Source organism: Mytilus edulis, chromosome 2 (assembly GCF_963676685.1).
Source record: "Mytilus edulis chromosome 2, xbMytEdul2.2, whole genome shotgun sequence".
Classification (NCBI taxonomy): domain Eukaryota; kingdom Metazoa; phylum Mollusca; class Bivalvia; order Mytilida; family Mytilidae; genus Mytilus; species Mytilus edulis.
This window is the reverse complement of record NC_092345.1, coordinates 73606115-73750293: the sequence shown is the minus strand read 5'-3', so window position 1 is coordinate 73750293 and position 144179 is coordinate 73606115. Positions and strand designations below refer to the sequence as shown.

The 144179-nt window shown below is 32.0% G+C and overlaps 6 protein-coding genes across 15 annotated transcripts; all 6 read right to left on the bottom strand.

Annotated features, from left to right (window-relative positions):
* Nucleotides 1-3407: 3407 nt before the first annotated feature.
* LOC139512909 (nucleolar and coiled-body phosphoprotein 1-like) lies at nucleotides 3408-49022 on the bottom strand. 8 transcript variants are annotated; one of them, XM_071300871.1, is made up of 23 exons: nucleotides 48909-49022; nucleotides 44297-44430; nucleotides 41108-41129; nucleotides 39382-39507; nucleotides 38555-38665; nucleotides 38052-38162; nucleotides 36399-36503; nucleotides 34396-34458; nucleotides 31895-31999; nucleotides 29108-29237; nucleotides 25107-25227; nucleotides 24599-24715; nucleotides 22364-22480; nucleotides 21313-21429; nucleotides 20596-20712; nucleotides 18266-18382; nucleotides 16360-16464; nucleotides 15468-15575; nucleotides 13286-13393; nucleotides 11779-11886; nucleotides 10858-10974; nucleotides 8204-8320; nucleotides 3408-3834 (listed from the first exon to the last, which is right to left on the bottom strand). In XM_071300871.1, the coding sequence occupies exons 1-23, from the start codon at nucleotides 48925-48927 to the stop codon at nucleotides 3529-3531; spliced, it is 2601 nt and encodes an 866-aa protein (XP_071156972.1). In that variant the 5' UTR covers nucleotides 48928-49022; the 3' UTR covers nucleotides 3408-3528. The 8 variants fall into 8 exon arrangements, with proteins under 8 accessions (XP_071156972.1, XP_071156977.1, XP_071156976.1 ...); XM_071300876.1 differs by lacking the exon at nucleotides 8204-8320; XM_071300875.1 differs by lacking the exon at nucleotides 21313-21429.
* A 2194-nt stretch (nucleotides 49023-51216) lies between these two features.
* Nucleotides 51217-109199, bottom strand: LOC139512907 (metallophosphoesterase MPPED2-like). 2 transcript variants are annotated; one of them, XR_011662358.1, is made up of 7 exons: nucleotides 109075-109199; nucleotides 63678-63962; nucleotides 58098-58335; nucleotides 54127-54242; nucleotides 53599-53709; nucleotides 52216-52514; nucleotides 51217-51484 (listed from the first exon to the last, which is right to left on the bottom strand). XR_011662358.1 is itself a non-coding variant. In XM_071300868.1 (6 exons), the coding sequence occupies exons 1-6, from the start codon at nucleotides 109127-109129 to the stop codon at nucleotides 52360-52362; spliced, it is 960 nt and encodes a 319-aa protein (XP_071156969.1). In that variant the 5' UTR covers nucleotides 109130-109199; the 3' UTR covers nucleotides 51217-52359. The 2 variants fall into 2 exon arrangements, 1 of the variants encoding a protein (XP_071156969.1); XM_071300868.1 differs by having other exon boundaries at nucleotides 51217-52514.
* On the bottom strand, nucleotides 73324-78543 carry LOC139512906 (alpha-2Db adrenergic receptor-like). The gene is made up of 2 exons (XM_071300867.1): nucleotides 76720-78543; nucleotides 73324-75684 (listed from the first exon to the last, which is right to left on the bottom strand). The coding sequence occupies exons 1-2, from the start codon at nucleotides 77058-77060 to the stop codon at nucleotides 74769-74771; spliced, it is 1257 nt and encodes a 418-aa protein (XP_071156968.1). The 5' UTR covers nucleotides 77061-78543; the 3' UTR covers nucleotides 73324-74768.
* Nucleotides 80617-87686, bottom strand: LOC139512904 (neuropeptide Y receptor type 2-like). 2 transcript variants are annotated; one of them, XM_071300866.1, is made up of 3 exons: nucleotides 87046-87686; nucleotides 83304-83815; nucleotides 80617-82284 (listed from the first exon to the last, which is right to left on the bottom strand). In XM_071300866.1, exons 1-3 carry the CDS (start codon nucleotides 87390-87392, stop codon nucleotides 82133-82135), a joined length of 1011 nt encoding a protein of 336 aa, XP_071156967.1. In that variant the 5' UTR covers nucleotides 87393-87686; the 3' UTR covers nucleotides 80617-82132. The 2 variants fall into 2 exon arrangements, with proteins under 2 accessions (XP_071156967.1, XP_071156966.1); XM_071300865.1 differs by lacking the exon at nucleotides 80617-82284 and having other exon boundaries at nucleotides 82933-83815; nucleotides 87046-87523.
* Nucleotides 97098-99477, bottom strand: LOC139512908 (cholecystokinin receptor type A-like). Its single transcript, XM_071300870.1, has 2 exons — nucleotides 98597-99477; nucleotides 97098-97991 (listed from the first exon to the last, which is right to left on the bottom strand). Exons 1-2 carry the CDS (start codon nucleotides 98941-98943, stop codon nucleotides 97160-97162), a joined length of 1179 nt encoding a protein of 392 aa, XP_071156971.1. The 5' UTR covers nucleotides 98944-99477; the 3' UTR covers nucleotides 97098-97159.
* A 5547-nt stretch (nucleotides 109200-114746) lies between the features above and the next one.
* Nucleotides 114747-137819, bottom strand: LOC139512903 (metallophosphoesterase MPPED2-like). The gene is made up of 7 exons (XM_071300864.1): nucleotides 137693-137819; nucleotides 122719-122794; nucleotides 120716-120994; nucleotides 119990-120215; nucleotides 118210-118325; nucleotides 117700-117810; nucleotides 114747-115049 (listed from the first exon to the last, which is right to left on the bottom strand). The coding sequence occupies exons 2-7, from the start codon at nucleotides 122774-122776 to the stop codon at nucleotides 114808-114810; spliced, it is 1032 nt and encodes a 343-aa protein (XP_071156965.1). The 5' UTR covers nucleotides 122777-122794; nucleotides 137693-137819; the 3' UTR covers nucleotides 114747-114807.
* Between the last annotated feature and the right edge of the window lie 6360 nt (nucleotides 137820-144179).

The following is a 144179-nucleotide window of genomic DNA, read 5'->3' as shown; positions in this document are numbered from 1 at the left end:
ATTCGAAAATAAACTGACAATGTCATGTGGTAAGAAAAAGACCAAAAGACAAACAAGAAAACTTAAGACTGACCAACACAAACGCCACTAAAACTGATTGATTACAGATGCCTATATGTTTAACATGTGGAACATGTCATGTTGCTCAAGGAAGTACAAATCCGATGATAAGCCTAATTCGGTAGGTCACATTTGTGAAGAAAGATGACAGGAATGTGGCATCGATATTCCATAACAGTCGAACACCTACTGATGGCATCCACAAATGTATGAAAGAATGATTTCATTTTCACCATTTGGAACACTTGAAAGCAGAAACCCGCGATCAAGGAGATTATATAGTTTTTTAAAAGTACCAGGATTATAATTGTATACGCCAGACGAGCGTTTCGTCTACATAAGACTCATCAGTGACGCTCAGATCCAAATAATTAAAAAGCCAAACAAATACACATTTGAAGAGCATTGAGGACCCAAAATTCCAAAAAGTTTTGCCAAATACGGCTAAGGTAATCTACTCCTGGGGTAAGAAAATACTTAGTTTTTCGAAAAATTCAAAGTTTTGTAAACAGAAAATTTATGATAGGAAACGCAAGCCCTGGAATATCGTATCAACTGGGAAATGTATACTACATATAAAGGAAAAGTTCACAATTGGGAGGCTGAAATCATATCTTATTGTAAAGTTTTATTTTCAACTCACTCCATTGTCAATTTTAATAGATGTATGTCACGATATGAGGTAGACCGTACTGTATCTGTTATATCCTTAAATTTCGATAGGATATATAGATGCGTTAAACATAGTTGCAAAACTTTAAATGCCAACTTCTTTTCATTCTTCTTAGTGAAAGCCTGCATGAAGTCGGCCTCATATTGATTAAGTAACAATTTGGAAGAAGAGGAGCACAGTTGGTTTCCATGACATTGCCGATTGTTTTTTTGAAAAACACATCATCCAAACGTAACAAATATGTTGTCAATCAAGAAATCAAGCATACTATTGGTATTGTCTGTTGCAGATAATTTTTTTAATTATATCAGAGTTATGTTTTGCCCTGACCAATTTTCTCTTAGATAAGCTACTTGTAACTTCGTCTGCCATTCTTTTTTATGGAACAAACCAGGACAAGTTCTTTCAATTTGTTCTTTTAGGCCTGAATTCGGTATACTTAATTAAAGGTCAGAACAGTAAAAACATTTTTTTTTAAATACTATTGCAAGTGGAAATTAATAGACCTAGATTTCATGTACTTAAATCTTTGGAATTTCTAAGCAACCTCACCTGGTTCAAGACACCCTTAGAGTAGTTAATTTTATAATATTTGTGAAGCCCGTCATTGATTGCTGGAAATTGATGTTAATAATTTAGAAAGAGTTTTTGGCGGAGCACTTGGATAACTCACCAATATAACGTACGTTGGTTGTAATAACACTTATGTAGTTAAAGAATCCAATACAACAAAGAAAGATCAGTTCTTCATCTTTGGTTGAATTTTCAAAAAAATATATAACGACCTTTGACTTGTATTCGGTATTTCCTCCTTTGTATGTGCCGTGAGTAGTTTAGTTTCCACTGGGGCCAATATCCATTATGCGCCTCAAACTAAGGAACTCTAAATCAGCACATAAAAAAAAACGTCTGTGCAATGATATTGAATATGTTTGAATATTAAAAAAAGCGACTGAGCTTAACCATTTGTGCTGATTTGAAGAGCATTGTATCATGGAATAAAGAATGATGTGAAAATTATGGATATGTCAAATGCTTACAAAGAAGTAAAATTTTAAAAACTTATTGAATGAGAAAAAGAAGATATTTTATCTCGCAAAGCGGTATACCGAAGGGCTTTTAGGGGTATGACATACTACGAAAAAAATAAAATTGAAAACCACTTCGTACCCAACAGTTTAACCACATAGTGTGAAAATTTCAGCGATATGCTTAGATTTTTTTTTATTAAACTATTGAACACATGTTACTCATGCATAGCTCAGATTCTAAGTCTAGGTTTGTCTATACTTTTGTTATATTTTTGTTTGTGATATCAGTTTTTCAATGCTTGTATTAGTGTTTGTGTTTTCTGACATTCTGGCTTGAAGCATCACTGGTCATATATATTTTTTTATTAAACTATTGAAAACATGTTACTCATGCATAGCTCAGATTCTATGTCTAGGTTTGTCTATACTTTTGTTATATTTTTGTTTGTGATATCAGTTTTTCAATGCTTGTATTAGTGTTTGTGTTTTCTGACATTCTGGCTTGAAGCATCACTGGTCATATATTTTTTTTTATTAAACTATTGAAAACATGTTACTCATGCATAGCTCAGATTTTATGTCTAGGTTTGTCTATACTTTTGTTATATTTTTGTTTGTGATATCAGTTTTTCAATGCTTGTATTAGTGTTTGTGTTTTCTGACATTCTGGCTTGAAGCATCACTGGTCATATATTATTTGTGAAATTTGCATATGGTGCAGTATTATTGGTACAGTTTGTGTCAAAGTATTATTCGGGTAAATCGTATTGTAGAAACCGTGTTGAAAATACAATCATATATTGTCTTATTTGGTTAATTGTAATTAATTAACAGGAACGAGCCAAGGAAGTAAATTTTACAATCAATCACCCAGTTTCAATATTAATCGAGATACATCATTGTTTCAATTGTCACAAGTAATTCCCATTTAAACTGCTTAGTAAATTGTGAACAGAACTTGCTAAATAATTCTCATATATCTTGTTTGTCCGTCTGTTGTTTGAATGGTTCGTTTGTTCCCTTAGGAAGATAATTGAAAATAATGTTTTCAACAGTCCTTTTAGAAAAAAGTAGGAAAACATATTAGAGGGTCGAGGGAAGTACATCTATTCCATGTCTGATACACGATATTCACCAGAAATAAAGTTCAGAAGAAACCTCTGCCTAGCACAAACAATTATTTTAGCATTTTCAATAATACAAGGTTGTGCATTTATGTGCTACCTTTATGGGTTGATTCAAAATACTATATAAGTAAGCAATGAATGTGGTTGTTAAATTTGACAGATGCTTTTTGTGCTTCTTTGTTAAATATTTGTTTGTTTTGAAATTGTGACACATATTTTGACAATTTTACCTATTATGTCTGTTTTGCTCGAGCATCGTTGTAAATATAATGTCATACACGTGAGAGGTTAAGCGCTATAAATACACCGTTTTCTACATTTGAAAATGCCTGTACCAAGTCAAGAATATGACAGTAGTTGTTTATTCGTTTGATGTGTTTTATCATTTGAATTTGCCATTTGATTAGGGACTTTCCGTATTGAATTTTCCTCGGAGGGAGTTCCGTATTTTTGTGATTTTACTTTTTAATTTCTGTAATGCGTTAAGATCGTTTTGATATTATGATGCATGATATATTCACAGTAAAACATTTTTAATAACATAACATGCAACATAAGTATTCTTTAACAAATAAATTAACAAGTTCACATTTAAGGAATACACAATTAATGTTAGAATAATAAATAACGTGTTATTTTATTCACTTGAATAATAACTTATCTTTCTTGCTTTCAATTGATCAACTAAATGTACTGGCGAGCTCTTGTGTTCCTGAGGAATCAACGACATACTATCTCCGTCTTGCAATGAATAATGATTTTGTTTAGTTGTTGTCACAGTAGAAGGAAATGGTCGAGTTGAATGACTAACATCAACAGACTGAGGATTATTTACAAACCCAGGATGAATTATGTATTGACCTGTACTGTCTCTGTAAACATGTTTATTGTTCCATGAGGAATCCATTGTCTCTCCCGATGATCGTCTACTTTCTTGAAAATTCTGAAAAAAAAGTATTTGTCAACATAACGTGCGTTAAAAAACGTAAATGAAACTTGAAAATTTATAACTTGCTGATTTATTGTCGAAAACTGCATGTCAATATTTTAAAAGTCTGTGTCATGTATGTACTTTGCATCAAAATGTTTCATATAAATGTTTCAATCATACCTATAGTTTGTTATAAATCAAACTTCAACATAATCAATTGTAATTGAATATCCATGGTTAAAACTCAAACACACTTTGAGTTCACTTTATTTGTCGCTTTTTAAATTTTGATGAAAGAGAAACTAGAATATTTCCCTAGTACACGGATGCCTAATCCGCACTATCATTTTTTATGTTCAGTGGACTGTGAAAATGGGGTAAAAACTCTAATTTAGCATTAAAATTAGACAGATCATATCATAAGGAACATGTGTACTTCAAGTTGATTGGACTTCAACTTCATCAAAAACTACCTCGACCAAAAGCTTTAACTGGAAGCGGGACAGACGGATGAACGAACAGACGATCGAACGAACGGACGAACGAACGAACGGACGAACGAACGGACGCACAGACCAGAAAACATAATGCCCATAAATGGGACATAAAAGAGACAGTCATTTAATAATGATTGATACATTTTTACCATATGTTTCAGAAAGCACTGCATGGACAATTTAATGACTTCATAGACGTCCTCATGTTTAAATGATAATCAGGAGATAAACATTATAATTAAAATATTACAACAACCCGTTCAATTAGCTTGGTCTACTAAACCTCTTGCTAATTTAGGGATCATAAACTGTGGATTTGTTTATTTTTTGTGGATACCTATTTTCATGCATTATTGAGAGACTATAGTTTCGCGGATATTTGATTTTGTGGTATTGCCACAATCTGCACACACACCTAGAGTAAATTTGTAAGTTGTTGAACATACACCTCGTGATTTACACATTACAACACAATCCACGAAATCTGCAAATTCACGTATAATAATTTCAAAATTTAATTGATTGGTTTGTCAGTAATTTTCTAAATGTTTGCATTGTGTCTTATTTTAATAGTTGGTAATTAATGACAATAATTGTTAGTTGCGAGACTTTATTCGACAATTTGTTGAGTTTGTAGATATTAACCCGCACATGTGTCCTTCCATGCATATATGTACAGGGACCGACATAAAGCGAAACCTTCTTCTAGAACCGACGATAAGGTAATCTCAAACTTGCAGCGAACTGCATGATTTTGCTCGTATTTGAAATAGGAGATATATAATGAACTGTTTTAATAGTTATCAAAGGTACCAGGATTATAATTTTGTACGCCAGACGCGCGTTTCGTCTACATAAGACTCATCAGTGACGCTCATATCAAAATATTTATAAAGCCAAACAAGTACAAAGTTGAAGAGCATTGAGGATCCCAAATTCCAAAAAGTTGTGCCAAATACGGCTAAGGTAATCTATGCCTGGAATAAGAAAATCTTTAGTTTTTTCAAAAAATTAAAGTTTGGGAAACAGGAAATTTATAAAAATGACCACATTATTGATATTCATGTCAACACCAAAGTGTTGACTACTGGGCTGGTGATACCACCAGGGACGAAACGTCCACCAGCAGTGACATCGACCCAGTGGTGTAAATAGTTATCAAAGGTACCAGGATTATAATTTTGTACGCCAGACGCGCGTTTCGTCTACATAAGACTCATCAGTGAACTGTCATCATTCTTTTTCTGACATAAAATCGGACTTATTCCTTTAGTTGGTAATTAAGATCGAATTCGTATATCGTCAAGTTATTGGAATTCCAATGGGGACTGACTGTGAAACACTTATGCAAACCTGTTTCTGTATTGTTATGAGGTATGCTGTGTGACTAAAATCAGCAAAGACCTATCGAAACAACATCTGATACAAAATATTTAATAACACTTTTTGATTTTTGGCTTATGTATTGGCTCGCAATAATGACCACTTCAGTATGTACAATAAAGAGATTTATCTGCCGAAACGACTTTAATAAAAGCTACTTGTAATACTAACAATGAACACTGACTTTCCTGGATCATGATATCTATATCTTTAACGGGAAACCTAATACCAAACTTTATGATGAAAGAGATAATTTTTCATTTCCAATTGTTAATTATCCATATTTAGAGGTAACGTTCACTTGCAGTGGCGGATCCAGAACTTTTCCTAAGGGGGGGGGGGGGAGGGGGGGGGGGGCGCTGACTGACCTAAGGGGGGCCCGCTCCAGTCATGCTTCAGTGATTCCCTATATAATCAACCAAATTTTTCCCACGAAAAGGGGGGGGGGGGGTGGCGGCCTGGGCCCCCCAGCCCACCTTGGATCCGCCTATGCCTTGACACTATCTTATGGTGTTTATCTATTTGTATATTGACTACTGCAGAATAATGAATTTTATCAAATTGTCATGCATTTAATATATTTCATTAACTTAAAAACACTTCCAAACTCTTAAATGATGCAGATGTTGTTACTAATTCATTTATTTTGACTGTAATGTTTTGCAGTTCAAAATGGACATATTTGAACTAGATACGACAACCGTTCATGTTGGCTGTTCAAAACTCCTCCCTCTGGAAAATCACATTGCCAGTCGTTTGCTTGTTTACATAAATTTCTTTTCGTTATAAGGCTTAACGAATACCGTTATGCGTAGTAATTTGCACGGGTGGATTTACCGTGCACACCTAAGAGGGAATTAAATCATTCGACGGTTTGCATTCATAACATGGGTAGGCATTATATTCGTGTTATTTTAGCTCTCACTAACGCTCAGGCAAACATACTCACGAATATAATGCCTACCCTTGTTAAAACTACAATAAAGTATAGCTTGCATCAATTATTTCTTAGTAGTCCTTTGTTAGTTTATTTTGTAATTTGGCTTAGTTTCTTCTTTTAGTGTATTGCTGCAAGTTTGTTAGAGGTATAGGAGCGGATTGACATCTCACTCAACATGTTAAACCCTTACATATTGTTGCACTATGCCAAAAGCCGCTAGCCTTTGTTAGTCGTGTCATTTTGGTTCATTTATGTTTCGGAGTTTTGTGTGGCGTCTTTTTCGGTGAACAAGTCTACATTATTGTTTAGGGGCTACCTGATGCCTGCCTCCTAGTGCTAGGTTTTCATGCTGATTGAAGACCAGTTAGTTGCTTTGGGCTGTTTTCTCTTCTTTAGTTGGTTTTGTTATATCTTTGAAATTTTTACTTTCTAGTATTATATCTGTTTTTTTCCCGCTCACACAACATTTCACAAGGTTGTCAATATAATAGAATTCTTTGTGACCGGCATACAAGTGGGGCTCAGCTACATATAAACCAGGTATAATCCACAATTTTCTTTTAAAGAAAATGCCTGCACAAAGTCAGAAATATGACAGTTGTTTTCCATTCGTTTGATGTGTTTGAAGTTTTGAGTTAGCCATTTGATAAGAAGCTTTCCGTTTTTCTTTTTCTTTGAGTTTAATTTTGTTGGCCAATTTCCTGTTTCCATTCTTTAGTCTATTTAAAATTTGACATAAAACGAATTTCCATTTAATGTAAAAATATAGAATAGCGTATCATTTGTTAAAATTAGAGTACTAACTTATTTTTCTGCGGTTGATTTTGTGCACTTGTAGTACTGCAAACACAAATACTGAAGTTGTTAATTGTGTAAAACCAGCATATATGCTTTAATCTGAGAATAATGAATATAAAAAGGAGATATACGATACAACTATAGGTCACCTTGCAGCCTTCGAAAATGAGCAAAGCCAATACCGCATAGTCAGCTAATGGAGGCCCGAAATGACAAATGTAAAAAATTCAACCAAGAAAACTAACAGCCTCATTTATGTACTTAAGAATTGAATGCTCTTTTTTGTAAATTTATTTGGGTGTAAAAGCGTTGAACGAAGTACATTTTGTATGAAGCTTCATACTAAAAATGTGCGCACGGTCAACGCTTTTACAACCCTATAAAGTTACAAAAAAGGCATTCAATACTTATAATTACATTTTTACCTATAGGATCATGAAAACACGCCTTTTATCAAGTTTTTATTTCATTTACCTGTGCACTTTATTGTGGGACCTCGTGTCATCATGAATGAAAAGTTGCATTGTGTAATGCAATTGATTAAGGAATATCACGAGATTGCTAGTTAGCCAATCTCAGAATAACGTATTATAATGAAACATACATCTAATGTAATTATAAACAAATGAACGAAAAACAAATATGTAACACAGGAACAAATGACAACCACAGAATTACAGGCTCATGAAGCACGTTTTTCTTGCAATGAAAAATGAATTGTTTTTGTCGCTGGAGGAGGAAATGGTTAAAATGAATGACTTACCTGAGCAGACTGAGGATTATTTACTAATCCAGATTGCATTGCGTATGGACCTGCGCTGGCTCGGTTTAATGGAGCATTCATTGAATCCCTTGACGTTCGTCTACTTTCTTGGAAATTCTGTTTGAAAGATATTTATGAATTTAATGCGTTAGTTAAATCTTAAAATGCAATTGAAAAGCTTCCAACTTATTTTTATCGTAGCAATTTCATTGTCAGTATTTTGTTTAAATAATTCTTTGATCTACGTTTTTCCAAAATTCATAGAACAACTTCTCCACTCAAAATAGAAAAAAAAGTGTGAACGGATTCAACACTTGTATTAATAATCAATTAACCAGCAATATATATATATATATGTAGGACTCTAAAGTGCGATGGGGACGCTAAAGTACGATGGTCACGCTAAAGTGCGATGGTCTACGCTAAAGTACGATGCCTCCACACGCTAAAGTGCGATTGTCCGCGAAAGTATAGACGTAATAAACGTACAATGAATTATGACAAGAACAGTCTTTATACAAACGAAAAATGAACATGCCGAAAGATAAATGCTTAAAATACAAAAATGTATTTGATTAATAACTTTAAACGAAATGTCCATGACTTACTTAATTTAAACCTAACCGTGCTTTGTTGGCTGAAGTAAATGTTTTTTTTCCCGGGTTCTGGAAAGACTTTTGCCCTGCAGTCGACCATTTTACTACACAGACGAGATACAAAAATATCCTTGATCTTGTTTCTATATTAGAAGCTATAACGGATAATTGAAATTATTGTTTATGTTGCAGTTTTTTTCTACTTTTCGGTCCCCGTTCAAATATTTAATAGACTTATTGCCTGATTCAGAAGGAAGAAGGCATGATCATAATACAAGACAAGAAATAATATTACAGAAGTCAACACACGGACCCGTTTATAATCTAAATATTTCATCCCTGCAACAACAAAACTATGGAACACTCTTAACCTAAACATAAGAAAATGTGAATCTCTGTCATTATTCAAAACACAAATTAGTACCCAAAATAGTAAGGTCCCAGTGTATTATTATATAAGACATCGTTTTGGTCAAATTCTTCATGCTCGCTTAAGAATGGATTCAAGTTCATTGAATTCTCACTTTTTCGTTCGTAATTTAGTAGATTCATGCGTAAATCATAAATTGTCGGCTAAAACATTATTTTGTACAGTGTAGGAAAATATAACATGTAGTGATGCCTTTGTGTTGAAGGCCGTATCTTGACTTATAATGGTTTACTTTTATAAATTTGTAATGCAGTTGGATGAAAAGTTGTCTCATTGGCACTCATACAACATCTACCTATATCTATTGGTACTCATTACGAAGAAGAAGAAAGCTTGGCGAATATTGCATATATGCAAGCAAGCTGACTAAAAAGTCTTACTCTACAAGTATTAGAAATTAGCTATGATCCCTCGAACCTTACTATATTGGTTCATTGCACTTTAGCGTGATATACAATCGTACGTTAATAAACAAAACAACCATCGCACTTTAGCGTCACGCCGTGATACACCATCGTACTTTAGCGTAGACCATCGCACTTTAGCGTGACCATCGCACTTTAGAGTACCATCGCACTTTAGAGTCCTACATATATATATATACACACAGCTCTATTTTAATTCCAATTAGTTTTAGAAAGTCACTAAAAGTAGTTAAGTTTAACATGCTAAAATGTGGCCTTAATTATATCTTTGCAAAGCCATACTTCTGGATTTCATTGATTTATGATTATCCAGGATAAGAAATTGAAATGAAAAGGAGTAGGTCCGGTAAGGGCCAATTTTGGCCTCAAATTTCAGGTTCATCTAACGAAAGATTTTGGACACTTTTTAAACTTAAGTGTCTATTTCAATTGATTAGATTAGTTTATGTGAAAGATTTTAACTGATTTAGTAATTAAAAACGCTCTGATTTAAGCTAAAATATGAAAAATCTATCAAATATGCCAAAAAACGTCACTTTTCAGATGGTTTTTGTCAAAAATGAAAGTGGCTGCATCCGTGTTCATCCTCAACCTTTATATATGTTTTGTATTATCATCAAATACAACTTACATTTCAATATTATGAATGAACACGAATGCGGCCACTTTCATTTTAGACGGAAGACTACGATTCAAAATACATTTTATTTTACAACATCACGAAATGTAACAGTTATTAAATTTATTATTACCGTTTGATAGTTTAACCGAAATCATTTTTGCACAGTATTCATTTTTTTGATTTTTGCACACAATTTCGGCAAATGAAGAAATCAGTTAAATACAGAAGACTCTTTTATATCTTTCTGTCTTTGTATGCATGTCTTACATGGTCAGACCATTCATTCCAAAAAATCCGCCTGCCTCCTACCGTACACATAAAATAATAGTTCCCTTAGTTCTAGGAATATAGAATAACGTATCAGCTTTTATATACACTCTAGTAATAACTCATCTCCTAAACTTTTATTTGGTCCAAAAAATATATTGGTTAGTTCTCATGGTCCAAGTGCAAACACGAATGTGAAGTTGTTGATTGTGTAAAACGGTTAAATCATCATGAATCGAATCTAAGGAAGAATGAAGTACAATTTTTTTCGTTGTTGGTACAGTAGTAGGAAATGGTCAAGTTGAATGACTTACCTGAACAGATTGATGATTATTTACTGATCCAGATTGCATTGCGTATGGACCTGCGCTGGCTCGGTTTAATGAAGCATTCACTGAATCCCTTGAAGTTCGTCTACTTTCTTGGAAATTCTGTAAAAAAGATATTTGTCAATGGAATGTGTTAGTAAATAGATATAAGAAGATGTGGTATGTGTGCCAATGAGACAACTCTCCACCCAAGTCACAATATGTGAAAGTAATCCATTATAGGCCAAAATACGGTCTTCAACACGGAGCATTTGCTCACACCGAACATGACTATAAAGGGCCCCAACAAATTACTAGTGTTAAACCATACAAACAGGAAAATCAACGGTCTAATCTATATAAAAACTAACAACGAGAAACACTTATGAACCACATCAACAAACGACAACTACTGAACATCAAAATCTTAAATGCAATTGAAAAGCTTACAACTAATGATTGATCGTAGCAAACATTGTGTCCATACCTTCAAAACTGTGTATTTTATGTTGTTGTATAAGTATGTATAGTTTAGTTAAAACCTATGTAAATTGAAGATCTATTGTTTAAACTCAAATACACTTGAAGTCAGCTGGAATTCGTGAGTTGGTGACCGTTTCGGATTCTTACCATTTCAATGTGACTTACTGCTACAATCATGTCGTTAAACCATGACCAAAATAAGATGGCACACTCGTTAATGTCTGTCTGTCTGTACTGGTATTTATTGTTTATTTCTTAACATCAAAAAAATATATACTTATTTTTATTCAGGAAAGAGTTTTATTCGTTTTAAGAGTTATCAAAACTTACTTGTCAATATTTATTGGTATTCTTTACTTAAATTCATTTAGAGTTACATCGGAATTTCTAGTTTATTTTCGTTTTTGGCAAAATAGGAGGAAATGGTTAAGGTGATTGACTTACCTGAACAGACTGAGGATTATTAACTGATCCAGATTGCATTGTGTAAGGACCACCTGCGCTGGCTCTGTGTAACGAATCCCGTGATATTGGTCTACTTTCTTGGAAATTCTAAAAAAAAAGGTATTTGTCAATTGAGTTTTCAAAACTTTACTGGCAGTAATTAAATGTATTCTTTACTTGAATTTATCTAGAGTTACATGGACATTTTTAGCTTTCGAGAAATCAGATGAGCGCTCCATAAAGCATGGTAATTCTTCCTTTGGATGACTCAAACGTCCTTGGTCAACCTGTAACCTTAATTTATAACAGAAAACTAACACTGGAAATAGAAAAAAGTCTGAATTGATGCAACAATTGAATAACTAATCCGATAAACTGCAATGTACATGTACAGTTTAATATTTATTCATATTAGTTTAAAAAAAAGACATTAAAAGTTGTTAACATGTTTAAATCGTTGCCAAATTTATTCATATACAGTTCTGTCCTGGTCAGACCACTCATTCCCATAATCCGCCAGTCCCCTCCGCAATACATTAAATAAAACTATATTTCCTTAGTTTAAGGAATTCCCTTGAAAGAATACTTATTCCTTGGTCTACTTTTCCCTTAACTTATTGAAGAAAATCTACACTTGAAATATAAAGAACTAGTTTTGCAAACGCCTTATACAAAGTATGAAAGGATGCAACAACTGTATAAATAATAAAATACTATTCTACAATGTAAATGTAAAGCTAATTATTTATTCCAATTAGTTTCCGAAAGGCACTAGAAGTTGTTGACATGTTAAAATGATGCCCAAGTTATATCTTTGCATTGCGCATTGTTCAAATTCAATTGAACAAGGATTGTCGAGGGTAACAAATTTCAATGTCTTCAAATTGAATTGAAATTTTCTCCTAAATGAAAGGGTTATTATCACACCTAAAAGGTGAAATAGACTATAACTCTCAATACATCATCACGAACTGTAACAGTTTTCAGCTAGAAAGGTTTTTCTTACAGAATATTTATTACGACCTTTTGACAGTCTTATCGAATTCATCTTGGTACAGTATTTATTTTTACTTTTTTACACATTTTTTTTCAGCAATAGGACAATTTGTTTTAAAAGTAGAAGAATTATATATATCTTTCCGTCGTTGTAGAATTCATTCATGTACAGGTCTTATCTGGTCAGACCATTCATTCCAAAAATGATCATGCCAACACACAAAGTAAAATAATAGGTCCCTTTGTTGAAGAAATATAAAATAACGTATCATCATTATTTTACACTTTAACTATAACTCATTTTTCAAACTTTGAGTTGGTAAAATTAATATTGTGGTCAGGTTTCATTGTCCTGATGCAAACAATTAGTGGAGGTTGTTGATTGTGTAAAACCAGTATACGTATGATTAGTAACCTGGTGAAATAATAGAGCAATTTTTCTTTGAAAAAGATACTCAATTATTTTCGTTTTTGGCAAAATAGGAGTGAATAGTTCAGGCGAATGACCTACCTGAGCAGACTGAGGATTATTCACTGATCCAGATTGCATTGTGTAAGGACCACCTGCGCTGGCTCTGTTTAACGAATCCCGTGACATTGGTCTACTTTCTTGGAAATTCTGAAAAGGAAAGGTATTTGTCAATTGAGTTTTCAAAACTTTACTGGCAGTAATTAAATTCATTATTTACTTGTAATTATTTAGAGTTACATGGAAATTTTTAGTTTTCGAGAAATCAGATGAGCGCTCCTTGAAGCATGGTTATTCTTCTTTCGGAAGATTCATACGTCCTTGGTCTACCTTTAACCTAAATTATAACAGAAAACTGACACTGAAAATAGAAAAAAAACTGCAATGTATATGTACAGCTAAATATTTATTCCAATTAGTTTAAGAAAGACATTTAAAGTTGTTAACACGTTAAAATGTGTTCTTATTATATGTGTGCAATGTCCAACTTCGAAATTCTATTGAACTTGGATTATCCAGGGTTACACATTCGCAATATCCACAAATTGAAATGAAAAATCTCTCTAAAGCCCTGGTCACAACGAACCTACGACACATCTATGCAGCTCCACGACATGAAATTTGGTCAAATTGCGTGTCATCTGTGACCGTCATATGACAATTGACGACAGTTGCACGATATTTTGAGCATCGTGGCGCTGTCCTGTGTCGTGGGACGAAAATTGGACATGCACCTTTTTTGCTCTACGATTTTTTTGTCGTATCACTGTCTTGTGGCTGTCGTGAGAGTGTCTAACCACAGTCGTGCGACTGTTGTGCGATAAACACATTGTCGTGGGTACTAACATAAATCATTTTGAAAAAAAACAGTCATCGCAGGACTGTCGTACGACAATCTCACGACTGTCGCAAGACATTCGTGATACAGTCGCACGATTATCTCACGAATACTTAATTTCGTACGATGCTCGCACATCATTGATTGTCTGTCGTACGATAGTGGTACGTTCGTCGTGCAGCATATTTACGTTTTATTTAGAAAATACAATTCGGCGGGAATGAATGTTTGGAAAAACATACCGTCTACCGTTTAAAGAGGATAGCTTTTCCACCAGAACGATTATATTTGGCCCTGTTGCATAGTCACCTTGCTGGTCTCCAACAAGAGCAAGATATAGTCCTGTTAGCGTTGATTCGAGCCCGTGAACAGTATAGGAACACCCGACGTTGGTGGGTTAAGGAATGAATCGAACGTCGCCTAATGTTTGGGCAGTATAGTACACTGATGCTAGAGTTGGAACGGGAATCTGTCGGTGATTCATTCCCAAAATCCACGTACTCCCCCACCCCCACACACACAAAATAAAATTATAGTTCCCTCTCGTTCAAGGAATTCCCTTTGAAAGAATAATAATTCCTTGGTCTACTTTCTCCCTTAACTTATTGAAGAAAATCTACACTAGAAAAAGAAAGAACTAGTTTTGTCAAACGCCTTATACAAAGTCTGAATGGATGCAACAACTGTCTAAATGTATACGTAAAGCTAACTATTTATTCCAATTAGTTTCTGAAAGGCACTGGAAGTTGTTGACATATTAAAATGTGGCCTAAATTAAATCTTTGCATTACGCATTTTTCGGATTCAATTGAACAAAGATTGTCTCGGGCATCAAATCTGCAATGTCCATAAATTGAATTGAAAATTTCTCCAAAAGGAAAGGGTTATTATCACATCTATAACTTTAAATACATTATATTTTACATCATCACGAACTGTAACAGTTTTCTGCTAGAAAGGTTTTCTTACAGAATATTTATTTCAACCTTTTGACATTCTTATCGAATTCATTTTGGTACAGTATTCATTTTTGATTTTTTACACCATTTTTTTCAGCAATAGGATGATGTTTTTTAAATGCTGAAAAATTATTAATATCTTTCTGTCTTTGTAAAGTTCATTCATGGCAGGTCTTACTTGGTAAGACCATTCATTCTAAAAATCAGCATGCCTCCTCCCCAACACATAATATAAAATAATAGGCCCCTTTGTTGAAGAAATATAGAATAACGTATCATCATTATTATACACATTAACAATACCTCATCAATCAAACTTTTATTTAGTCAAATTAATATTGTGGTTAGCTTTCATTGTCCTTAATAAATACTCATTTGTTTTCGTTTTTGGCAAAATAGGAGGAAATGGTTAAGGTGAATGACTTACCTGAACAGATTGAGGATTATTAACTGATCCAGATTGTATTGTGTAAGGACCACCTGCGCTGGCTCTGTTTATCGAATCCCGTGGCATTGGTGTACTTTCTTGAAAATTCTGAAAATAAAAGGTATTTGTCAATTGAGTTTTCAGGAACTTTACTTGCAGGAATGAATGGTATTCTTTACTTGAAGTTACATAGAGTTATATGGAGCGCTTCATAAAGCATAGTAATTCTTCCTTTGGAAGACGCATACGTCCTTTGTCTACCTTTAATCTAAATTTATAACAGAAAATGCCCAACTTCAATTGAACTCAGATAATACAGGGTAAAAAAAAGCGACGTCTACAAATTGAAATGAAAATTCGCCCTAAAATTATCACAAAAAATAAATGAAGAAGACTATGACTCAATATTTATTTTATTTTACAACATCACAAAATGTTACTTTTCCAAAATTTCAGCTAGAAAGGGTTTGCTAACGGAATTATTAATTTTAATCTTTTGTTAGTTTGACCGAAGTCTTTGCCAAGTTTATTCATGAACAGTTCTTACCTGGTCAGACCATTTATTCCCAAAATCCGTCTACCCCCCCCCCCTCCCCCTCCTAACACATTAAATAAAATTATAGTTCCTTAAGCTCAAGGAGTATAGAATAACGTATCATCATTTATTTACACTTGAATAATAACTCCATCTTTCCAGCTTTAATTTGGTTTGATAAATATAGTGGTTAGCTCTCATAGTACTGATGCAAACACGTTAGTGAGGTTGTTGATTGTGTCAAATCATTATAAATTGAACCTAAGGAAATAACGGAGCACTTTTTCCTTGAAATAAATACTCAATAGTTTTCGTTGTTGGTACAGTAGGAAGAAATGATCAAGGTGAATGACTAACCTGAACAGACTGAGGATTATTAACTGATCCAGATTGCACTGCGCTGGCTCTGTTCAATGAAGCATTCATTGACTCTCTCGATGTTTGTCTACTGTCTTGAAAATTCTGTAAACAAGATAGTTGTCAATGGAATGTCTTTATAAATCTTAAATGCAATTTAAAAGTCCAATTTGTGATTGCTCGTAGCAAACATTGTGTATCTTATGTTGTTGTATCAAAATGTGTAGTTTAGTAAAAACCTAATTAGACTTTAATTGAAGATCCATTGTTTAAACTTAAATACAGTTGTTTTTAGCTGTTATTCGTGAGTTGGTTACCCTTTTGCGTTTTTACCACTTCAATGTGACTTAGTGCTACACTCATGTCGTTATACCATGTCCCAAAACAATGGTGCACTGGTTAATGTCTGTCTGTCTGTCTATACTGGCATTCGTCGTTTATTTCTGAATATTTATAAATCATAACTTTTTTTTATTTAGGAAAGAGTTTTATGCGTTTTGAGAGTTATCAAACCTTTATTGTCAGTAATTTATTTGTATTCTTTACTTAAATTCATTAAGAACTACTACAGTTTTTGAAAAATCAGTAAATTCATTCAGCAAGATCCCTTGGAAGAATGATAATGCATTGGTCTACTTTTCCCCTCTATTGATGGAAGTATCTACCCTACTGAGGAATATGGAAAAAAAACTAGTATTTTCAAACGCCTTATATAAAGTTTATTCCAATTAGCTTCAGAAATACACTGTAAGCTGTTGAGGTGTAATACCACCAAATCATGGTACGTCACATCCGGTTGTATACGAAAATAGGTCGAAAAAAAAAATTCCCTTGAATTTGACAGTTGTAGGTAATTAAGCCTACATTTTATTGCAGTAAAACATTACTGTGTCATAAACATATGTATTGGGTATTTCAAAGCACCATTATTTTTTTATTTGGGATTTCTATAGAATATTTTGTTATCTTGAGGTTACATGGTGATGACTAAACCTTGTACACCGATAAAATAAGGGGAGAAATTTGATTGTTTAACTTCCAGTGATGGTTATTTTCTTATATGCAATGAAATTTTATGTGAATTTTTGTCTATAGTACTGGACAGGATAAATCTTAACTCATACCAAGTATTTCTTTATTTGAAAAAAAGACAAATTTTGCACATTTTTTTGAAAAGTGCAAATTTAACAAAGACTAATAGGGGAAAATCAATGGTGGTATAACACTTTGATAAAATGTCGCCTCATTTATATCTTTACAATGTACATTTTTCGGGTTCAATTTAACTAGGATTACCCAGGGTATTCAAATCTGCCACATCCACAAATTGAATTAAAAAAATTCTCCCAAAGGAAGGGGTTATTATCATTTTTATTATATCAAAAAGCTGAAAACTATCACTCAAAATACATTATACTTAGCATCATCACGAAATGTAACAGTTTTTAAATTTCAGCTATAAAGGGTTTTCTTAAATTTTAAACACGATTTTTTAATTGCAGAAGAATCATCAATATCATTCTGTCTTTGTATTAAAAGTTTATTCATATGCCGGTCTTACCTGGTCAGACCATGCATGCATTTTAAAAATCAGCCTGCCTCCTACCCAACACATAAAATAAAATTATAGTTCCCTTAATTCAAGGAATATAGAATAATGGATCATCATTTATATACATTTGAATACTAACTCATCTTTCAAACTTTTGTTTGGTCAAATTAATATTGTGGTTAGCTATCATGGTACTGATGCAATAACGATAGTGAGGTTGTTGATTGTGTAAAACCAGTATGATTCGAACCTGGGGGCTTAATGGAGGACTTTTCCCTTGAAAAAGATACTCATTTGTTTTCGTTGTTGGCAAAGAAGGACTAGGAGGAAACGGTTCAGGATTTTATGACTTACCTGAACAGACTGAGGATTATTTACTGATCCAGATTGCATTGTGTTTGGACCTGCCCTGGCTCTGATTAATGAGGCATTGATTGACTCTCTGGACGTTCGTCTACTTTCTGGAATATTCTGTAAAAAAGATATTTGTCAATTGAGAGTTATTAAAACTTATAATGTCACCCGATCGACAATGTCGGGTGACATATTGCTTTTCCTCTGTTTCTTTTTCTGTATTATTATTATTATACTTCCACCTAATTTTGTCCACCGGCTTTCTCAGAGCCAAAAGTACCAATCCGAATGATGGTGCACTATAACAAGGAACCCTGACTCCCCAGAGTCTGTGCAACTTTGGAACTAAAAAATGGCTGCCATCACCATGGAAACGGAAAAATGGTGAAAAAATATAATTTTGGAGTTCCTTGAATTATTTGAGAATACTTAAGCTTAAAATCTTTAGATTTTAATACAATGTAGGTGCCCACTATATACTGGTTTTGGATGATTTTGGCACATTTTGGAACTGCTATGTTGCCATGGAAACTACACCAAAAATTTCAAAAATATGGAAATGCTCCAATTTTTTTGAAACTTTAGCATAACGATGAGCAACTTTGGTAGATGTGGAATTTGGCGTTGGAATTTCCAAAATGTCTGCCGTTTCCATGGAAACAATGCAAAAAGGTCAAAATCCTCCAAAAACTTCCGGGTTTGGTGAATAACTTTGGTATGCTTGAACTTAAAATCATCAAATTTTTATGCAATATATTTGTCCACTATATACAGGTTTTGAATGATTTTGATAATCATTGGAACTACTATGTTACCATGGATACAGGAGTAAAAATTTCAGAATGCTTCAAAATTGATGAAACTTGATATGATTGTTAACTGTCAAGTCTAGATATGACTTTTGAAGTTGGAATTTCCAAAATGGCCACGGTTGCCATGGAAACTGCAAAAATGTCAAAAATTCTAAAAATGGTTTTAACTTAATGAAATTTGATATTATTGGTAACTGACAAGTTAAGATGAGACTTTTGACTTTGAAATTTTCAAAATGGCTGCCGTTGCCATGGAAACGGTATAAATGTGAAATACTTTAAAATGCTCTGAATATACTGAAAATTTACAAAAAGATGAATAGCCATGCATATTTGTGCATTTACTGTTAAACAAGTTTGAAATGGCTGCCGCTTAGTGGCAATAGGGGGAAGGGTGACATCCGCTATTGCTTGCAATGGCAATTCTAGTTTGTATTCTTTCTTGAATTTATTTGGAGTTACGTCGGAATTTCTACAGTTCGATAAATCAGATGGGCGCGATAAACATTTGAAATCTTCAATTTTAAAGCTAAAATTTCTTTTGTTCTATCGTTTTCTTTGATATTAATAAATCTAAAAAAAGAATTAAATTTTTTTTTGGCTTACGCCTTACACAAAGCATGAAAGAATGCACCAATTGCATTAATAATCAGATAATCTACAATGCATATGTACAGCTTAATATTTATTCCAATTAGTTTCAGAAAGGCACTGGAAGTTGTTGACATGTTGAAATAAGGCCTGAATTATATCTTTGTAATGCATATTTTCCGGATTCAAGGAAAGGGTCATTATCACACCACAAAGATCAAAAAGACTTTGAATAAAAATGCCTTTTATTTTACATCTTTTTTTCCTGCAAATGGATGATTTTATTCAAATGCAAAAGAATCATTTATATATCTGTCATTGCCATGTTTATTGATATGCAGTTCTTACCTGGTGAGACCATTTATTCCCAAAATTTACCTGCCCCCTCCCAAACGCATAAAATAAAATTATATTCCCTAAGTTCAAGGAATATATAATAAAGTATCGTCGTATAGACTTGAATAATAACTGCGTTTTGTTTTGTGCTTGTATTCCATCAAATGAATACAGTGGTTAACTCTCATGGTACGGCTGCAAACACAATCATGACGTGGTTGATCGTGTAAAACTAGTATGAATCAAATAATGGAGCACTTATTCATTGAAATAAGTGTTACATATTTATTTTCGTTCATTTTTTGTACATTAATTTGGCCGTTAGTTTTCACGTTTGAACTGTGTTACATTTTTTTATTTCGGACCTTTTATAGAAGAGGGACGAAAGATACCAAAGGGACAGTCGTTTATGCGATATGAACTTTGCTCATTGTTATAGGTTATACGGTAAACTACAGCTGTTTTAAAATTTCTATGTTAATTGGTCTCTTGTGGAGAGTTGTCTCAATTGCAATCATACCACATCTTCTTTTTTATATATCAATTGATTTAGTTGTTTCAGTAGGAGGAAATGGTCAAGGTATGACTAACCTGCACAGACTGGGGATTATTTACGGATCCAGAAGGAATTGTGTTTGGACCAACACTGGCTCTGTTTAATGCGGAATGCATTGACTCTCTCGATGTTTGTCTACTGTCATGAAGATTCTGTAAAACATACTCAACAAGATGATGTGTTTTGAAAATCGTTTATTTTAATTAAAAACTTTTGACTTCTAAATGCTCGTAGCATACATTATTTCCATATATAAAACAAAATACCTCTATCAAAATTTAGTTTTTTCTTCTTCTTAGAACGTTTTAAAACCAAGGAAGGTATTTGTAAAAAAAACTTGCTTGGCTATTACAATTCAAGGTGACATATGTCAAACATAATTAAGTTCACTTGTGCCGAACTGCGTCCTGCTCAAAAGACGAAGGTCTTGCCTGGCCAGGCCATTTATAAAAAAAACCCCAAAAACTTGCATCATCTGCAGCCCAAAAAGTAAATATATTTCCCTTGTATAAATATCATAGAACAACGTATCATTTATATACACTTAAATAATAACTCACCTTTCCAGCCAAGTAATTAAAGTGTTTAGCTTCCATACTCCTGATGAATACTCGATATTAAAGTTGATTATTGTGTAAAAGCAGTATGCGTTTGCATATTAGAAAATTAATAAGCCTTTTTCATTGATAGAAATACTCAACAAATTTCATTATTGGAACATTTGAAGAAATTGGTCGAGGTGAATGACTAACCTTAACAGACTGAGGTTTATTCACTGATCCAGAAGGGGTTGTGTTTGGACCCGCACTGGCTCTGTTTAAAGAAGAATTCATTGACTCTCTTGACGTTCGTCTACTTTCTTGGAAATTCTATAAAAGAAACATTCATCAATATAGAATTGGAAAACTTATCACATAGTCTTTTGATTGCTCGTAGCATACATGATATCCCCTAAAAAGGAAACCTGTATTTTGTATCAAAATCTTTTGATCGTAACGTATTAAACAAAACAATGAATTTGTTATTAAAAAAAATCTTATATCAATAGTTTAATATAGGGACATTAGCTACGAGTATTTAAAATAAATTAAAATATGATCATTTTTGTGTAATCATAAATGAAGGTAAAATAAGTATTCCATTTTAGTAGTCAGCGCGCTGATGAATTATTCACTTGCTAGTGAATAATTCGAACTCATTGAATCCGTATTCATGTGATCTTTAATTTAATTCAATATATAGAGATTGGTTACGTATGTATTAGTCGTGTTCAACCATTAATAGGTCAAGAATGTCAACATTGAAAGTGAAACAAAGATGAACCGTTTCGTTGCTTGATTCGATCCACAAAAAAAATAAAAATTTTGTACAGGTAAAAACGATGATTATTTTTTTTTAACATATAACATCAAATCAAATAGATCAAGAAAAGTCCAATTACACGAGGTCGCTTTCTATTTCTATCTATGTTTATAGATATAAGAAGATTTGGTATCAGTACAAATGAGACAACTCTCCATTCAAGTCACAATTTGTAAAATTAAACCATTATAGAACGACATTCTTAGCAAGCTATAAAGGGCCAAAAAATTACTAGTATAAATCCATTCAAACAGGAAATGATAAGTCATCTTTCCGGCTTTTTTTGTCAAGTAAATATAGTGTTAAGATATGTGTTTCTGATTATCACATGATTGTGATGTTGTTATATGTGTAAAACAAGCATGTGGATGAACCTGAGAAAACAATGAACTATTTTCGATGTTGGCACAAAAAAGGACATGGTCGAGACGAATAACTAACCTTAACAGACTGGGGATTATCAACTAATCCAGAATGCATTGATTTTGGACCAACACTAGCTCTGTTTAAAGAGGAATTCATCGACTCTCTCGATGTTCGTTTACTTTCTTGAAAATTCTGTGAAAAAGATATTCATCTGTATAACTTGTTCTCTTTGAAAACTTATTATTCAGGGTCTATTTTATTCCTAATGTATAGATAACAAGAATGTGTCCCCAGTACACGAATGCCCCACTCACACTATCATTTTCTATGTTCAGTGGACCGTGAAATTGGGATAAACCCTCTAATTTGGCATTAGAATTAAAAAGATCATATCATAGGGAACATGTATACTAAGTTTAAAGTCGATTGGACTTCAACTTCATCAAAAACTACCTTGACCAAAAACTTTAACCTGAAGCGGGACAGACGGACGAACGAACGAACAGACGGACGGACGAACGGACGCACAGACCAGAAAACATAATGCCCCTCTACTATCGTAGGTGGGGCATAAAAATGTACAGTAGACATAGAACGTGAGTAGTTATTATCATTGGAAGTTGTTTTTTTTTTTATTGTTTAAAGTATCCCTTCTGAAAAGTAAATGCGAGATAAATTAAATAAAAGAAGTTTTGCATAAAAAAAAGAACCAAACTTTCATTCATGTTTTTTTTCAAACATTATGTACAAAGTCTACAAAGTTTCAAGTTGATTAGATTTCATCTTCATCAAAAACTACATTGACCAAAGCTCTAACCTGAATCGGGAAAGACGGACGGACAGACGAACATACCGAAAACATAATGCTCCTAGATGGGACATACATATTAGTAAAATAACCATGTAGTTCAAATTGCATTATCTAGAAATGTAATAATTCTTCATGTTGGGTCATGAGTTTTTGTCTTAAGGAAAATGAATGTTAACCTTTTGCAAGGTTCGCTTAATTTTTGTGCAGTATTTATTTTTTGATTGGTTACACAATTTGTTCCTGAAAATGTTGAATTTGGTGTTGCAGAATATTGATTTTCATCTGCTGTCTTTTTCGAGATTATTAATTTTCAGGTTTTATAAGATTAAGGAAAGCGGTATGGTTGCAAATGAGACAGTTATCCACCTGAGTTCAAATGATGCAGATTAAATCAATTACCAAATATGTCCTGCATCCCCTTACATAATATATAAGGATTTTGTTGCTGATTAAAAAATATATATGCAGTCGAAATGCTGAAATCTTTACTTATGTCTGAAACTTAAGTCACTCATCCCACCCTCATGACTAATTTTCAATGTAAATCACCTTTTTAAGCAGACTTAACTATGCATCAGAGGTATCCTCATTTTTAATTTTGATATATAATAGATGCATTCAAAATTCTAGACATCAAAATCGTCAAAAAGGGAAATGTTCAATATAAACCCATCATTATAATTTATACCAGGTTTAAAATTTTGTATTTGTACCAGACGCGCGTTTCGTTTACACAAAACTCATCAGTGACGCTTGATTAAAAGAAAATTTAAAAAGGCAAAATAAAGTACGAAGTTGAAGAGCATTGAGGACCAATAATTCATAAAAGTTTTGCAAAACACAGCTAAAGTTTTGACAGCTTTTGTATTTCAAATTAATGTTTTTGCAGACTGACTTAAGTGAGTCTAGTATTCTTTCCGAAATAAATATTATATAAAAACTTTAAAAGATATATATTTTTTTACTTTACATTTCTCTAAAACTCTTGGGTAATTGCTTTTTGTACGGAAAATCTTCTTGGAAATCTCAAAATATCGGTTTTAAATGTTACTGAGAGATTATGGTGAACATGGGTGTATGTCATTACGTGAAGTTACATTAAATGAGCTATGTCACAGAACTTGTTAGAAAAATTAAAACAACCTTGACTCGTTTGAAAAATTTTACATTTATGTAAATTTTATTCAGAAACATTCTGATTCATTTCTTTCAAAATAGGTTAACATTTATATAAAAAGTATATACAATCAGCGATAAACGTTCTTAAATTTGAATTTTCATTTCAACTATATGTTGCTGGAATATAATATATTGCCTTTTTAATTTGTCGTGTTCATGATACAAACACGGTGGTAACACGATGGTAAGGTTATTGTTATTGTAAAATCAGTACCTGTTTCAGTATGAAGGAACAAGGAAGCACATTTTTCGTGTCATGAATTATAAATTGACGTCATTGTTAACACAGTAGGAGAAAATGGTCGTAAGGTATAACTAACCTTAACAGACTGAGGATCCTTCATTAATCCAGAATGCATTGTGTTTGGACCTGCACTAGCTCTGTTCAATGAAGCATTTGTTGACACTCTCGACGTTTGTCTACTCTCTTGGATATTCTGTGAAGAAGATATTCATCAATGTAGTGTTCTTAAGTCTAACATGTAATTTGAAAAGTGTAACATTCGATTGCTCGTGTCTATACTCTACCTGTAAAGCTTCCGTTTGTATAACATTTCAATCAGAATTTTGCATTAAATTACATTTTACCTTTGGTAAAAGAAATGAAGGTGCTCATCAACTTTCTTTTTTAAATTCGGCTGATGAGAAAAACAGTTATTGATATTTTGATAATAATTGAATTTTTTTTAATACGTTTTATTCATGGACTCTCGATTAATTTGGAAAGTTATGCATTTACAATTAGACGACTGTTTGAACATCATGATGTTTAAGTTAGAATCAAGAGGTAAACAGTGATACTACGATCTCTAAAGTCACAAAACTAACCTTATTATCATCTTGATCATCTTTTTGAATAAGTACTTCCGCTTCAGGATTTATTCCATCGCTTTTTCCATTTGATTCATTTTCGTCAGCCTTTTTTCCACCTGTCCTTGATCTTACTAACCTAAAAATTAAAAAAATACGATGTTATGAATCAAAGGAGATTGTGAAATCACGTCATAAGTCGGCAACACGGCAACGCCATTTTGAACAAATTAAAAGACGGTCTTAAATACTATACAATTATTTATATAACATGTCCAGCTCAAAATACATTTCTAATCATGCTTCCTTGATAAAAGGTCACTGCGTACAAGGAAGCTATAAAATCACGAGTTTCAAGTAGTGAAATTGAAACAATGCCTTAAAAATACACGGATACCATCACAAATTGGTTGACTGTTATGGAATATATTTGCCGTAACCCCAATTATGAAGATGACCTACCGAATAAGACCTATCAAAATTATAAATACTCACATTATCAGCATGATCGATGCCACTTCTTAATAGAAATTGCTAAACCATTCGGAGTCTCGTAAATTTTTATTTTTTTGCGAGGTATCATGTTGGTCAGTTCTTCGATTGTTATGTTGTGTTTTTTGGTTTTTGTCGTTGTATTATCAGTTCGTTTTCGACTTTTAAGTTCGGATAATCCTTTCGCCACTCCTTTAATGTGTCTGCTACAGACCTTCTTTATTTGATTAGTTAATCGGTTTGTGAATAAAAACGCCTGCAGAAAACATTAATCATAATTATATTTTCAAAAGCCAATTTTGATAATCTGCTCATAATATATTTCGCAAGGAAATTCGTATGTGTTGGTTGACTTCCATCGCTTCTATGGCTTAACTCATTCACTAGTTTTATGCTTATTGTTGGAGAGGCATTACACCAGCTTTTTATTGCAATGTCTACTTATGTATTCTTATATTTACATTCGATAAAACAAGGGTGCCAATGCAGTCAAGGCATAACTTATCTCGTTTAACTATGTTCATACGGGATTCTGTGTCGGTTCTTGTACTGCAATTTGTAGATGCGAGAATTTACTTACAGAAAACATCTGGTGTCAACAATATTGTAAGATTTTGACTTCGTCGAATTCACTCCAACAAATAAAGACAATGTTATGGTCAAATTGTGTGTCGACTTTATCTCTTGTCCTGCAACCATAATATCTATCTCGTTTAATATACATTAACGTAGGTCCCGTAATAGTCCAGTTTTTGTTCTGTGTTCACGAGCAAGATGTTTTCCCACTTCTCCATGTAATTTGTTCAACAAAAACAGGTCAAATGTATCCTATGTATTACCTAAAGTTTCTAAGCTCATGATACCTTTTTATTTTTCGTAAAAACTTCGTAAATGTGTAAGCTGATTTCTAAGCAAATGAATTTCAAGTAATGCTGCATGACTTTTATTAATTTATAGTTTTTGTCCTTTAACATTGTGAAGACAGGCTATGTTGTGCGTTGGGACAAACGGCATAGTTTCTGGATTTGATATATGTTTTGTAGTAAGTAATGATTCAAAATGACGTTGCTACCTGTCGAATCTTTGTTTCAAAATTCGCCGAGTATTCATCTGAATAAATAATCTCATGTTTCCAATCTTCCGGTTCAATTAATTTCAGGATTTGTTTATTCAAGTCCGAAAACAATCTTTGTTTTTTGCACAGCTTTTCTTTGCGGTGAAATTACTTGTTTTTCTACGAAATTCGAATTATCTTTTGTTCCTTTTACTACGGAATAGCGCTTCCCCCGATCAGATTGATTTGAAATTTTAAAGATCCATTGGTCAAGGCACAATTAATATAGATGATAAATTATGCAATGTGAATAAAGATAACTGTTCATCCATTAGATATGATATACAACCAACTTTTTTCCGCCCAAGCCAAAGTCACTGACAATACGAAATCGAAAATGGACAAGTACAATATTACGGACTCCCCCCCCCCCCCCCCGTGGACAATCTCAACAATAACAGCCATATATTATGTAAAATATCAGTACAAAATATCAACAGGGTGTAGAACCAAGCGCATTTATAATTATAAATATGTAGTTTTCAATTAGTTATATTTAATTTATCAAAAACAAGAGTAGTGTTAGTACCGATTCGATATATCTACGAGCCGAATTGATAACTTTGACGATATCTTAAGCAAGTTCCCTTTTGTAAATTTCCTCAGTAAAATAAGGCTATACTTAATTGTACAAAGATAAAAAAAAAAAAAAAAGCTTCGAGGTAACGGTAAAAAAAGTTTGCTACTAAGGGGCGGAAATAAACCTTTACCAACTATAAAAGCTATTTATTCTACAAAGGCCGAGAATGTAAGAAAACGTTTTTAAATGTTTGAATTTCTGTTTTAATTAGTGTTTTGTTGATTTTTCTGTATTTTCGTTTGTTTTTTCATTGCGTTGACTATGAGTTTTGATTTTGTTTAGGGATCACCGTGTCCTTTATTTTTCAAATTAATGACCATCCATTTTAAGCTAATTATGTCCATAATACCATAAAAAAACATATTCACCAAGTTTTATCTGGATATGAACAGCAATAAAGGAGAAAATTAAGAATTATTAATTTTATTTCTTCGAACTTCCTGACTTATGTGACGTAGTTTAAGTCTTTAAGCATGCCGGGAGTGGAAATAATCAAGCTTTATATAAAAAAATGCTTTGTACCTATAGTTGTTAATTTCTGTGTCAGTTTGGGCTCTTGTAGAGAGTTGTCTCATTGGCAATCATATCATATCTTCTTTTTATATTTCAAATAATTCAAAATAGATGGCAGTTTTTTGCAGATAGGAACCTGTAACCTGTGCTTATAGGCTCAAATAACAAACTGTTGGCTATATTAGAAACATTCAAGCATTATGGGTAATAAGTATCTTATAAAAATATTGGAAAAATATTTGAATACAGCTTATGCAACACAAGGATTAGTTACGCGTCAAATACATCAACTATTAATAAAACAAGAACTACTATACGAATAATCGGGAACTTACGACATACTTGGAATTATTAGTCCAATAATCTTCCAAACCGAAAAAAGAAATGAGAGAAAAACTTTATTTTTTTTGTGAATTACTCCCTGATTCGCTGATCACAAAATGAATGCATTTCAAAAAGAATATCCAGGGTGTTGAATAAACAGTCGTACTCCGATCTTATTTTGAGCAGAAGTCCGACTCAAACAGGGACAATGTTGTTTATTTATATAAGGAGTCTTGTATATGAGCCTACTGCGTGTGTTCATTACATTGTAAGAACTGTAAACAGTTTCCTCAAAAGGGCATGGAACAGAGAAGCACACCTCACAATACTGAGATTGGAGCTTATGTCCACTCTTATCGTTTAAGAACACGTAAACCATTCATTTAAAACCCTATTATAGTAATTTGAGAACTTCAACTAACAGAAGCCTTAACATGGATATATACTACTCAAGTGAGTTAATTTTCCAAATAAGGATCCGTGAGGTCCACCCATGTTTTTGTTTTTGTACGTCTGGAAATGTATTTGAAATAGATACCACCTTTTGTCTATGAATTATTAAAAACAATATTTATAAACCGCCAGATTATTTAATCTAGCTTGTATGGGAAAGGATTTGTATAGGCGTTGTCAAATCCCTTATAATAGGCGTTTGATAATTGAACAATACAATATTTTGAATTGAATTAGATGGAAAGTGTTCTCATTGGCAAACATACTACATATCCTTAATTTTATACTAATTCAGACATAGTATCCGATTGAGTACTTTACTCTTAATTTTTCAAGTAAATGAAATGCTGATTTTGAAATCTTTATTTATTTTTTTGTATAATTTATTATATGCCTGGTATCATTGGGTAACAGTGTTGTTTTCCTTTATTCTGAAAAAACTGTTTTTTAAGTGTAATTCTATAAAGAGAGAAAAAAACAGAATCAGAAATCAGGGGATATCCTTAGTATACAAAAATGTATGATTCGTGATTGTGTACTAACCAGAATACTGCAACTCCGATCAGTAGCAAAAGTACCAACACAACAGCAACAATTGCCGCTACGTCGGCATTTTTTTCTTCATCTGCTGATACTGTTGAACCAGGTGTTGTATTAATTTCTGTTCCATCTCCTGTAATAGATGTCGTTGAATTATTTTCATCCGACGAAAAAGGAGAAGACAAAAAAATCAGCTGAAATCGTTATTTGAAAAAGACATTCACTATACTGTGGATTCGTTTATTTTCATGGTTAACAATTTAGGAAAACTTGCATGTTCGTGGATATTAAATTTCGTGGTTTTTCGGAAATTTGCATACATGCCTATAGGAAATTTATCATTCGTTCACCATTTGATATCGTGGTTAACCTTTACCAACAAAATCCATAATCTCTTTTCCAAAATGAAATCTTACGACTTAACTCGATCGTTTTATTATGGTATGATGAATGTGAATGACTTACATCAGTTATTTTATAGAATTTTAAGAAATTTATCACTCACTTCATCGCGTTTGTTGTCGAATCTTTAGGTTTTTGTGGGTTGAATTTTTTATTTGTCTTTACATATTTTTTGTTTGTTTGGTCTTTGTGTTGTATAATCATCCGTAACACTTTTCTTTACTTTGCCCCCTTTGAATTTAATTCTTTGAATTAAAGAGGAGCAAAAGATACAAAAATGACATTCAAACTCATAGATCGACAATAAACTGACAACGTCATGGTTAAAAAACGAAACGAAAAAAAAAAGACAAACAGCACAAAAGACATAACATAGAAAAATTAAGACTAAGCAAATAAGGTACACAATAACTTTTAGATTTACACATGTGATTGAAGTCATTTAAATATACGATTCATAAAAAATTAAAGCAAAAAAAAGCAAAAAAAAGCAAACACGGATACAATTTTATAATTACTAATTTTATTTGACACATATATGCATTTAGTTTATTTCATTTATATCAACGATCTAAATAAATATTAGCTATTGAATAGATAGGAATAATACGCATTTTATCGACATGTCAACTATTAAAACACGTAATGTAACCGAATCCTTCTGACCAATTTTATATTCTTCAATATATATCAATGTTTTTTACAAATTAAAGCCACTGAATTACCCACAATACTGCACCTTTCATTATATATCAACAAATTAATAAAAAAATAAAGCCATCGAATACCTCAGAACAATACTTTATGCATTGGTAAATCAACTATTTCAACACATAACAGCAACTGAATCACTACTCCGAACAATTCTTTTTCATTCAATATATCAACGATCTTAACAGATTAAAGCCACTCAATAGGTCTGACCAATACGTTATCCTTAATATATAAACGATCTAAACAAATAATCGCCCCTGAATACCGGTATCTGAAAACAGCCACTGCACCGCTCCTGGTATCCATGATAAGTTTGTTCAGAACACTATGTTATCGTCTAGTATATCAACGATCTAAGCACATAACTGCCAAAGATTTGCTTAGAACAATTGGTCATTAGGCAAATAAATCACTGATTCGCTCAAAACAGTAGCTTTTGTCAGTCAAGATATGCATATCAGTCACAGGAAATTTGACGTGTTTCACGTTATTTATTTGATTCAGCAGCATATCAGTCTTCATGGTTATAATACAGACATTGATCAATGTTAAACCATTTTAATCCGTATTTATCTTTTTAATTTTTTGATGTTTAATTTCGTAATGTTTTACAAATCTTGCAAATCCAACTAAAGCAATATTTACAATGAAGGGTTAAACTTCTCATTCCGAACATAAAGGCCTCATTTATCTAAAATCATTCATTTCTTTAAAAAAAATTACTGTCAAAGAACATAAAAGCATGTTATTCGAGCATACCCAATTGTTTTAAAACTGAGACTTTAATGTTAAGTTTTGCTGTTTGTATTATGGAAGAACAAATCCTACATGAGAAAAAATGGAATTAGGAATCAGTGAATCTTATTTCCTTCCAATATGGATACAAACATACTGCTCTGACTAACCTTGCTATTTTTAAGGTAGTAAATTTTTACTGAAATGATTTCTAGCATACCTTTCTTAAATTCTCTGTTAAATAAATTGCAGATAAAAAGGAAAATCCCTGAAAGTGCTGCGATCGTAAAGGTTGCATTTCTGTAAATATTGACAATGCAATTTCCCATAGGAACTCCTTTTACGACTAAACCTGTACCACTTTTACTATTAAGTTTTGAAAAAAATCTTATCCTAGAATTGAAAGTTCATATGCACTACAATTTTTTCCAAAGGTCAAAATATAGGGCTGTGCGGCATATTTTCAACGTTTATATACCCTGAACTTCTCAGAGTTTAAACTAACACTAATTTTCTTAACTACCCCTACCTCGAATGAAGGATTACCATAGATTTCAATATAAACAATAGCACATGTATATCTACTGGTAACATTCACAAGTTATGTCTCTGTGAGATTGAACACAGATAGCATAACTGGGAACCAGTATGTAAACAAAATTAATTTTCTATGCATATTCAAGATCTTCCCAAAAGAGACGTGGTTTGAGAAACAGCTGTATTTACAAAGTGCAACCTATAGTTGTTTTCATTTCTAAATTCAATTAACAGTTTATGATGTTGGAACATAATCCTTTTTGTTTGGTATCATTGAAAAAAAAATACCTTAATGTCAATGCAGTAGAATAAGTACTCAATTCTTAATTTATAAACCAATAAATCATACATTAATATGATAAATCCTCTCTTAAAAATATGCGAGAAATATGTTTAGCTTACCTGGAGTAACATGTTTTGGTTTTTTAACTCTTGGCATGTGTTTCTTTCCTTTACCTTTGGGTTTTATATTTGCCGTGGGTTCTGTTTGAGTATCTGTCGCATTATCTAAGTATGAATAATAAACATAAATTTTACAGATTTAAATTGTCTTTGTACTGAAAGCTTCGTCTTTAAAATATCTGCACACGACACCTGTTGTGTAGAACATCCTTTATCAGATACGCTAGAAAACAAAAGTTTGGACACAAAAAAGATTTAAAAGTTTGAGACCAAGAAAACCTTCAAAACTCTCACAGATCAAGTTCACAAAAGGGATGTTTGCAAACTAATTTTGGATTAGTTCAGAACAATACTTGCTCCTTTTATTTATCAACTATCGTAACAAGTTACAGACAATAAATCATTCAAAACAATACTTTCACTTTCAATCTATAAACGACGATACATCTGTATGGTTAGAAGATGGATTCACCTTGTTAAAACGGAAAATGATAGACTTATGAAAAAAGGATTCATTATGACTTAAGCAACTTGTTAAGTTGAGCTCTAAGATAAAGAACAATGTTTACAAACTGGACATGGTCAGTTGATACGAAAATGTAAATGTATGCAATATTGAACTTTTTAAAAGGAAACTTATGGGATATTGTAAATACAGGTTCTTACCCTTCCGGAGCAACTGAGATCACGTTTTTGGCGGGGTACGTGTTAGTTAGTCTTTAGTTTTCTATGTTTTGTCATGTGTACTATTATTTGTCTGTTTGTCTTATTCATTTTTAGCCATGTCGTTGTCAGTTTATTTTCAATATATAAGTTTGAATGTCCCTCTGGTATCTTTCGCCCCTTTAAAGAACCTGTGTCACTCTACTTGGTCAATGTTTATATTCAACAAATAGACGAACAGGACACCTTCCAACATTGTAGATGAGAAAATATTTCATGACAAGAATCTCCGTTTTTTTTTATCTTGTGCTGCTGATCATTTAGTAAGTTTAGTTTCTATCTATCTTCTTTAGTTTTGCTTGGAAAACAAAACAGGGCACAAAGAAGCCTCATTCAATGACAATCACTCCCATAAAAAGAGACAGACTACTAACTATATGGGCAAAATTTGATTATAAGTAGATCTTGCCTTACTGCTAGTTTTTGTGATTTAAAGTGTCTATTTATCTTTTATAATTTTTATCATACAAGGCAAAACACATCGTCATTAAGGGCAATATCTCCCAAAAAGGAGATGTCCGGCGATTTTTTCTATTCGTCTAAATTGAAGATCGTCTTGCTGATAATTTTTGCTTATTCAAATTTCTTATTTTCTAACAGTTTTCAAAACAATAGACAATTACTTGCATTTTACCCTTATGTTCTTTTTTTTTTAGCTATGCCGGCAATCTTGGTTTACAGCAGGGTCATCGGACACATTCTATTTTATACTAGATACTTCCTTGATGATTGTGGCCAAGTTTAGTTAAATATTGTCTTTAGTTTCAGAGGAGAGGATTTTTGTAACAGTTAACGAACGACGACGACGAACTAGTCGCCAAGAGATGAAAGAAGTTCACTTGGTACGTCGGGCTGGTAAAATCACTAAAGTTCCAAAATCAAGGACTTACAAATATGATAAAACATTAGTACGAGACTGAACGTTCTGTTTAAATCAATAATAAACAAGAAACATGAACGAATAATTAAGGCACGTTTTCGCTGTGGACCAGTTTGCATTGAAAACGGACGATTAAGAAATGAGGCACTGTTGATATTTCTGCATCTAATGCGATGACCAATCAGTCGAAGATCGAAGACACATCCTACTATATTGTAAAGCTAATTACAATTTTATATTTTCTTTACTATTTGGATCAGTGAACATTGAACAAAAATTCTATTGATGATATCATTTGTTAATTTGAGTTCTGAGTGGTGTACTTGAAATAATCCTTTTATAAATTTCACAGACGAAATCACGAGTTGGCTGACCGTGATGGAATACATGTATTTGTTTCACAGACGACCACTGACATGTTTCAATTGTCGTGACCAATGTCCCATTCTCTTTTCCACTGGTATAACCTGCCGCATTGACATACTACCTGTTTTGTACTTGTATAAGCAACGCGACGGATGCCAAATGTGTAGCAGGTTCTGCTTACCCTTCTGGGCACACATCGGAGATCACCCCGGTCTTCGATGGGGTTAGTGTTGCTCAGTCTTTACTATTTCTATGTTGTTTTTTTGTCTACTGTTGTTTGTCTATTGGTGATTGTCTTTTTTTTAATCCAATTAATATAGTATGCGGTTTCAACAAACTCGTTCTTTTTGTATCTTAAAAAATATTGCTTTAATGTCAATGCAATAGAATAAGTACTAAATTCATATATGTATGGGACTTAATTATAAAATTCAAAAGATTATAAATCATCTCTTAAAAATATCAGGGGCTATGTTTAGTTTACCTGTCTAAGCTGGTTTTGTTATTGTATCTAATGTATTGTGTTTCTTACCATTACTTTCAGGTTTAATATTTTTCGTGGGTTCTTCTGCAGATGCACTGCTTTTAACTTTATCTAAATGTGAATAATATAAAAAATAATTTAGAGTTAAAAATCTTCTTTGCTCACATGATGAAAGCTAGGTCATTCAAATTTCTGAGAACAAAACCTATTTCGTGAATTATCTTCATTAGGAACACTTGATAGATATAGGAAGATGTTGTATGAATGCCAATGAGACAACCTTCCATCCAAGTAACAATTTATCAAAGTAAATCATTATAGGTCAAGGTACGGCAATCAACACGGAGCCTTGGCTCACACCGAACAGCAAGCATTAATGGGGCCCCAAAAATACTAGTGTAAAACCATTCAAACGGGAAAAACAACGGTATAATCTATATAAAACAAGAAACGAGAAACACTTATGAACCACTAGAGAACGGATTTGGGACACAAAATGATTTATAATCTTGAGGACCAAGAAAAATCCATGCGATCTAAACAAAGACAATCAACATCGCCACTGGTCACTTTCACAAGTTTGATGTAGCAATCTCATTTTAGGAACAGTTACAAAATAAAGAACTGAGGTTACAAACAGTACGCAAAATTTGAACAATTCAAGTACTGAAAGAATGGTAACTTGGTAGAGTGTATGCTGTTGTACTGATAGTACTTCGGCGATGATACCGTACAAGTGGTAGACAGCAGAAAGGAGGTCTGATTCAGAGTTCCATGAGCCTGACGTGTATTTTATATTCATCTTTAAAAGACAATGAATTGGAAAGTAAGTACTTTAAGATTATAGTACTTTCATTTGCAAGACGGTTATTTGCATTACTGTTATGCAATCGTACGGACATTACAAATCATTTACACAATGTATTTAACGTATATGTCCTGACTCTCCACCGCAGAAATATATTTCATTTCATTTATCTTTAAAGTGTTTGTCTCAAAGATATGCAAGTTGCCAAGTCTTCCATACGGCATGTATTATTGATGAATCACAGTATCAGAATCTTACCGAGTGCCAGTAGTGTAAAACCATTTAAACGGGAAAAACGACGGTATAATCTATATAAAACAAGAAACGAGAAACACTTTAATATGAACCACTAGAGAATGGATTTGGGACACAAAATGATTTATAATCTTGAGGACCAAGAAAAATCAATGCGATCTAAACAAAGACAATCAACATCGCCACTGGTCACTTTCACAACCTCCTTTCTGGTGTCTACCACTTGTACGGTATCAGTACAACAGCATACAATCTACCAGGTTACCATTCTTTCAGTACTTGAATTGTTCAAATTTTGCGTACTGTTTGTAACCTCAGTTCTTTATTTTGTAACTGTTCCTAAAATGAGATTGCTACATCAAGCTTATTAAATAAAACATAAAACCAACTTACGACTAAATTCTCTAAGTCAAACTGAACTACCAGTTTCTTATAAACAAATTTCTTTAAATAGATCACTCACTGTATCATGCGTGTTGTTTAATCTAAAGGTTTCTGTGTGGTGAATTGTTGGCTATGTTTTTTCATATATGTTGTTGGGTAGATTTTTTTCTATCTTCGATACATTTCAACCGTCACTGATGTTTATTATGTATAACGAAACGCTTGTCTGGCGGAAAGAACGTAAGCCTAGTATCTCTGATGTGGTTTTCTAGTCATCATTGGTTAAACATTTTGGAATTAAGCGTTCCAGATGAATGTTATCTCGTAAAAGCACTGTGGATGTACCCCATAATAGTTGTTTTAAAATTTTTGAAATTCAATTACTAGTAACATTTTATGCAGTTATTAGTAATTATTTTGTTTTGTTCTTCTTGAAAGAAAAAGAAACAATACATATATATCAATAAAATAGAATAAGTACTCAATTCGTAACATAAATATGCCAGTATGGCAGTAAATGATAAATATTCAGTATGAGAAATCATCTCTCAGATTTATGATAGGCTATGTCTACCGATTAGGATGAGGCCTATGTTAAGATTACCTGACTCCGTTGGTTTCTTATCTATTGTCTTGTGTTTCTTTTCTTTCTTTTTTGGTTTTATGTTTTCCTTGGGTCCTTCTGGAGATGCTTTTCTTGTCTGATCATCTAAGTGCGAACAATAAAAATATATGTTAAAGGCAAAAATCTTCCTTGCTAACTGGGCCTCCAGAAAATATAACATTGGCTAACCATTTCAGCGTTCCAGATGAAGGTTAATTCATAAAGGCAACTAGGACGTACTTTATTTATGACGTGTTTTTCCATATTTTTTTTAATTCAAATTTTACGCTTTATACTTGTATGGCTTGCAAACTATTTGATCTGATCGTCACTAATGAGTCTGGTGTAGACGCAAAGCGCATTTGGCGATCTAGTTATAAGCCTGGTACCTTTGATATTTATTCACACCACTGGGTCGATACCACTGCCGGTGAACGTTTTGTCCCCGAGATTATCATTAGCCTAGTAGTCATCACTTCGATGTTGACATGAATATCAATTATATGGTAATTTTTTTAATTTTTTTTTTAAATTATCTGTTTGCAAAAGTATGAATTATTTAAAATACTATTTAAGGATTTTCTTATCCCTGGCATTGATTACCTAAGCCGTATTTGGCACAATTTTTTGGAATATTTATCCTTCAACTTTTTACTTATTTGGCTTTCAAACTTCTTGATATGAGCGTCACTGATGAGTTTAACGTCTGGCGTATCAAATTAGAAGCCTCGAACTATTTACACCACTGGGTCGATACCAATAGTGGCGGACGTATCGTCATCGAGGGTATCACCAGCCCATGACCGTAGTCAACACTTTGATGTTGACATGAATATCAATGCTATCGTCATTTTTATAAATTAACTGTTTGCAAAAGTATGATCTATTCGAAATACTATCAAATAATTTTCTTATCCCAGGCATAGATTACCTTAGCCGTATTTGGCACAATTTTTTGGAATTTTTTATCCTCAATGCTCTTCAACTTTATACTTGTTTGGCTTTTAAACTATTTGATATGAGCGTCACTGATGAGTCTGGTGTAGACGAAACGCGCGTCTGGCGATCTAGTTATCAGCCTGGTACCTTTAATAATTGTTTACACCACTGGGTCGATACCACTGCTGGTGAATGTTTTGTCCCCGAGGGTATCACCAGCCCAGTAGTCATCACTTCGGTGTTGACATGAATATCAATTAGATGGTCATTTTTTTTTTATAAATTAACTGTTAGCAAAAGTATAAATTATTTAAAATACTATTTAAGGATTTTCTTATCCCTGGCATTGATTACCTAAGCCGTATTTGGCACAATTGTTTTGGAATTTTTTATCCTTCAACTTTATACTTATTGGCTTTCAAACTTCTTGATCTGAGCGTCACTGGTGAGTCTTATGTAATCGAAACGCACGTATCAAATTATAAGCCTGGTACCTTTGATAACTATTAGCAAGTTTCATTTAAAGCAGTTTTTGCAAACTCTTTTGTTAACAAATATTACAAATGCCTTTGTATTAAAAAACAAAAGAATAGTTACTGAATTAACTTTTCATATATTTGCCATTAAATAATTAATATTCAATATTAGAAATCATTTCCAGATTTTGAGAGATGATGATGAGCGAGTGTGTTCATAGGCATATTTTTAGCTTACCTGACTTCTTAAGTTTTGGTTTCTTGTGAATTGTCGTGTGTTTCTTTTTATTATTTTCTGGTTTTATGTTTTCCTTGGGTTCTTTTTGAGATGCTTCGTTTGTCGGATTATCTAAGTGCGAACAATAAAAATATATGTTAAAGATAAAAAATATTCCTTGCTAACCTTTTCAAAAATACAACATTCGCTAAACATTTTGGAGTTCCAGATGAAGGTTAATCCATACAATCACCTCGGACGTACTTCATTCATGAAGTTTTTTCCCCATATCGTTTAATTCAATTACAAGTAACATGTTATGCAGTTTTGCAAACCTTCTTGTTTGGTCTCTGAAAAATTCCAATGCGGCATTGACTAAATATCAGGACAATAGAATAAGTACTAAATTCATTGTATATATTTGCCAGTAAATAATAGAAATTCAATATAAGAAATCATCTCTCATAATTATTCATTAGTGGCTTTGTTTAGCAATAATATTAAGGGGCATTTGTTTAGCTTACCTGACTTCTTAAGTTTTGGTCTCTTATGAATTGTTTTGTGTTTCTTTTCATTACTTTTTGGTTTTATGTTTTCCTTGGGTTCTTCTCGAGATGCCTTGCTTGTCGGATCATCTAAGTGCGAACAATAAACATATATGTTTACAGATAAAACTATTCATTGCTAACCTGCTGAAAAAAATATATATATATATTCTTAATTCTCCGATCTAGGGTTATTCCCTTCAAATATTCTACAGAATAGAAGTTCAAAAACAACAAGATTTAAAATCCTTCAGATCAAGTTAAACCAAAACGACATAACAGAAACGTTAAAATTCGTCACACTGAGGTCAACTTCACGAGGAAGGTATTGCAACTTCATTTTTTTTTTAAATTACATAATTATGAGCTGAAGGATTACAAGCAGTTCGTATCATTTTAATAAAATGAAGAAAAAAGTCACGATTGATATTTCCATGCCCCTGAGGCGAGGTGCCTGTGAATACGGTTTAGTATTTGTAGATTACGTTGCAAAAAACTAGTATCATTCAGTAAACACGATATTGTTACAACATTGTATACATCACGATGTTAACGATGATGTAAACAATATATATAAGAGTTCTTACAATGTTAACGATGTTGACACGATATCGTGTTAACATTATAAATATCGCGATGTCGACAATATTGTTAACACAGTGTGTACTGGACATGGATGAAAAACCGTATACCGTCAAAAAAATAAAAATCAAAAACATAACAAGTAGTCATATTTTATTTGTTTGTTATTGGTGCCGATTTGAATATTTTCAAAAATGATTTTTTTACTCTTACAAATATATCACCTGGTTTAACTGCTCTAGGATTAATCCTGTGGTGATACGGACTTGATATCTTTATTTGCTTGTTAAAAGTTTCTTTATGCTGACATAGTCCGTCTTCTTTGGAAGTTGTCGTTTCAACATGCTTATCTGAAATAAATAAACAGGATCATAAGTGACATAGTTATCAAAGGTACCACGATTATAATTTAGTACGCCAGACGCGCGTTTCGTCTACATAAGACTCATCAGTGACTCTCATATTAAAATAGTTATAAACCAAACAAATACAAAGTTGAAGAGCATTGAGGATCCAAAATTCCAAAAAGTTGTGCCAACTACGACTAAGGTAATCTATGCCTGTGATAAGAAAATCCTTAGTTTTTCGAAAAATTCAAAGTTTTGTAAACAGGAAATTTATAAAAAAAAAATGACCACATAATTGATATTCATGTCAACACCGAAGTGCTGACTACTGGGCTGGTGATACCCTCGGGGACGAATCGTCCACCAGCAAAGGCATCGACCCAGTGGTGTAAATAGTTATCAAAGGTACCAGGATTATAATTTAGTACGCCAGACGCGCGTTTCGTCTACATAAGACTCATCAGTGATGCTCATATCAAAATAGTTATAAACGAAACAAATACAAAGTTGAAGAGCATTGAGGATCCAAAATTCCAAAAAGTTGTGCCAACTACGGCTAAGGTAATCTATGCCTGGGATAAGAAAATCCTTAGTTTTTCGAAAAATTCAAAGTTTTGTAAACAGGAAATTTATAAAAAAAAAAATGACCACATAATTGATATTCATGTCAACACCGAAGTGCTGACTACTGGGCTGGTGATACCCTCGGGGACGAATCGTCCACCAGCAGAGGCATCGACCCAGTGTTGTAAATAGTTATCAAAGGTACCAGGATTATAATTTAGTACGCCAGACGCGCGTTTCGTCTACATAAGACTCATCAGTGACGCTCATATCAAAATAGTTATAAACCAAACAAATACAAAGTTGAAGAGCATTGAGGATCCAAAATTCCAAAAAGTTGTGCCAACTACGGCTAAGGTAATCTATGCCTGGGATAAGAAAATCCTTAGTTTTTCGAAAAATTCAAAGTTTTGTAAACAGGAAATTTATAAAAAAAAAATGACCACATAATTGATATTCATGTCAACACCGAAGTGCTGACTACTGGGCTGGTGATACCCTCGGGGACGAATCGTCCACCAGCAGAGGCATCGACCCAGTGTTAACCCGATGAAAAATTGACCAATTCATAAGTGCATGCTTATTGATGTAAAACCTTTCATAAAAGGCTAAACCTCATTGAACCATTGCTAAAAGTTGCAATGGACGTCATGGGAAGACTTATTTGTTTCCACTGAGACGAGTAAAGTCGTGTCAGATTAATTAAAAGAATGTTGTATGATATGCTTGACATTTGCAGACATTTCTTAGACTTGTTTGCAACAGACACCCATTACGATACACAAAATGTTTGTAATAAGAGGTTCAATGAGGGGTTAGAACAATAGAAAAGCCGACGGTCATTGAGTCATTTAAAATCAAGTTACGACATTTAGAATAAAGTTGTGGATAGTTTATCGTATTTAAAAAGTAGAACTTAATTTCATCTAACCAATACAGAATCAATCAAACTTCTTAGTTAAATAAACCAAAAAACAAGTCAAGCTTCTGGTTTTCAATTGGTTATTCATTAAAACTGATCAATTTAATAAAAAGTTACCTTTCTGATCTTTGAGTTGCATCTGAAAAAGACAGACAAATCTTACAAGCATGATCAAGTATGAATTAAAACTGTGAATGAAAAGATCATTTTTATATATGTTCAGTTCAAATTTAAAGACACTACAATATGTCTTCTATCACTTAATCATTGTTCATATAACAATAGAAAAAACCTTGAAACGGGAGTCTAAGGAAAATTGGGACGGGGTTAATTTAATTTGAAAAACAAGATATTAAAAGCAGATAAATATTTACAAAAAGGGCTTCCAACGGTTTTTTAGCTGAGTTCGTGACTTTCTTCTCAAGCTGATCAATCTAGCGTTTGAAAATAACAATGACATGTCATATTTTTATTGGTCTAATTTCTATGTTTTTATTAAACCCAACGTCTTACTACCTGAACTATCCCCACCTTTATATTGTTACCATTTAATCAAGTGAATGCAAACTCTTATATGCCATAATATATAAAAGATTCAAATTATTTGAACTTAGTACCGATTTTTAGTAAGCTCCGATATCTCAGATTTAGCTTCCTGTGTTGTGTTTTGTTTACTGTTGTTTGTCTTTAATCCCCTTAACCATATACAGGGTATTGTTGTTCTTCGTCCAATAATTTGTATTATTTTCTTAGAAGCTGCTTTTTTTATGGTGTGTGTTAATTATGGTTGAATGCTAGCATCGAAAAGATAGACTCAATTTGTGGATTAAAAAAAAAGACCATCGGGCGTTGTGTAGATAATAAGTTAATTATAACTCCGTATGATAGTTATAACACATTCAAAATAAACATGCAGGAACTTCTTAGGAAGAAAGATAAGAAGTTAGCAATATCCTTTAACTCTACTTTCCGCTATATAGATGACGTTCTTTCACTAAACAATTCAAAATTTGGTGACTATGTGGAACGCATCTATCCCATCGAATTGGAGATAAAGGAAACTACAGATACAGTTAAGTCGGCTTCATATCTTGACTTACATCTAGAAATTGACAATGAGGGTCGGTTGAAAACAAAACTTTACGACAAAAGAGATGATTTCAGCTTTCCAATTGTGAACTTTCCATTTCTAAGTAGCAACATTCCAGCAGCACCTGCATACGGGGTATATATCTCCCAATTGATACGATATTCCCGTGCTTGCATTTCCTATCATGATTTTCTTGATAGAGGGTTACTGCTCAAAAGGAAGCTATTAAACCAAGAGTTCCAAATGGTGAAGTTGAAATCATCCCTTCGTAAATTTTACGGACGCTATCACGAGTTGGTTGACCGTTATGGAATAACCGTTTCACAAATGATATCGGATATGTTCCTTACGTCGTAACTACAATCCCCTTCCCTTTCATGAATGTGACCTACCGAATTAGACTATTTACCGGATTTGTAATCACATAAGCAACACGACGGGTGTCACATGTGGAACAGGATCTGATTACCCTTCCGGAGCACCTGAGATCACCCCTAGTTTTTGGTGGGGTTCGTGTTGTTTATTCTTTAGTTTTCTATGTTGTATCATGTGTACTATTGTTTTTCTGTTTGTCTTTTTCATTTTTAGCCATGGCGTTGTCAGTTTGTTTTAGATTTATGAGTTTGACTGTCCCTTTGGTATCTTTCGTCCCTCTTTTCAAAGCCAGCATTAATTGACAATCATGATTTCATTTTTCATTGCGTGTTTAATTTTATTGTGCGTTAAATATCTATTATCAGACAAAAATCAAATCACAAATAGAACTGTGTGACGTTGATTGTCGGATATTGCTTCAGATACATAATTTTAGACAAAAGAAAACACTATCGATTTGAAGCAGTCCAGGGGAAAAGTTTTTGCGGATAAAGAATCCGTGTAGGTTGTTTGTTTTTGTTTTGCTTCCTTCCTTTCTTTTCCGATTTATTGGACACAATCATAATGGTTAATTACATACTAGTACATATAAATCATTCATTCGTATCATGTTATTACTACTTTGAATGCATATTGATTTATTTCTTGAAAATTCAAAGCTTTGACTATCTTTTCTCACCAGAATATATCTAAGACAGTAAGGGTAAAAAATTAGATAAATACATTAAAAGTCATAATGCTGAATGCAGAAAAGCGCCTCGAACGCGTGAATTTTATAACTTTAAGTTAGTATAACACTGGGACAATATTTCTGCTCCCAGGTGAACTGTTAGTCCCCGGGGGTATCGTCAGCGCAGTCAACTCAGTTCTTCGATACATCTCTTCCTAAACTTATTCGTTTATTAAAATATATATGTAAAGAAACTAATGTTTCAACTCCCTCAGGCGAAGTTTATTTTGCTATTTTTAAGGTCCTTTTTTTATCATATACATGTACATTTATAGCTCTTTAACGACATCCTCGGCTTTCGAATTTATGGCTTTGAGCGTTCCTAATGAAGGTTAATCCAGTTAAACGCTTCAGATTCATGAAATTAATTACGTGTTGATTTTCATTTTTTACACTCAAATAAGTTAAAAATAATAAATAGGTTGCACTTTGTAAATACAGCTGTTTCTCAAACCACGCCTCTTTTCGGGAGATATAGAATATTCATAGATAAATATTTTTTTTTACGTACTGGTTCCCAGTTATGATTTCTACATTTCATCTCATAGAGAGATAACTTTGGAATGTCATATGAAATTATAATCCTAGTACCTTTGATAACTATTTACCAGTAAATATACATATGCATATAATTGTTTATATTGAAATATGTGGTAATCCTATGTACAGTCAAGGTAGGGGTAGTTAAGAAATCTAGTGTTAAGTTAAAACCCTATGAAGTTCGGGGCATATACACGTTGAAAATATGCCGCATTTTTTTTAGTCTTTTTGACCAAAATAAAAATAGTAGTGCATATGAACTTTCCATTCTAATTTCTAGGAAGAATTTTTTTCAAAATTTCATAGTAAAAGTGGTACAGTTTTAGTCGTAAAAGGAGTTCCTATGGGAAAATGCATTATCGATATTAGCAGATAATTTAACCTGTACTCTAATTTGAACAGTAATTTTTCTACTTAAAGCGACTATAACTATATTGCTAAAATTGAATATAAAATTGTGAAAATCGACGGATCAAGTTAATTTAATATGTTTTTTTTAATGAATGATAAATTCAGCATGTCTGTTAAAATATATATTAAACATGAGAATGTACATGCACTATTTACCTACCAAATTGAGGGGGTTTCCAGATTTTGCATTTTGAGTGTTTGCAACATTTCCGGGAAAGTAACTTGTTGCTTCTGAGCTAACCGTTATTGTAGACTGGATAATTGTTAACACCAATACTAGTCCACTACAAATGGCTGAAATCATACAAAGTTGAGACATTTTATGTAAAATATTGTTAGAATACTGAAGTCAATATATAAGATAACTACATATGACAAGCAATTTAGAAAAATACAGAAGAGAACAAAAATTATGATCACAACTAACAGTATATATAACACAAGAACGAGAAATTATCATCTAGTTATTTCCAAGAGGAAGCGTCTGGAAAATTCTCTTCGCTTCTAGGAAGAATATAATAAACAAGAATGTGTCCATAGTACACGGATGCTCAACTCGCACTATAATTTTCTAAGTTCAAAGGATCGTGAAATTGGGAACAAAAATCCAATGTGGTATTGAAATTAGTAAGATCATATCATAGGGACCACGTGTATTAAGTTTCAAGTTATTTGAACTTCAACTTCATCAAAAACTACCTTGACCAAAAACTTAAACCTGAAGTGGGACAGACGGACGAACATACGAAAGCGGTAACGGTGCAGGCGGTGTTGCCACGATATCAGAGACGCAAAGTCAACGATCTTTTTTACGAGGGCGTTGGATCGATACTAGTTCCGATACCTGTACACTTTTCAGGTAATCAATACGACAACTAGCGGCTAAATACGGTTTCAGCATTATTCATCAAAACTAAACTCACATCAAGACAGACAGTTTCCAAGTTAACACTTTAAAAACGTGATGTAATATCCTTGGAAATGAAACCTAGATTTTTGTTTTGCCTTTAATATTTCTTGATGTCCATTAATACACTTTACGTGTATGGAGACCTTTCTGAGGATGTCCCCTTATTTTTTTTCTCGTTGGGACATTTTATTCCAAATTGCTGGTTTTTTTTTAAATTCTCTACCGTAAAAATCCCCCCACCTCCTTTATTCATCCTATAATCAGTATAATGTATTCAAAGAATTTAGTTTTACCTAGACCCACAAAATCTAACAAACCAAAAAAAAACCTATAAAATGTGATTAAATCTTTACTGAGGCTTTCAATGAAATATTACTGGACCAGTCGTAGTGTTTCAGATTAATCTGCCCTAGTTCAATATAATTTAAACCATATATTATGTACAAGAAATTATAGACTTGTAAGTATTCTGCCAATCAAAGCACTTTTTAATCAATGTCGAACACATTGTTTATTTTAGAATTAATTATATCAGTTTTTGAAGCAGACTATGGCTGTCAAGATAGAAAAACAGAATTTGACCGAAATAAGTATATTGCTGTTGTATTATTAGACCTGTCCAAGGCATCTGACTTCCTGTCGCACAATCTCCTGTGTTTACTGAAACTTTAAGTATGTTGAGTTTAAAAATCTGCTTCATCATTTCAAGAAAATTATTTGTGAATAATAAATGTGTTCAACATTGTAACAAGTAAGATATTCCCTCAATGATCAATTCTGCAGTACAGCTGTCCTTTTAAACATAATGATCAATTCTGCATTCTAATGCAACATAGTTGTAACGTTCATTTTGATTGGATAACGTCACTTATTTACATGGTATCAATTGACAATTGATGCTATGGGACGTACGCGCAAGCGCAGACGGCATATGACAAATTTTAAATACATGTTTTTATGTTGTTTTCTGTCAGTTTTATTAGAATGGAGATAACAGTATTGTATTTTAAGCTCCGACGCATCAATTGGGGATTTGATGGTCGCAAATACCCGTTTACTGTCTCCGCTAACGCGTCGCCAGTAAACTTAATTTGCGACCATCAAATCCCCAATTGATGCCGTCGGAGCAGGTACAGCCTGTCCTTTTAAACACAATGATCAATTCTGCAGTACAGCCTGTCCTTTTAAACATAATGATCAATTCTGCAGTACAGCCTGTCCTTTTAAACATAATGATCAATTCTGCAGTACAGCCTGTCCTTTTAAACATAATGATCAATTCTACAGTACAGCCTGACCTTTTAAACATAATGATCAATTCTACAGTACAGCCTGACCTTTTAAACATAATGATCAATTCTACAGTACAGCCTGACCCTTTAAACATAATGATCAATTCTACAGTACAGCCTGTCCTTTTAAACATAATGATCAATTCTACAGTACAGCCTGACCTTTTAAACATAATGATCAATTCTACAGTACAGCCTGACCTTTTAAACATAATGATCAATTCTACAGTACAGCCTGACCTTTTAAACATAATGATCAATTCTACAGTACAGCCTGACCTTTTAAACATAATGATCAATTCTACAGTACAGCCTGTCCTTTTAAACATAATGATCAATTCTACAGTACAGCCTGACCTTTTAAACATAATGATCAATTCTACAGTACAGCCTGTCCTTTTAAACATAATAATCAATTCTACAGTACAGCCTGACCTTTTAAACAAAATGATCAATTCTACAGTACAGCCTGACTTTTTAAACATAATGATCAATTCTACAGTACAGCCCGACCTTTTAAACATAATGATCAATTCTACAGAGTACAGTACAGCCTGACCTTTTAAACATAATGATCAATTCTACAGTACAGCCCGACCTTTTAAACATAATGACCAATTCTACAGTACAGCCTGACCTTTTAAACACAATGATCAATTCTACAGTACAGCCTGACCTTTTAAACATAATGATCAATTCTACAGTACAGCCTGACCTTTTAAACACAATGATCAATTCTACAGTACAGCCTGACCTTTTAAACATAATGATCAATTCTACAGTACAGCCTGTCCTTTTAAACATAATGATCAATTCTACAGTACAGCCTGACCTTTTAAACATAATGATCAATTCTACAGTACAGCCTGACCTTTTAAACATGATGATCAATTCTACAGTACAGCCTGACCTTTTAAACACAATGATCAATTCTACAGTACAGCCTGACTTTTTAAACATAATGATCAATTCTACAGTACAGCCTGTCCTTTTAAACATAATGATCAATTCTACAGTACAGCCTGACCTTTTAAACATAATGATCAATTCTAAAGTACAGCCTGACCTTTTAAACATAATGATCAATTCTACAGTACAGCCTGACCTTTTAAACATAATGATCAATTCTACAGTACAGCCTGACCTTTTAAACATAATGATCAATTCTACAGTACAGCCTGACCTTTTAAACACAATGATCAATTCTACAGTACAGCCTGACCTTTTAAACACAATGATCAATTCTACAGTACAGCCTGACCTTTTAAACATAATGGTCAATTCTACAGTACAGCCTGACCTTTTAAACACAATGATCAATTCTACGGTACAGCCTGTCCTTTTAAACATAATGATCAATTCTACAGTACAGTCTGTCCCTTTAAACACAATGATCAATCCTACAAGTACAGCCTGACCTTTTAAACATACTTTTGAACGACATTTATTTCAAACGAACACATTTTCAATCTTGGTACATGTATATATGATGAGTTAGTAACATAAAACAACAACATGTAGTTAGAGCAAGTGTGGAAAAATCTATGGATAAAAATATTAATTTTAATCTTGGTGGGAACAAAATATAATGTGAAAAAGAAGATGAATTCTGTGTTGTAACTTAAGATTTTTAATTATAATGCAGTAATGAGTATACTTACATTTGACATTTCACTGCTTTTTGCAATGCTTTAGAATATGTTCAATACTTAAATTAGTATACAATTACTACTGTGTTAACTTTTGGCGTGTATAGACCGATTAGTACAATGCTGCATACATGAAGAATATCTATAGCGCTTTTGAATGATGATACTGCTGAGACTTCATTTTTAATTACTGTAGTTTCATCATTTTCTGTGTTTGTCATAAATGCAAGAATGCCTTTCGTGTATAAATTTACTAGTACATATATAGTATTTGCATATCTTATGTATTCTTCTAGATTGTAAAACCTTTTTTTTTTGTAAGATCTTGTGTTTTGTATGCTAAAATGTATCGACTCTATATAGAGATGTTAATAGCATGTATTGTATTGGTCCTACATTGTGTTCTTCAATCAATATCCCAACTTTTTCATGACATAAGCAAACATGGCAAACAGTAACAAACCCGTGTTATAATCAAGAACAAGTCCCGCAATGACTACTGTATTATGCGTATTTGATTTCATTCTTTGTGTGTGGTTTATATTTCTTTTTTTGAAGTTTGTGGATCTTGCAGACTGATCTTTTCAGGCATATAGCTATGGTTTAGGTGCAGTTAGTCCAAATATTTATGACGTCTGGCAATTTTTTTTATAAATTTTAAAATTTGACACTACTCTCCCGTCTGCACATTGTTGATCATTGTTATTCACGATAACAGATATTTGTTAAGGCTTTGTGTTAGAACTACAGATAATGATTGACTTATGATGTTGACCTCTTCATCCAGAAATCGTCTTGAAAGTGTGCGTAAGTTGTACTTGTAAGAAATGCGCCAAGAATAAGCAAAATACGAAGAAAACAATAACCTTAAGTTACAAATCACAAGCCTTTATCTTTTGAATAATCTATTACCATACCTACCTTTCCACCTTGAATTCATATTTCTCCTACATTCGCCTTCTTATTATGATAATTATCAATAAGGTAAAAAAAACACCGTCTGCAGAGCCGTTTTTACAAAGGGAGACAACTTGTACAAACGTTTAAAAAAATCTTTGCCGGAAAAGTATGTATTTTCCGGAAACTTATTTCAATAATCACATGAAAGAATAGTTCATGAAAGTGGTGAATAATTTTTAAAAATTGGAGAGTTTCTACAATTTAATTCAAGTGCTACACCTATATAAATAAAAAACACAATTCGGGACGCATTCCATTTACGCGCATTCATTTTACAGGTATAAACACAGAAAAAGTAACCATAACTCGTAGTAAACAGAGGCGGATTCAAAAGGGGGGGGGGGGGGTAGTTGTGGGAGTTGAAACCCACTTTTTTGGACGATCATAGCATTTCGCCCCCTTTCTATGTTGTTTCGTGTAAAGCAGTGTGCTTCAAATATTGAGCGCGTTACGACATGTAAAATCAATCCTTTTCAATCTTAAGTTTTGGTATTTTTTTTACATTTTTATCATATACCTTGTGGGCCCTTAATTGGAAATTAAATATATCTTATCTTATCTCTTATCTTATACTGTATGTATTTCCAGAACTAAGGACGAGAAATAAAACGGACTTATCCTTGTCGAAATTAATAGTTAAAAAGATAAGTATAATCTAACTGTATTTACCTCAGTTTTGATATTAATTGAATTTTAGTAAATAAAGTAATCATATTATTTTTTCATATTGTTGTTTTGGTACATATTATCATTTAAAAAGGAACACTGAGATTGCTTGAAGTAACCGAGATAAGATAACTATGTACATATTTGCTATTCGAATGTTGAAAGGGATGTAATCGTGCTCGATTGGAAAATTTAAACTGCAGTTATGGTGGTTAATTTTTCAAAATATAATACTTGTACTTAATAAGCCGACATGAAAAATATGCAACGATACAATTTCACCAATGTGGCTTGCTCTCTCAAAACATTTTGGCAAACTTGATCATTTAAGGTTTCATTGAAATATATGCATGCTATGGCATGAAAACAAATATATTTGTTGTAGTCATCCATCATTCAGTTAACAAGTGTAAATTACGCAAACATCTCATTCAAATAAAAATTATCTTTTATTTATGTCATAGTTTTATAGTTGCATGAAATTATCACTTATAAACCGTGCATATAAGACAGTGAATAACAGCTTTAGTGAAACAAAATTTAATAGTTTTACATGTTCAACCATGAGGTGAATTGCAATAGATAAAAAAAAAACATTGAAGTTTTCATGATCATAATTGTCTTGCAGTAGAAACGGAAATACCACACAACTTTTATTAACTGTTCTAACGATCTTGTGTTCATGTACTGTTTGCGTATAACTTAAAAAGTAGATGAAATACAGAACCTGTGTTCTCGCTTCGCTTACAAGCTCTCGTTGAAACATGATATGTATATCAATCAGATTGGTTTTGCTTTTACTTGTGATTTTTGTAGGGTATGTTTTCTAGTATACCTTTACTATTTAGATACATGGTCTTCCTGATCAGTTGCGTCTATTGGTATATATTTGATTTAACATTTGTTCGAAATTAAAAGGGAAAGGATGAAATTTTTCAACCACACAAAATGTTCTTGTGCCTGTCGGACTATTTTTTTATATAATAAATGCCGTGAAATTGTGTCTTTCTTTCAACATGGGACGGTTTCGTCTTTTGCATTTGTCAATTATAAAAGACTGGATACTCTCTATGTCTTGCTTTTTTGTTGTTGTTGGGATCTTCTCTCAGTAAAGTATACTCCATATTTTCTTTAATATAACCCCAAGGATCGACCATGGTACATAAATATCCTCATCCCTAGACTCTCGTCCGACAATAAACCCTTGCTGAAAGGGACTCCCGTTTTGATGTACGTAATATATAAATCCACAGCCACGTTTGAAATGGTTATGTCAAAACCATTGTCTCGGGTAGCACTTGAATAACTACATTGTCACTTTATAACAGCTTGTCAGCTGTAACGCAAAATGTCTGCCCGTATACATACACACCTTCCCCCCTCCCCAAGTGATAGTCCAAAATCTAAATTAACCACCCTTCTTCTCTGTCATCATTCCCTAATTGTTAATAAATTCTTGTCTGAATATGCACGAATTCACGGTTGCTGGTCGTCAGAGCAGGAAACAACGACTCCTCGTCAATTGATTATGCTTATTCATTTTTTATTTGTTTTGGTCAAAAATATGCATGTAATATTTTCCACTGAATGTTAAAACAATCAACCAATTCATTCATTTATTAACAAACAGACAAGAGTACTCCAATATAGAGGTTACATTATCATGTTTATCACGTGTGAATGATCTTCGATGATAAACATTTCATATAAATAGACTTCTAAATAAACAGGGACTGTTTAACACACACAAAAACGATCTAGTTTGTTAATGGCACACGATACAGTTTTGATACCAATGTGAAATCGAAAATTTGAAAACAAGCTTGGCCGTATTTTTACCGAGTAAATTCAAATATGTAATAATATAGTACCTTCATTTGCAAGTTATAGATATAAATGCAGTTGTCGTGTTTATACTTTGTGGTTTAAGGACTTTGCATGTTTTCTAAGTGTTATTTTACAGTATATCAAACTTACTACAGCGTATTGGAATAAAAGATGCACTTTTGGTTGATTTCTATCAGTAGCTTGAAGACGAGTACAAGGACCTTATTTTTTACAATGGGATTAGGCTTGATTATATATATGTGAAAATTATTTGTTTCTATTTTTATGTATTTTGAAATTAGATTTAAGTATACAGCAATAATGCAGTTTTTTTTCTCAAAAAATCATGTACATTTGCCAAAAATGGAATTTTTCAAGAACTATTGCACAAATTTATAGCACAACTATGTAACTTAAGAAGATGTTCGAAATGTGTTTATAAAATTTCACTTATGGGTATCTCTTGAACCAAATAAAAAAGGTTAAGTACGATGGACAGTCATCGGGTCAATTTGCAATTCCGTGGGTGCAAATAGTGTCACCTTATATTTGGAGGTAGATAAAAATGAATTTGATAACTATGTGATGTCTGTATAAAGAATAAAAATGTCGAAGAAACACAAATTTTGAGAAAAAGGCTTAAATTTTGACCACATAAAAAAAGCGTTTCAATTTTTGAAGGAAGATAATGTCTTTGATATTTTGTGATTTAACGAAACTTTTAAGCACCGCTTTTGGACTATTTCGTGGCTATTTGAAGAAAGGTACTAATTACAAATCTGTCAAGTGGTTTATGATCTTCGTTCTTTTATTTCGTTTTCTGTACATGTAAGCCGGTATTCATAAGCATTATTTGTTTACATAAAACACATATAAACAAATAAAAACAGAACCATTATAATTTATCATCGCGTTTTGCCTATTTCGTTGCAGTCAGTTCTAGTAGTTCATCTTTACTGTGACCTTTAGGGATAGACAAATCGAATACGACTGGTGCGTTTGAGGGCGTATAACTAAAAGTACATGTTGATGAGTTAACAAAAGTTGTAAATCCGTCAGAAATAATTCCATATCCTGAAATTGAAAATAAAAATACAACCATAACATACATACAAGAAATGAACTGCAAAAGCACGATAAATGAAAAAAAAAAAGAAACTCGGTATAAAATGCACGATGCGTGAATTAAATCAGCATGATCGTGTTGGATATAATACAGAAATTTTCTGATTTTAACAGCGAACGTTACATATATATATATAAAAAAAAACAGTGGAGTATTGAGCTTTAACATAAAGTATCCTTTAAGCTGTATTGCTTTCGGAATAAAGTATTAATATTAAATAAAGTACCATATAGCAGGTTATTTTCGCGGGTGTAAAATTTCGTGATTTTCATTGAATAATATATACGAAAAAAGTTTGGCGGTTTTTATTTTGGCGAATTCAAAACTTTGAAAATTTACACCCCGCGAAAATAATCCGCTATATGGTATTAGAGATGAAACTCTAAATACCAGTGTGTTGGAGGTCTACCGGTACACAGTCTGACTGGTATAAATACACATTGAAAATCAATTTCCAAGCTGTACATACCATTTGTTTCGTCTAGTATAGTTTACTTTATTAGTATAAAGCCAATTTTGAAAAGGCTCATGTGTGAAGAAAATGCGACTATTTTGTTTTTATATTTTTTTAACTGTTTCAAAACTTGCAATAACACATCATTAGTACAAATGTAAGTTACTGCTACGAAGTTTCGGATAAGGTTTTATATACAGCCCAAATCTTTTATACTATAAACGTTAATTTTTCTTGAACTAGAACATCTATATGGGCTACGATTTAATCGCCAGACCCTCTGCTTTATGATTTGCCTAGGCGATCACAACTTTTATCGAAACGTATTAAACAGAAAATACAGTTTAAGCGAACATGTATTTCATATTCCATAAACAATGGTTCTTGGTGTGATTATTTTAATATTTGTTTTATTAAGAGCAGTATTTATGTTATATTTCAGCTAGTATTTTTGAAAGAACAGTCAGTGGTTTTTGACGCATGTATTTTAAGTGTTTCCTGCTTTTCTATAGTGATACCGGTATAATTATATTAGCTAAGATTATTTTTGATTTTTTTTTATTGTCATTTATTTTTACCTTCACGAACATGACCAAAAACATGATATTTTGGTTTGACACGCCTCTGTACTGTATTCAAAAGCTCCAAACACCCGACATGCGTTTTTGATATTGTCAAATCGCCATAACCTGGAAAAAACAAGGTACAACAATGTATTCCTTTTCAATTATTTTTAAATCAAAATAATTTTAAATTTCTGTTTTTTTTTCTCTCGATTAAACAAATATCTTCTGTCTATAAAACATAAAGATAAACATGTGCGTGTGAAATGAATAAATGCTAAATATCATAGAAAACGACGTGAAGAAGGTTTAACGAGCAGTCTGTACCAAGAGACGTGTCTTTAACCAATCAATACGAAAAAAAGGACATCTTATTTAAATTCGCTGGACATATATACTATTACGAGAAAGTGAAAATTATATCTTAGGGGAACATGTTAAACAAGTCTGAGATCTGACCGAGGATCTGACAATGTGGACGTATAAGTAGTTGACAAATGTAGTACCAACCGCAAACGTCAAAATGAATAAAATATTTCTTACCTAAGGGGGGACCATGACTAACGATGATATCTGTTTTATCAGGTATATTATTCCATTTCTGTAAAAGTTCACCACCTCTCTTTAAATTAAAGGCCGAATTACAATATTCTGGTATCCTGTAATGATAATTAAAGTAACTTTAACTGAATAAATTGAATAAATGGATATGATATTAGAGCAAAATGATTTACCGTTAAGCAAATTTAATGTTATGCATTCGACAAAAAAGTTATGGATCACATCAAAATAATTGTACTACATGTATACTATATTTTCAAAACATACTATCCCCACTTTTAGTATAATATATTTTCATCGAGGGCTTAGAGCAAAACTTCTTTGCCCAGAATCAACATTTTATGCAGGATATTTATCAATTATCATGCCAACAATTTAGTCGAAGTTATCTCTATTTGAATGTTAGATTTTAAATTCTCACAAATTACCACTTTCAACGAATTCTCCTTTCGTTCAAACTTCAACAAAGAGCACCGCTATATCATACAATCAACTGAACAGGGCCGTAACTAGCGATGTAAAAAAAAAAGAGAGAAAAATAAGAAATGGAAAAAGCTAGGCATGCAGGAATAAAAAATATCTATCATTCTACAATTAAGTAATGATCAGTAATGCATAATTCGAATTGTAATTAATGTTACGTTCAGCTTGTGTACTCTTATTTCAACTACGTTACAAATGTATGCATCGTAATATCCGTCTGATTACTATCTCCAGTAAACCGGCATTTGGTTTCGCAAGTATTCATTTCCCGCGAAAAAAGCTCGGCAGTCAGAGATTTTGGTTTCCCCAGGAGCAGTTCAGGTCCACATACAGCGGTAAGTAGCATTACTAATCGTAGACCTCATCCTGTATCCAAATATACATACCATTTTGAAGCTACTATTGATATTGCCCCCGGTCGGTACCGGCTCATGTGATATCTTTTCTGCCCTTGGTGTAGATCAACAATGACCAAGGACAGATTATGTGGTTTAGCCATACTTAACGTCCATCGTACGGACAATGTAGAACAAGTAAACGCAGAATGCTGTTCTTAAACGATGGGATCTAAGTGGAACAAGAAAGGTTGAACTAGCGTTCACACACAATATAAAAAAAGAAGATGTGATATGATTGCCAATGAGACAACTCTCCGCAAGAGACCAAAATGACACAGACTAGCTTCAATTCTTTGATTTTTATAAAAATGTTGTGTGTTATTTTGATACAGCGTTAACCACACACACTTGTTCCGCTTTTTCTACTTTTAAGCATGTATACGCTACTGTAAAAGAGGGACGAAAGATACCAAAGGGACAGTCAAACTCAAATCTAAAACAAACTGACAACGCCATGGCTAAAAATGAAAAAGACAAACAGAAAAACTATAGTACACATGACACAACATAGAAAACTAAAGAATAAACAACACGAACCCCACCAAAGACTAGGGGTGATCTCAGGTGCTCCGGAAGGGTAAGCAGATCCTGCTCCACATGTGGCTCCCGTCGTGTTGCTTATGTGATTACAAATCCGGTAAATAGTCTTAATTCGGTAGGTCACATTCATGAAAGGGAAGGGGATTGTAGTTACGACGTAAGGAACATATCCGATATCATTTGTGAAACGATTATTCCATAACGGTCAACCAACTCGTGATGGCGTCCGTAAAATTTACGAAGGGATGATTTCAACTTCACCATTTGGAACTCTTGGTTTAATAGCTTCCTTGTGAGCAGCAAACCTCTATCAAGAAAATCATGATAGGAAATGCAAGCACGGGAATATCGTATCAATTGGGAGATATATACCCCGTATGCAGGTGCTGCTGGAATGTTGCTACTTAGAAATGGAAAGTTCACAATTGGAAAGCTGAAATCATCTTTTGTCGTAAAGTTTTGTTTTCAACCGACCCTCATTGTCAATTTCTAGATGTAAGTCAAGATATGAAGCCGACTTAACTGTATCTGTAGTATCCTTTATCTCCAATTCGATGGGATAGATGCGTTCCACATAGTCACCAAATTTTGAATTGTTTAGTGAAAGAACGTCATCTATATAGCGGAAAGTAGAGTTAAAGGATATTGCTAACTTCTTATCTTTCTTCCTAAGAAGTTCCTGCATGAAGTCAGCCTCATAATAATAAAGAAACAAGTCGGCAAGTAGAGGGGCACAGTTTGTTCCCATTGGGATGCCGACAGTCTGTTGAAAAACACGTCCTCCGAACGTTACAAATATGTTGTCAATCAAGAAATCAAGCATCTTGATAATATCGGTTTCAGAGAATTTTTTGTTTGAATCAGAGTGATTCTTTACAAAGTATGATTTATCCCTCCCTAAGACAAGATACTTGTATCTACGTTGGCCATTCTTAAATGGATACATGTTTTGATGGAATAAAATACGAGGCAAGTATCTATCAGCCGGTTCCGGATGACTAATTTTAATGCATTTCTTCATACAGTAAATGTGAAACAAAAACAATAAATAAGATACAAAAACGGAGGTTACAAGACATATTTTGAACCCTAATATTACAATTTTCGGCCCCCAGAAACCTGCCTCCTCTGTTTAGGAGATCACGTTGCTTGGTTCAAGAATGTTGAATGTAAAAGTATGCTAGCGTTTTACTACAGCAGGTCCTAGCTGTAACCTACATTTTTTATTGGTAGATGTTCGATTGTGTCTACTAAACTAATTCACATTTGAATATACACTTGTTGATTTAGAGCTTAAAATATTTAATAAACATGTGTCTGTTCACTGTTGTTAAAAACTGTATATTGACCTCTATAAGAAGTTATTTCGTTATTTCTGTCTCGTTGTCATAAAACCACACCTTCTTTTATTAATATTTTATTCTGAATAGATTAAAATAATAGATCACTTGACATTATATAATTTGATGAAAATATAAAAAAAAAAGAAGATGTGGCATAGTTGACAATGAAACAACTCTCCATAGGAGACCAAATGACACAACATTTAACAACTATAGGTCCCTTATGGCCTTCAACAATGAGCAAAGTCCATACCGCATTTTCAGCTATAAGAAAAAAAAAACGAAATGCACAATTCAAACGATAAAAGTAACGGCCGAATTTATGTACAAAAATTGAACAAAAAACAAATATGTAACGCATAAAAAAACGACAACCGCTGAATTACATGCTCCTGACTTGGTACAGGCTCATACAACAAGAGTGTGGCAGGGTTAAACATGTAAGCGGAATCCCAACCCTCCCCTTACCTAGGACAGTGGTGTAACAGTACAAAAAAAAAAGAAACTATAAAAATCAGTTGAAAAAGGCTTAACTCATCAGATGGATACAAATACAACTACAACACAGAGTGGACTAGGCAGGGTACTTGTATATCTAAAAAACAAAAACCCAATAAGTACAGTACTGAGAGTACCCGCAGTTACTGACAGTTGGTTCAAGGCCACAAGCAACCAATTAAAAAAATCATGCATCCAAGACTAAATTATCAATCAGTACACATTCAATAGCCAATTAATTTAGTGTAAAGACGTCATACATTCAGACTCATTGGCACTCATACCACATCTTCCTATATCTAAAAACATGACCTTGTGCAATGCCAAAATTCAGATATCGACAGATTGTAGATCCATGATTGTGTATATGTATATAACAATAATATTTAGTTTGCTTTTAATTTACTGATAACAAAAACAATCTTAAAACCCAATAAAAACAATATTCATTGATCTAATTACAGTGTTGAGTTGGTAACCTTTTAAAACAAGTTTTTTTAAATGATCAGTTTTATAGAAACGTGTTGTCGCTGACTTTACATAACTTACCCGTCATTTACGTATAAAGAAATATAAGTATTGGTTGGATTTTGTCACCAATAGAGTATATTTGGACGGTAAAAGTAAATATTCTACGTAGGACATTTGTTTTAAAATATTGAACTTATATATAAATAGATAATAAAATTACCATGGTGAGCCATATATATGAAGTCCACATACGTTTACCAGAGAATCTTCTAAATATATACAATTACTGAGTAGTCCTTTGATCGTAAAGACATTCTCCTCTTCTAACACGTGTTTCACTGTTTGCATTGTTAGATTAAAAGATTGTTCCATTCTTTCTTCATCATTCCACATAGAATCGTCAAATGTCAAATCTTGATTACCAGCGATAACAATCTTACATTTATGTGGTAAAGTTCCTGGAAAACCATAATTATACGTACAAGATATCTGACCCTACCATATGTTGTTGCCTGTTACTCTGTATCAACTCAGGCTTACTATCATATCTTAGTTTCTACATTTATTTTTTCGTAGAAGTCAGGTATTGGAGATTTGAGTGGCTTAATGTTGTATTTTCCATTGTGTTGGTGATTTCTATAATCTTATACAGATATGTAATGGGTTAAGATTTTTTTTGAGTTCCTGCGACAAATCAAATCAACTGCCGCATATTAGAGAATTTTACGTTTCAAACGAAACTTACCTACGTAAACGCAAGTGACTTAGGCTTTACAATTATACGGACTTATAAGACATAAATTAAATTGTGGTTGTCTCCCTTCGCCGGTTTCAGCATGTCGAATTTCAGTCGGATAATATTGTTTTAATTCTAAAATAACATTCTTTTACAAGGCAAGGACCGTTCGATATTTGGGAGAGGGGGTCGTGCTGTGAATTTAAAAAGAAGAGATTTCTGCCCATTAAATAATTTTCAAAACAAAATTTCCGAATCAATATCTCTCCCCCCTCCCCCGAAAAATTAAATAATCGATTCAAAAAATCAAAAGACAGAATGAACAAATAAAAGGGTTGCTCCCTTATCAAAAACATGGACATGTATTTAACTGAACGAAAGTAAAATGTGTACAGAAGTAAGAAAATAACACATGTACAGAAAAAAGGTTTACCATAAACGTTTTTTGGTATTCATGGTTTTTGAAAGTCAATATTTTCCATTCTTTTTATCCGTCTTCCGTCTTCTCGGGACTGAGGGAATTATCGATCTCACTATATCAGGATGCAAAATTTATAGGTCTGCATCGAACTGTGCAGAAAGCAGTTCAACTATCTGACTATATCTCACAAGGTCAGTTCAAGTAAGATAAACGATACTGCAGTTAAATCGGTTTAACTTAAGAAGTAAATCGGTTTATATTTTACAGTTCATACACGTAAGTTGACAGACACTAGAAAGGTTGACAGGTTGACACTAAAAATGTCCACAATGTTGACAAGTGTTATGGTTGACAGGTCGACATGTATAAAATTCGATAAATGCATAAGTCGACAGGTTGACAAGCGAAAAGGTTAACAGTTTGACAGATTGACATGTTGCAAAGTCGATAAATACATAGGTCGACCGGTTGACAAGTGTAAAGGGTAAACGTCGTGTGAGGTAGAGTTATGTATTTGACTTGCAAAGAGAAGGGCTGGATATATGATCCTGATGAAGAACAAGATGTTCATCAATATTTAAAAACCTTTTTTGTTCTTTTTTCAAATTACAACCCTTGTGGTTAATTAAGTAAGGACGGGTCCTTTTCATTTTTTTTTACCAAGTCGTGTAGGTGAGTGAGATTTAAACAGACTCAACTGATATACATTACGGCAAGGACTGTGATCTAAACATTGGACTGCATAAACTGAAACAAATCTAAACTTTTCAGTTCGATTTGGTCGTTTCAGTCTGATCATTAATAATTAGTGGCACGTTTTCCGTCGTCACTACGTAATCAATTATGTGCATCAAGTTTAATTAAGCATAAACAATTTAAATAACTTAAACCTTTGTCTAATGATTATAGGACTTTAAACACAATAATTATTAGATAAATCGAGAAAAGATATATACTGAACATTATCTATAAACAAAAATTATGACTCAGAAAAGAAATGAACTTAAAAAACTTAAAATGTCAAAGGTCAGGGTCATGGTATTCTGCGCATCAATTTCAGTTGAACAGAAAAAAGTCATTTATCGTTGGTCATACTCGGTAGTTTGTCTGCAGACCGTACCAGCTTACCATGTACTACAGATAAAAAGTTACAAAAGGTTAACTCAGTGGCTGTGCCAGGGGTACGGGTCTGTGATTGGATATTTTTTTCTTCAGAAATTCGAAAGATTACGTGAATATTACAGAAAAAGAGACAACTGTTTTTTTTCCTTTTTATTCTGGAACTCCTCTTTATGAAATTTCTGGATCCGCCCCTGTTACTATCTACCGCCATAGAACCACATATATCCAAGTTTCTTGCAGTCTGGATGATCATGAAACAGATTTATGAAAAATAAGATGTGGTATGATTGCCAATGAGACAATTTTCCACAAGAGAACAAAATGACACAGAAATTAACAACTATAGGTCACTGTACAGCCTTCAAAAATTAAAAATGCCCATACCGCATAGTCAGCTATAAAAATCCTCGAAATGACAATGTAAAACAATCCAAACACGTACATGTAAACATACGGCCTTATCTATATAAAAAAAATGAACGAAAAACAAATATGAAACACATAAGCAAACGACAACCACTGAATTACAGGCTCCTGGCTAAGGACAGGCACCGTACATACATACATAATGTGGCGGGGTTAAAAAAAAAGTTAGCGGGATCCCAACCCTCCCCTTACCTGGGACAGTGGTAAAACAGTATAAAAATCACTCGAAGAAGTATAAACTCATTAGATGGAAAAAAAATACAAGTGGACGTGGCCGGGTACTTTGACATCCCAACAACAAAAAATACTAGGAACAGATATGAGAGTACTGACAGCTAGTTCAAGACCACTAACAACTAATAAAATAATCATACATATATATAAGACTAGTCTGATAGCTACCCGAATTAAAACAACAAAAATTTTAAACAAATCAAATGTGCTGCTTCATGCAGCTTTGCTTGTCACTTATGCATAATTTGGTTCCAATATTTAAGGCAATGCAACAGGGAAAAACAATATAAAGATGACTAGTTCCGAAAACTTTACTCGGCATGGTTCACCTGTTATGGTAATGTATTGGTTTTATTGACAGCTTAGCTTGTACAGCAATGCCACGTGACAGTCAATTTCTAAAGTTTATGCGCTGATCGCGATAAAAGGGTTCAAAAATCTTAGAATCAAGTCATGTTTCGTTGACATAAATGTTTGAGATATTATAACCCATTCTGCGTCTTTTGATACCGTATTTTGGCTTTGATAACTTACCCGAGGGTATCACACGCCCAGTAGCCAACACCTTTTGTGCTGATATGAATTATCATTGATATTGTTATATTTATAAATTAACTGTTAACAAAATTTTGAATTTTTTGAAATACTAAGGCATAGATTACCTTAGCTGTATTTGGCAAAACTTTTAGGAATTTTAGTCCTCAATGCTCTTCAACTTCGTACTTTATTTGGCCTTTTTAACTTTTTTGAATTCGAGCGTCACTGATGAGTCTTTTGTAGACGAAACGCGCGTCTGGCGTATATATAAAATTTAGTCCTGATATCTATGATGAGTTTATTTACATGTCAGCTTGGAATTTTTTGTCGAAACGCCGAACTCTTCTTTTCAAGAGACAATATTCTTTTTTTCCCAGAGTAATAACCTGTCCCCAGCGATGCTTCGAGGAGTAATAGTAACACAATGCTACATTCAATCCCTCCGTCCGTCGGTCTGTCCGTTCGTAACACTCCTATTGACACTGTTGAATCTACATCATTCAAGGAATTCTAAACATGAAACATGGCAAATGAATAACACAGCGATATGTTTTATTTTTTACTTTCCATAATGAACTTTCCAAGGAAAATAAAATTGAGAATGGAAATGGAAAATGTGTCAAAGAGAAAACAACCCGACCATAGAACAGCCGAATGCCACCAATGGGTCTTCAATGCAGCGAGAAATTCCCCTACACTGAGGTGTCCTTCAGCTGGCAAACTGCTTTTCTTGATTGGTTATGGCACACACGACACAGATCATTCATTTAAAAGAAAAGAAAAGCTGAATTATCAATAAGACAAAAACAAATAAAGCCCTTACTCATGTTAAAGGCAATAACAAAAAATCCCAGAACGATCTCATAAGAAATGCATGAAACATAATTATTCGACGTTCAAATTCTATCCGCAAATTATCATTATTCTAGCCAGAAAATTTCAAAGTACATATCTGTGTCCCATGCGAATAAAAATTGGATTTTTCGTATAAGACAAGTGTATACTCTCGCTCGTGGAATACGCTATATTAAATAAATTTGAACTAAACGGAGAAAGGGAGACAAACACAATTTAACAGCGACCAAGTTAAGGTGTATTGCGTACGTCAAAATATACGGTTTTTGTTTAATTCAGAAGTTAAATGGTCAACGGGAGATAACAATGAACATGTCTTCGAAATGTTAAGGTTTGTTACGTTTAAGTACGTGAAAAACTTAAAATTCTCTATTACGTGTAATCCAACATTTCTATAGCAGTGCCTTTTGTTGGCTGTTGTTCGTGTGTTTCTTTGTCAATTGTATTCTCCAATTTATTTATATTGTAGTCCTGTGGTGTTGAGTTGTCATTTTAATGTTATATTTCACATGGCTATAAAAGGGGAGGTTTGGCATGCCACAAATCCAGGTTCAACCCGCAATTTTTTCCTTTAAAAATGTCCTGTACCAAGTCAGGAATATGGCCATTGTTATATTATATAGTTCGTTTCTGTGTGTGTTACATTTTAACGTTGCGTCGTTTGTTTTCTCTTATTTTTTAGTGTAAATTCACATTGCGATTAGACGTGTCACGGTACTTGCCTATCCCAAATTCATGTATTTGGTTTTGATGTTATATTTGTTATTCATGTGGGATTTTGTCTGATGCTTGGTCCGTTTCTGCGTGTGTTACATTGTAGTGTTGTGTCGTTGCTCTCCTCTTATATTTAATGCGTTTCCCTCAGTTTTAGTTTGTTACCCCGATTTTGTTTTTTGTCCATGGATTTATGAGTTTGAACAGCGGTATACTACTGTTGCCTTTATTTAGCTCATTTAACACCATTTTCTTGTAATTGCTACATAAGAACAGACATACAGTGTATGCATTTCTGAATCGCTACGAATATTTTAATAATTTGAACTTTTTAATTTTATCTTCATAAATTGCACTAGGTTTACAGTTGTTATACGAAGAGCTAAAATTTGGTTAAACGTGTTTCATTGTTTTGTTTTTTTATACGTAATGAGATTTGTTCATGTTTTAGGTCGTACGGTGATCTGTAGTTGTTTACATCTATTATGCTTTTTGATTTTGTAAATTAAAATAGTTGTCTTTTTTACAGTCATACCACATCCCTTTATTATTTTCATAACCTCAATTATCTGTGAAATTTATAATTTTCATTGTCTTGGTTTAAGTTTGCTCTTCAATTTCCATTTTAGAGTTTTATATCAAATCTTAATAAGTATAATGCAGGGTGGACAATATTATCACACTAAACTTATTCATTCTAACCAGAGTCATACACACACACACATATGTATATACATGTAAGTCTCTGTTCTTACCTATAAAATCATTAAATTGTTTTATTTCCTCTGGTTGACCAGTATTTGTGAAGTTGCCCGCATGAAGCAAAACATCTCCTGATGGAATAAAGTTTGTGAGTTTTTCAATTTGTGTATGTGTATCAGAAATGCACACAAAACGTATTTTATCTCTGTGTATTGTTGACTTGTGGTTCATAGGAATTAGAAATGACTGTATTTGGTCATCTTTTATTCTGTCCCAGGCTGCGTTCGGCATAAATGTGTCTGGTTCTGGTAGAATAACACTGGAGACAAATCCCGTTTCTTAATTGATGATAATAAAAAAAAAATATTGGATTACGCATTTATCTTTTAAAAAATTTTAATCATAAATCATAGTTTGCCATTGACCAAAATAAGTTATATATTCAAATTTACAATATAATATCATTACAAAAAATTACGCCAAGGACCTTTAGTGTTCATATTTAATTTTTCTAATTTCTAGTCGATATTTACTTTTCCGAGCTAATTGAATGTTTTTATTTTTATAAAGGAAGTGTTGATAATTAACGCGTGGTTGGTTGTCCACGGCTCATTATTTTGCCTCTCTCTTGCTTTCTATTAACTTTTGTATGTCTGTACATATACTTTATGTACAATTTATTGTGTGTATCTCTACACGAATGTAATTTTGTTTGTTGAGAAAAAAATATGCACTGTTCTTCATAATTTGTTCAAGATGTTTTTGCTTTCCTCGGTTGTCATTTTTTGGGCATAACGAAAATAGACCATCTACAGCTGATGATGTCACACCGAATAAAGATCACAACCTCTTTGCTGCTTTGCAGACTTTTGAAAATGAAATAATGATAAATTGTTTTTACAGTATATATACGATATAACTTCACTATCGCCAAGCCCCATGAGTTCAATTAGTGAATTTAACCGTCTCGAGCATGTTCTTTACTTCATCTCAAAATGTATAATATTACATTGAAATCCATTAAAAATAGATTACTAAATATTGGTCCGAAAACTCAATCTAAACATCTAAAGAAAAAATAAGTAAAACATGAATAAAACAACGCTTTGCAATGCTGCATGGTTTTGCTATTTTGATTCATACAAGCCAAAAACAAACAACAAGTATTCGGTTCAGTGTATATCAAAAACGATTCTATACTTGTGCTTTATTTTTGAATACATTTTTTGAATTGATCGCATGTAAGCATCATTTGTTTTGCCATGGATACAATCTTTACAAAATCTGACAATTTTGCACAACCTGTAGTCTGAAAAAGCTCCCATAACCCATACGTTTTATTATATTTAAAAAAATGTTATATTTCATTTTGTAAAGTATTTAAAAAAAAAGAAATCCATCTATATTATGATTCCCCCTTCCCCAATCTACATCAAATGATTTTTTTTATCAGATGATGTCTCTAGTGTAATGCTTTATTTGCATTATAGTGTTCACACTTCATATATTTGTCCATGCACGCTAACTTTTGGTAACGTTGTGAATGACATATGTAGTTGCTTAACAATAGAAGTGTTTGAATTTAACTTTGAGTTTGGTATTTTTCAAGGTAATAGCTTACCTACTAACTATTTGTTTTTGCAATTATTTATCCATTTTAAACTTATTCGTTAGTTTGATCAGACCATTCCTTACAAACCCAATCACGTAATCAGTCTTGGTCTGTATACGAGTCTTATGATTGTCCTAGCACTGTATATTATAGTTCAGAACACACATTCATAGATATGATGTTTGATAATTCACATCTTTGAGGTTTTTCATAATACACAGCTATGATATTTGATAACACATATTTATGATGTTTCAAAACACATATCAATAAGAATAATAAAAAACACTTAAATATAAAAAAGAAGATGTGGTATGATTGCTAATAGGACAACTCTCCACAAGACACCAAAATCAAAACATGCTCATGATTTAGTACAATATTATTGCAATATGAAATTGTGTTTTTCTTCTTCTAGTATTCCAACATATAATTTTATCTTATTTATCATATATATGTATATTACAATCAGGCATTTATATTTTTTTTACTTACTTTGTAATTTTTCAAACCATTAATGATATTAGTATTATCCTTAAACTATTAACTAGACAAAGCTTTTTACACATACTTTATTTTATTACTAATAGTGCCTATTTGTTGAGTCGACATTACAACAATATGAAATACTGTTTTTATACTTTTGATATTGAAATAAGCTATAGTGTCAAATACTGTATAAAATAAAGAAATCCATAGCTCGGATGGATTTTACAAAATGCTATATTTGTCCGATTCATATGACACACATTTATGTAAAAAAGATTAAAAAAAATAAAAAAAATTACAACACTGAACACTTTTAATTTGCAAAACACTCATTTGCAAATACGCCGCCGCCTCTCATTAGATATACAGTGTCATGTATATAACTAAAATGATCAGAATTACATGGGATTCAATAAATTCATTGCTAGTTTGCTGTTATTATTAAATATATATGACAATATTCTTTAGAAAAGCAAGGAATTTTGAAAAACCCATGGGACAGTGCAAAATCCCATGGGAGTGACCAATATCCGATTGGACTTTGTTTACACTACTAAAAAAAGATGAGAAAATACAATGAAAATTAAAACTGAAAGAAATAGAACATCATGTTTTAAAAATGGCACATTATAGATCTGCATCTAAAATTGATAATGGTGTACTTGAAGACTTATGAATATTATAAAACAACTATATAAAGAGGAAAGTTATTAATACGATAATATACGACAATATGCCGTGTAAACTTCTAAAACATTATTGTTTTTATATTTTTTTTCTTCTAAATAATTTATTTTGTGTGAATCCATCCCCTGATTCTATATGTCGTAATATAAATCCTTCGTCTAACGTTCCACTCTGACTAATACAAAAAAGAAAAGAGAAGAATTAAAGTACAAGTTGAATTGTAGGCTTAATACAGATAAACTTTTGAAAAGATGACTTTAAATAAATTTTGTATTAACTTAGCTATGGTAAGAAAAGGATACAATTTATTTCATTTACGTCATCAATCATCCGCCTCTATCATTTCTTCTTTTTCTTTTGACACTTAGTGCAAATATTGTTAATTTTTCATGATGAACATGCCATACTTCCGATATCATTATCATTGAATACTGTTAGTCATGTTTACTCTTAAAAGAGGGTCTAAATGTGGTTTACATTTTTATTTCTTGCAAGTCGATCCCCATTAAACATATCAGAAATCTTCAACATAAACAAATTGTATTTTATATACATACATATATATTAATGAAATAACATATCAATCTGATTTTTATTAAATATATAAGGACAAAGTAAAAACATTTTTCTGAATAAAAGATTCATGAGAAGAATGGGCTTATACAACTTTTTATCGTTTGCTATACTGTTTCATAGATGAGTTCTAGTATGTCATCGAAAAAATTGCGTTCGATTTATGCGCATGTTTCAGTTTTCCATCACGTGTAATTATATTTTCAGACCAACATGCGTGTCTACATGGCTGCATCGACTGACTACCACTATTTTGGACCAAAAATACATTGTGGTATAAGGTGACGAGAACCACAAGGGTGATTTAATATGAATAACACATAGCTGAGATGGCCCAAGTATAGAATACGTTTAAGTAGTTCCGGCAATATTCGAAATATCCATACGCCAATACTTTAAATATGTTTAGGCGCGCAACAATCTGAAGGCCTAGTTCCGGCAATAATCGAAATATTCATTCGCTGAAACATTAAATATGTTCTTGTGGGTCGGTGTTTTTGGGGGTTAACATAACAGCTGTTAATATGTCAATGTGGATAGGGACTAGCATGAGGTTGGATACTCAATTAAATAGTCAGCAAGTTTACAGGTCAACAGGTCAGCAGGTCGACAGGTCAGCAAGTCGACAGGTCAGCAGGTCGACAGGTCAGCAGGTCGACAGGTCAGCAAGTCGACAGGTCAGCAGGTCGACAGGTCAGCAGGACAACAGGTCAGAAGATGTTTCATGTTATCCATAGATTATTAGTCATTAAGTCAGGATGTTGTGTAGAGGGAAGGTTTGGTACTCAGTTAAATAGTCAGCAAGTCGACAGGTCAGCAGGTCGACAGGTCAGCAGGTCAACAGGTCAGCAGGTCGACAGGTCGACAGGTCAGGAGGGCGACAGGTCAGCAGGTCGACGGGTTAACAGGTCAGCAGGTCGACAGGACGACAGGTCGACAGGACGACAGGTCGACAGGTCAGCAGGTCGACATGTCAGCAGGACGACAGGTCGACAGGTCAGCAGGTCAACAGGTCAGCAAGTCGACAGGTCAGCAGGACGACAGGTCGACAGGTCAGCAGATGTTTCATGTTATCCATAGATTATTTGTCCATAGACGTTTTCCATAAATTTTTAAAGGACATTGCAATCTTTAATGAAAAAAAATGAAACGGCCAATAAAAGATAAACTAAAATGGATTAAAAAGCGCCACTGTAAACTTTTAAAAATTATAAAAAAAGAAATAGCTACATTTTCGACTTGTCGGACTGTCAATCAAGCTAATTGTTGACATGTCCCTGTCGACCTATCGACCTATCGACCTGTCGGCCTGTCGACCTGTCGGTCTGTCAATCTGTCAACCTGTCGACCTATCGACCTGTCGGCCTGTCGACCTGTCGACCTATCGGCCTGTCGACCTGTCGTCCTGTCGACCTGTCAATCCCAACTTAATATGGCGATTAAACATAACTACAATCTTCAAATAATAAACCTGGAAAATAATTTAACTTGTATAAAAACCGATTTACTTCATTTGACTTAAATATAAGTCCGATGGTACTACAATCACGTATTCTATACTTGATCCGCTGAGATGGTTATTGAGCAGATTGGAACCCCGAGAAAACATTGTCAAGCGAGGCTAAGGGTACCAATCTGCTCTATCACCCTCTCAGCTATGTGTTATTTAATTTATTATACTGAATGTTCTATCATTATTGTCTTTCACTGTTTAATTTTAGATTTAAAGTATTTTACTTTGACGTCACGTACATAAAGTTTAAAAATCAACATAAGTGAAGTAAGTTTTTTTTATGCCCCACCTACGATAGTAGAGGGGCATTATGTTTTCTGGTCTGTGGCTCCGTTCGTCCGCAGGTTAAAGTTTTTGGTCAATGTAGTTTTTGATGAATACATTGTGGTATAAGGTGACGAGAACCACAAGGGTGATTTAATATGAATAACACATATCTGAGATGGTTATAGAGCAGATTGGAACCCCGAGAAAACATTGTCAAGCGAGGCTAAGGGTACCAATCTGCTCTATCACCCTCTCAGCTATGTGTTATTTAATTTATTATACTGAATGTTCTATCATTATTGTCTTTTACTGTTTAATTTTAGATTTAAAGTATTTTACTTTGACGTCACGTACATAAAGTTAAAATCAACATAAGTGAAGTAAGTTTTTTTTATGCCCCACCTACGATAGTAGAGGGGCATTATGTTTTCTGGTCTGTGGCTCTGTTCGTTCGTCCGTTCGTTCGTTCGTCCGCAGGTTAAAGTTTTTGGTCAATGTAGTTTTTGATGAAGCTAAAGTCCAATCAACTTGAAACTTAGTATACTTGTTGCTTATGATATGATCTGTCTAATTTTAAAGCCAAATTAGACTTTTGACCCTAATTTCACGGTCAACTGAACATGGAAAATGATAATGCCAGTGAGGCATCCGTGTACTTTGGACACATTCTTGTTTATATTATATTTTGAGCCTATGAAAAATTTCTGAGCTAAAACGTGGAACTATTGAGCATTTTCTTAATTATTTGATATACATTCAATTTATTTTCCTTTAAATTATCGATTTTTTATTGGTCTGCACAAGAGAGTGACATTAAAAATTGTCTTCCGTTCAGCCATGGTATAGAATAAATTGTCACCCTCATATTAGCCAATCAAAATCGTTAAAGTATAATACAATGTCACACTGCCAAATGATATATTGACTGAGGGACACGCTTCTTGTTTACTAGAATTTGTTTAATCCGAGATAGCGTCAAGACAAAACAAATAATACCGAATTCATTACATTTTCTGATATAATATGTTATTGCCAACGAGACAACTTATCCAACAGAGTTAAAATGAAGTGGTAGAAAGCAATTATTGGTCACCGTACAATTATAATAAAATGGAACTTGAAATATATTCCACCCTAAAAAAACTAAATTTTAGATTCAACTATTTGCATACTGCATACCATCCATAATTTAAACATCTCGTTAATATAACTGATAATGATTCCATTGTTGTATACAATGTTTCTTTATTGATAAAGGTTTCATTGTTTGATACACTGGTAAACATTGATAATGGTTCCATTGATAGATGATAATGGTTCATTGTTAAATAACGAAAGCTGTATTTTGTCATTTAGTTATGGCATTCCCAAAGATCTATTAAGGTAATAGATCATCGAGTACGTACACAACATTGATACGATAAATGACTAAAAAGCTCTAACATACCTGACGTATAGCAAATGTTTTCACCATTATATACAAAAGATTGTTTATTTGCACAAACACATTTACATTAAATGGTTATTACATACAGCACATAACAATTGAAACCATTAACTGACATTAATTGAATAAGACTGACAATGGCATTCGCACGAAAGAAGACTTCACATACGTGTCGTGTGAAAGTTAACCATATTATCAAGATCCTTCAACAAAAAAAGATACATATAAAAAAATTAAAATTATACAGATGTTCTCAATAAAATAATATAAAATTCATTATTCATAGAGAAATACGTTAAATGATTGTTAAGTACACAGTTACTTTAAAAGCGTAAATATTTGCTGAAAATTGATTAAAAATATATGTATCTAGAATAAAAAATACGTAGAAGTAAAAGCTCATATATACAATACTTCCTGCACGGAGCTGTCTTACTTGATATGTTATTAATTATTGCATGCAGTCTCTATGGTGTAGTGTATCGCTACAACTAAAGCAATATGCAATTAGTATTCGTCCTTCTTGTTCTAATTACAATTTTTGTATATTTTATGTACCAAGAATTTGTCAGTTCATTTCTGGTTGAATTTTAACAACAGAAACAGAATTGTTCATATTTTTGTTGCGAAACGTTCAATTTTCTGTTGCTTTAACAAAAAGTAAAAAATATTTTTTTGTTCGAATATTTACTATATATTTCAGACAGGCAAGCCAAAAAGTAAAATAATCAGTAGCATACACGGTTTTGTTAGGAGAAAATAAAAACAACTACAGACAAAATAATGATCAAATTAACAAATATAATACAGACAATTCTGTGTCTTTCAACATATTTATTTTGTTCACTCTTAATAATAAGATGTGTAATCTTATAATAAAAAACCGGTGATCTATTACAAAAAAAAAAAATCACAAAAATACTAAACTCCCAGGAAAATTCAAAACGTTAAGTCCCTAATCAAATGGCAAAATAAAAAGCTAAACACATCAAACGAATGGACAACAACTTTTACATCCCCGACAAAGAGGTTGCTTGGCTATTGTAGATGTATAGATATTCATACACGCCCGTTACAATGAAGTCTTCTTACCGTAGGAGAGGTACACCTGGCTGTATGGAATGTTTAGATTACAGCTGAATATGGCTTACCAGGACAATTGTTTTTCCATATTGTGTTTGGCTTTATGAGGGGCATAAAGAGTAGCAAAACCGAGTTTGATTATTGATATTCAATACATTTTTCGTTCGTTTCAATTATTACATACAGTAGTATATTTAGTATATTTAGTATTTTCATATTTCTGTTTGTCGAATTACCAAATTGTAATACCAACGCAACCCATTTTGTCACATGCTTGCTGAGAATAGATTGCAGTTTCAATAGGAAACGAATAAAAACATTAGTGGGAAAGATTTTTAAAAATGTTACAGTCTATTAAATAAACTCATCAAAGAACGGCGTTACAAAAGACTTATCAGTGACGCTCGAATCCAAAAGAAGTTTAAAAGCCCAAATAAAGTACGAAGTTGAAGAGCATTAATATGTTGTGATAATCATAAATGTTAACATCATTAAACCTTCCACTTCAAAAGAAAGGTGTAATTTACTTCAAATGTCCCAAACTGTCGTCTACGAAGATCTAGAGCCAATGCTGATGTTTGTCTTATCCAATCAAAACCTTAAATTGCCCTTTACCTTTATGTAAATGTTCATCATCAACGATTGAGATAGTTTGTTTTCTCTCAGATGTTGATATCTTTGAAAAAATGAAAAAGAAACTATAATCAAGTATCAAATTTACTATGTTATGTTCTACGATAACATCAAATCATACATAGATTATTTCGGATGGAAAAGAATGATCTGATGGTGTTCATTTATTCATTAGGAGCATGAACATACTTTAATGTTCTATACAAAATTGATAATAATACGGTCAAGTTCATTTGTATGTTAAGTTTTTATTCTGATATGTGAGACCGTTTACCACATAGATTTAATTGATTAATTGGTTCTATCTTAATGTCCAAGGGTAAGTAGTTCATACATATTGAGGACACGAATAAGTATGTTTTGCAAGGGAAAGTAAAATAAGGACAAGTTTATGATTTCAATTGAAACAACTATTCAAATGAAGAGGATTTAATAAATTATAAGTCAGCATATTGCCTTCCAAGGACAAAACTAAATCAGTATAGTCAGTTAAAAAGCCAAGACATAAAGAAACCTGAAACAATTCAAACAAACACAAATATAATCCGAGAAACAACAGTCTAATTTTTGACGAAACAATATACGTAAAGATTGTTAGCCACCTACTTGTATCTTGTAACTTTTTCATTCAAGTAAAAAGTGCTTACAAGATATGTTATTTCGAATGCAAATGATACCCCTGTAACAAAATATATGCCCCGATCCCATTCCCTGAACCGATACATTTTAACTGACATGTAGGTCATCAAACGAGTACATTTTGTATCTATAACATTTCTCTTTTCAACCCAAGCCAAAAACAAATTATGTTATCAATCAAGAGATCAACATTCTACAGAAAATTCTGAAAATATATGCAATAAATGACCGTGCAATTTTAGTAGTATAATAGATTATTAATGAAGTCATGATTTCGTTTTTTTATGATGTTTTGAAATAATTAGGAAGCATTACTCTGTCGGAAATCAAAGAATGATAGTTTTGATCCCAGACCAAATACTGATTATAACAGGAGCAATGCCCTTATCGTTCGAGTTCTCCCTCAGGGCCTTTGTATAGCACCATATGATCATAATGCTACCATGTACATCATGATGCCGTCTGAATATGTTTTCTAATGGAATATTTTTAGATTTTATTTTACAGTCTGTGATGTTTCTTATAACAAGCTGATTAGAAAATACTAAGAAAATTGAACATTGTTAAGGTAGGATGACAAAAAAAGCAAGACATATTTCTTTATTTGCACAATAGAAGTGATTTACAGTTGGGGCATTAATAGTAAATAGACAGAAAATTATCTTAAAGACAGGAAGTCTATAGAGTGTTCCAACAATGTACTTGTACGAGTAAAATGTCCATGTAAACAAATAATTTGAGTCAACAAAGGCGATATTATCTTGTTTGTTACATTTTATTTTAGTTAAGAGGTGAGCAAATATTTTCCGTTTACAGATTAACAACACAAGACTGATTAGTCAAGTCATTTTTATTAGGCAGAGTCATAATAATAAAAAAACAATAATGAAATTAACGTAAACTTGTTTACTACAACTAAAACTAGTCACTCAAAATAGAAAAGACAGACAAGAGATTCCTTCGTCGACGTGGATAGAAATGCATTACAAATATTGTATTTGGAAAAGAGTTAAAAGTAAAATCACAAAAATACTGAGCTCCGAGGAAAATTCCAAACGGAAAATCCCAAATCAAATGGCAAAATCAAAAGCTCAAACACATCAAACGAATGGAGAACAACTGTCATATTCCTGAATTGGTACAGACATTTTCTTATGTAGAAAACGGTTGAATTAACCTGGTTTTAAAGCTAGCTGAAACTCTCACTTGTATGACAGTCGCATAAGTGAAAGCTGTTACGTTATCATCACCAGAATACTGGCAATTGAATGATGTTAAAGTACATTATAAGCATACATTATAAATTTGGGCGATTTTGTGTTGTTAATTTTCAAATAAATTTAAACCGAAGCGAGAAAATAGAATATTTCAAAAACCGCGCACAATCTTTGTATTTTAAAACTTTGAATTGTAATTTTATTTTCATTTTTGTTAAACAATCATATTCACATCACTGATCATTATAGCTACATAGAGTTTGGAATGTGCAGCATGTCATAAATAACTTCTTTTTTCAGATTGAAATTTTTATTATAATTGAGCAATACATGGTTGGAACCATTATTATCATTGTTTTAAATCAAGTCTTCCACACTTACAAACTGCCATCTATTGTCCAGTCAGTCAAGCATTAATGTTTACGTGAATAATGATGACCCTTTTCAGTGAATAAAAGTAATGACTGTGTATGCAGGTCTTTATTATTTTAAAATGTGCGATACTGAACTTAGACATATACAAAATTTATGAGAAAGCAACGTGATGAATGTACATTACTTCGATGAAACAAGAATGGCATACTGATTTTGAGTTGTCTATAAAATCAACTTTATAAAATACATTTTATGTCTCATTAAATTATCACTTATGCAGAGCAATAGTTACTCAATAACTTGTTTGTAACGATTACTCTTAATGATAAGAATTATAGATTTCACTTATATAAAAGTATACGAATGCATTTATAATTTTCTCTCTCAGCATTACAACAGAAACAACAAGAAATGTAATGAAGATAACGTACATCATTCTAGGATTCATCATCTTCATCTAATTGTTTAGAGCCTTTTGTTTTGCCGATGAAAGTAAAGTCTGCATATCTATATAAAACAATAATAACATTCAACAGTTGTCAGATATGACCAACTTCAATTCATAAATCAATGTTCCTGTCTGGGACTATTGCAGATCAAGTTGTATAATCATTTCTTCTTACATAAGAAACTGCTGTATAACATTTTCATTTCATTTCGGAATTTTACGTCAAAAAACCCATATATAAAACAATTAGCCATGTTGTTTATAAAAAAACACCATACAAAAGTGTTATACAAAACTTTCTCAGTAAAATTCATATTTTTCAAAAAATCTACCTTAACGAAAACAATAATTTTCAAACTAAGATGCGGCAAATAACTTAGTAAAAATACAGCTGTGATTAAAAACATCATTATTGTTGTTCTCTTCAGTATATGGAAATGTATAAAATGATGTCTATGGTGGTTCTTGTTTTGTCCGTTAATTTGTGTGGTATTGGTTTTTGGCAAACTTGCCAAGGATGTTTCAGTTGAATCCTCCTTTCCGTTTATATAAGTGCCATTATGGGCATTGCCGCTGATGGTGGATATTGACATACAAGAAGTTCCCATTGAATCGACTGGTTTTATAGCATACCAGCTCTTGGAGGACTCTAAGTTGCTCATGATGTCGCATGGTTCCATTTTTCTTCTTTGTGTTGGCTCAGAGTGGATATCTATATCTTTATATTTACTTTTTCCGAAATTACCAGCAACTGGAAAGGATTTCCTGAATTTTTCATGCTGAGCGATTGCTTTTGCCATTAAAATGTACAAAACTACCAATATTACAAACATTCCGAAAAACACGATGATCAAGAGTTCATTAAAATACGCCTGGTATCTTTGATTCTTGAATTTGTCCTCTGTAAAGCATCTTACACCGGTGATATTTGGATTAGTAGTATTGACTGAATTGTGTCCGTACAGAATCGGTGCAGGCCACGACAAAATCATTGACGTAGCTAAGGCAACAAGGCAAAAATACTTAGCTTTATTTCTCGAAATTTGCTTTCCAAGAGGAAAGCATACTTTTCTGTACCTGTAATCAGAATATATGAATGTTTGTATAATTGGCAATGTATAGTGCTCCAAATATATTTCCTATAATTGTAAACACTAATAAAGATTCACAAGAAAATGATAGATATTTTATTTTCGGTATTTATTATCTCATTTGTTATTACGTTAGGCACTCCAAGGGCTCCCGTTTTAATATATATATTTTACAAACAACGGTTAGTTTAAATATCTATCATGATAATATGCTAAATAAACTCATCAAAGCCAAAAGAAGTACGAAGTTGGAGAGCATTGAGGACCACAAATTTCTTAAGGTTTTGCCAAACACAGCTAACGTAATCTATTACCTGATGTAGAAAAGCCTTAGTTTTAATAACCATGAGTATACATAATTAGAAATACAATTAAACTCTTGAAATGTTTTATAAATATTAAAAGACGATATTCCAAAAATAAACTGTTAGTGAACCATGTTTTGAAAGACAAATGCGAATTTCATACATCTACTGATACAAAATTTATATACTTTATCTAACAATTATCTATACCATATTGTTTATGCCGGGGGCTTTAAATGTCCAATATGCGGTATGAGTTAAGCTCATTGTTGATGGCTTTTGTTGTTAACACGCTCGTCTTTTGGTCTCCGATTGACATTAACAATCATTTCATATCTCATCAGTTTTATAAAGTCTTCACTATTCAGTAATACGGAAGTTCTTTTTTATCACACCCGTTACACATACGAAAATATATGTTTATATATGTCGTATATGGACCAGGACAGTGACAAACAAGTATAGTTATGAATATTTACAAAGAAAATTTTGAAATTTAAATGAACCTTCATGTCAGTTAATGTTTTGGTAAAATTAATCATATAATAGTTAAAAGCATACACATATAACTCGTCTTCAAAGTTTGTGTAGTCTGGGCAGTTTCTGTTGCTCAAATGTTTTGAGTTTCGTTTATAGATGTGTGTGTGAAGTATATTGCCGTAGTAGTGCAAAGAGATATTTCACAATCAAATTACATTAAGACATAGTTTACTCACCTGTCTATAGCAATAACCAACAAGATAAAAGCTGACGATGAACAGACGAAATAGTTGACAAACCGCAATATCTTACACGCGGGAATAAGCGTAAATGTTAGTGGATTCCTTAGATCAATAACAACAAACGGCATTCCTACAGTACATGTTATAAAGTCTAATGCTGTCAAAAATAAGATAAACGTTCTTGGATTAGACCGCTTCATCCGAAATGTGTATATGATTAGGACATGTAAATTGCCAATTATTCCTAAAGTCATTAAAAGTGAAACAAATACCACACCGCCAATATATTGTTTTGCTTCTTCTTTGTTTAGTTCTTCTAAAAGGTTGCTATTCATTTTGTTATATTCTATGCTTACTCTGTTCCAGTCGACTCGTTAACTGCGTTATATATATAATGTCTCTGTTAAAAGCAAGTTTTAATTGGAAATATTTAAATTACGTATCTTGTCCAAACAACAAAGAATAAAAATCCCTTTGCGTTTAGTCGGAAACATGATAGTGTCAAAAAAATACAATTAAAAGTCGGCTTTAATCATCAAAGGAAAACCGTCTTATTTGCCAATCTCCAGGATTTGTTTACCGGAATATCCAGATTTTATTCATTCATGGTCAAAATAGATTTTAATAAATTGAATTCTAATTAAGTCTTATCAATCACAGTTAATTATTTGTTTTTTCTGTAAAGAAAAAAAAACCAATTTCAATTCGTTATGTATCGGATTATGATAAAGTAACTCCTAAAATCGTAAGTACAGAAAATCCATCTCTGTATGTTATATCATTAAATATGTAACGGGATGTTTGTGGAAATAAATCTTGCAAGTTATTACAAAACAAACATTGCGTCCATGTTACAGTTTGTCCTGTAAATTTAGATCTCTATCCAGACTTCTTTATTTTATAGCTGGAGACAATTATAATTGCTTTTTTTTCTCTCTCGAAATATTGTAATTTCCTGTTTTATGCAGAATGTTAACGAATATTCCAATGTTGTTAAGTGAATAGCGAAGAACTATAAACACTGACTTATGATGATAATGTAGTTTCTAATCAAGTTTGGAATCACTGGAAAACTATATCAATACATTTCAACACTGTTATAAATCTAAACAAGCATCTACAATCGTCAAATTTAGATTGGTTGATGGATTGGTTGATGCTTGTCTGATGTGGCGTCAGTACAGAAAGCGAATTATTGAATATGACAAATATTAGACATATAATTTCTTACATCAAACATTCGAGATCTGTGCTTTAAGGATGTACTTAGGTGAGGTTTTGAAATTTGTGTCAAATGTTCGGACTCCTTGGTGTTTTTCCATACAATACAATGTAAAATATTTTGCCCCATAACACCCATTTATTTTTTCATATATAACTAAATAGCGCATGAAAGGTCATTTACCAAAATTTTAGAAGATTCTTAATTTTCTTTTGTTTTGAGAACTAATAATACCAACGCAAATATAAGGTAAAAGTCCGAGTCAGCCTTTTCCCGCCATATTTTAAATCTCAAATATCTCGAAAAGGAGGTCCATGACCTGTCAATATTTTTAGCTTATTTTTATCCTTAATTAATGCTCTACCAGTTTATAGTATTAATTTTAACTTCTTGATTTATTAATTTTCACCTAACCTCACCTAATTACATTCTTAACAACTAAGGAACTAATCGTATCTTAAAAAATTAAGCTGAGAATTAAATGATTCGATATTGCAATTGGTTTTGGTCAAGTGTTACACGTCAGATGATCGAACAGCCACTTCGTTTAACTACTCCATTTAACTAATAATATTGAGCTACCATGCATAGATTCTGTGGATCAGACTTCTAATCCTGAAAATTTAACCTGACCACTAGTACATAACATAAAGTCAAGGCCATATACCCCTCACATTGAATCTACATGCAAAAAAGTGTTGGTTTAGTGCCAGCAATTATGTTACACCTCGGAACATTCTGTATGAAAATGCCTGATTAGATTCACGAGCTTGTAATTCATTGGTTGTCGTCTGTTGCTGTCATTTTAAAAACAACTGTCCTTTATTGTTTTGTTCATAAAGACCTTAAGTTTTCTTGTTTAAATTGTTACACATTAGTTATGTTGGTGTCTTTTATAGCTTACTTTGCGGTTTTCGTTTTGCGCATTGTTGAAGGCCGTATGGGTACATATAGTTCTTAACTTTTACGTCCATCTTGGTGATCGGTGGATTGTTTTCAAAACAAATAGTCTGGACATATGATATCAAGCTAATTCATAAACGGAAATTCAACGTTATACAATACTGATGGACCCTTATAAAAAATATTTAAATATAATCAAGTGAAAGATTGACCTTAAGTATTGAAATAATCTTCGTTAAAGCCGACTTGACAATTGAAATTATTATATTTAATCTGAGTCCCCTTTTACCGTACACATTTAGAATATTATTCTGTAGAAAAAAAAAGTTAAAACAAAAAAATGCTACGAATAAAAATAGTGCGTTTACGTAGATGATACAGCAGTCCATCAATAAAAAATAAATAAAAGACATCATGGGGAAAACATATAGTCTTCATCAACTGACAGTATTATAAATCTTTATTTGTCTAAATAAAAAAAAGAGTTGTGAAGAATTAACAGACACTATCAAAGGCGTGTCTTAAACACAAAATTCCTTATTGTAGTTAAAACAAGTAATAATAAATAATAATGACTTAAGTTGTAAAAATTCGAAGTGTCAAATTGGCACTAGCAACAAGATATATAAACATAATAAAATTTGATTTTTTTTCCAATCATTAATGAAAGTGAAATAGTGAAATAATTATTCGCTTGCAAGTGAATAATATGACCTGATTGAATCTGTATTCATGTGGACTTCAATTTAACCCCTTAGAGGTTGCTTTGTTGAATGCATTTATCCAATCGAACTAGAGATAAACGATACAACAGATAGAGATAAGTCGGCCTCATATCTTGACTTACATCTAGAAATTGACAATGAGGATCGTTTGAAAACAAAACTTTACGACAAAAGAGATGATTTCAGCTTTCCAATTGTCTAGTTAGCAACATTCCAGCAGCACCTGCATACGGGTTATGTATCTCCCGATTGACACGATATTTCCGTGCTTCTATTTCCTATCATGATTTTCTTGATAGGGGGTTACTGCTTGCAAGGAAGCTATTAAACCAAGAGTTTCAAATGGTGAAGTTGAAATCATCCCTTCGTAAAATTTACAGACGCAAACACGAGTTGGATTGAATAACCGTGTCACAGATGATAACGGATATGTTCCTTACGTCGTAACTACAATCTCATTCCCTTTTATGATTGTGGCCTACCGAATTAGACTTTTTACCGGATTTGTTATAATATGAGCAACACGACGGGTGCCAAATGTGGAGCAGGATCTGCTTACCCTTCCGGAGCACTTGAGATCACCCCAGTTATTTTGAGGTTCGTGTTGCTTATTCTTTAGTTTTCTATTTTGTGTCATGTGTTCTATTGTTTGTCTATTTGTCTTTTTTCATTTTTAGCCATGGCGTTGTCAGTTTATTTTAGATTTATGAGTTTGAATGTCTCTCTGGTATCTTTCGTCTTTATTACGCATGAATTGTGTGCATGTTTTATTATTCAAAGAAAAATAATGTCAACATTGAAAATGAATCAAAGGTAAAAAACAATCTTTCTTATACAGGTAAAAATGATGATTAACATATATTTTTGATCTATTAATGAAATTAAATAGACATAGAAGAGTCCAACTGCACGAGTTACACTATTTATTTATATCTATATTTATATTCATATCGCTTAAATGAGCATCGGTGGTTTTTCGGCAAGTCTACTCTACAGTTAATTAGATTGCGTCTAGACTAAAATACACATAAAACGAAGCTACATATTATCGAGCTAATGCCGTATATATTGTTTATTTTATATTTTTTTTTAATTTTGATAAATGTTTTACATAGTTTCAAAATACACAAAGAAATCATAGAGGTTTCGAAAATTGATAGAACTTATATTATTAAATGGTTTTTTTTCAGCAATGTGTCAGTATAGTACAGATTTTATATGTAGTCCATTAAGAATATTTCAATATTTGTATGTAAACTGTTTATTTTACAGAGATTATACGTATGGCTCTGGTCTGGCTATGGCTTAAGGTCTATAAACAAAGCTGTGTATATTCATATTTATGCTTGGTTGTCAAAATTATATGTGTCTTTCATTTATAAAAGAAATGTAATACATGACTTTGCTCTTCATTGGTCCTTTAATTGGAATAAATATATCGTTATCTTTATACTGATACTAGCTAATGGGTCAATTAGGAACCAATAATCGAGAATAAGAACAACTCTATATTAAAAAGCGTCTTGTTATGAGATATTTTAACATTAATTTACTTTAAATAATAAGCTGGATTTTTCAAAGTTTTTCTTTTCTTTGATGTAATGATATTGTATAACTGCGTAATATCCGTGCTTACATATCCAATAAAGTCTTATTCCTGATTATCATAAGATCATTGCTTTAACAACGAATCCGATGTCGGTAATCAATAGGTGATATTTGACATTTGGAACACGACAAGAACTACAAAAAGATAATAACTAAGCTGCTTTCAAAATTAGAAATAATGGTACATTAAAATTAAGAATATGGTATCTACCGGCATGTAAAAAGGTTAAATGAAAAAGAAAAAACTGAATAATATTAATTAAAGAAATAACTAAATAATAAAAATCAAATTAAAAAATTGCTCATAAAACCTTTGCAATCTTAATTTGAAAAAGCGCTTAATCATTTTGTAAAATGAAGCAAATACATCACAATAAATGAACTTCCGTTCATTGATTACCTGATAACAAAAACAAAGCCCGAGGTATTTAATATATAAGATTTCTGGAACAAACACAAGAACATATAAACCGCTTCCGTGGACGTAACGAATTCAAAAATCTATTTACCTGCATCCAGATAAACATTAGAACAATATGTATAAAGAGTTTCAACACCGAACCTGTTTTACACTTAAGGATATCTTTTTTTTTGTAAAATGAATAGAGAACCTAGCTTTTAAAAATGACATATTATTATACTTTCGGGTCTTTAATAGCTTTCGATACTGTATGGGATTTTTTTCTATACACCGAATATAAAGGAATTGGATGTAAACAACAATAGGTAACCAAACCGATGCCGTTGAAAAAGCTATAATACGCCCAAGGACCAAATTTAAAACAATTCTCACGAGAAAACCAACAGCCTTATTAATGACAAAACAGCAAACAAAGACAAACTCTGCATTACAAGCTGCCGACTTGGGACAGGTACATGCAAAGCGACAAAACATGTGTTGAAATGTTTGAGAGCGCTCTTTTTCTCTCTCTCTTCATATATAATCTAGCTAATCTGCAATCAATTCCATTTTCATGTCTAATATAGCATGTACTGTGTTACAACTCTTTGTTCTGATGACAAGGAAAGGTAGCACTAGGCCACAGAACGTTGTTTTGTCTACAGCGCGGGACACATAAAGTTTAAATCTTTTCAAGGTTCCTACAAAGAAATGTATTGTACAAGTTCTTTACCTCTTTTCTAAATCAAACTTTAAACATCCATCAATAAAACAATTCGCCATTTTATTGATAAAGAAGCAACAAACAAAAGTATTGTAAATTACTTTACCAGTGAATGGATGGTTACTTATGACGAAAAACAATGTATTAAGAAAAAACGAGTCGTCCGTTTAGCGCGATTTTACTTTGATTTTTTTATACAGCTTTTTTTATACGATTTTCCTCTAGATTAGCACTCACAAAAGAAACTATCGTTTCTTTGCTATTTAGACATTTCACGATAATTTTTTTTATCATTGTTGAAAGCCGTACGGTGACATACAATTACTTTCATATTCGTCATTTAAACCAATTTGAATAGTTTTCCAGTTGACAAGCATACAATATCTCCTTATTTTTTAAATAAAATTTGTAACATTTCCCAAATAAGGTGTTCAAATTATTGAGGGCAATATTGATCTTAAAACTTTACAGTGTCTTCTGTGGTTTGTTTAAGTTTCATTTTTGTGCTTTTGAGTTCAAAACAATAAGGTGAAGCGTTTGTGGTGATGTTTGAACAACATACCTGCAGACATTGTCAATATTCACTTAGCAAAATATATATTACCAAATTTTTGGACAAATTCAAGATTTTCAAAGATTTTTAATAGGGCACAAAAGATTAATCCATACCAGCGTATAATTTCTTCTATCTTTTTCTACAAAAAAGTGTGTTATATATTTTCTTCACCTCTGTTCTAAATCGAGTGTCACAAAATCCGTAAACAAAACAATTTGACATGTTATTGATAAAGAAACACCAAAGAAAAGTATTGTAAAGTACTTTCTCACTGAAGGACATATTAGACACAAACCCTGTTTTTACAAATGCTAAGATCTGCAGAGTTAAATGAGGGAAATAACTTATAAAGAAAAATGAAGTGATGAGAAAAAACATAAACGCTGTCCGTTTTGCTCTATCAAACTTAGACTTTTCATTTTTTTTCGTATCAAGTATACCAGGTATATAATTGGTGCCAGTAACCGATAAAGAAGCCTGTGGAAGGTCTATCAATTCATTTTCCTTTAAATTGGCTCCATTTATGTTTTTCGTCACATTTTCGCCTTTAAAAACAGGCTTGTCTTCAGAACTGGCATCTGTTGAAACTGTTATTTTATGTTTGGAAGAATCTGAACTGGTTGCTCCTGGAACTGAACCTTTAAATGTCGTATGTTTAGATATAACCATTCCAATAAGACTGTACAACACTAATAGTATACCAAAGACCACACATACAAGTAGAATCAAAATTGCGTTAAAATAAGCTTGGAGTTGTGTATTTTTAAATTGATCTTCAGTAAAGCATCGGACTCCTGTAATGTTTGGGTTCGTTGTATTAATGGAACTATGTCCATACAGTACTGGTGCTGGCCAGGATAGAACCATGGATGTTCCAAGACAAACCAAGATCAAAACTTTCGCTATTCGTTTTGAAATCTGCTTACCAAGAGGAACACATATCTTTCTGTATCTAGAAAATAATAGAAATTCAAAAATGTATATAAATTCATTAGAGGCTGTAATTTGATAAGATTAATTGTATTCGAATCTTGAAAAGTATAAAGTTTTGAACATATTTCAAAATTTGGAGAAACAAAAATTTTAAGTTAACATTTTATTTATTCAATAGTATTTGTACAAGTATATAAAAGATGTCAATATATATATATATATCGCGAAAGCAAATTTGCTGGGTCTTCCAAGTGCTCCACGAAACCTCTTTCTAAATTATTAACATCTATTTTATCAGCAATCAAAGACGGGCTTCAAAGTTATTGTGAAACTGCATATTCTAGAGGTGGCGTGAATCAGATGTGGATACTTAAAAATTCCAAAGATCTTTTAGAGTACATACAATCTAACTCTCTTTCATCTTGTAACAGTATTAAAACATTTGACTTTTCTACTCTGTACACAAGTATTCCACATTCCAAACTAAAAGACAAATTGAAAGAGTTGGTATTACTTTGCTTCAAAAAAAAGAATGGCCAACGAAGATACAAGTATCTTGTCTTAGGGAGGGATAAATCATACTTTGTAAAGAATCACTCTGATTCAAACAAAAAATTCTCTGAAACCGATATTATTAAGATGCTTGATTTCCTGATTGACAACATATTTGTAACGTTCGGAGGACGTGTTTTTCAACAGACTGTCGGCATCCCAATGGGAACAAACTGTGCCCCTCTACTTGCCGACTTGTTTCTTTATTATCATGAGGCTGACTTCATGCAGGAACTCTTAGGAAGAAAGATAAGAAGTTAGCAATATCCTTTATCTCAACTTTCCGCTATATAGATGACGTTCTTTCACTAAACAATTCAAAATTTGGTGACTATGTAGAACGCATCTATCCCATCGAATTGTAGATAAAGGATACTACAGATACAGTTAACTCGGCTTCATATCTTGACTTACATCTAGAAATTGACAATGAGGGTCGGTTGAAAACAAAACTTTACGACAAAAGAGATGATTTCAGCTTTCCAATTGTGAACTTTCCATTTCTAAGTAGCAACATTCCAGCAGCACCTGCATACGGGGTATATATATCCCAATTGATACGATATTCCCGTGCTTGCATTTCCTATCATGATTTTCTTGATAGAGGGTTACTGCTCACAAGGAAGCTATTAAACCAAGAGTTCCAAATGGTGAAGTTGAAATCATCCCTTCGTAAATTTTACGGACGCCATCACGAGTTGGTTGACCGTTATGGAATAACCGTTTCACAAATGATATCGGATATGTTCCTTACGTCGTAACTACAATCCCCTTCCCTTTCATGAATGTGACCTACCGAATTAGACTATTTACCGGATTTGTAATCACATAAGCAACACGATGGGTGCCACATGTGGAGCAGGATCTGCTTACCCTTCCGGAGAACCTGAGATCACCCCTAGTTTTTGGTGGGGTTCGTGTTGTTATTCTTTAGTTTTCTATGTTGTGTCATGTGTACTATTGTTTTTCTGTTTGTCTTTTTCATTTTTAGCCATGGCGTTGTCAGTTTGTTTAGATTTATGAGTTTGACTGTCCCTTTGGTATCTTTCGTCCCTCTTTTACAGATATAACATTGTTGGGTTGATGTTTAGACGAGGTATATAGCCCAGGTGATCGTGTGGTCTAGCGGGACGGCTGCAGTGCAGGCGATTTGGTGTCACGATATCACAGTAGCATGGGTTCGAATCCCGGCGAGGGAAGAACCAAAAATTTGCGAAAGCAAATTTACAGATCTAACATTGTTGGGTTGAGACGAGTTGTATCTTTATATATATATATATATTTATTATATACTTAGTAGTAAATACAGATAAATTGTATCTATAATACAATCATTGGCAAGCGTGCTGTATCAGCCACCCGTGATGATATCGATATCAGCACGGTTGCAAAAGCTTTATCACACCTTAAATCTGTATGACGTCACGTCATCGATTGCAGTCACTGTTGCACAGGCTTTCAAATCCATAATCTGTATGACGTCATGTCAAACCTATAATCTGTATGACGTCATGTTACATAAAACATCTACTTGATGTATATGTATATAATAAAGTGTATATGATATGGCTTTTTCAATATCACACACCATATCAACCCTCAACCAATATAATCCCTCGAGCAGAGCTCTTGGGATTATATTGGTGTCTCGGGTTGATACGGATGCGATATTGAAAAAGCCATATGATATTCTCTATATATACATCCGGCTAAGGAAAACATATGTTCAACTTCTTTTTTTTTGTTTACCGAAAATAAAATATTTGAATGAATTTAACATAATTACGTTTTCTTGTCGATGTAAATTTTTAACATCTATCTTAAGGTAGATTTATGGTATACCGCCATCTTGAATTGTACAATCGCAGTACATATTCGGGCTAGTTATTTGCCCAAATCTACAAATTTGGAGACAGATTTGTAATTTATTAGTTTGACTATTTATTTATAGAAAGAAAACTTAGTGATTTATTGCATTATCAAAAATATCTAAAGAAATACCAAATATTTGTGTTTTTAGAATATTTATTTTAAAATTAACCATTCAAGTGGAGATAACTCTTTTAGTACAAATTGTATACTGGACTGATGTGGAAATTTTAAGATCGTCACACCAACATTATTTTTATTTTCTTAAGATATATTATTAATCCTATCTTCTAACACTTTTTAAAAAATTCTACGTCAACAGAAAAGTGTTTTTGCACGAACAATCTAACCAAATTTAGGAATTTTGTAACTACTCATAGCTTTAAAAATAGCACGACGACCCATACTTAATTATATTTTTGAAAAAAAGCATAATAAAATCTTCATTTTGGCAAAGTATAAGAAAATTCTATTGGAGGAAATATATACCGATGATCTACCGTAATCTAACTTTTGTTATACATTTTACACAGCTACACAACTGTGAGGTTTTTTTTTAAATAGGGGTCTTTTTGACACAATATATTTTATTTTAATTCCTTTCCTGTTCTTAGTTTTACAAATGTTCTAATACGAATTTTAGTGTAAGATGATTTACTGAATGAAAACTACTATGACCTTTAATTTCAGGAAGTGCTAGTTAATAAAATATGGAATGGTCAATAAGGTGTCATGTACTACAACTATGATAATTACATATATATAATTAAATTAAATACAATACATTTAGCAAAATACAGACTGTTGTACGCATAATCCTTAACATACCTATCTATTGCAATGACTGTTAAGATCAAGGCTGACGATGTACAGATGAAATAGTTGACGAATCGTAGGACTTTGCAGGCTGATACCATCGTGAATGTCAGTGGATTTCTCAGATCAACAATAATGAAAGGCATACCGACGATACAAGTTATCATATCTAACACAGCTAATGATAAAATGAAAATTCGATGATTTGAAGGTTTTATTCGGAATGTATAGACAAAAAGTACGTGCAGGTTACCGATTATTCCAATAATCATAAGAAATGTAACAAATATAATTCCACCAACATATTGCTTCGCTTCTTCCTGATTCAGTTCTTCTAGCAACATGCCTTCGTTCACCATACTGATAACAGTTTACGTATTACATACAAAAATGACTAACTGATTTATTCTATGTGTTCAAAAATCTTTACACCACTAAACCACAAATGCATTATACAATACTGTCAACGGTCAACTTCTTAGGTAATTTTAAGACCTCCGAATGTTGTGAATATCGACATCAAACAAACAAAAAAATAAAACGAGAGGCAGTGATGTAATACCCGTGTAAATGATCATAACAGTTGTATATTTCCTATGTTTAAATACAATGTACATTGGTGAAAAGTACTGGTTGGAACATTCAAGAAATGAAGTATACCTTGGACTTTATATATCTATGATGATCCGGTAAAAGCGGAACAATAAATTGGCTATACTTCAATGATTAAACCCATCCTCTAATCTCTTTAACGTATTCTCCATTTGAAAATTTTACCACATTTTGATTTGAAAAAACCAGGGAAATTTGGAGAAATAATTATTATCTTCATTTTTGTATACTCACGATAACATTCGGTGTTAAAGTCTTAAAATGAGATTTAAATAGTTCGTTGCAAAGTCACCGACTATATCAATCATTTCACATAGTCATCTTCGATAGTATTCCTAAGTTCCATAACTATTCTATTAGATTATTTACCCCTTATCAAAATTCCCTGCTTTCGTACCCACCCATTTATATACCAAACAATTTTTACAATTATCTAACAAGTAGAAATATTCGTTATAACAGTTTCACCTTTTCTTTTGATAGATATATGATGAACATAAAAGGTTAATTACCGACCAATTACTACTTGTACTTCTTGTTTTTGTTTGCTTGTTTGTAGATTACAGAAACGATTTATATGTATTCATTAATACAAAGATTGTCCTTAGTGTCTGCATTATCAGATTGGTTTTGATATATTTCGATGACAAAATCATATGTGAAAATTAACTATGGTGTTTAATCAATAAAGCATAACTCAAAGATATATAAGTATCACCATATTTTTGTTTCCGTACATAGAAACTTTCTTCTTCCCAGGTCAAATGACAAAATTTTTTGCTGACATAATAGCATAATTGATTAATTTTTGGTTCATTGTACTATATTTAAAGATGGAGTAAATCTCGACCAACGTATAACATAACAGATATTATGGTATCGCAATTACAACATACAAACGTACCGTCAAGAGAATAACCAAAATAAAGGTCGCAAAGCTACATCCTCATTTATAGAATATGCTTTAAATGAGGGACGAAAGATACCAAAGGGACAGTCAAACTCATAAATCCAAAACAACTGACAACGCCATGGCTAAAAACGATAAAGACAAACAAACAACAGCACACACGACACAACATAGAAAACCAAAGAATAAACATCACGAACCCCACCAAAAATTTTTAAAGTATGACTACGTCAGAAGACAACCTAACGGTTTCAGTCAGAAGTTGATCAGAAACAGCGTACGTCTTAATTGAAACATGCTAGATAGCTTTGTAATTGTATATGAATATTTGCAATTGTTTGCACCTGTCCTGGGTCGGGAATCTGATGATCAGATTGTTGTCTCATTGGCACACATTTGTCTTATATTGAACATTTGCAATTGTTTGCACCTGTCCTGGGTCGGGAATCTGATGATCATATTGTTGTCTCATTGGCACACATTTTTTTATATCTATGTATTTCTTTGGAAAGCAGTGAAAATATTTCTGTTTAAGACACACTTACTAGCTGCTTCATAAAACAAAGAATCGCCAATTTATGGTTATAAACTAAATCAAAGATGTTTTCATAAAGTATCGAACCAAATTGAAATACACTGTTTGGTGTGAGCCAAAACTCCGTGTTAAAGAACACAGTCGGTAAGGTCTAAATCACACACCTGCTGAGATAGCACTATCACCTGGCGAAATGGCACTTTTTTGGTATATTTGATTTGCCTCCCTTTGCACAAAGTCTTTAGAGAGAGTTTTGAGAGAAAAACTAAAGTATTGGAATGCCTAAAAAAGCCCACTAAAAACATTTGCAAGATGATCTCTTCCACAACCATTTTTAAATTGAAAATATATCCACAAATGTATTTTCACAAAAAGATCTAATATACAACTATTTTCTTCTCATTGTTACATAATTTTAATTATTTGGCAAGATTTATTTGAATTGTTATTTGAAAACATTATTTTTCATTTGGTTTGTAGTATCTCCTTTAGATTTAAATAATGTGTACTGTATAAGACAAAATACTAACATCTAATTTTCATTCTCAAATATTTTTGAATTCTTTCCCTGCACTATCTAGCACCCATCACGTAATTGTGAGCTAAATTTAAAAGCTTTATCTTGTGGTCTATTGTACCTATCTTCATTTAAACTATACCAAGATTTTATATAAAAGTGTAAAACAACAAAAACAAAAACACATCTCAGTGCACAACACTTCGAATATCCACGTGCTTAAAAATCGCGTTTATAACTCATTTTCCACTGTCGCTAATTAATTTTAGCACATTTCGCAATAGTTTATACAATTGTGGTAAAAGAGGCAATGCCTTTGCAGCTAGATTGTTCAACAAATACACACTTGTATACTAGTATCTGTTCCAGACCATATGAGTTTTTTGACCGTACGCGTACAGTTCGGACCGTATACTCGTACGGTCAAAACATACGCGTACGGCAGAGTACAGTGCGAACTGGACCATGTAAGTATTTGGACCATGCATGTATTTGGACCATATTGGTTAATTATTGTCAAATTATTATCAAAATCTTATAGAGTTTGACAAATTAATATTATTAGAATTAGATTATAAACAATAGTTTCCTGAACCAAGATACATAGTTAAACTCAAGACTTAACACCATTTTTCTTTATTTTTAATTGCCTAATTTAAGGTATGAATTCTTTAAAAAAAACGGTGTTTCGGGATTTCAGATTGTCTCACCCTATAAGTGGCCTCCCTTGGGTCTGTTTTCCAAAGTCTCCCTACTAATGCCTGGTCTCGGCAATATATTTTTAAAGATTACTGCTGCGTTTATACGCAATGATAGGCATTTGTTTAAATTCGTTATGTCCACGGAAGGGGTTTATATATATGTTCTTCTGTTTGTTTTGGAAAAAAAACCGTATTAAATACCACAATTAGGTTATGTTCTTGCAATTATGTAATCAATGAATGAAAGTTTATTTATTGTGTTCTTTTGGCTTAATTTTTTGATAACATTTTTTTCGGTGTCAAAAACGGAATAATCAGAGAGTCTACAATACAAGTGTTCAAACATTATATGTATTCTTTAATATTTACCATGAAATAAGATAAATAAGAAATTTTCAAAATCTTAACAAAACAAAATAAACAGTGCAAGTATCAAATGATTTTATTTCTTTCTCTTGAATCATCTGTTGATGTTCATCTTTCTTTTTTACATAATTAAAGAAGAGACGAAGACAAAAACAAGTGATATTTATTATATAACTGTTTAAAAGAATGTTTCTATATAAACTTATATAATTGTCAGCTTTTTAAACCTTTTCAATGTCCCTACAAAAAAAACTATTGTACAAGTTCTTTACCTCATTTCGAAATTGAATATCACAAAATCCATAAATAAAACAATTTGCCACATTATTGATAAAGAAGCACCAAACGAAAGTATTGTACAATACTTTACCAGTGAATGACATATCAGAAACAAACTCTGTCTTTACAAACGCTAGTATCTTTAGAATAAGATGAGGAGTGTAACTGATGAAGAAAAACGATGTAATGAGAAAAAGCATAAGGGTCGTCCGTTTGGCGCGATTAAACTTTAATTTTTCATACTGCTTCTTTTTGTTACGTGTTTTCTTTAAATTAGCACTCATGCCAAAATATGTACGAGGCACTGTTGTTACCTTGCTATTCGGACATTTCATTTTGTCTATCCTGTTTTCTTCTTCAAAAGTTTTCGAGGCTTTGTGTTCAAAACTCAAGTCTGTCGAAACTGTTATTTTACCTTTTGAGGTGTCTGAAATTATTGCTTTCAGGACAGAACTTTTAAAAGTATTATGTTTTGAAACCACTCTCCCAATACGGCAATAAATTATAACACTGTAAGGAAGCCAAAGACAAGTATAATCAATACAGCATTAAAATACGATTGGTATTTTGTGTTTTTAAACTTATCATCAGTATAGCAACGGGTTCCTGTAATGTTAGGATTAATCGTGTTGACAGAACGATGTCCATACAATACTGGTGCAGGCCAAGATAGAACTAATGATATTGCAATACAAATAACGATAAGAATTTTCGCTTTTTGTCTTGAAATCTGCTTTCCAAGAGGTATGCATATCTTTCTATATCTGAAAATAAAAAAACAAAAAGAGTGAGAAAAGCACTTTGATCTGCTTATTTCATTTTAAACTTTTAACTGAGAAAAAAAACTTCTTTAGCAAACCATATAAAATAAGCTTTTTTCAGATTTTTAAAAAGATTATTAATTAAAACTGTTACTATTTAAACTGCATTTGAATATTAAACAACTGTAGTAATACAAAAAAATAAAGAAAAATGCATATCTGTATATGTATAAATGTACAGAATGTACGTAAGATGCGTCAAATAATGGATTTCTTTTATTTGATCAATTATGTTGAAATGACTCTATTGAGGATTCGGGATTTATGCTACAGTTTTAATCATTCTGTGTCCAATATGCAACTTGCAACATATAGTACTGCACATTCTGCATATTAATTACTTCCCGACCTTAGCATATTGGTGTTTAATGTCTTTTATGTTATCATTCTGTAATAAAACGCAGAAAACATATAAATCATAATTTGCTCTTTTGTGACGTTCTGATGTCTTCTATCATAATTGCTATTATGACATAAAACTTATGATGTGTCGTTTATATGTGTTGATCAAACATCTGCTATAGTCTATATGTGTTGATCAAACATCTGTTATAGTTTATATGTGTTGATCAAACATCTGTTATAGTTTATATGTGTTGATCAAACATCTGTTATAGTTTACATGTGTTGATCAAACATCTGTTATAGTTTACATGTGTTGATCAAACATCTGTTATAGTTTACATGTGTTGATCAAACATCTGCTATAGTTTACATGTGTTGATCAAACATCTGTTATAGTTTACATGTGTTGATCAAACATCTGCTATAGTTTAGATGTGTTGATCAAACATCTGTTATAGGTTAGATGTGTTGATCAAACATCTGTTATAGTTTAGATGTGTTGATCAAACATCTGTTATAGTTTAGATGTGTTGACCAAACAGCTGTTATAGTTTAGATGTGTTGACCAAACATCTGTTATAGTTTAGATGTGTTGATCAAACATCTGTTATAGTTTAGATGTGTTGATCAAACATCTGCTATAGTTTAGATGTGTTGATCAAACATCTGCTATAGTTTAGATGTGTTGATCAAACATCTGTTATAGTTTAGATGTGTTGATCAAACATCTGCTATAGTTTAGATGTGTTGATCAAACATCTGCTATAGTTTAGATGTGTTGATCAAACATCTGTTATAGTTTAGATGTGTTGATCAGACATCTGTTATAGTTTAGATGTGTTGATCAGACATCTGTTATAGTTTAGATGTGTTGACCAGACATCTGTTAGAGTTTAGATGTGTTGACCAGACATCTGTTATAGTTTAGATGTGTTGACCAGACATCTGTTATAGTTTAGATGTGTTGATCAAACATCTGTTATAGTTTAGATGTGTTGATCAAACATCTGTTATAGTTTAGATGTGTTGATCAAACATCTGTTATAGTTTATATGTGTTGATCAAACATCTGTTATAGTTTATATGAAAAGATACATTTGTCTTTATATTTTCTGCATTCAAATATTAATTTGTATTTAACTCTTCTTTTAACACCTTCTGTGTCTGAGAGTTTAAAAAACAATCTGAACGTATCCTATTTCAGTGAAAATGTCAATGTCAATTTATGTCCTTGTCTGCTTTTAGTTTAATTCATCATAAACTGTCACAGAGAACACTGTCGTCAAAGGGTCTGTGTTTCTTTTTCATAAAACTTGAATTTGCTACATCACGTGATAACTGTCTGCGAATTGAAGTGATGTGATCCTTATGAACAATGTATTCAATGTGATTAAATACAAGTAAAGACATTCTAAATATCTTGCTCCACTTATGAAGATGAAATTTCTTGCTAACATATAAATATTTACATACCTATCTATAGCAATGACTGTTAAGATCAAAGCTGATGATGTACAGATGAAATAGTTGACGAATCGTAGGACTTTGCAGGCTGATACCATCGTGAATGTCAATGGATTTCTCAGATCAACAATAATGAAAGGCATACCGACGATACAAGTTATCATATCTAACACAGCTAATGATAAAATGAATATTCGATGATTTGAAGGTTTTATTCGAAGCGTATAAATAAAAAGTACGTGCATGTTACCGATAATTCCGATGACCATAATTATTGAAACAAAAATAACACCACCAACATATTGCTTTGCCTCTTCATTATTTAATTCTTCAATTCCAATGATCTCCATTATCATGAGGAATTTGATTCACAAAATTAAAATAATAAGCATTCTAAAATACAATGTTTTGTCCTTTGACAATATTTGAATATTGTTTTTTAATGCAAATAAAATAGTCATATGTCAAAATCAGTGCGGAAAACGTTATCACAAAAATGGTAGTAGGTAGTACACTTTAAATGAGTATCATTGTCAATATACAGGTAAAAGTTTCATGATAATTCACAAATGCTGTATCCTTAAAATTGACGGAAAACCTACATGGGAAGCATTAAACGAGCTTAACATTAAAGTTACCGTACGGTTTTTCCATATTCTAACCTAGAACACATGCATTGTACATGTTCTTCTAAATAATTCTTTATAAGCTTTTGTATGTTTGCATGTGTAAACTTCCTTTTTAAAAATAAACATGATTATACGTTTGAAAAACTTACGATAATATAAACAAGTTATTTAATACCGTCGCCTAAGTAAGGAATATGTTATCAGTCCACTTCCTGATTTTAATAATCATTTTTGATACGATAATTTATTTGACATTTTTCACTGTAGAACGCTAAAATGAAATTTAACCATATTAATCAATTTTATGTCAAGTATAATGATCTAGAATTGTTTGTAAATTTATTTCGATTCAAGTGTAGTATTTCGTAAGATAATGTTTCATAATAAAAGTTTTAATGCACCACATGCGCATCACGACAATGATAATCACTTCAGGAATTATCGAGAAAAATTCAAACCAATAAAAACGTTTACGAGCTGGATAAAATATCATAAAGACAGTTATTTTCAGCATTTCCTAAAATGTTTACTTCATTCTTTCGTAGAATACAAATGTAAAGTTTAAGATTTGGCAGTACGTTATTTTTTTTCGTTTCAGCCAACTTGATTTCAATTTATGAGGATGTTGTTTTAGAAAGACCGTATATATATATGTGTGTACGCATCAATTACGTTAAATTATTTAATCTTATTCAAAATGTTTTTTTTTTCAATATCGATTTGCTATTTATTTGGAATTTTTAAATAAGCAACCTCTGTTGTAATCACTTTACCGTCGTCACATTTGCAATTTGAGTATTATACCAGCTCAAAACGGTCAGTGTTGTTAATAAGGAATTTATTTCTTAGCCGTCTTTGTTTTAATATCTTAACCTTCGTCACTTGTGAAATTTTAGAAATGTACAAGTTCAAATCGCACATTAATATTTTTGTAAGTGGCATATATATATATATATGCAGTCTCTGTTGCAAATTCATAACCTACGTCGTTTTTGAAATTTTACAATTGTACAAGCGTTGTTGTGTCCTGTTTTAAATGTATAAATTTCAACATTGTTATACATCAGAAATCAGAAATGATTGATATGATTCGTTTTACATCATAATCATACATGTACTGATGAAGGATATCTTTTATCGGAATTATTTATAGATAATAACATTTAATGTTTACTTTTTTTAATATTTGTGTTGTTTAATGTGTTATACACTTTTTATGCGTTTTTATATATATTGCTATATGTGTACAGTTATGAGTAATCGTGATACTACATCATGTTGATACTGCACTGATATTCTGGTATTCCACAGGTAATGCGTTTCTTAATAGAAACCCAAAGGATATGGGGTATCCATTCATCACAAAAATTCAGTTCATGCACAACACAAACAAAAAGCAAAGGAACAGGGCTTTTATTACACTGTTTATATAAAAAAGAAGATGTGGTATTATGGCCAATGAGTCAGCTCTCCACAAGATACCAAATGACAGATATTAACAGCTTTAGGTCACTGTACAGCCTATAACAGTGAGCATAGCCTATATCGCATAGTAGCTATAAAAGGTCCCGATATCACAAATGTAAAACAAAAATAATTAATGTACAAAGAACCGATATGTAACACAACATCATACGAACACCACTGAAAAACAGGCACCTGAATTGGGACTGGCACATACATACAGAATTTAGCGGGGGTTAAACATATTAGCGGGATCTCAACCCTTCCCTAATCAGGGACAGTGCACCACAAGAACGAACTATTCAAATCATTTGAAAAGGGTTAACTCATCAGTATACAAATAACAAAAACATATGGACGTGACCGGGTTCTTGTACATCACAACAACAAAAAGATATTAAGTACAGATTTGAAAGTCTTCGCAGTTGCGGACAGTGAATTCAAACCAATAAAGAATAATATAAAATATCATGCATCTAAGTTTTATATCCCAATCAGTACACATCCAACGTCCAATGGATTGAGTGTAAAGTCGTTATAAACGGTCAGAGAAAAACATGATCTTGTGCAATGCCAAGAAACAGGAGTGGACAGAATCTCCTTTTCCCTAAATTTGGTTGATGTGTACTGAATGATACTCCAGTCTGAGACAAAATGTTTTATTCCTTAGATGTATTTAACCTTGATATAACTTTTAAAAACTACGAGTACACATCTTTACTTTGTGTCTTTTGTTTTTATGTATGATGGTTTGTGCTTCGTACTGGTCGGTTGAGTTTAGCCATATGCAATTGATTTTGTACAGTTTGTTCTAATAATGTGCTGAAATACCTCTGTTTCAGCGCGGTTAGCGCTCAGAAAAAGTTACCCGCAACTTTATTCATGTGACTTTCCTAAGTCAATGGTTGTCGGTGATTCATGTCTGTCATATCTACTTGAAATCAACTATATTGTATGAATTCGTCAATCAATTTTCTCCGTTAAATTTTTCGATATGTTTCAAGTCGGGTCTAAAATAGCTGACTTTACGATATTTTTTTCTTATTGCTGAAGGCCGTGCGGTGACCTAGATTTACTGTTATATTCATCATTTGACTTCTAGTGGATATATGTCTCATTCGCTATCATACAAAATCTCCTTGTTTTTATATAAATGAAATTTGTAATATTTCCCAAATTAGATTTTCAAATGATCTAGGGCAATATTTATCTAAAAATTGTGCAGTGTCTGTCAGTGTCTTCTGTTGTTTGTTTTTGTACCAAGTTTTTTTTTATATCTCTTTTGCTTTCCAAACAATAAAGTGTTATCTTTATTGCGAATTTTTATCAATGTACTTGGTGAAAAACAGTCAAGCATTTACAGCAGACATTGACAATATTCACTTTTCAAAACATGTATTATCAAATTACTAGACAATTAAAAGACTTTCATAAAATTTTAATAGGGCACAAAAGATTCTTCAATACCAACGTCTGATTTCTTCTATCTCCTTCTACAAAAGAGTGTGTTGTATATTTTCTTCACCTCTGTTCTAAATCGAGTGTCACAAAATCCGTAAACAAAACAATTAGACATATTATTGATAAAGAAACACCAAACGAAAGTATTGTAAAATACTTTCCCACTGAAGGACATATTAGACACAAACCCTGTTTTAACAAATGCTAATATCTTCAGAGTTAAATGAGGGAAATAACTTATAAAGAAAAATGCAGTGATGAGAAAAAACATAAACGTAGTTCGTTTTGCTCTATCAAACTTAGACTTTTCATGTTTCTTCGTTTCAGGTTTAACATGTGTATGTTTGGTGCCAGCACTGGATGAAGAATCTGTTGAAGCCATTGGAAGGTCTATCATTACTTTTTCCTTTAAATTAGCTGTTTTCATGTTTTTCGTCATATATTCTCCTTTAAAAACAGGTTTGTCTTCAGAACTGGCATCTGTTGAAACTGTTATTTTACTTTTTGAAGAATCTGAACTCGTTGCACATGGAACTGAACTTTTAAATGTCGTGTGTTTAGATATAACCCTTCCAATAAGACTGTACATCACTAATAGTATACCAAAGACCCCAAAAACCACTAAAATTAAAACTGCGTTGAAATAAGCTTGGAATTTAGTATTTTTGAATTGATCTTCAGTAAAGCATCGGACTCCTGTAATGTTTGGATTTGTGGTATTAATTGAACTATGTCCATACAGTACTGGTGCAGGCCAGGATAGAACCATGGATGTTCCAAGACAAACCAAAATCAATACTTTCGCTATTCGTCTTGAAATCTGCTTACCAAGAGGAACACATATCTTTCTATATCTAAAAATTAATAGAAAAGCAAACATTTATATCAATTCATCAGAGGCTGTAATTTGATAGATTAATTTTATTCGAATCTTAAGTGTATATTTTGGAACATATTTAAATATTCGGATAAATGAAATTTATTAGTTAACTTTTCCTTTATTCAATATTATCTCAAGTATAATATGAGAAATGTCAACATATATATTTATCTATCCACATGACATGACATCCGGCTAAGGTAAAAATATGTTCACATCCTTATTTTGTTTACAGAAAACTAACATATCTGAATAATTTTAACTGTCAATCTAAATATAAATATTTATAAACCTAATTTTTGTTATACATTTTTCATAAGTTAAACAACAGTACGAAGTTGTTTTCCAAACAAGAGGGATTTTTTGCACGATATATTTTATACCTTCCTGTTCTTATTTTTTATAATTTTCCCGTACGAATTATAGTGTAAATTGATTAACAGAATGAAAACTAAATTGACCCTTATTTCAGGAAGTGCAATTTAATTAGACATGAAATAGTTCAGACGCTGACATATATACAATTTTACAATACATTTTGAAAGATATTTACTGTTGTACACATAATAATTAACATACCTGTCTATAGCAATGACTGTTAGGATCAAAGCTGATGATATACAGATGAAATAGTTGACGAATCGTAGGACTTTGCAGGCTGATACCATCGTGAATGTCAACGGATTTCTAAGATCAACAATAATGAAAGGCATACCGACGATACAAGTTATCATATCTAACACAGCTAATGATAAAATGAATATTCGATGATTTGAAGGTTTCATTCGAAATGTATAAATAAAAAGCACGTGCAGGTTCCCGATAATTCCAATAATCATAATTATTGTAACAAATATAACACCACCAACATATTGCTTCGCTTCTTCGTGATTCAGTTCTTCTAACAACATGCCTACGTTCACCATGCGGATTACAGTTTTCGTATTAGATACAAAATTTACTAACTGATGTATGTTTATGTGTTCAAATAACTTTACACCACTAAACCACAAATGCACATAAAATACTGTCAACAGTTACATTTTTTGTAATTTTCAGACCTCCTAATATTTTAAATATCCACATCAAACAAACAATAAAAATAGAACGAGAGGCAGCGACGTAATACTTGTCACATAAAACCACAATATCACATCCGTAAAAAATTAATGAAGCAGTAAGCGGGATCAACCTTTCATATCTGTCATGATCTTCACCATCTGTATGGCAATTTACTCTCAAATATAAATACGCTTTAAATATAGTTGCTTTTCATATGCTTTGATACGAAATAAAGAAAATTTAATACTTTTACATCTCATTCGAATACTATTCCTCTGAATAGCAATCAATTCAAGGTCTCGTGAAAATTGTCCTAAGATGTGTATTTTTTCTAATTGTACATAGAATGCACATAGGTGACAGTTCTTGGTTCGAGCATTAAATCAATGAAGTATACCGGAACATACTTGGACTTTATATGTCTATGATGCTCCGGAAAAGGCAAAAAAGAGATTGGCTATATTTCAAATCATACGACTATTCACCCACTTAATAATGACCAGAAAGGAAATACCCACTTTCAATAACTAACGTGTAATTGAGTCGGAACTGATTATCAGATACTTAAACCCATCCTCTTATCTCCTTTATCGAAATTCGCCATTTGAAAGTTTGACCAACACTCCACGATTCGTTGTTTTAAAAACCAAGGGAAATTTAGAGAAAAATATTATGATCTTTTTCGTAAACTCATGATAACATTTCGTATTAAGATATTAAAATGAGATAAAAATGTTTGGTTGCATAGTAACCAAATATATCAATCTTTTCAAATATAGATATCTTCGATAGTTTTCCTTAGGTTCATAACTATTAGCTTATTTCCTAAATCAAAATATCTTGCTAATTTATCTACCCACAACTATCTGCTTGAGATATATTGAACATGTTGAACATATTGGTGAACTACGGGCCAATTACTACGTATAACACTATTTATTTTTGATAACTGTTATTCGATAACCGAACAAAAATATTTGTAAACTTTAATAATACAAAACTGTCCTTATTGCAACATTGTCCTGAGTATCTGCATTATCAGATTATGTTCGATATATTTGGAAGACCACATCAGATGTGAAAATACACAATGGCGTTTAATCAATAAATCTTAACCCAAATATATATATGTACAACCATATGTTTGTTATCTAAATTGTTCTTCACATGAAGACTTCCTTCTTCCCAGGTCAAATGACAGAAACGCATTTCTTGATTTATTTTTGGTAGATTGTACTATATTTAAATATGTAGTAAACATGGAGTAAATCACGACCAACATATAATAAAACAGATATAATGGTATCGCAAATACAACATAAAAATCGTACCGTTGGATGAATAGCCAAGATAAAGGTCGAAAAGCGATATTTTAATTATGAAATATGTTGAAGAGTATGACTACGTTATAAGACTACCTCATGGTTTCAGTCAGGAGTTTATCGGAAACAACCTCCTAGTTGAAAAACGCTAGATAACTTTGTAATTGTTAATGAACATTTCCATGTAAAGCATCAAAAAATAATCTTGTTTAAGACACATTTACTAACTGATGTGTATTGAAAAGATTCGTCAAATTGTGGTTATATAATTAATCACAGATTTTCTCATAAATCATCAAACCAATTAGCAAATTGACTTATCTCGGCAAATACTAAGATATCTAGCCTGGATGTACACATTTAATACCATTTATCAAAGGTTCATTTCGACTATTCGTGTCTCATTAGTATTATGCTTGCATTTTGACACCAAATGGTTTGAAATCTAAATTAGTCAAAAGTTTTACAAGTTGGTAAACAAGCAAATTTCAGAAAATGGAAAGCAATAGACACACTATTGAAATTCTTCATGAAGAAATTCTGCGGATTGGGTATAAACTTCATAAACACTGCAAATAGTGAAAAAATATAATGTTCTTTGTACGAAACCCGTCATTTTTTTTACTTGGTCTGCTCGATTCAATTGTTTATTCAAATCCTACGTCTGAACGTGTTCGTCCAGTAAAGTTGTTTTTAAGGTTAAACAATGACCAATATGCTGAAATGGAATGAGAGTGTGATTGAATTTAACTGAGACCGTGACGTGCATATCCAAATAAAATTTAAAGTTTCATGGAGTCATAGACATTTTCACCGACTTGAAGATTCAAAAGCCACTACCGTTGCAATAGTCTATTTGTCAATAATATGTATGAGTAGAAATTTTGTGCATGTATTTCTGTTATGAAGAATTCTGAACTTTTTGTCCTGTGATACTATATCTCTTCGTTAGTATTTTCAAGTGTTTAGACCTGCACTTTTCTCTTGTGTTCCATTATTGAAACGACAAAATGTTGGTTGATGGACCGTTAATAATAAAATAAAATATGCATCTACTAAACATAAGGACCAAGCATGTGAAACCTTTATTTAAAGTGGTTCAACAGTTTTGAAGGAAAATTTGACCTGAAGGACCTCAATAAAAGTTAAAGCTCATAAACGTGCCTTTGTAAAAAGGAGCTCAGATGTTAAGATAAGTCAACAACTTATATCTACTAGCAAGTATTCTAAACTAAAAACAAATCAGTCATGATTTTTATAGTTAACACGCATATATATATATATATATATATAACGGACGATGCAGCTAATTTGTTTAGCGAAATATTGCGTGAATAATATATAAAATATGACAACTAATTTTATAACACTCATTAGTGTGTTAAAGTTACATTCTTAGACACTTATATAATTTAATTTAGTAACTGCATCAGTTTATTTACAAACTGATCCACACCTAGATAGATTGAATGTTGACTGTTGCTATTTTTACAAACTATATATATATAGTTTGTGGCATAACATCGTGGCCACAAGTTAATTTTTTTCTGTTTAGTATTAAATTTATATTAAGATCCATTTTGCTACATCTTGTGATCAATTTTATTTGGCAATCGCTAATGGCAGTCAGCAGGGTTAAAGAACATCAGTTGTTCGACCTGTTAGTCAAAAGCGTTTTGTTTAAATATACTTTTTCACTTTTTAGGTCTTTTGGAAAATGTTGTTTGTGCTGTTTTTAGACCCTTCTACAACAAAATTTGTTTTTCATGCACACGTATAAAAATTGCTGTTTTTATCCAACGCAATCATAGGTTTGAACGTAGTTTTCAGCTTTCAATCAGAAGATTTTATTAATTACTGTCAATCTTATCTTACAAGTAGCATCATATATTGATTGAAATTAGGACCTTTGTCAACTTGTGAGGAAACATTCATCTATTCGTAATATCGCGGTCGAGTCTTGAGATTTAAATGAAAAACATAGAAGAAATTTAACAAAATCATGGCATCTTATATCTAGTTTTTGAATCATTTGTTTATTCATTAAACACATTTAAAACTATTTTGGTAGGGCAATTTTTAAGATAAATAATACCAACCAAAAGTATTAGAAATGATTTAGTGTACACGTAAACATGTTCATTCATAACCATCCCATAACACTTTTACAGTCAGTCACATCCACTATCTTATAGTAAGTGGTCATTGAGGCAAGTGTTAATGAAATGAAATTGATCTAAGCTTTCCAGTTGGCAATGACTGCGCACAATATAAAAAAAAATCATAAAAGAAAATAACAGTTTTTAATATGTTAAATTGAAAAACAAAGATGACAAAATTATATTTTAAGGAAAATAAAATAAACAAAACATTGAGCAGAGAATAAATTTAAAGATTTTTAAATGCGAAATCACGGCGATATCAAGTGCTAAAATTTTGAAAGTAGACCCTTTGGAGATTATGCAGAACATACTTGAGTAAACAATGCGTTTTTTCAAGGACGATTAAATATTACATTCCAAAAGATTATACATAAATACCATGATCCGCGATGACGGCATGTTTGAATGCAGTGGAGGTTCGTTAGATAATTTTAAATATTTCTTAACTTTACTGTATTTAATCCAAATAATCAAATCATTGCAAAGTGCTGTTTTTGTTTTTGTTTTATTATGTAATCATGCACATATGAATGAGGTAAAAGGACAAACGTTGTTTAAACTAAACACATGACCGTCCACTTTTTTTAACGTATCCTGATTAAATTTGTGTTTAAAGTTTGACATAGGAAGAGGAAGTTTTACTCTAAGCATATAAACTTGACATTATCGTTGATCCATCAAGTGACGTCAAACTCAAATAACTTTGCCAGACAGGCTTGTTTACCAGATCATGATTACATACATATAGTTAGCGTTTTGCTTATATCATCTCAGAAACAGACATAATTACGAAAATTGAACTTAACAAATAACTATAAAATGAGGCCAAAGTCAGATGATCTCTACCAGACAGACCAGTCCACGATTCAATCATTGCTCGCAACAAATAAAGTAAACGTATCGCTTTTAGAACACTGCTTTATGTTGATGTGTTCCAATCTCTATTATTCACTTAAACACCACAGTTATCTCAAATGTATATAGAATACTATTAATTATTATACGGAACATGCTCGAACTTTTCATATCTATGATGCTCCGGAAAAGCGTAAGAACGAAATTGGCTACACTTCAAACAGTAAGACTACCAACCCACTTAATATAAAGTAGAAAGGAAATACCTTAAAAAATTAGAGTGTAATTGATTCGGAACTAATTTTTCAGATGATTGAACCAAACCTCTTTCCTCTACTATCTTAATTCACCATTTGAATATTTGACCAACTCTCAACGAAACGTTGTAAAAACAATATAAAATTTTCGTATTGTTAAATCAACATTTGATTGAATAAAAACTTCGGTTACATAGTAACCGAACATGTCAGTCTATTTAAATAGACATTTTGGACTGTTTTCCTTAGTTCTATATCTATTCTATTTATAATTTACCATAATTGAAAACGGTTTGCCAACCTGCCTAAATACCTACCCAGCTACTTACATAACTATTTACTAATCAGAACTATTCGCTATTAGAACTAAACATTCTCGATTGATACACATATTGAACAATAAAGGTAAAACACCAGGGGTGGTGTTCTCGAAAGTATCCTAAAATTCATCCTAAGTCATAGATAAGACCAATTTTAGGATGGACTTAGGATCAATTGAGGACACTCTTAAGTTGTGTCTCGAAGCTATCTCAGACGTATCGTATGTTAGGACGTCATAAACATATCCTAAGTCGAAATTTTAAATCGTCAAATTTAATTTTTGATAAAACATCTAATAATGACTAAACCAATTAATAAAATTGTTTAGGAATTTTATAATTACAATTAAAGAATTAAATCCATGATTTTAAATGTAATACTAAAATTATACCAAAAAGTATTGTAATTTAAATTGGAAAACAACTTGTTTTGAAATGAGAATTGAATTGGTAGTGTAATCGTAAAAACGAAGTTCAAAGTTTAAAATCATGCATTATTTCTTTATATACGAGTCAAAACCGATGGTGCATTTCATTTCATGTTAATTTTCAGGTAAAAAAGTGAACACAAAGCGAAATCAAAACTTTATTATGTTAGGATGAAGATAGGATGACCCTAAGACACCTAATTAGGTGTCCTAAAGTTAGGAAGAAAACTGCGATATGTCGTAAATTAAGAGAGCTTCGAGAACACGACTTAGGATAAATACCTGTCATAAGATGGACTTAGGACACGTCCTAGTCCTAAGATAGCTTCGAGAACACCACCCCAGGAAATTACTACTCAACTATCTATTTTGACAGTAGTTATCTGTATGTTTCCGAAAAATATAGCTATTTCAGAACAAAGGGATTCGAGGCTGGTATATACTAAATGTACCTAGATATTTTAAAATACTTGGGATATGGTAATAGATTATATTTCTTTGATATCTACATGATGACATAAAATTGGTCCTCATAATTATCGTAGGCATAATCACATTTTGTTTCGATATATATCGATAAAAACTTGTTATGAGAAACTAACCTACATAGCTTTTAATCAATACATCTTAATTCAACGATCAACCAGTGACACAATCAATTGTTTTAGGGACATTAGAAACTTCCTCTTCCCAGATCAAAATGAAAATCAAATTTATTACCAGGAAAGCAGTATGGATTTTTTTTGTCGTATTGTTTTATATTTAAAGATGGTGTTAACACGGCCAACATATAATAAAACTGATATCTAGGTATTGCCAAAACAACACCAATGGCATACTGTCAAAGCGAATTATCAATCCTTAGGTCGATAAACTATAGCTTCACTTATAAAACATGTTGAATGATTTTAATACTGCATACGATACTAACAAAGTTTTCGAAAGAAGCTTTTTAGACACAGTTACTAAGCAAACTGTTTTGTATACTAATGCTCAGTCAATTAGTGGTTTGATACTAATTCAAAGATATTCTCATAAAGCAAACATTAATCTTTAATAGCAACCATTTTTCAAAATCTTATTATTTCATCTAGTACTACAGAAGGGCAAAATTAGATCTTTTTAGAAGTGTTGATACTTATCTTTTTCACAATGATTGAATTTTATGCCAATTGACATTTAAACTGAAATCGAGAACCAAAAAAACCTAGTGTCTGATTCACTTTTGGAAGACACAGATTGCATATAGTTGAATGATATACTATTTAGTTGAACGACCGACATACATGTTCTATGAGGTGACCGAATCTGAAAGACGTCTTGAAAATTACTATTAATTTCAAACTAGTATACAGTTGTATGGTGAAATTTTAACACTCGATTCTTTCAATAAGGTTAGGAGTAAAACAAATGATCTCTGTCAATGTACTGTATATGTAGGTCTTGTATTGTGGATTGTTTTTTTATTTGTTGTTGCTGACAGTTTCTGTCTATCGATTATAGGTGAGATTTAAAAACAAACAAACAACAACAACAGTCACATTTTGCGGTTTTGTTAAACATGTATTGCTTACCATATTATGTGTTTACAGTTTCTGCCTTGATAATTATAGTTTGCAAAAATGATGAAATTAATTAAGGGTTAGAACTATAAAAAAATGAAGAAAAAAACAGAGAGTAAAGAGACCTTGATATTCTGAATATTTTGTCTTATCATATCTTTTCTTTCCATAGTGGGTTTTAAGATTTTAAATCAATACTTGCATTTTACTTTTTTATTCTATGTAAGCCTTGACAAACATAAAACTGAGAATAGAAATTGTGAGTGTGTCGAAGAGACAACAACCCGGAGAAAGAGCAGATAACAATCTTTGTTTATGGACCGGAATATAATCAACACCTGTTCATCTACATACCATAACGAAGTATTTGAAAAAAGTATTTACAATGGGTTCGTAAGTCTCGAAGAAAGATTTGAACAGATGAACGAACGATAGATGCCAAGTATAGTAAAAGCACATACTGGGTGGTGAAATGAAATCAAAACTATATAAGCGAATTAACGTATAGGAACTCATTTTAGATTAAACACGTATGAGTCACCATTCACATAGTAAATACATGTATATAGACTACATATCCATAGCGCGTTTAACAATTATTTTCTACTCCAGCCTATAATTACATGATAAAAAAATCATACGTCCCAATATTGTTATGGTTTATGACGAATTAAATTTGGAGAGCTTTATATATATACTAAGATTGTGCACTTTCATATATTTGCAAAGGAACTTTTAGTTTCCCATGATACTGTCACGAAAAGTGCCTAGAAATTTGTTTTACTTAAGAGCTATTCCCTCGTCAAATATTCCTCATCCATAAGTTTTAAACATGATTCAACGTACAGTTCAAAGTATCAACTGACAACTATCACTCCTATTCACAACTTGAACACAATTACAATGTGTCAATGTATTTTAGTTATATGAATCAAGTGTATTACTAAATAGAATGTACTGAACTCTGCTTTCCATTGATAAATATATGGGTACACTGAAAAAGGTTTTTTTGTAACAGTATAAATCATAGTTTCTTGACATTGTTCATTTCGAAGAAATCCTAGGATACAAAAAGTTCAATCAAATTCCCAAACTGACGAAAAACAGACATAACGTTTACCAAAAGAATAAGGAAGAAGAGAAGAAGTTAATCAACAAAACTGAATGTCAATGATCAACACACGTGGACACATCTTCAACTATATAGTTAGGGTCAACCAAGTTATACTGATGGCCTTAAAACTTTGGGAGTGAGGACTTATAACCGTTTTGGTCAGCATCCCATTTGAAGACATTTAAATGTATCAAGATAATACACAGGCACTTGTGTCTGTAAACAACCTTTCTACTTTAATATAAAACAAGGTACCTAACTCGTATTTATGAGAAATTTCGACGACATTTCGTTGTATTTCAATTCTTTGGTTGTCTAGCACAACTTTACTTGTTATGTCAAAAATCTATATAAGTAATCTACAAAATGGTGTTTAACACACGCCATTTTCTGTTGTCAGAACATTTTGTAGCTGACTTTCCGAGTATGTCAACCGTATATCATTTCGTCTTCTCACAACCAGGTCAAGCTTTGAAGCATGTCTGACCATATCCTTGCACAATTTTAATTGATCTTGTTTTTTTGGAAAGTAAGATATTTATAATAACTATTCGATTGGACTCTTCGGTGTTGGTTTTACATTTACAAATCTTGTTTACAATATTAAGCATTGTGAAGGTGTAAAAACACGGAAATATTCCAAATGTCTACTTATTTCAAAATTATACGTGTATGATGTGAATAAGGGTATTTTAACAGTGAACCCACGAACCAGGATAAGTCAACGTATAAGAGTGCAATCCGTGCAATTTAATGATAGTTTGATATTGCGCAGTAATGTATTGTACGTTCATTGTATGTGTGTAAATGTGTGAACTTCCCTGTCTGATCATTACAATATCATAGTTGTTGTTGGCTCAAAAACAAAGAATATTTGATCAATGTTAAACATACCGCGTGTACATCAGAACATAGTCACTCAAGTGGGAATGACTAGAACACATATATGCTCAATATCAAATAAAACACTAAACAATCTCAATATGAAAAAAATGTGGTATTTTTTTTTTAATGACACAACTTTCTACAATGCAGGCCAAGGCAAAGATATAAGCAACTACTAACAACCTTCATAACTTTCAATATATAAACTGGAACCTTATTTTCGTATTTATTGCTTAAGATTAACTGATGTCTATATTAGAGCATCACCAAAGAATCATTAATTGTATCAATGCACAAATGGTGCAGTAAAAATGGAACTGTTAATGTTAGTACTACCATGGGTCGATACATCTGCTCGTTAAATTTAAGTCCACTTCGAGCGTATCACCAGCCCACTATATATCAAGTACTTCGGTACTAAAAATACGAATATTGTGTTATTTATATTTTGTTGTTTAAAAACACTTCTAAGTAATGTTAGATTACGCAATGCATCTTGCTCTTGCACAGCTCTCATTCCTTTTCCGGGTTTGGATTTTTTGGGGGCTTTTGTCAGCTCTTTAACCGTTGTATTATGATTTGAACTTCATTTTTTTTCCATCCATGGAGGCACTTGTTCTCGTAATGAGCATCAGGTGCAGTTAAATTGGTACAATTAATGTTATTGTACAGTGTAATTCTTTGTTCCGCCAACTTTGTTATTCATATAGTATGTATGATAAATCACAAAATCACACTAATTTGCTGGGTAATTTTCGAAATTACATTAACCAAGAATGATTTAACATGTTAAATGATAGCGAACAATAAATAAATCGAGACTAAAAAAATAACCAAAAAGGGGTATGAAGAAGCCAAATGGTATACACCATCAATGGGTAAATTGCCTATTTCACTTTTACTTCTACCTCTCACCAGTTGTTTAGTAAAAGGGTATGGGAACTGTCATTGAAAATAACTTTTAACTGATAATGCGTAAATGTTCACAGTGTATACTTATCATGTACTTTAACTGACAGTGTGTTCGATGTTAAACATAAAAAGCAAAGAGAACTCCATATCATGCTTGTAGGAATTAAACGTATCCTACCTTTGTCTTCATCTTTTGTTTTAGATGAAAATAAATCCAAACAACATTGAAACATAGTAGTTTAGGTATGAAATTAAAAAAAAACAAAAAAGATAACCACATTTAATTATAAACATAGACAATATAAGTGTTACTTTCCTGTGGTTTGAGAGATAAGTGCATTTAACTATTACTTCCTTACGGGTTATCAGTGAAATGAAAATTTGAACTCATGTAAAACATGAAGTCTTATTATATTACCGATACATAGTTTCAATTATTCAGGGCCATGTGCTTTAAACGACTTTAACTGTTTAGAGTTTGAATTAATGTATATTTAAGGTGTACAATTCTTGCTGTATATATATATCGTCAACATAGCAACATCACTTTACAAAGTCATGTCGGCAAAAAGCTCTACAGACCTTATGTTTGTAATGTTTTTATGTAATCCCGACTTAAAATCAAATTTTCCATTCTATTCCTTTCTTTGGCGTGCCAGATGAGCTAAAACAAAATAACTGTAAATTTCCATTTGGCCACTTCATCAACAAATAACTTTATTTTTTAAATACACCAACAAAAACTTTCAACATCCAAATTTTTTTACTGCTCATAATAAAGAAAAATATATTTGCCACTGGACACAAAGCAAGCAAACTAGAAATCTATGTACAAAGCGTTGTTTCTTTCGTTACAAGGCCTATAAATGAATATTTCCGAAAAATAAAAAATAAACTGATTAGAAAGATTGGAACTTTAATTCCAATTCTTTCTTGTGATATCCCCTTACAACTCTGTAAGCATCTGCATCGTTGTGCACTGAAAAAAGGTCAAAATAAATCCCATTTATATGCTAATATGCACAAATAACCTGAACACTTTAGGTTATGTTTTTCGTTTTTATATTTAAATATGTATGGTAATTGACTTGTCAGTATGTCTTTTATTAATTAAGTGAACTGAATGACATCTATGATGAAAAGCATAAAAGTCAATTGAGAATTTTAAATCAATGATTGTGTTTTTTTTTGCATCAACTGCATTTTAAATATGTGTTATCATATAGCCATGACATACAGGTTTTGTATTGTATTCCTGTCATCTAAGGGTGTCATTTGAGTGTTATATTTAACATAGCCATAAAAGTGTGAGGTTTGGCTAGCCCAACCAACTTCTTAAAATGTCTTGTACCAAGTCAGGAAAATGGCAGTTGTTATCTTATAGTTCGTTTCTGTGTGTGTTGCATTGTCGTTTGTTTTTTGTTCACTTCAGTGTTTCTGTTGTTTCGTTGTTATCATCTTATAATTGATGTGTTTCTCTCGGTTTTAGTTTGTAGCCAGGATTTGTGTTAGTCTCGATTGTTTAATGATTTTCGAACAGTGGTATACTACTGTTGCATATATTTATGGATCGGAATATATAATCAGGAATTTTTTATCGACATATTACAAGGATCAACAATTTAAAAAAAAATATTATCATTAGACTCGAATAAAGATTTGAACAGACAGATGATGTACCCCAATTATTAGATAGCGATAAATAAATCAACTCACAAGAACTCCTTCTAGTTAAACACTGGTGAGTCATTGTTCAAATGATTTGTATATATGTATATGGAGTTCATATCTTTAGCATGTATAACAGATTTTTTTTAATGCAACCTATAACAACCTGAACAAAATATGTCACAAGTTTGTATATCATCATTGTTTATGACAATTTGAACTTTGATTTTGGAATTATTAATCTTCATCTTTTTCTTCAAATTTTAACTTAAATCGAGCTTCATAAATGAACCGGGATTGAGCACTTGTGAATAAAATTCCTAATGAAAGTTTCAGTGACCCATCATGAAATATGGCTTATTAAAGAAAATATAGAAGGTGTAACAAAATCTTGAATTCTTACATTGTTTCTTTCCACCATAGGTTGTTTATTCAACAATTTTTTTTTACTATGAGATATGTTCAGGTCAAATATTGCCTATCTATATAAGTTTTCAATTTGATTTTAAGTACAATTCAACAAATTTCAAATGACAACTATCGCTGCTATTCACAACATTATTACAGTGTTAAACCTCTGTCATGTAATATCTTTGGCTTGTTTTTACTGAAGTTTGTATGTCAATTGACTTATGAGTATGGTTATTGTTATAAATTAAGTGAACCAAGTGAACCTATGATGAAAAAACATTTAAGTCAAATGAGAAGTTTAAATAAAAAAACCTCCTTTAATGTGATGTCCTTCTGAAGTTGTTGAGATTTGTTACCATTAACTTCATTTTACTCTTTATATTTCATTCTAGCCTTGACATACATATTGTTTCTTTTCAATTGATTGATCTACCAAAATTTTGATCACATTGCTGTGGGCAAGATTAAGTAAAATTATGAGTTTACTTTTCGTCTTTTTCAATTTACTGCTATATATAACATTTTGAATCACTCCTGACCTTAAAATAATCATTTACTTGTGACAACCACTTACTACACAACTCAATACATAACTCTTGATCTCAATTGTATATTACAGGTCTATTTACCTGTTTTATGATAAGAAATTTAGAAAAAATGCAAAAAAAGTAATCCATTTTGTAGTTCTCTAAATATCTCCAATGTAGCTAAGATCAATATCCAATGTTTACAAATAGTGATGGATGGTTGTCTCATTGGCAGTCCCCTGCCGCACTCATACAACATCTTCTTATATATCTATCAAAATCCAAAATTGAAGACTTCCAATGCCATAAGATACGAAATTCTAACGGAAATTTCAGTTATTAAAAGTTTAATTGTAGATTTATGGAACATTGGAATAAAGTCTTGTTTAAGAGGAATATTTATTTTATAATTTCCTCTTTTTGACAAAAACATAATATTAAATTAATGTACTGACATTTACCTCATTTTATTTACTGAAAAATTGCAGAAATTTTTCTAAAATGGCACCATTGCAACTTTATAAATTGTGCTATAAAATAATCAGTTTTTCCACCAGTACACTCAAGATAAAATTAGGATATAAAATAATGAAAACAATTATTTCAATCTTAAATCCATCAGTGATTACAATAACGTTAAATTATACTATAAAACCTTCAGTTTAACAAAGAATTAAAAAAAGGTCTCCCTATGCAGAATGTTTCCTGTTCCAGGTTTTTTGGCTCATTCATCGCCAGCAAAGAAGAAAAAAGATACAATTATATATTTATTTAAAATTTATTATCACAGAAAAAGATAATGAAAGACATGGTAGACTGCCACCCAGTTAATGGTCATGATTCCATATAGCCTGAGTTATCATTGAACATAATTATAAATTTAATCTCAATTTCAATACAATTATGTCTGAGTGTAATATATATTTCTAGTATGAGTACAATCAAATTAACATGATTAAGGTGGCTCGGGACTATTCGACTGCGCATAATTTCACGCATGAATTACAAAAGTATTTGTCGTAAATTCGATATATTTTTTTAAAATATTTTGATTGATTAGAAATGTTAAATCATTGTAGTTATGTGACTATTAGAATATTTTCCTTATTATCCGTATTTTGTAAAGGGTCAAAATGACATTTCACCCATTTTACCGCCACAATTTGCGTTTTAAGACAAAATAATTTTTTTTCCTTATCGATGACCTATGTTTTTTATTCGCTCATTCTTTGAATCGATAGTTCAGCTTTTTATATAACAGTTTTGGACCAAGCGTCATAGAACGTTTTTTTGATATTCCAATAAAAATATGTCAACACCTCTATTTTCCCTATCATTTCATTGAAAAGAGGTCCCTTTTACATACCTGTTTAAATGTAAAATTTTGAGCTTAAATGGTCCGTGACCCCCTATTTTTTTTCGACCAATTTGATTCACTTTCTGTAAAGAATAAAATAACAAAAAATACGGCACTTCTGATAGAAACTTCGAATAGGCCCGAGCCACCTTAAGGCTCTTATCAACCAATAAATAGTACATATTTATTTTATAACATATGCTATTGATATTCAAAAGATTACAATGAGATTCAAACAAATGCATACACATTAAGAATAGCCTGAAAACTGTTTGTTACTTTGGGTTATGTTCACTTGGTTCTATTATACCTGGTATTCTTAAGAATATATAGTGTCATTTAAGATTCTATGAAAAATCCTCTAAAATTGAAAATTATGAAAAATCAAAAAGGCATTATTGACTCTGTATGAATATGTGTTAGGTCAAAGAAACATAACTGCAGAAATAATTAACTAACAAAATTATACCTCCATATCACAACATGTCTCACATCAACTTTGACATGTGTATATTTGGTGAACCACAAAACTCTAACTTGGAATACATTTTAAAGTCTTTGCATCATAATTATTTGGTGAATTTAAAAGATTTAATCTATCAAATGTTGTAAATAGTTTCAAATTAGGGTGTTTATTAGAATTAATCATTACAGAGTATAAAGTCTATCACTTATTGTGTTTATGATATCTTTGACCTGGAAAACTACAAATTAATAAAAACCAACAAACTAGAGGCTCTCAAGAGCCTGTATCGCTCACCTGACTCTACTTGGGTTTTTGAAATCATATAAAAAAAAGATAAAATTTGGCTACAAATTATCAACACTTGGCCAGCACCTGATAAGGAAAGGAGCATTCATTCAATTCAGTGGTTCTCTAGAAGAAGACTTTTGTATGCATTTCCCATAGGGTCCTATGTTAAACTAAGCCTCTTACTGGCGGCCATCTTGGAAGATGGATCAGCTACAAAGTAACAACACTTGGTAAGCATCTCATTAGAAACATTCATACTATGTTTGGTTTCATTCCATTTAGTGGTTCTCTAAAATAAGTCATTTGTATGCATTTCCCATAGGGTCCTATGTTAAACTAGGTCCCCCGCATGCTTTAATAAAAATATCTATAATATATCTAACTTTATCATCTTAAAGTTCTGCCAAAAAAACAAACAAAGGATAACATAGAGTCCATTAATTTGGAACCTAAACCATTAACACAGAATTCTTTTCAGCTTATAACCAAAATTGCTTCTCAACATCTAAAGGAATGGTCAACAAAACTTTTGCAAACAGTAAGCAAAGTTCAATTAAAATTGAATAAAAAAGCAAAAAAAAACAACATATTACACAACAATTGTAATATTGTCTGCTTTCATTTTTTATAGGTTATCAACCATTATAGAGACATCATCCTCTATGTATCAATTTTCTAATAAAAATAATTACAATAAATTTTACCTCCAACAATTGAAAAACCTCAATGCTGGATTCATTGTGTGACATATTTTCTGAACGAGATTATTGTCTATGTATGATAGCAGAAGCATAATTACAATCTAGAAAATCAATTTCATTATTTTACTTTTTTCACATCAAAAGATTTAAGTAATCTGATTCTTTAATTTTAGGAAACCATTGAAAATGTTTAACATCAAATGAATGGATAAGGATAAGAAACCTTATAACTTTCACTATTGTTCCTACAAACTTTTGTTCTACTTATCAAAATCAATTCTAGTTCATGGCCAACCAGCTTAAATTAACACTTTTGCATGCTGCTGCTATCAGACAGTTTAGACATATTCTTATCATATTTTAAAACAATGAAACCATATTTTTGCTTCCTAAACTTGAATATAATTTTGTTTTTTAATTTCCTTTAAATCCTTTTCCCTTCAATTTAACATGAACTGTATATCTCTTCTAAAACTAAGATAAATAGGTTGAACTAAGCACTATCTTTTACAGGATCCTCTTTAAATTCCACTAAATCATCATCTGAATCTATCTTGGTTGTTTTGTTATCTTGTGTGCCAAACTGTGTAACAGTCAAATCTATAACTTCCTGTTTAGAATGACCTTCAGGAATGGGAAAGTCAAATACTATTGGTGGATTGTCAGGTTTATAACGTAAAGTACAAGTGGAGGCATTGATGTATGTGGTAAATCCATCTGAGGTTACACCATATCCTATAACGAAAATTGGAATAATTCTATATAACACAAAATAAATTCTTGAAACTTATTCATTTTCATGATCTAGATATTTCTTGCAGTAAATTTCATTTGTAAAATAACATGATTCATACTAAAAATTTTAAGGCTCAATCTCTAGTTGGATATGAAAGATACCAATTGGATATTCAAACTCATAAATGGAAAACAAACTAACAATGCCATGGCGAAAAAGGAGCTTTGTCATGAGTGCATGCCAGCTGGTGCATGCTACTTCAATCACCCTTTAAGATCTACCATATGATTGAAGGTTGCACTTTGCACATACCACTGTTTCACAAACCACGCCTCTTTTAGGTAGATATATAATATTCATTGATATTTTGTATAGTTTACCTACTAATTCTCAGCTATGATCTCTATGTATCATCTTGTAGAGACAAAACCTGGGAATGTTACTAGGATAAATACATATTCATTGCGGCTAAATTGAATTCTGACGCAGACCCAAAGTGAAGGAAGAGGTAGTATAGAATTTAAGTACAAGATTAAACTCTTATAAGTTTGAGGCATATAAAAGATGAAAATATGCTGCCGAGTCCTATATTTTGACCTTTGAAAAAAACAAAAGTGCATATGAATATCCATTCTAAAATATAATTTTTGACCAAACTTAACAGTAAAAGTGGCACAGTTTTAGTTGTTTAAGGAGTTCATATGAGAAATTGCATTCTCTATAATCAAATTACAGGAGTGCATCCTTAAGGATGTTTGCTTGTCATGTTATGGAATTTTTGTCAGATTTTTGAAAATTGATGAATGTCTTAAAAAAATTGGCCCATGGACCCCCATTTTTCTTTATATAAATCTTTTACATGTATAATTATAAGCCATTTGTAAAAGTCTTACAATATCTTATTTATTTTTTAATAGTTTTTGAGAACTTTAACTGGTCAATGATAAAGCTATGAAAAATCAAGAGAAAACATTTTCACGCCAAAATTCCAATGGCTAATATCTCGAAAATAAGCACATTTACCCCTATATTTTTTTTTCGCTTTTTTGATTCCTTAATTAATCCCCCTATCAATATATACTAGTGTTATGGAAAGTTATTTAATTTGAAATTGAGCAGCTAACTTCCTTAAATGAATTTATATGATCAACTAGAAATACTGTTAGCACTGCTCAGGGAGACAACCTGACTAAAAAAAACTTTTCATAAAATTTTTAAGTTTGACAAAGTATTTGGTTTGTAACAAACTTTAACCTCAGAATATATCTATGAGTTAATTGTGAACTTAACCAAGTTCATTTATCATTATTACAGAAAAATGAAAATAAATATTTCTGAAATTTTGCTCTGGATACTGTTTTTTTTAACATTATCAAGCTGATTTTAGCATCTATTCAAATTTCTTAAAATTCAATGAAGCGTTTGACAAAGTTATAAACGACTGAATAACTTTTACCTCAGACTGAATCTGAATGTTAACTGTTAAAACAGTCCATTTATCAGTAGAATATAGAAAAATGAAAAATCAAGAAAAATTGAAATATGTCAAAATGTTGCTCTGGTCTTTACAAGCTTCTGTCCAAACTTCATAAAATTCCATGGAGGTTTGACAAAGTTATTAATATCTAACAAAACAATAACTACAGACTGAACCTAAATATCTCTTGCTTTTAAAATGGTAAAAGTGACGCCTTAAAAATTTAAACTTCATCCGTATGTTGTGGTTATAGACATTGTGTATAAGATTCATAAAATTTGTTTGAGGCAAACTTAGAAACAAAAAATTTACCATTTTTCCATTTGTAAAGGGGCATTACTTTAGAAAGGTAAACATGATACCACAAAAATTCAAACTTGATCTGTTTTATTGTGGTAATAATCATTATTTAAGTTTTAGGTCAAGTAAATTTTTTATATTTATTTTATTGTATTTATTTCTTGTTTGATTGATTTTTTGTACTTTTTGTTTTTTTCTGTTTTTTTTGTTCTGTTTTTTTTGTTCTTGTTGGTTTTTGTTTTTGTTTTTTTTGTTTTGTTTTGTTTTGTTTTGTTTTTTGTTTTTGTTTTTTTGTATTTTGTTTTTTGGGGTTTATTTTGTATAGGAAGGGGTATGTTAATATAAGCACTGACACTGACAGGTCAAAATGAATAAACATGTATTGTATTCTTCTTTATAGAAAAAAATGCATATATAAATTGTATGAGATGAAGAAAAACAAAATAAAGAATTATAAAAAAAAAGTAAATTTTGAGAATGGAAACTGATTTTGGGACGTACATACAGATAGACAAGAGCATGAGTTCATGCCCCATCTGCTATAGCAAGCTAGGGTATAAACAAGTGTGGAAATCTGATTATTTGCATGAATTTTCAAAGTCTTAGGACCATAACTCTGCACAAAATCTTCAGACTGGAACAAAATTTTAATTTGATCAGTAACTGGTCAAGGTAAAAACTATATTTCAAATATCAATATCTAGAAGCATACAGAAAAAAGTGTGGAAAACTGATTTGCCAGACTGATGGATGGACATACAGACAGATGAATGGAGTGTAAACCTAAAGTCCTCATTGAAAAGTCAGTAGGGGACGAAAAATATAATTGCATCTGCTTTCTTACAGTTTTTCTTTAATTTTGTGTAAATTACCTTCATGTATATGTCCAGATATATGATACAGGGGTTTTACTCTTTTCTGTATGGTATTTAGTAACTCTACACAGCCAGCTCTACAGCCATCAGAACATAAATCTCCATACCCTGAAACATACCACTTTGTAATTATTCATATAAAGGTCATGCATTTAATTACATGTATTTGTTTGTAATCTTATAAAGTTTCCTCTTGAACATTTGCTAAATTGTTTTACTAATACAGTATAGGGGGGTTATTTTTTGGGGGGTGCAAATTTTTGCTTATTTTCACAGATAGAAAAAAATCGCCAAAATAAATTCCGCCAATTAAAAACGGCTCATGCAAAGGTAAAAATAAAAGTATTAAATCTGCCAAAATAATAACCACCAAAATATTTCATATAGCTTATTCAATGAAATTCACCAAATTTTACATCCACAAAAATAACCTGCTATACGGTGGTTTTAAGTTTTTCATTCAGTTTAAAGGAATTTAAAATTTCTAGCCTAACACATCTATCTTACCAACAGGAGGACCATGTGTTATCAGTATATCTGTTCTCTCAGGAATCCAGTTCCATTTCTCTAACATTTCTTCCCCTCTTTCTAAATTAAAACCCCAGTCACCAAACCATGGCTGCCTACAACAAAAAATGCACGATTTCCATAAGAAATACATAAACAATATTCTTGACATCTTAACCATAAGACATAAATACAACTCGCTCAGTGCCTACATTCAGTACTTAAAGTACAAAAAATTGTGCTCAAAACATGAAGTCTGAACCTTTTATTGGTCACTAAAATTCTACTTTGATTAGTGAAGTTCTGAGTCTGAGTATGATAATCGTGTACAAAGTTTGTATGACCCTAAGGCCTAGTCTAACTGTAAATTCAAAACAGTCCTAGCTAGCAGTATGGGGTTGATGTTCGTAAAATGTAAACAGGGGAAATATAAGAAAATAACAGACTATATAGGTCATATAACTTATACCATCATAATTCATCTAATTTTTACATCAGTATTGCTCTCTTAAATTCTCTCTTTCTATCATAATTTCAAAACAAAACAAAAAGACAAAAATGCACAAATAAAAACCTTCATTTCGGGACGAAAAAATCCTGAAGATTTCTGCAATATTGACTTTTTGTAGCTCTTGTCTTACTGATCATTTTTCTTTTTAAAGTTTTAAAGTTTCTATGTATCTATTATCCTTTTGAAGATAATAGACAAAAAGCAACCAAAAAAAAATGTAGAAATCATCATTAAAGGGGCATTAGCTGTCAAATCTATGTTCACTGATTTGACCCAAATTCTCATATTTGCTTTATAACCTTCTAAAATCTATGTATATCCAACTTACAAAAAGTCTTAAACCATTAACAATGCATAGGCTAGATAATATTTATCCCTATTTCATGTGTATTTTAGTCTAGACACCATATTGGGCAAGCATAATCCTTTGACATACATTTTAAACTAGATACTTCAATCAAGCTCTTTCCACGTTATTTCTTGAACAAAATACTTGAAATGAATGTTATATACAGGTATCAATGATAATTTTAGCATTTTAAAAAAAATGTAGGATGCATAATTAATTTTCCCACCTGTGCACATGCGTACACGTGTTCTAGTTCATACAATGTAGTTCTGACGATTTTTCATTTAAAACCTTTTTTAATTTTTCATCAAATCGTGTTGATAAAACTAATTTCTTATAATTTTAATCTTTTGGACTAAATCAATTGGATACAAACCGCTGAAATGTAAGAAAATAATTGTGAATAGACTGTTAATTTATACGATGTCCGGTACTGAAAATAGTTCACCTGTCACCTGAACAGGTAGATTTCAGCTGTCCAACAACTAATAAGTCTTGATTAAAATTAGAAGGTATTGAAGTAGGGGTTGTTTTGATAGTAATTAATCATCATGTCACTTTTATGACCGGAAATGTGTTGATGTTAAAGGCAAAAGGTTGGGTCAAAAAGATCGTGAATTATGATAAAATAACCGAAAAAGCCTTGAAAACTAAAAACAATATGACCGTTTCATTCTTTAACCAGCCGGACTTTTACCGGACATTATACAAATGACCGGAATATATGACCGTTTTGGAAGCCCTGCTTCAATGATGATTGTTGATTAGTTTGGTTTAATTTAGCCCAGTAGTTTCAGAGGAGATGATCTTTAAAAAAGTTAATAGACAACAAGCCATGACAACAGACAGCAGGCACCTAGTATAAAGAAAGGATATGTCAAAGAAGTTATTTCAAGGAGAACTCCAGTCCTTTTACTAACCAAGGGGATCCATAAATGTTGATACCATACAATGTTACCATAGAATCTTCTAAGTATACACAGTTAGTCAGCAGTTCCTTAACCTTATTCACTCCATTTTCCTCTAGAAATTTTTTCACTTTTTCTTTTTTTATATGCCATCTGTTAAGTTTCTCTTCCATTGAGTCATCAAACGTTAAATCATGGTTGCCTGCTATTAGAACTTTATGTTTATGTGGAAGTGTAGCTGAAATGAAAAATAAGTTAAGGATCATCCAATTCACACAATTCCACTCAAGCTTTAGTCATCCATCTTTGAAACAATTTAAAAAATATATATAAAAGAACATAGTTCTAATAAATTTCTCTTTTGAATTGATTTGCACTTCTCATTTTGGGACCTTTTATAGCTGATTTATACAGTATTGAGTTTTCTAAGTGTTGAATGGTGTGGGCCGTAGGCTATTTACTCGTTCTTTTCATTGTAACCAGAGAGCATGAATTTCGTCCACAAGGACTCGAACCCTAGACCTCTGTGCTACATAGCAGCTTGTTATCCAACTGAGCTTAAGAAGTATTTTCCTAGATCAACTGCTTACGGCTGGCTAAGTATCTACCACATGTTCTAAGGGAAGCAATCCTGTCATGTCATAATAAATTTGTCATTAAAATGTTAAATTGGATAGACCATTGAGTAGTTTGCTAAACACTCTATCATAATAGTTTATTTTCATACTATACGTATACCTAAATAATCATTAAACTGCTTTATTTCTTTTGGTTGACCAACATTGGTGATGTCACCAGCATGCAAGAGAACATCCCCATCAGGGACAAAATCTTTGGTACAAAACTCAATTTTAGAATGTGTATCTGATATACAAACAAAGCGGATTTTATCTTCTGTGATTGGTGTCTTTGGATCCATATGTTTAACTTTCTTTTGATTTTGTTTGACTTTCATCTTGTCCCACACTTTGTTTGCATTTTTGGACATGGAATCCACCTGGATGATTACAGGTCCATCTAAAAATAGACACATTAAAAAGTGTTATACAACACAAACCGCAAGCTATGCCAGTAAGCATGGTAAGAGAAATGGTATGTCTCACCATCTATCAAAGTGCTTGTAAGCACTCCTTGGTAAAGAATCACTAAAGATTGCTTTAATCAGTGGGAAGTAAAATCAAATATTGCATTACATAAATTTGAAGCATTGGTTGTAGTTGATTCAACTAAAGGAGGCTCGAGGGTATAAAAATTTCAGGAAAAAATCAAACATTTGTTTTTCATTACAAATTTTATTTATTTCCTTTTGTAGCTGTTACTTTATCATATGGTACAAAAATCATTCAAAACAATCAATTCGTGTTGGTCCCAGATGACTTTCAAAATGTATACATCATTGAAAAAGTTCCAAATTATCTCCCTTTGGTGGAAAAATGCCATTTTTTGGCTCTAAAATTGAAATATCTTTTTCAAATCATCGGTTACCTATCTTTTTTAATATAATTTCCATATAAGCTGTACTTAAACTAAATTATTGTAAAATTTTAGCGATTTCTGTAATAAATTTCTTTATTTTATTTCGATATTACCTTTATTTCTCCTATTACTTCAACAGAAAAAAACCACCTTTACCAAAATGTATGCTTCTTTCGAAGGCAGATTGTGAGCGCAAATGAACGGTGACCCTACTTTTTTATTTTATTTTTCTATTAACTATAAGATAAAGTTCATTTATAGAAAAATATAGAGAAATCCTATATAAATGATTTAGACCCGCGAACCCCCTTAAATTCTGGATAAAGGAAGATAACTTCAATTTTTAAAGTTTTGAATGCATTTTATGTAATCTTTACACCAAAACATAAATAAATTTCAGAGAATATATGTAGGTCTACCTGCAGACCAAATATATTGTTACCTTATTTCAAGCCTGCATTAAAGAATTTAATCACAAAACAGGAAATGTTTGTAGGACATGAACCGGTTTTCATCCTCAATTTCAGGCCAAAATCAGCCTTTATTGGACCTTCTCCTTTAAAATATTGAACAATTGAGGACTTCAACATTTGTTTAAAGTGTGCATAATTGTCTTTTCAATGGAAAAAAAATAATAAGCATGTCGGGAAAGATATAAATTAAAGATAAAGTTGATATCATTTAGTTGAATGATAAGTTCTAAAATCTAAACTTACTATTCATTTTAAAAATTGTTTTGTCAAAATTTGTTGACTTCTGCACTCTAGCTATTTACTAAGTTAGAAAGGGGCATGACTTTAGAGTTCATTAAGTGACTGACTGCCATAATTTACAGTGTTTGCTAGTTTTAGGTTTTTACATTTTGTCCTAGCATTGTGTATAAGTTTCATAAAATTTAGATGGGATAAACTTAATGTAGTCTAGAGTGTGGGAGTGAAAAATGGAAGTGGATGTAAAGAAGGACAGAAAGACTAAGAGATTGACAGTAGGAAGGACAAGGGTACATTAAAATCCTCCTTTCCTTGCTAGCTGAGGGGAATAAACAAACACCTTATCTTTTCTTTAATTATTATTTGCACTTTGACATTATGTGAAATCAAATTAATGCACAACATTGCATACCAGATTTCTACGGCCTTTAATAAAACGAAAGCAGAAGAAGATTCATTACAGTATAGTATGTACATGTAGGTAGAAAGACAATCAAATTAATACATTGAAGTGTGTTATTATTGTATGCATTTATTTGTAAAAAAAAATCCAACCTGCAGACTCTTCCGATTTCTCATTTCCAAACATCATATTCTTTAATGAATTAAACATAGTTGCATTGTTTTCAACCTACAAATATAAAAATTAATCAATCATAATTAATGTCATTATACATTTATTTAATGAATAAAAGGATCCTACAAATCAATGCAAGATACATTCACAGAAAATAATTATATTTATAAGTACATCTGAGTCATATATATATAACCGGTTGAAATTTCATTGTATTGGGAAAAAAATCTTACTTGATCTATAACTTGACATGGTGTAATCTATATTTGTAACAAATATAAAGTCAAAATCTTCAAGCATGACAAAAAAAAGTTATGAAAACTGATATTTTATTAAGTCCAAGGACCAAAACTCTGTCCAAAATCTTCTGACTGGAGTCACTTGACCCAAATTCAAACTTGAACTGTAACTTGTCATGATGAAACTATATACCAACTATCTAATCAATATCTTAAAGCATGACAAAAAAAAGTGTGGAAAACTGATTATTTTAGTAAATTTTATAAGTCAAAGGACCATAACTCTGCACAAAATCTTCAAACACGAACAAATTTCGAACTTGATCTGAAACTTGTCACGATAAAATTAACCAAATATAAAATCAATATCTTAAAGCATGATTGGCGTTCGAAGGCTACACGTAACTGCCTCTAGTTTTATAACTTAATGTCATATGATCAGGAATAAAATGTGAATATACCTGGAAATTATTGCAATAAGTGAAAACCAGGTGCTCCGCAGGGCGCAGCTTTATACGACCGCAGAGGTCGAACCCTGAACAGTTGGGGCAAGTATGGACAAAACATTCAAGCGTGATACAGCTCTGAATTTGGATTGTGATCAAATTTTTGACATTACATGTTTTTTTTTACACAAAACAAATGTCAAGATTTTACAAATCAATTAAAGATTTCTTCTTCAAACTTTTTAAATCTAAAATTAAATAGTTGACACAGCATAGGTTTCTGACACAGAATGAATGTGGTCTAATGAACTTAAAATATTTTTTTGCCTTTGAGCAATTCACTATGCTGTTGAATATTAATCCTCTCAAAAAAATGTTTGAAGAAATTTTCTTTTTATTTATGAAATCTGAAATGAGAAAAATTTAAACCCCCCCCTTTTTTTTCACATCCCCGTTTCCCTTTTTCCAAAACTGATATCAATTCAAATTTCTAATGGAGTTTGCAACAATAACTACTCTTTTAAATACATCATAAAATATTAAAATGTAAAATAAAGTGCTTGTTATCACTGAATGGTAAAGATTGGTTGGTAGTAAAAGTGAATATACATTGTTTATTGTATAAAACAATAAAAAAAACTTCATCAGCAACATTTTATATTGGCAAATTTCCAATGAAGTTATTTACATAAAGTTATTGGCAAATAAAAATAGAAAATGACATCATAGTCATGTCTGGCAAATGTCCAACATACATTATCTAAAAACATTTTAGATAAGATAAGGAAAAAAAGCTTCATCAGCAACATTTTATATTGGCAAATTTCCAATGAAGTTATTTACATAAAGTTATTGGCAAATAAAAATAGAAAATGACATCATAGTCATGTCTGGCAAATTTCCAACATATATTATCAACTTCTATTCTATACAAAGAAAGATAACTCCAATTGAAAATTAATTGCTATTGCACAATATTGTGCAATTAGATATTTCTTGCTATTGTGCAATACTGTGCAATTGAAAATTTCTTGCTATTGCACAATACTTGATATGGAATCCTGATTTGGACCAACTTGAAAACTGGGCCCATAATCAAAAATCAAAGTACATATTTAGATAAAGCATATCAAATAAGCCCAAGAATTAAATTTTTGTTAAAATCAAACTTAGTTTAATTTTGGACCCTTTGGACCTTAATGTAGACCATTTGAAAACTGGACCAAAAATTAAGAATCTACATACACAGTTAGATTTGGCATATCAAAGAACCCATTTATTCAATTTTTGATGAACAAAGTTTAATTTTGGACCCCCATTTGGACCAACTTGAAAACTAGGCCAATAATTAAAAATCTAAGTACATTTCTAAATTCAGCATATCAAACAACCCCCAGGATTCAATTTTTGTTAAAATCAAACTAAGTTTAATTTTGGACCCTTTGGACCTTAATGTAGACCAATTTGAAAACGGGACCAAAAATTAAGAATCTGCATACACAGTTAGATTCGGCATACCAAAGAACCCCAATTATTCAATTTTTGATGAAATCAAACAAAGTTTAATTTGGACCCTTTGGGCCCTTTATTCCTAAACTGTTGGGACCAAAACTCCCAAAATCAATACCAACCTTCCTTTTATGGTCATAAACCTTGTGTTTAAATTTCATAGATTTCTATTTACTTAAACTAAAGTTATTGTGCGAAAACCAAGAATAATGCTTATTTGGGCCCTTTTTTTGCCCTTAATTCCTAAACTGTTGGAACCAAAACTCCCAAAATCAATCCCAACCTTTCTTTTGTGGTCATAAACCTTGTGTCAAAATTTCATAGATTTCTATTAACTTAAACTAAAGTTATAGTGCGAAAACCAAGAAAATGCTTATTTGGGCCCTTTTTGGCCCCTTATTCTTAAAATGTTGGGACCAAAACTCCCAAAATCAATCCCAACCTTCCTTTTGTGGTCATAAACCTTATGTTAAAATTTCATAGATTTCTATTCACTTTTACTAAAGTTAGAGTGCGAAAACTAAAAGTATTCGGATGACGACGACGACGACGACGACGACGACGCCAACGTGATAGCAATATACGACGAAAAATTTTTCAAATTTTGCGGTCGTATAAAAAAATGATTACTCACAGAGATTTTAAGATTTGAAATGTCAAAATTTCGACTTTGAACAAAAAGTTCAATGCCGATTTATTTATACTACGTCCCGTCCAAATCCGTTGTATCAGGTCCGTTCGCGCCCAATATATTTTCGCACCCTACACGTTCGCACCTCGCACGTTCGCACCCAAGGTCCGTTCACACTCTACACGTTCGCGCCCAATTTTAATTCAAATTCCAGTTGAATAATTGGAAAATCATGATTGTTGTTTTTCATTGCTTTCGTGTAAATACTAAATGTATTTATAGCTTGGTATGAGTAAAAGATTGAAGATTTTAAATGAAAAACACAAAAGATAATTGTTTTAACAGCTTGGTCCCTTTGATCTGAAATAATGAAACAATACACTATTATATATTACTATACATGATAAAATTTAATCAACACACACAAAAAAAAAGAAACGTAGTCAGAATCTCACTTCATTTTGAAACAAGTCAATGAAACAAAAGTTATAGCAATACACTAACCAAAACATAAACGTAAACGCAAACCCTCGCAAAATTTAGATGGGCCCGAAAATGAAACTGAGATGAAAAACAACAACAAAAGGGTTAAAAATGACGATCCTAATAACTCAGAGTCAGCAGTTTTATATGCAATTAATACTTTGACAGAGAAAGTGAATTCAGTTTTCGATTCTCTAAGTAGTCGTATGGATAATCTGGAGAAGAAATTTGAGGACGGATTATCGGAAAAGATAGCTGATGCTGTACGCAAGGTCGTGCATGAAGAATTTGGTAAAGAAATCTCCACCTTCAAAAAGCAAATAAATCAGGACATAGGCAATATAAAATCTGATTTAGATAAACTCACGAAATCTTACGCAGAAGTTGCAAAACCATCCGCAAATAATAAGAAATGTAACATTGTTATTAAAAACCTAACCCCGTGTACGATAGAGATAAATGATCCATCTGCCATGATGAACACTGTTAATAAGTTATTACGAGACGGATTAAAACTAACGGACATCAAAGTTAGTCAGGCAAAAAGGTTAACACCTAAAGGCAACGGTAGATACATTTGAACAAAAGCAAAAACTTATGAAATCAAAATCCAGTTTGAAAAAGTCTAAGAATTTTGCAAACGTTTATATTGAAAATGATCTTACACCTGAAATGCGTACACTGTAAATCTAAGTGTTAATAAATAGAACACTGCTTGAACGCTTTTTTGTAACACTTTTTGAACGCGTAATGGTGTTCCAAATGTTAACACTAGTGTTCATCAAATGAATATGTGGTGTACAGTTTTTAATGCCTTTGTGTTTCATTTTTGAACACATGATGTTAGAGACCTTAACACTAGTGTTCAACGATTTAACGTGTCCGAATGTTCAAAATCTTCATACGTCGACGCGTTCAACAGCCATGTAACACTTTTTGAACACACAGAACATGTTTAAAAATCAAAATGTTAAGATTCAGAACACCAGACGTTTACATTCAGAACACTTGACATAGGTGTTCAAATTGATGGTGTTCAAATGTGGAACATGTTCTATTGTTGAGCGTACATAATTTTCCATAAGAATTAAACTTAATTAAACTGTTATAAAAACTATACTCAATCAGGCAAAATACAACAATAAAACATATTTTAACAAATAATTCTTTATATAATCAAATGAGCATATATGTAAGAAAAGTACACAAGAATACCTTATGATATCACAAGTAACAGTCAGTGAAATCACATACATAATGTTTTTAGGCTGACTTAAATATATCACAAATAATGATTTCCCCCTACATGTACATGACAAGATAGTTGCTACATCATATGTATCCTAACCAAAAAAGCATGTCAATGTGATAAGAAGATAGTTTATGATATAGATATTTGTCACAATGAAAGTTTAAAAGTTTGCAAATTCCAACAGTTCTTGTACGATCCAATTTTCAGTGCGTCTTCACTTAAAGCTATCAACTGGGTGGCATTTTAAGTGTTGTTATCAACTTCCAATGTCAAAATCCTCCACAACAAGTAATGTCTATGAACCTATATATCCTGCAAAATAAAATTTAAAATTATTAGAAGAAAGTTTTAAATTTCATAAAGCATCAAATTATGCAATGGTTGTTATGCTTTAATTTCGATATATACTAAAGTACAAATTGATAGTCTATGGCAGTGAAATGCAAGTTTTGACATTATAAATTACAAAAGTCGATTTCTTGACCTAAGGTATACAGATATAGAAATGATACACCTACATAAGCTAATATATATATATCTATATTGTTATACCTTTTTGACATCTTTCTTTTTTCCAACACTTTATAGCATGCAGAAATGACCTTTGTGGGATTATTGGCTACCGGTTTCTAATTCAAACATTTCAATCTAACGATTCCTGCAAATAAAAAAAAACCGAATGCATTTTCTAAGTCAAAAATGGTGTTCCAAATGTTTACACTAGTGTTCATTATTTGAATGTGTGGTGTTCAGTTTTAATGCCTTTGTGTTTCACTTTTGAACACTTGATGTTAGAGTTCTTAACACTTAGTGTTCATCAATTAAATGTGTGGTGTTCAGTTTTTAATGCCTTTGTATTTCATTTTTGAACACTTGATGTTAGAGTTCTTAACACTTAGTTTCATCAATTTAATGTGTGGTGTTCAGTTTTTAATGCCTTTGTGTTTCATTTTTGAACACTTGATGTTAGAGTTCTTAACACTTAGTGTTCAGCTAATATACGTGGATGTCAAAAATCATCATTAACTTTATTCCGTATAACAGACAGACGATCACAGACTGGTTATTCATCAGTTTAGGAAATCATCAGAACAAAGCTGACAGTTATTAACGCTTAATCTAAATCCTGTTCTTTAATTCGTCTTATGTTGAATATTGAAAATTTGGATATAACAGTTATGAATATTTGACAAATATATATCTGACAAAATAACAAGGAAGCCATCGGGACTACCTATAGAGATTACCCTAACTTGTTACTCACTTCTTTCCTGTTCATGTGGGATAGAAGTCCCTTCTCAAGCTCTCTTCCTTATGTGTATCAATTCTTCGTTTAACCGCCTAAATCACAAGCTGATATCTGTTTCCGGTATTTGGTACCCTGGTATATTTTTTTTTTTAACGCGAGGTGTTCAAAATTTCGAACGATTTGAACACTGATTAAACATGTAATGTTAATAAACTGAACGGATCATGAAAAAAGATAAACATCGACATATTTTTATTACGATATCATCATAACAGGCCTCATTGATATGCATAATTATGTCACTTATAAGTAAAACTACTAATAATAATCAAATAAGTTCATAAACTATACATATATGCCAGCTTGGAAGTTTAATATTTCACAAGTACTAAATTATTAGTAAAAAATTCACAAGATCATCATGCTGCGTATACATTCATATTTTTTAATGAATTTCTTTGTAAATTTGCCAATTAGAAGGATAGAAAATCGGACAAACAATTATCTTCTTTTTTAGATCAGAATTTGAACACCGGTGTTCACTGTGTCTGAACACACATGTTAGGATTGTTAACACAAACGTTAAAATTTTGAACACGTCTCTAAGCATGAACATATGACGTTAAAATATTGAACATGCAGTGTACAAATTTTAAACGCGTCCGGACGCGTCAGGCGTCAGGTATATTTACAGTGTAACAATGACAACAATTTATGGCAAATTCTTAAAATGGTTGGAAAAGAACGTAATTTCAAAGTTTTTGGTGGTAGAATCCTCCCGAATAAAGCAAGCTAGGAAAACGTCAGGCTTGGTGTGTGGAACGTAAATGGTTGGTCTAAACATAAAAATTCTGATAATTCTAGGATTAGAGAAAGTGTTTTGAATTACCTTAATTTGGATATAATTGGTGTTTGTGAAACCTTCTTAAAAAAGGATGATAATATTGAAATTAGTGGTTATCAATGGTATGGCCATAATAGAAAGTTTAAAAATGCAAAAACGAAGAGAGGATCTGGTGGTGTGGGTGTGTTGATAAAAGTTGAAGTCTTGGATAATTTCAGTGTTTCAATTCTTGATAGTTCAGTGGAAGATATTTTGTGGATTAAATTATCACATAAATATGATGATTCAAATAATATATGTTTCTGTGTTTGCTATTTACCACCGGAAGGGTCAAGTCGTTTGAATGATGGTGAAAAATTCTATAATGATCTGCTACAACAAGTTTATTGCTACCAAAATGAAGGCTTTGTGTATATTGGTGGAGATGTTAATTCTAGATGCGGGAGCGAGCAGGATTACATACAAGGTGTGGATGATATTAATGACAGAGAAATAATTGACGTTTCTAGTAACAAGTACGGCGATCTTCTAATTGACTTTTTGACCAGTTGTAACTTGTGTATGCTAAATGGTCGTGCTGATGGAAATAACAACTTCACTTGTGTATCAAAGCGTGGACGGTCAGTTGTTGACTATGTCTTTGCACCTCATGAACAGTTAGACATGTGTACAAGCTGTGACGTGTATTTAATGTCTAATCTTAGAGTCGATACTGGTTTGAACTTTGAAAAGTCCATACTGGACCATGGACCAATAGTTTGGACTGTAAATGTAAAGAAAGACATTGCATGCGATACGAGACAAGCACCAAATACAGATAGACCGAGGTACAATTTGAAACGCTTCCCATTGAACTTTCTAAATAACAATAAACACATTCAAGATACTATTGACAAAATTGAAAACGAACTAGTCACAAATAAAGACATTAATAGTGCATATATACAGAGTTTGTTACTTTAATAGAAAAAGAGATGAAAGACACAGTTCCCCTATTGAAGACCCCAACAGGACCAAGTTCGAATAAAAGGAAGAAATCGCTTCGAAAACCATATTGGACTGAAGAACTTACCTCCTTAGGGAATAAAGTGTCTATTAAAGAAAAGCAGTGGTTGAAATGCAAAAACTGCACTAATCTGAGACGTAAACTAAAACAGGAATTTTGTAATATTCGTAATCAGTTCGATAAACTAAATAGAAATACTAAACGTAAATTTCAATTAAAGGAGCAGGATAATCTGTCTAAACTGTTTCAAAGTAATAACACTTGGGACTTTTGGAAATACATTGGTAATATTGGTATTGCGAATGAACGTCGCCAAAACATTCCATTCAAAGTAAAAACAGATGAAGGCTTTAGAAGTGATGTAGATGTTGTCCTGGACAAATGGAAAACAGATTATGAAAAACTATTTAATTCTGGTGATAATGGCAACTTTGATAACAATCATTTAGACTGGGTAAAGGGAAACAATCATGTTTTCCCGACTAGGAACTGTGACACTTTGAATTGCCCTCTTACGAGACAAGATGTCATTGACGCTGTAAATAGGACTAAATTGAATAAAGCCGTCGGTTTTGACTATATTCCTGCGGAAAGTTTACGCAATAGCATATGTATAGACCTGTTATTTAAACTTATTTCGTTCTGCTTTCAAAATGGTAAAGTGCCTGATTTATGGTTAAATGGAATTATTAATCCTATTCCAAACTAGAGGCTCTAAAGAGCCTGTGTCGCTCACCTTGGTCTATGTGCATATTAAACAAAGGACACAAATGGATTTATGACAAAATTGTATTTTGGTGATGGTGATGTGTTTGCAGTTCTTACTTTACTGAACGATTTTGCTTCTTACAATTATATCTATCATGAACTTTGCCCATTAGTAACAGAGAACTATATTTGGTAAAAATTTACATAAATTTACCAAATTAATGAAAATTGTTAAAAATTGACTATAAAGGGCAATAACTCCTTAAGGGGTCAATTGACCATTTAGGTCATGTTGACTTATTTGTAGATCTTATTTTGCTGAACATTATTGCTGTTTACAGTTTATCTCTAACTATAATAATATTCAAGATAATAACCAAAAACAGCAAAATTTCTTCAAAATTACCAATTCAGGGGCAGCAACCCAACAACCGATTGACCGATTCATCTGAAAATTTCAGGGCAGATAGTTCTTGACCTGATAAACATTTTTATCCCCTGTCAGATTTCCTCAAAATGCTTTGGTTTTTGGGTTATAAGCCAAAAACTGCATTTTACCCCTATGTTCTATTTTTAGCGGTGGCGGCCATCTTGGTTGGTTGACCAGGTCACGCCACACATTTTTTAAACTAGATACCCCAAAGATGATTGTGGCCAAGTTTGGATTAATTTGGCCAAGTAGTTTCAGAGGAGAAGATTTTTGTAAAAGATTACTTTAATTTACGAAAAATGGTTAAAAATTGACTATAAAGGGCAATAACTCCTAAACGGGTCAACTGACCATTTTGGTCATGTTGACTTATTTGTAGATCTTACTTTGCTGAACATTATTGCTGTTTACAGTTTATCTCTATCTATAATAATATTCAAGATAATAACCAAAAACAGCAAAATTTCCTCAAAATTACCAATTCAGGGGCAGCAACCCAACAACCGATTGACCGATTCATCTGAAAATTTTAAGGCAGATAGATCTTGACCTGATAAACATTTTTATCCCCTGTCAGATTTCCTCAAAATGCTTTGGTTTTTGAGTTATAAGCCAAAAACTGCATTTTACCCCTTTGTTCTATTTTTAGCCGTGGCGGCCATCTTGGTTGGTTGACAAGGTCACGCCACACATTTTTTAAACTAGATACCCCAAAGATGATTGTGGCCAAGTTTGGATTAATTTGGCCAAGTAGTTTCAGAGGAGAAGATTTTTGTAAAAGATTACTTTAATTAACGAAAAATGGTTAAAAATTGACTATAAAGGGCAATAACTCCTAAACGGGTCAACTGACCATTTTGGTCATGTTGACTTATTTGTAGATCTTACTTTGCTGAACATTATTGCTGTTTACAGTTTATCTCTAACTATAATAATATTCAAGATAATAACCAAAAACAGCAAAATTTCTTCAAAATTACCAATTCAGGGGCAGCAACCCAACAACCGATTGACCGATTCATCTGAAAATTTCAGGGCAGATAGATCTTGACCTGATAAACATTTTTACCCCAAGTCAGATTTGCTCTAAATGCTTTGGTTTTTGAGTTATAAGCCAAAAACTGCATTTTACCCCTATGTTCTATTTTTAGCCGTGGCAGCCATCTTGGTTGGTTGACCGGGTCACGCCACACATTTTTTAAACTAGATACCCCAATGATGATTGTGGCCAAGTTTGGTTTGATTTGGCCCAGTAGTTTCAGAGTAGAAGATTTTTGTAAAAGTTAACGACGACGGACGACGACGACGGACGACGACGGACGACGGACGCCAAGTGATGAGAAAAGCTCACTTGGCCCTTCGGGCCAGGTGAGCTAAAAATGATAGTGGTTGTAAATTCGATCCTATGTCATATAGAGGTATAACTATTTTATCTATCCCATGTAAAATTTTTGCTGACATTTTGAATAAGCGTTTAATGAAAATGAAATTTTATGTGATGAACAGAACAGTTTTCGAAAAGGTAGAAACTGTACAGATCATGTTTATGTATTAGATAATATTGTCAAAAGTAGAAAAAATGCAAACCAGGTGCTCCGCAGGGCGCAGCTTTATACGACCGCAGAGGTCGAACCCTGAACAGTTGGGGCAAGTATGGACAAAACATTCAAGCATGATACAGCTCTGAATTTGGATTGTGATCAAATTTTTGACATTACATGGTTTTTTTTTACACAAAACAAATGCCAAGATTTTACAAATCAATTAAAGATTTCTTCTTCAAACTTTTTAAATCTAAAATTAAATAGTTGACACAGCATAGGTTTCTGACACAGAATGAATGTGGTCTAATGAACTTAAAAGGTTTTTTTTGCCTTTGAGCAAATCACTATGCTGTTGAATATTAATCCTCTCAAAAAAATGTTTGAAGAAATTTTCTTTTTATTTATGAAATCTGAAATGAGAAAAATTTACCCCCCCCCCTTTTTTTTCACATCCCCGTTTCCCTTTTTCAAAACTGATATCAATTCAAATTTCTAATGGAGTTTGCAACAATAACTACTCATTTAAATACATCATAAAATATTAAGATGTAAAAAAACTGCTTGTTATCACTGAATGGTAAAGATTATTTAAATTTATCAGTTGGTAGTAAAAAGTGTATATACATTGTATATTGTATATAACAAAGATTTAAGTTGATTCTGGACAAAGAAAGATAACTCCAATTAAAAAAAATTCTTGCTATTGCACAAATAGGATATTTCTTGCTTACTATTCTGGACAAAGAAAGATAACTCTAATTAAAAAAAAATTTGCTATTTCACAATATTGTGCAATTAGATATTTCTTGCCATTGCACAATACTGTGCAATTGAAAAGACTTGCTATTGCACAATACTTAATATAATAATTTTAGATCCTGATTTGGACCAACTTGAAAACTGGGCCCATAATCAAAAATCTAAGTACATGTTTAGATTCAGCATATCAAAGAGGCCCAAGAATTCAATTTTTGTTAAAATCAAACTTAGTTTAATTTTGGACCCTTTGGACTTTAATGTAGAATTTGAAATTTGAAAACAGGACCAAAAATGAAGAATCTACATACACAGTTAGATTTGGCATATCAAAGAACCCCAAGGATTCAATTTTTGATGAAATCAAACAAAGTTTAATTTTGGACCCTTTGGACCTTAATGTAGACCAATTTGAAAACTGGACCAAAAAAACTTCAATAATCAAGAATCTAAGTACATTTTTAGATTCAACATATCAAAGAACCCAACCGATTCATTTTTTGTCAAAATCAAACTAAGTTTAATTTTGGACCCTTTGGACCTTAATGTAGACCAATTTGAAAACGGGACCAAAAGTTGAGAATCTACATATACAGTTAGATTCGGCATATCAAAGAACCCCAATTATTCAATTTTGATGAAATCAAACAAAGTTTAATTTTGGACCCTTTGGGCCCCTTTTTCCTAAACTGTTGGGACCAAAACTCCCAAAATCAATACCAACCTTCCTTTTATGGTCATAAGCCTTGTGTTTAAATTTCATAGATTTGTATTTACTTATACTAACATTATAGTGCGAAAACCAAGAAAAATGCTTATTTGGGTCCCTTTTTGGCCCCTAATTCCTAATCTGTTGGGTCCTAAACTCCCAAAATCAATACCAACCTTCCTTTTGTGGTCATAAACATTGTGTTTAAATTTCATAGATTTCCATTTACTTAACCTAAGGTTATTGTGCAAAAACCAAGAAAAATGCTTATTTGAGCCCTTTATTGGCCCCTTATTCCTAAACTATTGAAACCAAAACTCCCAAAATCAATCCCAATCTTTCTTTTGTGGTCATAAACCTTGTGTCAAAATTTCATAGATTTCTATTAACTTAAACTAAAGTTATGGTGCGAAAACCAAGAAAATGCTTATTTGTGCCCTTTTTGGCCCCTTATTCCTAAAATGTTGGGACCAAAACTCCCAAAATCAATACCAACCTTCCTTTTATGGTCATAAACCTTGTGTTAAAATTTCATAGATTTCTATTCACTTTTACTAAAGTTAGAGTGCGAAAACTAAAAGTATTCGGACGCCGGACGACGACGACGACGACGACGACGACGACGCTGACGCCAACGTGATAGCAATATACGACGAAAATTTTTTCAAAATTTGCGGTCGTATAAAAAGGATACATTTGTATGTTTTGACGCAAAGAAAGCATTTGATACCGTTGATAGAGACTGTCTACTATTTAAATTGAGAAAAATTGGTATTAGCGGTATATTTTTAAATTGTATTACTTCTTTATACAGTAATGTCAATTGTGCAGTCAGAGTAAATAACTTTATGACATCCTTTTTTCCTGTTGCTCTTGGTGTAAAACAAGGCTGTGTTTTATCACCGACTTTATTTTCTATCTATGTAAATGATTTAGTCTCAGATATTAAAGAAGCAAATTGTGGTATTCAAATAGATGACATAATGGTCTCTATGTTATTATATGCTGATGAGATTGCACCTGATGCAGAGAAACTGCAAAAGCAGTTGGACATTTTAAACAAGTGGTGTGAAAAGTGGAGATTACATGTAACTCTAAATAAAAACAAAACCAAAATTGTTCATTTTAGAAATAAATCTATACTAAGAAGTAATTTTCAGTTCAAATGTGGTGAACTTTGTCTTGAATATGCAGCTTGTTATAAATATCTTGGTGTACTTTTGAATGAATTTTCAGATTATTCTATAATTGCCAAAGCATTGTTTAAATCAGCTAATAGAGCTCTTGGTGTTATTAAAGCAAAATTTTGTAAAACTGGTGGTATGAATTTTGATGTATTTACTAAATTATATGACACTTTAGTCAAACCCATTTTTACATATGCTTCTGGTGTATGGGGCATTACTATACATAATTGTATAAATAATTTGCAAAACAATGCTTGTAAATTTTTCTTAGGCTTAAGCAAAAGAAGCAGCAACTTAGCTGCTAGAGGTGATATGGGTTTTTTATCAGGTGATGCACTACTAAAAGTTGAAGTTTTTAAACTATGGAATCGTCTTAAATGTGACAATACCAGTAATATATGTAAAAAGGTTCATACCTGGGCGATTAGAAGAAAATCGTCATGGGATTATAGGGTTTTACAGTTAGCTCGTAAATATAGTTTGATTATAAATGTAAAAGATGAAATTAATATGAGCAATGTATGGGACTCTATACAAACTTTTGAAAAAGAATCTTGGCACCATGAAGTATGGAATGATAAAAATAATGTCAATGGTAATAAATTAAGATTTTATAGATTGTTTAAAACTTGTATTGGTACGGAGCCTTATGTAAAGGTAGTTAATAATAGATGCCACCGACGTATTTTGTCATTATTCAGAGCTGGTTCGTTACAACTTAAAGTTGAAACAGGTCGATATGCTAGACCACCAGAACCTCTTCAAGACCGTTTATGTATTTTTTGTGATAGTTGCCAAATTGAAGATGAAAAACACTTTCTTTTTACTTGTTGTTTTTACTCTGATATCAGACATGAATTATATGCCAAAGCCTGTCTTTTAAATGTTGATTTTGAGTATTTATGCGATATTGAAAAACTTCGTTATCTTATGTGTAATGAGAATATGGTTCCTCTTTTAGCTAGTTCCCTTTATCATATGTTTTATTGACGAAAACGTGTCATCTAGAAATTATATATGTTTTTTTTATTATTATTTTTTTTTTATTTAATACGAAATACTTTTTAAATGTAACAAAGCTGTCCTTTTATGTATGTATTAGATGTTTGCTTTAATGATAGTGTCTCATAAGTCGTTTTCGGCTGGCATCCTTTTACTTAAATGTTAGGTTCTTATGACTTTATGTGTATATATATATTGATATTGTAATGGATGGTGACACTTTAATAAAATAAATCTTATCTTATCTTATCATGATAAACAGTTATTGACAACACAAAATAAAACGTTGACAGAATTCCACTTTATTTAGAAAGGAATATAATTTTTTTAACAATACACTACCGGTATCCAAAACATGATTAAGATTTATTCAACACAAAAAAAAAATGCTGTCTCACTTTATTTTGAGACCATGAAAACAATTATACTTATAAGAATACTACTTGCCAAAGCTTGATTACAAAGTTATTTTAAAAACACAAAACCAATTAAAATTGGGCGCGAACATGTACAATGTAGGGTGAGAACGGACTTTGGGTTCAAACATGTAGGGTGCGAAAATGAAAGGGGACAAACATGAGTGGGTGCCAACGTGAATGGGCGCGAACGGACCCGGATTCCAAAATCGTAGAAACTATCCTGGTGAGGTTTAGAATATTTTTCTTTCAATATTAACTATATTTATTAATATAATTTAATAATTGAATATACGATATCTTTTTAGATGAGAATCAAATTAAAAATGTATTACAAACAAGTGTGAAAAACAGAAGAACATTTTTTAAAGTTCTTAGCATTAAATGTTCATAAACAGCTTTATGAGAGAGAAAAAACATGTCCAGTTATGTTTAATTATGTTCATAAACAGCTTTATGAGAGAAAAAAAAACATGTCCAGTTATGTTTTAAATTAATTTCTTGAAAACTAAGCGTTTAAAAAAAATAAAACCTGACTTACTATTTTGAGCGAATTTCATTTAAAAAGAAACATGATCATCATCTCTATTTTTGTTTTGATTCAATAGCGAAAAGTTCATAACTGAACATGACTTATTAGCCTGCATTAAACAGTTAGAGAACCTAGATTCCCTGTACTTTTTGTGTCATTAGAATTGTTGGAGTTGTCGCTCTTTCATTGCATTCAATACACACATGTAGTTAGACAAGCATATTAAACACGCATAATATAGAATAAATTATTAAAGATCATTAAAGATTGAATTAATTTAAAAAATAAAAATAAAATGGGAAGTCGAATTTATATCACTTCCAAAAGAACCTGATACTACTTCATCACGTGTAAAAACAACATAATCAGTGTCATCATTGTACTTACAGTGCGGGACAAAAGTGATTTCCCACTAAAAAAAAATTAAATGATCATTTCAACCAAGGATTTGTCTTACTATACAAATCCTTGTTTCAACTTAAATCAATATTTTTCAAAAAAATATGTCCAAGTTACTACATGACTGATTTATTTCAAATACATACCATAAGATGTAGAAATGTTTAAAGTTTTTTTTACTTATTTGGCAATGTCAGAGTAATTTAAATGACAAGAAATCATTATCCTAATTGGTATGGTTTGGTTACGCGATTGACATGGTTCAGTTAAGAGTATAACATTCGTCATGGTTTTGGTTACATTTGTCATGGTTTAGATACAGATTAAAACATATTTATTGCACCTAAATACAGAGGCGTAGCACCCAAATTTATATTGGTACGGCAGAAAATTTTATGAGTCGCAAAATATTGACAGTTTGTTTGAAGGCGAGAGTAACACAATTAACTAATTGACTATTAAGACGGAAAAAAAAAAGCTTTTTGACCAAATTTGGTGGGCGTAAAAAAAAAAAGGCAAATCGTACATTTATATATTTTTGTACACCGCGTAACGCATTACAGGGTCAATGGAAATATCGGGCGTTCGTCCTTCCGTCCGTCAGTCTGTGCGTTTATCCGTCCGGTCTCACGTTTACAATTCTTTCGATTTTTTTTATAAAAAATCATCAAAGTTTTTAACATGTTTTAGTAATGGTTAGGGGTTTTTCGAAAATCAGTGCCGATCATTTATTTTTTAAAGAGTTATGCCTCTTGGAAACATTAATTATATTAAAATTACATTGATCGTGAGCACTCTCAAATGTACAATTTTTGCCAGAATTTTCTGAAGTTACATCATAGGTTTATATTTGCAATGTAAATGGATGCATTCAAAAATTAGTGCCGATCAATTAATTTTAAAAGAATTTTAAGAAAGTTTTAAAAATCATAGGTTGATATCAGCAATGTTTTGGACTGATTTGAAAATTAGTACAAAAAGGTTATTGTTTTACTATCTAACTGTTACGTTTTGTAACTCTAAGTAGACGTCATTTATCATTGTTCACAATAATTATCCCCTGTAGAGTCCAGCTACTTAGAAATATACCGTCAATGATACAATAAATCATCTATAGAATTAAACAAACGATATCGAGAGGACACCATATAGTCTTCAAACATTGACGGAACAAAATGTTAACCTGGACAACAGTTTAAACTTATTTATTTAGTATACGTCTTATACTAAATCCATTGGATATTGAATGTGTACGGATTGATAATTTAGTCTTAGATACACGATTTTTTCATTAGTTGTTAGTGGCTTTGAACTAGCTGTCAGCTGATCTTTACTAAGTGTTTTTTTGTAGTTAGGATGTACAAGTACCTATCCACGTTCACTTGTTTTTTTATCCATCTGATGAGTTAAGCCTTTTTCCACTGTTTTTTGAAGTTCGTTCTTATGGTGTACTGTTATACCACTGTGTAAGGTTAGGGGAGGGTTGGGACCCCGCAACATTCTGTATGTATGTGCCTGTCCCAAGTCAGGAGACTGTTATTAAGTGGTTGCCGTTTGTTTATGTGTTACGTATTTGTTTTTCGTTCATTTTTTGTTCATAAATTAGGCCATTAGTTTTCTCGTTTGAACTGTTTTACATTGTCATTTTGGGGCTTTTTATAGCTGACTATGCGGTATAGGTTTTGCTCATTGGTGAAGGCCGTACGATGACATACAGTTGTTAATTTCTGTGTCATTTTGGTCTCTAGTGGAGATTTGTCTCATTGGCAATCATACCACATCTTCTTTTATAATATATATATATGCAAGTGAAATTAATATGAAAATTTTAAAGTGTGGAATTTAAATGTATGAACGATCACAAATTCGAATTAGAAAAAATTTCATCATGTCTATTTTTACGAACGATTATTTTTTTTAAATTGTATTTATAAGTGTAATATGCAGTACCTCGTTAAGCCATTTTTTCTTGTTTGCCATAAAGTTCCGATAATATCAGAAAAAGCTCTGTCGGTGTAGTATTAAGTAACTATGAAATAATGTACATTACTTGATTAAATGTGATTGATACTGAAGCGTATTAGCGCCACACATTTTATTTTTTATTTTTCTTCCTATGTTTGCGATATAACGCAAACATTTGCGATATAACGCAAACATTTGCGATATAACGCAAACCTTTGCGTTATACCGCAAATATCTTGATTTCAATTATTCATTAAGTTTTGTATATATGTCCGTCTGTCATTCATTTCGGATGTGATTAACTAGTAGATAAAAAAGAAAAGAAACATGTACATACAAGGCCAAATCATTATCATAAATATGCATAGGAATAATGGAATACTTGAAGTGCAATTATACATAAATTAAGACTGATTAGTGCATCAGAAAAGTATATAATTTAACAAGAAAATAGATATAGTCATATTTAAATTGAAAGATCAAAACTAATGTCATACAATTGTGAAACCTCCAGGTCAAATAGACAAAATGATCTTTCTGCATTAAAATGAATTATTAATAAGGAAACATTTTTTTAAATCTCAGAATATGATCAAGATTCTTTGATAGAAAGTTATTGAATTTTGATTTCAAAATAATGAAGTATTTTTAAGATGCTTGGGTAGCAATTTGAATAGAGAGAACATAATTTTGTTAATAAAACATCTTCATTCTATACATTTATTGTCAAAGGGTAGCTTGTTTGAATCTAACCTACTTTACACAGTTCTCAAACCAGAGCTTACTTTGGAAGTATATTTATATTCGGTTATAGCTATATTAGAAAAGGTTTGCGTTTTAACGCAAAGGTTTGCGTTATAACGCAAAAGGTTTGCGTTACAACGCAAAGGTTTGCGTTATACATGTTATATCGCAAAGGTTTGCGTTATAACGCAAACATAGGAAGAAAAATAAAAAATAAAAATGTGTTGCGCTTATACGCTTCCGTAGATTGAAAAACATAATTGACAATTTTTAATGAAACACGTACTGCTGTGCTTCGTACAAGTACATTTAAACTGTTCACATCTTCATTTTTTACCCGACACGGTGAGAAATCACCGACAATAAGATGAATATTGGTAGAAATATTCCATTCTGAAATAAATAAAATTAACTTTTTGTCTTAGATCTATGTGTTTTTATTAGTTGTTATTGGCTTGGATTATACTTGCAGATCAGTTCTTTCTTTGGTGTTTTTGTTACTTGAATAATTTGCTCTGTTTCGATTTGATCATTTGAGTACTTTCATCTATTTTCTATAGTTTGTTGTGGTGTAACATGTATGCCCAGATTAAGACAAGGGGTTGATTGGGAGCCAAGGGGTTGGATAGGAGCCCGCAAACATTTAAACCACGTTATATTCTGTATGAAATTGTATAAAGTCTACAGTTTGTTATGCACTGACTGTCATTTTTTCCTCTATATTATATTTATTGTTTGCTTATTTGTTGAGGGCCGTACGGTGACCTAAAATTTACGTCATTAGGTTTAGGGTGGATAGTTGTCTCATTGGAAATCATACTTATTTACTGATGGTATGTTACTATGTGCTTTCTTAGGGCATAGTGTATTCCGAATACACCAACTTTTAAAGAAATTCGCTATAATTGAAATTCATTAATATATTACTCTAGTGATCTCTCTATTACGTGCTTGTTCTATAAGTATGATACTTATAATGATTATGTCTTAGCTTTACTGTAGACGACTTATTTTATCAAGGGGTGTATTTTGCAAGTAAATCATCGTTAATATGTAAAACTCAGATCTACTCGTTTGGGAACAAAGCAACAACATTACAAAATAGCGACACTATATTGACTCAAAATAGGATAGAATGGGTCTAACACGAAAATAAGTATCAGCGAAAATATTGTTTAACAATATTTTAATAGTTGTACATAATGTCTGTTTATTTTGATCGTAACACTTCCATCTTTCACGACAGGATTTACATAACTGAACCATGTCGAACATGAACGAAACCATGACAGTAAGGAACCAAACCATGACACCGAAATTTCTGTAATCTTAAATTGAGTGCAAATGTAGGTTTTTTAAGGAATAATTGACGGTAGATTAATACCATATCGAAATATGGGATGTAACAGACAGTAAAAAATAACTGTACTTTATGCATTAGAAACGAACAACAACTTATAAAATTCCACATATGCAAGCATTATTCTGTGTCAAATTATAACTAAATGATGAAAACTTTAATGTACTAACATTAGCAATAAATTAGCAGATACTTACCAGCTTGAATTTATATTCAGAGATTCCTATAGCGAAAAATCCGAATGTTTTGATTGTGATGATTGATTGTCAACAAAAACTCTTAACACAACCATGACCCCCAACCATGTCTAACTTACTAGTAACCAAACTATGACAAAATCACTGTACTAAACGCCCCTCGATATGACGACCTTACTACCCGTGGCTAAGTTTACTTGCATACTGAAAATATGTCGGCGTATGGCTTTCTGGAAGCAAGCAATTAAAAAAAAATCTTCTAAATGTGGACGAATTAAAAAAAATCTTCAGAAAAAAGTATATGTACATAAGTTTTATAATAAACACTATCTATTTAGTTATAAAAAACCACAACTATCACATACTTAACTGCATATATATGTTGTATCCGTTACATCTAGTTCGATAGGATAGATGCGTTCAACATAGTAACCAAATTTGGATTTATTTAGCGAGAAAACATCATCTTTATAGCGGAAAGTAAAGTAAAGGATACTAGTTACTTCTTTCTTCTTTAGAAGTTCCCATATGACGCTCAGATCAAAATAGTTATAAAGCCAAACAAGTACAAAGTTGAAGAGCAGTGAGGACTCAAAATTCCAAAAACGTTGTGCCAAATACGAATAAGGTAAGCTATGTATGGGATAATCACATTTTTACTTTTGTAAACAGGAAATTAATGAAAATGACCATATCATTGATATTCATATCAACATCGAAGTGCTGACTACTGAACAGGTGATTAGCTATTTTAGAACAGTTCTGTCATAAGATGGCTCTATGGTAGAACTGCTAATATAACATGTCAAATAAGTTATATTACCTATCGCACAACAGTGCTGTCACAGAACTGCTCTAGGGTAGAACTGCCAAGAATAGCATATTATTTACTTGTAACGGTATTAAAAATGTTCTGGAATTGCTCTTTCGTAGAACATTCAGAAAAAACATGTTAGAGAACTAGAACAATTCTGCCCTGAAAATGTTCTAGGTTAGAACTGGCAAAATCAGTTGACGGATAGAACAGTTTTAAATGACTCTTAACTCATTCCAGGAGAAAACGGGTTAAAACTATTCTAGTGTAAAGATTGTTCAAAAATACTTTACGGTAGATCTTTCCAAAATTGTTCCAGATGAGAATATCTTCTGTCATAAACTGCTTTGAAGGTGTCACTGTCAGGAAATGTGCTATAAAGACAGTTAAGGAATAGTTATTTTGAAAGTTACAGACATAATTTAAGAGAGTAGAACTGATACAAACTGAAGTTCAAATCATCTTTTCTACCGTTGGAAAGTTGATTTGATGAAACTAAACGATAGCAAAAAGTGAATGAAAGAGCGGCGATGTATTAATATCACAAAGAAATACGGAACATTTGAAATAAGCAGGGGAAAAGTATTTACACTCTACACTTCTAGTGATGATCTAAACAGTTATTGCATGATTTGTTTCTAGATCTAATGGTCTGACTCAGGTAAGGAATTGGCCATCTGGAACAACATTTGCAATCTGTCTAAATATGTTACGTTTAGACGACATACACTATAGGTCATACACAAATGTTTAAATAGTGAAACCATTACTCTGATTAAGTTTTGTTTACACGGGCTTTTAGTAGATTTCGTTAAAAAAAAACGAATGCAAAATTTTTACAAACGTTCAGAAGTTCTAAACCGATTAAGAGAAAACAAAAATATATGTTTTTCTTTATTTAGTATAAGCACATTTCCACGCATAATTTTACAATACCTAGTAAATTATGCAATATTGAATCAAACGTGCATTAAACAGCATTTCAAAGCGCTCTCTAACTTTACAGTTTCAGGATAT

What these genes read in the sequence shown, in the direction of transcription:
- LOC139512909 (XM_071300871.1), bottom strand. An exon ending in ATGATCAAGATGATAATAAG is followed by an intron (nt 24,716 to 25,106) that starts GTTAGTTTTGTG and finishes TCTTCTTCACAG; the next exon opens with AATATCCAAGAGAGTAGACA. An exon ending in ATAATCATCAATCTGTTCAG is followed by an intron (nt 8,321 to 10,857) that starts GTAAGTCATTCA and finishes TCTTTCAAACAG; the next exon opens with AATTTCCAAGAAAGTAGACG.
- LOC139512906 (XM_071300867.1), bottom strand. Translation starts at nt 77,060, where the DNA reads ATGAATAGCAACCTTTTAGAAGAACTAAACAAAGAAGAAGCAAAACAA. An exon ending in TTGGTTATTGCTATAGACAG is followed by an intron (nt 75,685 to 76,719) that starts GTGAGTAAACTA and finishes TTCTGATTACAG; the next exon opens with GTACAGAAAAGTATGCTTTC.
- LOC139512904 (XM_071300865.1), bottom strand. Translation starts at nt 87,392, where the DNA reads ATGGTGAACGAAGGCATGTTGCTAGAAGAACTGAATCAGGAAGAAGCG. An exon ending in ACAGTCATTGCAATAGATAG is followed by an intron (nt 83,816 to 87,045) that starts GTATGTTAAGGA and finishes ATTATTTTCTAG; the next exon opens with ATACAGAAAGATATGTGTTC.
- LOC139512908 (XM_071300870.1), bottom strand. Translation starts at nt 98,943, where the DNA reads ATGGTGAACGTAGGCATGTTGTTAGAAGAACTGAATCACGAAGAAGCG. An exon ending in ACAGTCATTGCTATAGACAG is followed by an intron (nt 97,992 to 98,596) that starts GTATGTTAATTA and finishes ATTAATTTTTAG; the next exon opens with ATATAGAAAGATATGTGTTC.
- LOC139512907 (XM_071300868.1), bottom strand. Translation starts at nt 109,129, where the DNA reads ATGTTTCAATGTTGTTTGGATTTATTTTCATCTAAAACAAAAGATGAA. An exon ending in AACAAAAGATGAAGACAAAG is followed by an intron (nt 63,963 to 109,074) that starts GTAGGATACGTT and finishes TCATCAATTAAG; the next exon opens with AAACGGGATTTGTCTCCAGT. An exon ending in CATATATATGGCTCACCATG is followed by an intron (nt 54,243 to 58,097) that starts GTAATTTTATTA and finishes TTATCATTACAG; the next exon opens with GATACCAGAATATTGTAATT.
- LOC139512903 (XM_071300864.1), bottom strand. Translation starts at nt 122,776, where the DNA reads ATGTTTAATTCATTAAAGAATATGATGTTTGGAAATGAGAAATCGGAA. An exon ending in GCAGTTTAATGATTATTTAG is followed by an intron (nt 120,216 to 120,715) that starts GTATACGTATAG and finishes TTTTCATTTCAG; the next exon opens with CTACACTTCCACATAAACAT. An exon ending in ATCTGGACATATACATGAAG is followed by an intron (nt 115,050 to 117,699) that starts GTAATTTACACA and finishes TTTTCGTTATAG; the next exon opens with GATATGGTGTAACCTCAGAT.